The following is a 144,179-nucleotide window of genomic DNA, read 5'->3' on the forward strand; positions in this document are numbered from 1 at the left end:
TCTCTGAGCCATGTCTGGCATATTCTAAGTGTTCAATAGATGGTAGCTATTATAATTAACGATTAATGTCACAAGGACCTTTTTTCTTAATCCCCACAACAACTCTGTGAGGGAGGTGTTGGTATCACTCCCATTTTACATATTTGGAAGCAGAGGTCTAGTGAGGTTTCCTAACTCAGGCCACACAGCTAGTGAACATTTGAGTTATGACCTTAACTAAGCCTGACAGCCCAGTATTTTAGAAATTACCAAGTTGTATAACATCTCTCATTAGAGCCCCTGTAGTTTAGTGGGATGCTGTAAGGTTCAGAACGTCTGCATTCTCTTGCATAATGCTCTATTGGCAAGCTGAGATCATTGTATTTCAACTTTGCAGTGGCCCTCTGTTTACAGAGTATTATAAGAGACCTGTAAGGCTAGGAGAAGAGGTATAAGGTCAGCTCATTTTATGCCTATATTTTAGATCTACCCAGAGTGGATTGCTTTATCTCTTAAGTCCATCAAATGGTTCTTCCCTCACTTTATCTAGATTTTTGTTCAGATGTCTTCTTTGCAGAGAGGCCTTATTACCATCCAGCTGAAAATAGCTGCCCCCTTTCCTCTTTGTTCTCTAGCTCAGCTTTGTTTTCCTTATCACTTATCAACTATCTGGCATTATGACACATTTCTTCTTGGGGAAGAGGCTTTGTCCTGTTCCTTTTGTGTCCTTAATGCCTGATGCATACTAAGGGCTCAATTAAAGTTTAAATAAGCTAATGAGTGAGTGAATTAATGAGGGGATTGGGTAACATGGACTCCTCATCATCCTACTAAAGCCTTTCTCAAGTACTGAAACAAGACATCCGAAGTAAACCCAATCCAGATGGGAGTGCAGGCTGTGCCAGGCTCAGCTGAACTTCTCTTTCCTGGATTGGGGAGTAATTGCCTTTGAAAGGAACCCAAGGTATAATGAGGTCATTGAGAGCTGTGGTCAAGCATCAACTTCCACAGAACCTGCAGGTAGCAAAAACTCCCAGCTCTCTTTTACAAAAATTGTTATCGGAGGAAGAGCTAAAAGGGCAGGAAGATGGATCGTGTCCCATTCTGCCGTTCAGATATCCTGTGCAGAAAGACAATCTCAGGAGTATAATTGGCAGAATATGTAAATTGCGTCTATAATGCCTCCAACAAAAAATCTGCAAGACGAGAGGGCTCCCTGGGAGTGGAGTGGAACAGAGATGGAGTGTCCCCATCTCATTTCTCAGTGTCAATTCTCAGTGTCCCCCTCACATACCCGTTGCATACCTCTATGACAGAACTCCCCAGAGTGTGCTTAACAAACTGTTGACTTCCACATCGCCCAGTAAAAACATGCTTTTTATGTCAATATCCCCATAGCCCTGGCATAGCGTACACTCGCGATAACCGTTAGCTTATGTTGTAGTGAGTGCTTGTGAAATCTGCCTTGAATCAATATTATATGAATTTGCAAAACTCTGGATTCTCAAAGTTGAGGGCAATTGTCTGACAATGACGGGCCTTCTCTCTGATCTCCTGGGAACCTTGAAATGACATGGTTTTGACGCCCACAGTTATGGTCAGTCACTTCCTCACTTCCAACCAGTTCTTTTTTTTTGGGTGAGAACTAAGTCAGCCCAGAATAGAAGTTAATCTGTGGCTTCTGATATGTTCTGAATCTGGAGACATTATCAAGTGTTAAGACTTACCAAACATTCATCAGATTCTCTACTTGAATAGACTCATGTTTCTCCCAGCAAATAGTTAACGTTCCCATTCCTTCTAGATGTTGCCAGTTTTATAATCCTCATTAGGAAATCATGGAGAACAGAGGAATCCCCCATTTAACCGGTACTTGAACTCGGGCAGGTCTCCTTGATATACTTGAGCTTATTTTCTCCTATACTGACAATACCAATACCGTGAAAGTTTTAAAGAAGGCTAAAGAAGGCAATACATATGTATATAAATGTCTCTAGTACGTTGTCTGGCAAAGAGCAGACCTAGGAAATTACTAGCTATCATTTAAGGAGCGTCTGGTCCATGCCAGGTGTGGTATCATGTATACATGCTTGCTTTCCCCTTTCCCTCCACCCTGTCTGAGCTGCCGTGATCTCTCCCAGTCAAAGGTATGTTAGCTCTGTGATCATGCCTATGAGTAGACTTCCGGTTTTCCTGATCACAAAATAGGAAGAGTGAGCGGTTCTTGGTTCTTCTTATAGGGCTTTTTTTTTTTTTTTTAATTTTTAAAGTTAAAAATTTAATTAATTTTTAAATTTAAAAAATGCAAGGCATTTTTAAAAATTGAAGTGTAATTGACATATAACAGAATAGTTTCAGGTGTCCAACAGAATGATTCTCTATTGGTATGCATTGCAAAATGATCACCCCAATACTTTTAGTTAATGTCTGTCAGCAAACATAGCTAGAGAATTCTTTTCGTTGAGATGAGAACTTTTAAGGTCTACCTTTTTGTTGACTTTCAGATATGCAATACAGTATTATTATTGTCACTATGCTGTGTATTATATTCCTATGACTTACGCGTTTTGTATCTAGAAGTTTGTACTTTTTGACCCCCTTTACCCATTTTGCCTACTCCTCGTCCCCCGCCTCTGGGTGTATGAGCTTTTTTTAGATTCCAGCCATTAAGTGAGTTCATTCCGTGTTTGTCTTTTCTGTCTGACTTATTTCACTGAGCATAACGTCCTCAAGGGCCGTCCATGTTGTTCCAAGACATTGTTCTTGAATTCCCACAACTGTCCCACAAACTCTGATTACAGTGTGTTGCCATTAAGATCCAAGCCCCTTGAGATCTGTAGGCGAGAACTGGGTTTTCATTTTATTTTAAAGTAAAAAGGAAACAGGGAAGTTGATTAAAGTATTATGACCGAGACTGAAGTAGTCCGAAAGAGATCCTCCTATTTTTAAGAATGTGAAGGGTTTCATCACACACAGGGGCTGGTTTAAATAGGTCCACACCACGACTCAAATGCTTGTCCCTGTTAATTGAAAGGTTTGGAGGGTAACTGAGGTGACTCTGTACACAACTTGGAAGGCACTGACCTGAGAGCTGAAGGTCAGGGTTAATGTTCCTTTCCTGTGGGTCCTGATGCTTTGGAATTTGCTTCACTGCAGGGATAATCTCACTAGCTCTCTCTGTCTCTCTCTCTTTTTTTTAAGCAGCATTTTTTGAGATATAATTCATAAACCATCCAAACCAATCCTTTTGAACTGTACCTTTCAGTGGTTTTTATTACTTTCATGGAGATATGCAAACATCACCACTGTGTAATTTTAGAATATTTTCATCACCCCCAAACAAAACTTCATACCCAAAGCAGTCACTCCCACATCACCGGACAACCACTAATCTACTTTCTTTCTTTATGGGCTTGTCTATTCTAGATGTTTTATATAATTGAAACAATACAATATGTGGCCATTGTGTTTAGGTTTTTTTGCCTGATTTTTTTTCAAAGTTCATTCATATTATAATGTGTTTTGGGACTTCATTCCCTTCTATTGCTGAATAATATTTAATTGTATTGATATACTTAGTTTAGTTATCCATTCATGAGTTGATAATTCTGCTATGAACATTTGTCTACAAGGTTTTATATGAGCATATGTTTTCATTTCTCTAGGGTATACCTAGGAGTGGAATTGCTGGGACATATGGGCACTCCATGTTTAACATTTTGAGGACATACCAAATTGTTTTCCAAAGTGGCTGCACTATTTTATAATCTTATCAATAATATATGAGGGTTCCGATTATTATCACATCCTTTCCAACACTTGTTATTGTATGTTTTTAATTTTAGCCATCCTAGTGGGTGTGAAGTGGTATTTTATTGTTGTTTTAACTTGCATTTCCCTAATGACTAATGTTGTTGAGCATCTTTTCTTGTACTCATTGTCCATTTATATGTCTTCTTTCTAGAAATGTCTATTCCAGTCCATTAAAAAATGTGGGTTATGTGTTTTTTTTAACTGCTGAGTTACAAGAGTTCTTTGTGTATTCCGGGTATTAGCCCTTTAGTAGATGTATGATTTGCAAATATTTTCTCCCATGCTGTGGACCACCTTTTCCATGTTCTTGCTATCTTGACAATAATGTCATCCAATCTATGAACATGGATGTCTTCCCATTTATTTAGGTCTTCCACAATGTATTACAGTGACATTCTCTAGTTTTCAGTTTACAAATCTAATACTTCTTCTGTTAAATTGATTCATAGTAGTTTATACCTTCTGATACTGTTATGAGTGCAATTGTCTTAACTTTATTTTAGAGTGTCCATTGCTAGTGTACAGAAACACAAGTGATTTTTAAAAGTATTTAGTTCGTCTTGTGCAACTTTCCATAATTTAGCTATTTGAAGAGTTTTTAAAATAGATTCATTAAGATTTCTACATACAAGTTCATGTTGTCTTGTGGATAGAGATAGCTATATTTGTTCCTTTCCAAGTGGAATGCCTTTTGTTTGTTTTCTTGCCTAATTGCTCTGGCTAGAAGTGCAGTGTTGACTAGAAGTGGTGAGAAAAGACATCCTTGTCTTGTTCTGGGTCTTAGAGGGAAAGCATTGAGTCTTTCAGCTTTAAGTATGATGTTGGCTGTAAGTTTTCACAGAAATCTTTTCTCGGGTTGAGGAAATTCCCTTCTGTTCCAAGTTTGTTGGATGTTACCAGCTCTTGTTTGTTTGCAGGGGGAATCACAGAAAGAGCAGTTTTGCTTCCTCTCCAAGAGGGTACCATTGTGTTGCTAAGCGTGTGATGATACCATTCCAGTAGCAAGCATAAACTTCCTTTGAGGTTTGTGTTCAAACAAATTTCTTGAGTTGAAGCTCAAATTCTTGGGGCTTTCCAATCGGAGTGGAGGCTCTTTGTTATTGTAATTCAAACTCATGCCTTCAAGGCTGTCCCCAGGGTCACCCCACCCTCTGCCAAATAAAAGCCGCTCATTTTCTCTTGAAGTCAGAGAGAATGTGACAAGGCTGGTTTGTAACATTTCCAACTTTAAGCTACATATCATCTCTCGAAAGGTAAAGGAATTTTCCTAGAACCTGTGTCACAACTAAGCACCTATTATGTGCTCGGATCTTTGCTGAATGCTGAGAATATGATAACAGATGTACTCGTTAGCCTCCTGTATGTAATAATAGCTAACATTTGTACATTTTCTATGTTTCAAGCAATGTTTCAAACTTACTTGCTTAATATGCATTCTTATCAGTTCGTCTTCACATCAGCTCAGTGTTGTAAGAACTCACACTATTTTTGTTAATAACCCATAGCCTTGGGAAAGTCTACGAGTTGACTGAGATTTGGGTGAGCACCATGGAAAGAGGAGGACTTCAGAGCTGAAAAACAGCACGAGGAGTTGTGTGGAAATTAGCTTTAACTTGGAGAAGGGGAGGCGGCTGGTGGGACAGGATCCTGGCTCCCCCCACTTAAAGCGGAGCAGCTCCCAATTTAGATGTTACTATTCAATTTGAGATTTTATTTGAAAATAAGGTTTTAATGCTTAAAAATGTTACAAACCACTACATTCACCCAAGAGTTCTGCTTTATAGATGCAGAAACCTGGGCTTGAAGCAACCCAGGTAGTAGTTAGTAAGAGAGCAAGGGTTGAAGTTCAGTTGAAGTTCCAATTCAAAGTTCTTGACACCAAGTACTTCCTTCAACAAACGTTTATTGTCTGCCTGTTATATCCCAGGAAAGAGGCAAAGCTCTGTGGAGTGCAAGGATGACTGGTCCCTGAATTCAAAGAGATCCCAAGGGACAGAGAGGCCTCAAAAGGGATTTATCAGCAATAAGGGAGCAGAGCTGAAGAGTCCATTGGTCTGTATAGGAGAGGAAAAATCAGGGAGGGTTTTGCAGAGGAGTGACCCCTGACCTGAATTTTCATGAATATGTTGGAGTTTGCCAGGGAGATTTGGTGGAGAAGAGCACTCTAGGCCAAAGCAACAATCTATATTAAAGAATGGATGTGTGAGAGGGCATACCTTAATCGAGGAACAACAAATATTTCTCTAGTTAAAAAAACTTAACATTTACTAAACATTCTTCTGTGCCGGGCATTGAGCTAGGCAATTTACCCAGATTATTCCAGGTAATTCTCTTAGGAATCCTATGAGCTGGATACAGATGAGAAAACAGTCTTAGGGTGGAGAAGCAGTTCGCCAAAGGTAATGTAAGGTCTCACAGTTAAACAGGAGTAGAGCTGGGGTGTGAATCCGGGGAACTTAATTTTGGATTTAGAATCCTATTTGCCGTGCTCGCTTCGGCAGCACATATACTAGAAACCTATTTGCCTTGCCAAGGACTTTGGATTTTATGCTTTAGGTCAGTGGTTCTCAAATTTGCAGCAGAATCGCATGGTGGGGGGGGGGCTTTTAACACAGAGTGGTGGTTCTACCCACCGCAACCCCCTGAGTTTCTGATTAGGTAGACATGAGGTAGGACCTAAGGATTTGCATTTGTGACACATTTCCAGGTGACCCCGACTCTGCTGGCCCAGGGATTGCACTTGGAGAACTGATGCAGATTTTGAGACTGGGAGGAAAATCAGCAGATCTGCATTTTATGCCAGCCTCTCTGGGCACTTAATGGGAATGAATTACGAGAGGCTTAATTAATGACCAAGACTCGGGTCACCTGGGTGGGGCAGTGGGTTAAGCGGCAGACTCTAGGCTTCAGCTCACGTGGTGATCTCAGGGTCAAAACCTCCCTGCGGCTTTGCACTCAACAGGGAGTCCACTTGAGATTCTCTCCCTCTCCCTCGGCTCCTCCTGCTCATGCTCTCTTTTTCAAATAAATAAATAAATCTTATATATAAAAAAAGAGAGGTCTCAAAGAAAGGGTGTTTGGAGGGGACAGAAGATGCAAACAGGTAGAACCATTTGCATGAGACAAACTGCCCATGTGTGTCCCAAAGAATGAAGATGAGGGGAGCATCTAAAATATTCACATGGGAAGACCATTTAGATATTAGTAACGCTCAGCCAGCTCTGAGAAAGGATGGTAATAGCTGGAATCCATATCTAGAACCCATAGACTTGGTGTCTGATGATAAGGAACAAGGGACGGAGGGATTGCAGGAGGTTTTCATGAGAAGGAGTGAACTTGGGAGGTGAGCCCGTTGTCTGGGCGGCTGCATTCTGCATGTGTAGAGTCAAGGCCCTCGTGTGGTGTAACAGAGGGACGTCATGCTAGGGTGGGAGAGGGAATGAAGCTGGCTTAGGTGACCTGGGTTCTAGACCTGTCTTGGAGATGTCACTTAATTTTGGATCTTCCATTTCTTCATCTGCAAGTGGAACGGGCAGCAGCTTCGCAGCCTGCTGGGGTGGGACACGGGAAGGCAAAGGATGAGCCTTTAGCTCGGGGGTGGACGTCTTTTCTGCAGTCGCACACGCAGCCGTATGTGCAGTGCGTTCCACAGCGCTCCGTACAGAGCCGACACGCCCACAGAACCTCGCTCGAGCTCCTGCACGCGCAGGGGAGCCATCTCGCCCACCTGTTAAGTCCTTCCTCCACGCACCTGGAAATTGAGCATGCGGTTTTGAGAGTAGCTGAGAATTGAGCACGCGGTTTTGAGAGTAGACAAACTGACTTCTACGTTTTAAAATGTTCGTGGGACGCCTGGGTGGCTCAGTTGGTTAAGCAGCTGCCTTCGGCTCAGGTCATGATCCCAGTGTCCTGGGATCGAGTCCCACATCGGGCTCCTTGCTCGTCAGGGAGCCTGCTTCTCCCTCTGCCTCTGCCTGCCATTCTGTCTGCCTGTGCTCGCTCTCTCTCTGACAAATAAATAAATAAAATATTTAAAAAAAAAAATGTTCGTATTATGAGCTAGAGCTAGCAACGGAGTGGAGTTTTCCTGGCAACAGTTCCTTTTGAACCTCAACCATGAATGCGTGTGTCTTCAGTATTTAAAGTCCAAGGTAACTTTAATGCAACTGCCTTAGCTGATTTTTTACAATTACGGACAAATGTGTTAAAGCTATTAGCCATATCCCTTGCCCTTCATTTGAACTAATTCTGGAGTGTTAGCAAGCGGGTGCGTACCTCCACATCTGTTTTCTAATCCAGTTAGCACTGAAGGAGTGACTTTCCTGAGCGCTCTGTGTACTTGGTCATCATCACCCAATTTCAGCTTCATTCGCTCGGGAGTCACACTTCACACCTTCCTGCGCCTCGTTCCTTGTACCCAGTTCATTGACAGGTCTTTCCCCGACTCTCTCAGTGTTCTCCGTCCCCACTGCTACGGACTGGCTTGGTGCCAGTTGTCACTAGCTCCGTCACTCCCAGCTGATTGATGGGATCTGCCCTTGACTCCCTCCACTTCCTGTCTACACTGTACAGAGATTTGTCCTTCAAATCTGAGTAAATCCCCTGCATAAGCCCTTCTATGGTTTTCCATTGCTCGTAGGGCCAGGCAATAACACCCCACATGACAGATGAAGCCCCACCCGAGCTGGCCCCTGCTAACCCCTCGGCCCTTGCGCACCACGCTCACTTTTGCTTTGCTGCTCTAGTCGACCAGCTAGCTGTCTTTCCGTATCATGGGTGCGCTGGGCCTCCACCCTACACAGAAGCTTTGCCCGTACTGTATGCTCTGTCTAGTATCTTCTCCTCTCTTACCTCATTGGTCCCACTTACCCTGCACATCTCCACCCCACTGATACCCCACAAAGTCTTCCATGAGCCTCCTAACTAGATCAATGCAAAATTGTATGCTCTCATAGCCACATTTACCTCTGCATTTCTAAACGTAGCCAGGTGCAACTTTGCTTTTATTTCTGTGTCTGTTTGATTGATTTTAGGGGGCTCAGGGGGCTATGCTTGGTTCAGCTCCCCATATACTCCTAGTGCCCAGAACAGTGCTTGGCCTGCAGTGGAAGCTAATGAATATTTGTGCAATGAATGAAGATTCTTAGAGGAAAGAGATTGTTCTGGTGTGTGTGTGGTGGGGGGGGGGGCATATGCTTAGATTCCATTGGAAGTAAGTGTCATGCATAGAGATTTACTATATAAATTGTGGTCATTGAAAGATGTGCCAGTGTTGATTTCAGCTTTCAATGGTGTAATAACTAATGACATAAGTCCTGTTTGCATTTGAATAGATGTATGTTATTTCTCCACTGGAGAACCCCCTGGGGCCATAGATTACCCATAAAACCTTGCATCAGTGGTTTAGAATCTTAAGTGGTGTCTGCTTTGTACACATCTGCTGTCCCGACTTGTGGGAGCAATTGTGCCCGCTCACTCCTCCATTAGCCACCATAATTTTTTGCTCAATTTAGATTGGTAAACCCCTTTTGCAAAGACTGCTATCCTGTTTTTCTCCTGAATTTTCTAACAGCCGGCAACCGCAGCAGAATTTAAAAGCAAGACTCAGCTCAGAGAGTTTTAAATTAAAATAGGGAGAAGACATGTGGCTGCTCTTTTCGTACTTTCTGAGCCTATGCGCTGTATTTATGCCAAGAGATACCACTGAAAAATCAGGTGGTCAGTAACTGCCCAACACCGACCTCTAAGGGAATTCCAGGAATAGGGTCAAGTCGCGGTCAAGACGCCATGATGCAGTTAATTCTGCATCACAAGAAAGTGGATGTCGATAAAGGCTGAATCAGTTCATGAACATTCCGTAATTACCGCAGGAGGCAAGAATGACAACCTTCAATTATGTTTCTTTCGAATCTCACTACGAACCTCAAGCCCTCTTACCTTCATCAGGGCTCGGGAACAAGGATTCACAGAATCATTTCATGAAAGATAGACTGTGCGTTAGTTAGTATAAATGCAACTACTGTATCGCGATCAGGCAACACACACACTGCCGCTTTGTGCCACCAGCAAAGTAAATAAAATTCTGTTCTGCTGCTTACAGTTTGGAGATGATTCCCACGGAGGAACAGCCACGGTGTGTCATGACGAACTCTTGACTTTTATGTCCACTTAATAGGGAATAAATGCTCTTCATCATGTATGAAAATGACATTAGGAAGGAGACCAAGCAATTCAACACACAGGACATAAACCAATTAACTCAGAATAATTTATTCCAATGCTCTGTTCTCTCAATGTGTTTCTGACATTACTTGTGTCAGAAAAACCTACTGCAAAGTTCTTGTCTGACCTCTAGAATCCTCGTTTCTTCGCCTTGCTCCCTGCACCCATAGGGGTGAATCCAAATCTTGGGGAGCAGGCCACAAATCCTGGCCTGATTCTAATGCCCAATAAAGCTTGAGAACCACAGAGTGATTACTAAGGCCTGAGTCTGTCGCAAGATTTGTTATAGTTCTGGGTTTGTTTGTTTGTTTGTTTGTTTTCCTGCCAGGGGGCAGTGTTCTCTGACATATGGCTGGATTGATAAACCATTCTGGAAGTTAATTTGAATCTTTCTCCTACACTTTCTTGTTTACTGACCCAGCCACGGAGGGCGTTATTCCAGAATCTTAAACTACCAGATTAGGTAGACTTTCTTGATTGGGTTGCGTTAACAGAAGGTTTGGGACCACATTCCAGTCACTTGGTTGAGTTTCTAGACCTATGGTACGTGTTTCCAGATTTTTTTGGTTTTCTGTTTTTGATAATGAAAGGTAATTGTATTTTGTAGTCAATTTGATGCCCGAGGTGGGGACTTCGGTCATCCCCCGAGAGGTAATTCATCATGAAGTCTTGTAATAAAATTCTGTTTAACTCTGTATGGTTAGATGGTGTGTGTGTGTGCGCACGCGCGTGCACACGTACACATGGGAATATGTGTGTTTTAATGGGTTCCGTGTGCACAACGACCTGAAGACAAAACTCCTTGACAGAACGGTTGATGGAAATAATGCCTGAGCTCAGTCCTCTTGGATAATTGGTAACGAGTGCTGTACAGAAGCCAATTATGGATCGACTATTACACTTAAGGCTTTTTTCTCTGCACAGCTTCACTGTATGTCAAAAAAAATTAATGGATGATGCTCAGCTTCTGAGTCTTTTTTTCCCCCCCCAAGGGGAGGCTTCATTATCCTCAAGTTGGGTTTCTATAATCAAATGTCAGACAGAATCTGAAGTTGTTGGCAAGGGCCAGAGAGGTTAGAGAGAAGGGGAAGCAGGGTTTTGGGGGAACATTCAGAACACCGTTGGCATACAATGCGAGGCAATCCCAGGTTTGCCTTGAGCTTTTCCTTTTCGGTGTATCGTTTTCTGCTGTAAAAAGCAAGGCTGCACCTTGAACTTGAACCTGAGGAGTAGAGGACTCTTACACAGGGCGAACATCCTTCGTAAGACTTGCCAAATACCCGACTCCAAATCATTTCAGTATGGCACCGAAAATAAAGCTAGGGACTTCTGGAGAAACATCCACAAGCCTGCCCTCTCTGCGAGAGTACAAAGCTGAACGGATTCTAGAAAGGCAACTTGAAGTTTGGCCGTGCGTTTTCCTTTTCTCAATTAGCTGTTACTGAATTCTAGAATATATAATGAAACCCAGGCCTACTGTGCAACCCGTTGTAAACAAGGTCTTGCTTTTGTGCTCCGTGTTTGATTTGAGCAGAGCTACTGCCCGGTTCACAATCTGTTACACGCTAAGTGCTGTATTTGTTAAATTACACACATACCCTCAGCCGAGATTGATGGTCCCCCCCCTCCCCCGCCCCGCCCCCCGGGCACAAGGGAAACCGAAGGCAAGTCTTCTTCCCTCCTCTGAATCCTAAAAGCAGACAATATTTAAATAACTTTCAGATTTAGAGACCTTGATTTCTTTCAGAAGCCTCCTGGTTGCCAAATGCTTCCTAAGGAAAATTAACATTTTAACATTTACGACGGCCTTAGAGGACAGCATTCGGGGGTGGGGGGCGCCGCTAGAGGACAGCATAACTGGGGAATAATCAGGGAAACAATTTTTAAAGCTAACTTCTTGCTGCCATTGGGATTTCCTTCCTAAATTCAATCACTAATAAAGCTTCCCCATCCAGCCCCTTCCCCTTCATCCTCCCCTTCTCTCCCCTCCCCCTCCAAATATAAACCAAGCTGACAGTATTTTTTCAGGAAGAAGAGACAGGCTGAAGTTATTTTGTCCTTCCTCACAGGGCAGAAGGACTCTCTGCTGCTTAGCTGGCATTCCCAGCATTTTGATAAAAGTTACTTCTTTAAACGCTAACAATACCACGAGGAAAAATAATGCTATCTCTGGTGTTTAGTTACAATCTTGGGAGATTTTATCGTGAGAAATATTTGAGTAGTCGGGAGTAGCTGAGAATGTGGCAGTAGGGACAGGGTCATTTAAACTGCCAGAGAAAATAAATAAATGGGAAAGACAGGGAAAGTTGTTAGGTTCATAAATTATAAAACTTTCCTTGTGTGTGTGTGTGTGTATGTGTTTTAAATAAAGCCGTGAGGTTGACTACATTGAATAACGACATTGTAAACCTTAAAAGCTTAAAGCTGGTGGAAACCCTTTTGCAGCTCTGTTTCATTTTGATCGGATCAAATACATTTGGTTTCTTTTTTAAAAACAATGTTTTTGTGAGGGAAGGAAAATGAACATGCACTGTTATTAACCACAGCAACATAAGAAACCCTCATGTTACCAGAGGAAACCACATGAAAGTGTGTGTGTGTGTTAGGGGCGGGACCAATAAGGGGGTGGAGAGAAGGAGACGGATGTTTCAAGCCTCTCAGGCTCAGAGCTGCCATTTGTGAACCAATCGTGATGAAATCAAGCTCCGGACAAATCAGAGGAGGCTGTCAACCTCCCAGGTGGGATTACTTGTAGTTAATAGACTGGACTCGGAGCCCCAAAAAGCAGTGCATTCAGTGTAGGCAAAAGAGAACGCACTGCAGAAGGCTTTCCAAGAACCCTCGGCCATGGCCAGGAGAAGCCCGGGCCGGCCCTATCAGGTAGGAGAGATTACGGCATCGCTGGGGAAGGACTGGAGGGGAGAACTGGTCCCTGATTTGGGATTTTTTCTTTTTGTTTTTAAAACTGAAGACAGCGCTTTGTGGTGCATTTCGGAAGTCATAGGGTAGGGTGGTGATATTGAAGTCCTTTCAGTTGCCTTCGTGACATCCGACTCATTGGTTTGACACCTCAATCTCCTTATTCCTTTAGGTCATATCCCTGTTCACTTTTGCTGTCGGAGTCAATATCTGCTTAGGATTCACAGCAAATCGAATAAAGAGGGCAGAAGGTTGGGATGAAGGCCCTCCTACAGGTAAGTGTGACCACTGCTCATGCTGTCAGTCCTTTTAAAATACTAGGCACTGGATAGTCCATGTGAGCTGCTCACAAAATGCATCTTTAAGCTAACCTTGCAGTGTAACTAATTGAGTCCTAGATTTCTTTGGAGTAAAAAGAGCTCTGTGTTTAACTCAGGTGAGAGAATGTGGTTTCGATTACAAGAACATGTAGGCTCTCTCCGTGATAACAGGCTATTTCAATCTTTGTATTCTGAAACTCACACATCTTAAGATAAAATTAAAACTCTCGTTAGCAGACAAGGCTGAGAGAGAAGTGGTGGGAACAGGTGCTGGTTTAATATGGGAGAGACATGACTTTGATTTATTGTCACATGACATAGGATGTAGAATTTGTCTCCAGAAACTTCTGATCTACCAAAAAAAATTTATAAAGGGGGTGTCAGTGAGCAAAAAGCAGTGAACTGTCTTTCTGAGACTTCAGAATTTAGGACTATGAGATTATGATTTACCTAGAATAGGAAAAATATAAGAGAGAGGAGATGCTTTGAAGAGCTCCCAGGATTGACTTGCACCCAGTTTTCTCTTTTGGCATAAGGGCAGGTAAGTTTTAATAGTGTACCTTGACTTAACTAATAGAACCAAAGTGAAAGAGTTTCCTTTTACAATACACTGTGCCGTAAGCAGTGTGGGAATTCTTATAAAGGAGCTCCTTGTGCAGGCTGAGGGGGCTTAACTGACCAGGTCTTAAGTAATGAGTTGGTTAATTTCCTGGAAATTGGAGCTGCTGATGGTTTTATAAATAAAAATTACATATTAAGTAATGGGTACTCTAGGGGGCAATATTTTCTTGACTTTCTCTGACATCTCAGCACATTTGTCTGCCTTCCTGCGGATTTTGAATTTCTCTGTATGTTTTGACCTGACTGATCTCAAAGACAATCACCTGTCTCTACTGAGCCAGCATGAACTTTTATTAACCAAGTCATTATATATATATATATATATATATATATATATATATATATATCTATGAATACTAGGTCTTCCTTGCCTCAAGTAAGTTGCTTTTTGTGTCATACCAGAAGATTGAAAGAATAATATGAGAAGTAGTTTAGTGAGTCCAAGTGGGGTGTGGTTGGGGTGCAAAGTGAGAAAATAGATCATAAAAAATGCACCCCCGGGGAGCCAAATGGACAAAATGAGTTGTCTTCTGTTGGGGAGAAAGAGGAGAGGAGATCACTGGGCTGGAGAATCCCGTTTTTATTAGTAACAAATGCTGTCTTCAAAGACCTCTTTTTCTTGTTCTAGACAAGTATAATTCCCATTAGCACTAACTGTAACTGCACAGACTGACAGGGGGATTGGAGCCTTAGTGTTATCCTCTGGGCAAATGAGCAGCTTGAGAGCCCACTGCTGGTTCTTTCTAGTGCATCCTAGAAGGAACCTCTTTTCTGCCTCAGAGTCCTATATTACGCCAAAACCAAGAGGACAAGCTGTTTTCTTAATAAATGTGTAAAATGAAGTAATTCATTATTTTCATAGTTTTTTTTTTTTGGCAAACAGTCATGAGGCCCTGGACTGACCACTCGGATCCTTAGAATCTGCTGTGTGGCCTTGGGCAAGTCACTTGGGATGTCTGTGTCCTTAGCTGTATAACGAGAAGCAGGCCTAGATGATTTCTAATTTTCCTTCTGGATTAAAAAAAAAAAAAAAAGCTCATGATTCTATCCCTTCTGTTTCATTGATCCTTGAATTTGGATGCGCTCTACTGGAGAACTTGGAAAGTATAGAACAGATTTATTAATCCTGAAATATATTTTGTGCATAATTATTCCCATACATTCTAAGAAGCAGCTCTAAGAACTACTGAGTCTATGTTACATCTGTAAAAATAATGTAATCTATATTGTAATGTGTACATCTAAGTGTTCTTAAATGTAGTACAGAATATTTGCTTTTTGAATTATTTAATTGTGGATTATTTTATTTATGGTATCTTCTAAAATAATCTTAGTGGAAATCCTACCTCTTTGAATCTTAGTGGGGATATGATGACGTTTACGTCTGAGTTTTAGGATTTTGGTATGCCTGAACACTTCTTATTTTTAATTTATCTGTTTCCGTAGTTTACCAGGGTTTGGGACACTAATGGTTGATTTCTCCTGAATAAAGCCCCGAGATGTACTTTGGAAACCAGGATGAGTGCGTCATGCAGAGAGTTTAATCATGTTCATCTTTTTAAAATGTTCTATGTGCCCTGAAAGGGCCTCCCTCAGATAATGTATGAGGCCGGTTACTCTGTAAGCAAGGCCTTCACATCAGAAAACACTGGGAGAACTTTTATATATGTATTAGGACAAGATACTAAAAAGGAAAGGCAGCCATTCCAATTTTCAGCAATGCTTTCATGTTCCAGAGAAATCTGGAGAAGCTCAGTGCTCCAGACAAATGGAACTCAAAGGGTATTAATTTATGGCTAGCTTCAGACTGTCCAGAGTAAGAGCTCCCATTCAAAAGCATGCACCTTCTTGCTTCGTAAACGTAGTTTCTCAGAGTCCTCAGGAATAGGTGAGAAAGTTCTACGCATGGGGCAGACCCTCACTGCTGTACTCTGGACTGGGATGTTAGTTTCAAGGCTGTGGCTGTGCAAACAGACTGTTATAATTAACTAACTAGCACACTTGTTGGCTGGTTTATTGTTAGGGCCTAGTGACCCATCGGAAGTAATGGTAGAATGGGATTTCTTCTACCAGATGGTAAGAGATCCATGGATTTCTTAGGAGATATGAAACGAGCAGAGCTAAGTATAATTCTCTTGGATAAATATAATGGGCAATCAGGTGCACGGGATGGACGGAATATGTTTTCAAAGAAAACGTAAATAGGAAGTGCACATCCGTTTGACATCTTTGTTGCATATGTCTGGGGGTAGCCAGCTTGATTTACCTTTAAGGTTGTGAGGGAATTTGTATGCATACAGGTGTGTGTGTGTGTGTGCGCGCAGTCACAGACATATGTGTATGTGTATGTTTGTGGTGCGGAGTGGAGGCGATTTCATTGAAATCTGTGATGGATTCCCTTTTAGTCTCCAGATGGAAATGGGCTATCCTCTGAAACACAAGACACTTAATACTTGCAAGGCACAGGGAAGTTTGTGAGCTTGTGAGTAACTGGCAAAGAGATACTCGAAAGCCCACCCAAGTCGTCATCATTTTTAGTGACTCCAAAGCTTAAAAGTGTGTGAGTGTGAATGAAATTCGTGGGCAGATAGACAAGGAGGAGTGTCTCTCACAGCTTTATGAGGAAAGTGAGTCTTTGTGAATCGCAGAGAAGACAACCATGGTAAGAGGGATGAGAAGGTTTGTGTTCGTCCATTAAGTCTGAGAATCGCCTTCTACAATAAAAAAACTGTCTCGATGATGGCAGAGCAGCATGTAGGAAACTGCAAAGCAGATAGATACAACAGCCATGATTCTGGAAGGAAGACCATGTCATGACTAAGATCATGTTTTGGGACTTGATGTTAAATAAAATGTGGAGTCAGGGGTGTTTGTTTACTGAGAGAGAGACAGACAGAGAAAGACAAGGAGGGGAGGGACAGTGGAAGAGGGAGAGAGAGAATCTTAAGCAAACTCTGTACCCAGGATGGAGCCCCACACAGGGCTTGATCTCACAACAATGAGATCATGACCTAAGCCGAAATCAAGAGTTGGTCGCTTAACCGACTGAGCCACCCAGGCACCTCGAGTCATGGGGTGATTTAAGTAAATGGAATAAAACTTTGCAGAGTAGAGTCTAAGGAGAGCACAGGTCATTCAGGGCTTTGTTAAACGAAGCTCTGGAATAGGGTTTTTTCATTTATCTTAAAACTATACAGAATTCTCTATCTTGTTGGTATACCCAGAAATCTTAGTCCCCCATAGTTACCACACAGATTCTCAAACCAAAAACCTTTCCAAATCATGTCTTCATCAGAGTCATAGACTGTGTACAGAATTTGAAAAATCCTTTGTGAACAAAAACAGTGCTATAGTTGTATTCAGATGATCTAAAATTTTAACCAGGCCCTTTTTAGCTCAGATTAGCCTGAGGGTTCGGATTTTCCAATCAGGTAAACAGGGATAATGTTGCCTTTTTATCGGAAAAGGTTTTTGAAAACAAAATGCCATATTAGGGGTGATGAGAATATAAGGTGTTAAGTATGTGATGATACATTTAATTTATCTTCCCTTATGTTTGAAGGCCAGTGTCTAAACTTTTACCTTTTCAAGTCGCTAGTACTTGTGATTTCGACGACAATATTTCCTTGTTTGGGGGCAGATTTGCAAACCATTCAGACATACTCTACTGACTACCATCCTAAATGCTACCTGAGGGGTTCAAAAGTTGAGCTAAAATTTTTAATCTATTTTATTTATGTCTCATAAATCAGTTTTCTTCTAGCATATGAGAACTTTCTACATGAGAATGTTATGTTTATAAATTCTTTAAAAGTGCAGGTGTCTGAAAACTTCCCAGGTAGGCCCATTTACTGAAAAAGTTGGTCCAGAATCTGACAAGGAGGAGAGAATAGTGGTGCTGCCAGAGTGGGCATCTATAGGAACTGAGGTCTTTAGGAAGCAGAGATACTACATGGAGACTCGTCTGTAAGGGCTACTCCCTGTGGGATAAGGTCAGTCATATCAGGAACACATGGCCACGGCAGTATGAGAGAGTATGACCAGAAAGGATGAATCATATACTCCAGAAGAGGCGTAAGACAACATGAAATGCTGGAGTTGGTCAGCATCTTGAATGTCGTCCATGTTGACAGCCTCCTTTCCCTGCGGTTTCTACTTCAGACACGGCAGGCAGACAGAGGAGAACCAGTTCTGTGTCAGTGCCCTTAAACAGGAGGCCGCATAACCACAGCCCACAGCCCCTTGTAAGGCTTCCCTCTCACTTTCAGGAAGCACTCGGGCTGAGGACCTCAGAGAACGGGAGGAAGAGACAGGGCGCAATCTCTCAGACCCTGGACACAGGGCCACCGCACAAAGCTTGAAGAAAGAGTCTTCCAGCTTTAGGAAATGAAAGGTTTTCAAACTTCTGTACTGCTTCCCTCACTGATCAACATCCAAATCTGAAAATTTCTGTTTTGCAGAGGGATTTAGAGGATTGATGGGGATTAGAGGATGATAGGATTGGGCGTCTGGGATGAACTCGTGGGTAGGTCACCACTCTTGTCATGGATTACGTCCTTTCCCAATGGCCTATTAAATTATCGGTAGCTTTTCCCCATATAAATGGCACCAGAATTCTATGACACTGCCTCTGTGTGGTAAGATGCCTATGTATGGTAAGATGGAACATTGTATTTGTTTTTAAAAGATTTTATTTATTTATTTGACAGACAGAGATCAGAAGTAGGCAGAGAGGCAGGCAGAGAGAGAGGGAGGCAGTCTCCCCATGGAGCAGAGAGCCCGATGCAGGGCTCGATCCCAGGACCCTGGGATCATGATCCGAGTCAAAGGCAGAGACTTTAACCCACTGAGCCACCCAGGCGCCCCCATTGTATTTTTTATTTTTTATTTTTATTTTTTTTAAGATTTTATTTATTTATTTGACAGAGAGAGAGAGAGAGAGAGATCACAAGTAGGCAGAGAGAGGGGGAAGCAGGCTCACTGCTGAGCAGCGAGCCCGATGTGGGGCTTGATCCCAGGACCCTGAGATCATGACCTGAGCCGAAGGCAGAGGCTTAACCCACTGAGCCACCAGGCGCCCCTGTATATTTTATTTTACCCTTTTAGAAAGACTTCATTTATTTATTTATTTAGAGAGTGGGTGGAGGGGAGGGGTAGAGGGAAGAGGAAGACAGAGAATCTCAAACAGACTCTTGCTGACTGTGGAGCCCAGTGTGGAACCCAATGACCCCGAGGTCATGACCTGAGTTGAAAACAAGAGTCAGATGTTCAACTGACTGAGTCACCCAGGTGTCCCATTGGAATGTTTTAGAAATAAGATTTTACTTACCTAAATGAAAACAATTTCACTTGGGTCTATCAGAATTATGAATTTGAGTGTAATAAATCACATTTTTACGTTGGTATTTTTTAAATCACGAAAAGCTTCTGTGAAAAATAAGGAACGTGTAACACTTTTATGCCTCTCATATATGTACATATATACCTGACTTAAAATTTGAAGTCCCTATTTTAAGAAAAGGGTCTGTAGAGACTGTAAGAGTTATTTTTTAAGATTCTGGAACTGAGTTGCAACTTTAAGCAAAATAGCATTATTTAAATATGTAACGAGGAAGGCAGCGATAGAATTTAATCTCACAAAAGCACCGGCAGATGTCTCGTAGGAAATTCTAAACCTCTGTATTTCTCCCACATTTTCGACTTGATCCTTTCTAGGTGTTTGTTTTTGTCATTTGTCTTCCTTGTTGGTTCTGAACTTTTATGGGCGTCTTGGTAATTATGAGACACCACAAGTCCTCATCACACTGATCCTGCAGTTTTATCACCCCGTTCAATAAGGTATAGAACCTGAGCGCTCAGACTGATGTACTCCTGATTTAGGTCACGTAAAGGAAAGCCTTACAGGTTTTAGAATTTAGACATATAATAAGTCAGAGAATCTTTCTGTGTGGGACCGGGTTAACATTTTCCAATAAAAAGCCAAGATCTAAGATCTGTCCTTAGGCTGGTGTGGGGCGGAGGGAAAGACATGAGACATGGGTATGGAAGGAAAAAGCCAGAAAAAAGAGCATGGGGATCGGAGCTTGTTATGGAAGGGGAGGGGATGGGATGGGCCCTGGAAAGGCAAAGTGAATGTGGCTCTACTCTATCACCTGATTTGACTAACAGAGGTGCGGAAGTTCAAATTCTTCAGATTATTGGACTGGAAGGACTACATGGATCCGTTCATCTTCCCACTTCTCTTGCTGCCATTGTCAGCAGAGTCCGAGCCAGCCAAGAGTGAATTTGGCATGTGTGTCCCCAGTCCGTACTGGCCCCCAAACTTAGCCTTACTTGTAAGCTGTTGGTAAACCTTGAGTCCAACACTTTTTACCATTTGTATATTTGCATGATGAACACAAGAGCAACGCTTCCTTCACAAAGCTGTCTTCCATTTAAGGCTTGGCAAAGAAGATTATCATTGGGGGAAGTGACTGAGAGAGAATCAATTATTTTCAAAAACAAAGTGGGGGATACAGTCAGAGAGTAATCAATCCGGTAGGGATACAGTAAAAATCACGTGACTGACATGGATGGAGAAAGGCTTAAAATGGCTAAAATTCCACACAGATGTTTTAAAAGTAAAGAGAGAAACAGGGAAGAGATCGTGATGCAGGAAAAGCAAAGGGCATGCCCGGAGGAATATTTCAAATGCGGGCTGGACGCCATAAAGAAGAGAAGACAGGACGAGTCAGCAACTACGAACAATGTGCCTTTGGACCTTGTAGCATCATCTCAGCGATAAGCCTAGCTGAGCGTATTTGTGTATGTAGCTTGTGGGAGTGAATTCTGCTCAGAATTTATTAAATGGCCACAGAGTCTGTCTAAGCGGTACCCCTAAATAAAAGAATAATTCAATTATAAGTGTTTTTCTTATCTTTGTTTTTATTATAGGGCTTTCTCTATTTTTACTTTTTGCACATCTCAACCTCTCCTCCCCCTGCAGTTTCTTATGGCCCGGCATGCACTGTTGCTAGGTTGGCCAAAGTCAATAGAAAAGTGTGGTTTTTGAACCAGAGGTACGGCACTGCATTGGAAACCCGACATTATTTCCTAAACTGAGCTGGTGTGGTTTGTACGTGTTTCAACATCCCAGAATCAACCATGCACAAGCGTTTCACATCTCATGGTCTAGTGAATCTGTTTGCTTTACTTGAACTGATCTGATGCCATAAAGGCTAGGATTGGGTGACTCTGACTTTTAAAAGGACAAAGGACTGAGGGATGGGCGGGATGTTCAGATAAATGGCTTCAGTGAACCTGGAAATGTTATTTAACTTCTGTTCTCTGCCTGCTTCTTCTGTTTGCTTGTTTTCAAAAGTAATACATGCCAATTGTAAAAAAATGAAAAATTCAGACACAGAAATAAGGAAGTAAGAGTATACATAGCATGTCATCAATAACAATTGTTAAGCTATTTCTATATAATATATATTATATAATATATACTTTATAAATAAATATGTACACAGGGATATAAATATATATGTTATATGTATAAGAGGGATAGAAATAAGCAAACAAAAGACATTTATAAAATCCTAGAAGTTTCAAACTACAGAAAGGAAAAAAAAAAATCCCTCTGCTTTTCTCTTTCTCAGTCATTTTGCTCAAATATAATTCCTGTAAAGAGCTTCTTATGAGGAGAGTGGTGGGGGGAGGGAGGAAGGTTATTGACACCTGTACCTTTCCTCAGTACCTCCGCCCCCCCTTCTCTGGCTCTGTTTTTATTTTTATATTTATTTATATCCTTATTGCTCTCCTTACCTCTATTTATGACACAAAATATGATGTTTAATACTATCATACTGTTCTGTTGCTTTGCTCTTAAAAAAAAACACATTAATATAATTTTATAGATCTTTCCATAGTACCCTACACAGCTCTAACTCATACTTTTTAAGGGCTGGGCAATATTCCATTAATGGATATGGTGATTCTTTTACATATATCTTGGTAAACTTGTACAAATATACATGAGAGGTGAATTCCTAGTAATGGAATTTCTGGGTGAAAGATTCATATGCATTTCCAAAATGTGTTCTATTTTACAAAAAATTTCATTCCTAGCAACAGGTAGGACACTGCTTACGCTTTCCATTCATCAGAAATTAATTATTTTGTAAGCTATGATGACAACAGAGTTGAATTTTTTCCAGTCGGCCAGTTATTCCAGCACTACTTACTAATTAATCCTTCTTTTATCTCCTGATTAATGCCTCTTTCTTTCTCCAATTGCTTTCATCATAAATAAATTCTCATATATTTGACTCTATTTCCCATTCCCACCTTCAGCATTGATCTACTTATTTCCTGGTATAAACTGTTTTAATTATTTAACTCCAGAATATACTTTACTATCTAGTCTTCACCAAATTATTCTTACTTTCAAGTACTTTTCATTTCATTTATTCATTTTTTATAAATTTTTAATATCCTCTCCAGTTTAAAAAACTCCTCTTTATATTTTTATTGTGGTTGCATTGAACCTTTAGGTTCATTTAGGAAAAACTGATATTTTTATAATATTATTTTTATCTCCAAGATGTTATATCTTTCCATTTAATGAAATCTTTTGAAATACCTTTTTGTAGAGTTTTAATGTGTTCTTCAGGTACGTCCTACGTGTCTGATGAAATTTTATACCTAATATCATATCTTTTAAGAACTATGAGGAATGGAACTTCCATTGAATTTTTGAACTTAATTCCTTATATAGTACAAACATGTAGAATTTTTATCTCACCTACTTTTTCCCTAAAATTTTAGTTGATCCTGAGATTTCTAGATATATAGTCATATCATAGAGAATAAAAAGGATTTATTTTTGACAAGCTGAGATTATGGTGTTCATGTTTGCGTAACTCCAGTTATGAGTGTAGATTTAATGGCTGGAAGGGGTCTTACAAGTCTTCTATTTCACTTCTGTATGTTCAGACTGTTCTTCGATCATTTAGGCTCAAATCTCCTTACAAAAAGTTACAGCTTTTCAAAGAGGGACATGAACTCTTGTTTCTAAGTGTGTACATCAATGTTCTCTTCTCTGTTGGCATCGTTAACATCCGCAGAGACACTAACCCTCCCAGATTTGTAGTAATAATAATTATAAACAGTAAAACAAAACCATCAGCCAACATTCATTGCACTTACTGTGTTTGACAGACTGCTAAGTGTTCTGCATGGATTGTTTCCTTGAATTCTCATTATAATCTCCATTTACTTTCGTTTAATCCCCCCACTTTACAGATGAGGAAACTGGCAGGAGGTTTGGCGACCTGCCAGGGGTCCACAGTGACCTGCCCAGGGTTCACAGCTAGAAGGTGATGGTGCCAGGCTGCTCAGCTAGAGCCTGACTGTGTCACCATGCTGTGCTCCTTCCCACTGCCCCTTCTCCATGATGACAGGACCCATTTCCCAATCCCATTGCCGTTGCCTCTTGTATCTTGCAGTGTTATCGGACTCCCCCTGGACCAACACTTCTGGATCATGCAAGGGCAGATGCTTTGAACTTCAAGAGGTTGGGCCCCCTGACTGTCGTTGTGATAACCTATGTAAGAGCTACAGCAGTTGCTGCTATGACTTCGATGAGCTTTGTCTGAAGACAGGTGGGTAAATTTTGGGTCCTCTGGAGACTTGGTTGGAGAGCTTAAATGCCCTCACTGTTATTCTCCCTGACATTTGCACCTTGCTTTAGTCAAACCAAACTGTGTGTGTGTTAGTTTTGTTTCTTGGATGATTATTGATTGTGACTGTTGTTTGCGTACCAAGCCTACCCAAAGAACGTTCTTTGCAACTGCAGTCATTATTTACTGATTCTGGAAATATTTACGGCCAGGCTCCCCCCCACCCCCAATCTCCATCATCTGTCTCTTGCTATCAATTCCCACATTCACTGCTAGGGTACATGGACTGAAACTAACAGCATTCTTGTTTTTAATTTTCTGTTTTAATTTTAATTTTTAAAATTTTTGCTTCCCTGCTCAGTGTACAACATTTGCGTTATTTCATCTTATCACGTAGTAACTATTGGCCTGCTCTGATGTAATTCCCCATTCTCTGTGCAGGTGGAAAGTTGTTATGGAGTTCTACCTGGGGTCTCATGCTCAGGGTAGCTCCAAAATATTCCTCTCAGTCATCCTGACCTTTCTTGCCATGTCTGCTCTACTGGAACCATCAGTAGAATATACGGACTTCAGAATGAATACACTTGAGTTGAGAAGAAGCAGTTTGGAGACATTTGTCACCCTACCTGCTCTGTTTCCAAAGCCCAATGTTTTAAGTAGGACCCCAGAGAAACCTTGTAGGCTATCCAGCACGCCTCTGGGCAGCACTGTATGTAAACTCTGAGAAAGATGACCGTCAACAGTGCCAAGATCTCTAGACACAGCTTCCTTGACAAGTTATGACTTGTTTTTGGACTTTTATGGTTTAAATGATTCTTTCAAAAATCTGACTCATATTATCATTGATATTAGCCTTATATTTCTAATGATATCATTAGAAACAGAGATGTTATTCTTCTTTACTAAAGAAATAGCCCTTGATTTATATAAAAACCGATGCCAACTCCCTTACCAGTTCTGGTTTGTTTGCTTTTCCCCCACCAAACAAGAAGAGTTTTATTAGGCTGTTTTCTGTATAATACATTTTCCAAAAAATGTAGCCATTTTTTTTCTTGTTACTTTCCTTTGGAACTTCTCCCAGGTTCCTTAGCCGTGGGTCTGTAAACTTAAATGCTGAGAACCTTGTAAACTGAACATATGGATGGAACAGATGTTCTAGTAGAGCTCTTTGGCTCCAAAACATTATTTCAAACCAGCAGCCTATGATTGCTTGGCACCGGGGACCTAACCGATGCTCGTTTCCTTTGCACCACGAGCATCTGGCCTCTGACATGTCCTCTCAGAGGTCCAGATTCCTGATCTTAGAGCTCCTTGCAAAGTTTAGTGGATGTCCCCGCTCTACCTTAGCTCTTTCCGAATGTCGTTCATGCCTCTCTTTCCAGATGTAATAAATACAGATGATAACATTTTTGAAGTAGTTTATTTTCCTGTGTACCAAGATAACATATGCCAAATGTGGAAGAATCAAATATCAAATAATAACAAAAGGTTGAAGGAAAAAATAAAAGTCCCTGAGATCCTACAGGCCTCAGAGATGGCCTACAAGCCACTTTCCAGAGATAAGCACAATGTTTCAGTGTAGACCTTGACTACTATGTGTGTGTGTGTGTGTACATGTATTTATATGAGTGTATATATGTATATGTCTGGGAGGGGATGTGTCTATACTCATATATCTCTTTACACACCGCCCTTTTGAATGTCTAAATAGTATTCCATTGAACAGATGCAACCTGCTTCTTGAGTAACTGATCATTATTTAGATTTCCCCCAATTGTTGCTATTATGAAGAATGTATCAATGAATGTAGTTCATGATTATTCAAATTTTGTCTGTTTTCCATAAGACAAATTCCTAGGAGTGGGATTTTGAAGCAAAGTGTACATTTTAAAAATATAAATATATGATACAAAATTAATACTTCTCAAAGTTTATATTCCTCTCAAAAGGCACAAGAGCCTTTCAGCACTCCCTTTTCAACATATTCTCACTTTTAAAAATACATATTTTCACTAAAAAATTGCTTTTTCTGATCTAATAGGTAACTTTCTTATTATTCCATAAGGTTAATTTTTTTTTCTGTTTATTTCCATGTTTGTTTTCAAAATTATACAACTGACTGACTCCTACCTTGCTTGTGGTTCACTCTGAACCCTGGCTTTTAAAAATTCCATTTTTACACAAAGCCAGTAGTTCCTCAATAAATTCAGCTTGTTAGTAGTGATTTTTTTTGTAAACAAAGAGATTTTCTTATGAAACTAGAGCAGCAATAAAAGTATATGTGTTATATGAATTATCCTTGAATTGGGAAAAAAAATCAGTCCAAGTAACCTTGGAAAATTGCTAACCATTGGGAATAGCAGGTCCTGGATAAAGGAATTTTAAGCATTTCATCTGCTTGGAAAGCGAAGGCAGAGGAAGAGGGGATATCAAAAAAATCAGAGAAAATTTGGATATAAATGTAATTCTAAAAGAAGGGAAATTAAACAGTAGTTGTATGGTTTTCTAGCATGGCAAATAGTACTTCTTTATTCATTTATTCATTTAGCAAAGTGTCTGTTGGTAGAATAGTACTAAGTAGCAACATAGCTTCCTAAAACCATTGCCTTCCACTTACAATATATAATAAGGGATGAAGACCCCAAGTGTCCTTAGCTCAGAGAGGGTTTTCTTGACCATTCTATGTCAAGTAGCATCCCCTTTCCACCCTGTCACTCTCTATCAGTACCATCATATTATTTCCTTCATAGCACTTGACATGAGCTGAAATTATCTTGTTTCTCCTGGTCTGCTTGCTGATGGTCTGTCTTTCCCAATTGGAATAGAAGCTCCATGAAGATGTCCTGTCTTGTCTTTCTTGTTCTTCATGACCCACCCACCCCCCCCAGCACCTGGAACATGGAAAACGTAATAGAAATATGTATTGAATAAATGAATTCACTATGAAATTTCTTAGTACATCAACCCCGAATTTAAAGAGTTGTGTTTTATTTTCATGATAATTTGCAAGTAGATGGAATGCATGTTCATGGAACACCTAGCATGTGCCAGGCACACTCTCAGATACTGGAGACATAATGGTGAAGAGAGACGTGTTTTTCTTTTTCCCCCTGCTATGGAACTTCCAGTCTAGTAGATGAAAATGCAAGCAAAAAAATATAGCACTCTCTTTTTTTTTTTTTTTTAAAGATTTTATTTATTTATTTGACAGAGATCACAAGTAGGCAGAGAGGCAGGCAAAGAGAGAGGGGGAAACAGGCTCCCTGCTGAGCAGAGAGCCTGATGCAGGGCTCGATCTCAGGACCCTGGGATCATGACCTGAGCCAAAGGCAGAGGCCTTAACCCACTGAGCCACCCAGGTGCTCCTAGCACTCTCTTTTAAATGAAAATGTTAATTTTCTTAAATATTTACTGTTGATAGAATTAAACCATGAGCTCTGAATCAAGTATGTTCAGACAGAAATCTGTAACCCATCTATTGGCCTCCTGGAGAGGAGGGGCTATGACCCCTCATTGTAGATGGGGCCATATTTTGGTTGATGGTTGGCACTATGAGTGTTTTTTCATATCCCTTTAAACTCTACAGCTCTCTGTTTAGGACTGGACCCTCCAGCTGCAACTTAGAGCAGGAGAGGATTTGGTTGCACTATCGTTTGTAATTAAATCAAACTCATTAATGTCAAGTAAAGCTACTTTGGGAAATAAAAGAGCCCAGCTGTAGTTACTCTGCCTAAGATGGTGGAAACACCTATCACAGGCTTACACACCATACATTTTCCTGTTTTTTTTGTTTTTGTTTTTGTTTTTTAGTACAGTGTACAAATGGTAAGGGTTCTATTTTTCCAGAGGAGCCCAATTATGTTTGGCTTCGTACTCTGATTTGAAAAATTAGGAATTCAACCTATTTGTAAGTCCTCCAAATATCATCTAGGCCTCAGGCCAACTCTAATTTCACAAGCAGATTAAATGATGTGGGATTTTAGCTCTTTTTGTTGGCAACACTTGTGAGCAATTGTGGCCTCTTTCATTTGGTTTGTGAGAAGCAGTGACAGTGTTTTATTGTGCCGATTTCAGCGGGCGGCTGGGAGTGTACTAAGGACAGATGCGGAGAAGTAAGAAACGAAGACAATGCTTGTCACTGCTCAGAAGACTGCCTGGCCAGGGGAGACTGCTGTACTAATTACCAAGTGGTTTGCAAAGGTACATGTTTCCGTGGGTTGGCTAGAGATTTAAAAGAATAAAAACTGGAGATGCTCCAAGGAATCTTGGATGTTGGGGCTTTAACACCTTGGATATGGGTTTGGAAGGAGGGAAGGGGTTGTGTTTTTAAATTTCTCATGCTTTTTTCTTAATTTTGCTTCCCTGCATTTCACAGATCTGAAATAACAAGGAAATCGCCCCAAATTCCAGAATGTAGTAGAATCCTAATAATGAAGAGTTTACTAAAGTTCCTGTCTTGGTCTTAGATCAGGTTGTCTAAAAGCAGAGCCTGAGGTGGAATTCCATGCGTGGAATCTATTGAGGGAATGCTCTGTGGGAAAACCACATAAGGGAGCAAGAAGGAGGTCAGGGCAGGGGGGCAGCCAGCAAGAATGTGGTTTTAGAGGAAGTCTCACCTTGGTGTGATTTACTGCAAGGTCTGGAAGGTAAATGATAGCGTTATTACCCTTTGAGGCTGGGGGAACATGGCTTTTGTACCCATTGGATGTAAGCTATAAACTGAAGCACTAGCAGCAGCCTGAAGATGTGTGTACCAGCTGGTAAAGAGGGTCGGGGCACGCACAGTTCCTGTTGTACCCCAAAGCTCTGCATGCATATCTGTTCTCTTGGTATGGTCGATTGTGGAATATGATGGTTTTATTCTAATAGTAAATACCAGTCGGTGAACTAACAAAAATATAAAAGATGACGTTTCTGTCTCTAAGGATTTGAAGTTACCATAGCACCCAATTATAGAGGTTAATGGAAAGATCCAAGAATCTTTATGTAAACTTTGCAAGCCCCTTTATTGTCAAAATTAAGCCCTTCTTCCTAGCTGTGCCATGGAACATTTAAGAAGAGTTTCTGTGAAAAGATTTCAGGAAAAAAGCAAATCCGTTCTGAATGTGTTTCATGTTCAGTTTGTGGTGGGAAGGTATTCCATAAATCCTGAATTTGGAAACTTTCCCCTGCCCAAAGAGTTATTGTAACTTTTGATAAATCATACAATCAACTGAGACTCTTATTCCTTTTCCTTCCCCACCCCCCATGTAGTAAATGTAACAATAAACCACAGAGGCTATTAGAAGAGAAAAGACCAGAAAAAGTCCTAGGTGTGGCTGGTCATTGAACCATTCAACATTGGGTTTTGCTGGTTAAAACTTCTAGTTGTAGTACTTTTGTGAGAGCCCTGGGTGAGTAGACATGTGGTAAAACTCCCCCCAGTTTAAGGACCATGTTACTAACCTACCCAGCTGTCAGGAGTCAGATTCTTATTGACCAGGGCGATTTCCGATTTCCGATGGTCAAAATACGTGATGTTTATTTGCCTTAGGGCCATTTAAAGTAAATGCTTTTTGATAATTTTCATTTTCTCCTAAGGAAGCCTCGTTGTTAATGTTTCTTTGGTTTTAAACCTGAACTCTTTTCTGTTCTCCATTCTTGACGGGGTAACTCAGGAAAGCTCTTGGACCCTGGAGGAAGAGAAAAGTGAAAGAGCATTGATTTTTTTTCCTAAATTCACAGGCTGAACATCCACCCAGGGGCAAATCATCTTTCTCTTGCAATCTTCCAATCTATCATTCCTGAGCATTCTAAGCCTTTCCCCGCAACTGAAGGGAAGTTGTGCCATAGTTTCTATGGCTCTGAGATGTTCAGTGGTGGAGAAAAGAATGTTCTGTCTAATGACCAAACAGTTTATTTCTGGAGGGAAACAAACATGAAATTTTGTTCACTGACGCCACTGGTGTTTTTATCTACAAACCATTTAGACTTAGAAGGCTCGCATAAACACCACTTGGGGCTATTAAATATTAGCTTTTCCATTATGTATGGGTGTACTTTAGTAAGCCAAACCAACACTGGACTTTATTTCAGAGTTTCTGTTTAGATGGTGTTCCATAAGCAAGGAGTATCCAGCAAGACACGGACAGGGCCTGGGGTTGCGGTCTTTAGGGCTCTGGCTGGCATTGACCATGAGATTCACAAGTGAATTTACCCACTTTCCCTTATAGGAGAGACACACTGGGTAGATGACAACTGTGAGGAAATAAAGACCCCAGAATGCCCTGCAGGGTAAGTGCCTTTTATAAACATGATGAAGTTTTACATATTAGTTGATAAAACATCCCAGGATCCAGATAGGTAAATGGTGACAAACAATGTAAAAGCTGAGATCATCTTATACAGGTAAACTTATACTCAAGTACTTGTAAGTGATTAATTCATCGAAAGCTAGAATGCACATCTTGAAGTATTGAGTTTTTATTTTATTTTTTTAAAGATTTCATTTATTTATTTGAGAGAGGGGGAGGAGCAGAGGAAAAGGGAGAAGCAGTCTCCTTGCTGAGTAGAGAGCCTGACGCAGGGCTCGATCCCAGGATGCTGGGATCATGACCTGAGCCGAAGGCAGAGGCTTAACCACTGAGCCCCAAAGTAGGGAGTTTTTAAAACATTTTCTTCTATTGCCTCTGCACATATTAAAGACTGAATATCTTCTATACTTCACCGTAGCTGAAGATTTTACAAAGTGTATGTAAATACCACCAGAGAAGGAAAGATACATTTCTGGCATTGATTTGTTATTTGTTATTTATTTTTTGGTGCCTTTTTTTTTTTTTTTTTTTTTTGAGTTTTTTTCTGGGAAGGCTGCTTCTGCCTTTTTTGGCAGGGGGGTGGGGAGGACTACAGAACTTCTCAAAAATATCATCCAAGCTGGTAACTCCTACTGGACGCTGCAGGAACTTGACAACTACTGAACGCTGGGGTGCAGCCGGGCTTGAGTGACCCCACAGCTCAAGTGCGACTGGCGTGAGACACTATGCCTTCCAGGAAACTGCTGAAAATTCATGGACCCTTAAAATGCCTGGCAGAAAATAAATCATCAAGTGTGTTTTCATGAATGTATTTGTGCAAGTGGATTTTTGTTTCTCAGCAGCATAGCCTGCGACGCAAAATCCGAGTATTTCGATATTGTCTTGATTTTCATCTCCTCCTTTGGCTTTAATGAGCCACTCGTACCTCTTTGGACTTTCTGAATGGAATGGCCGTCGTTTCTGACTGTTTAACATGTGTTCAGTTATTTTTGGGGACAAAGCAGTCTAGCAGTAGAAGCCCGTTAATGGAGAATAGTCACAACTATAATGAACTCATCGATAGTTTCATGCTATATGCTTTATCTGTGACGCATCTGAAATACGCCTTATTTGTTATGTGGCTTCAATAAACTCAAGTCAAACTACCAGGAAAAAATGTTTTTCTGCAATTTAGTATTCTCAAGTCTGACCGGCCAATTCTGTCCTCAGACTATAACAGAGGACCTATTTTATTAGATCCTGCTCTTGTTAAATGAATCGTCTGGTCCTTTATTGATGAACTTTTTAAAGGTCTTCATTAGTTTTTATTATTTTTAAAGTTATTTTATGATTAAGCCTAAAAGAATTCTTCTGTAAGTTTTAGGGACAAGAGTGCCACTGCTATAAATTTCATGCTCATTTACCCATTCATTCATGTATTTGATAAGCATTTATTGAAGCCCTACTAAAGGTCTATGAAATAGAAAGATGGATAAGACATAAACTATGCATCAAAATAATGTAGTATGTATGTGAATGAGAAAAGAGGTATGAATTAATATCTTAAAGGAATTCAGAAGTGTGAGCAGCTAATGTTATAGAAAAGGAAACCTTGAGGTGGGTTTTAAGGAATGAATAGGAGTTTTATGGGTAGCAAATGGGAGAACACCTATTCCAGGCAAATAAAACAACTTTATACAGTGTGAAAAACCTTGATTGTAGTGTGAGAGATGGCAAGGGAAATCTGGAGTCCAGTTCCTTCCCTGGCCATTTTATGGCCTTGGTCACTTAACTCTGGACTTTGGTCATCACAAATGCCATGTGGCTGGCAGCCCAGGCCTTAACCAATAGCCTCACTTGAAGTTTCTTCTAGGAAACTCCTGGTCTCAGTTGTACATAATGAGAAGGTACAATGGAAACTTTGTAGCAGGACGTTTTCTAAAGCTTAATATGTTATTCTTGAAGGTTTGTTCGCCCTCCGTTAATCATCTTTTCGGTCGATGGTTTCCGTGCATCATATATGAAGAAAGGCAGCAAGGTCATGCCTAACATTGAAAAGCTAAGTAAGTCCTTTTCATACTGTATTCTCATCAGTATCCATGATCTGCCCAGTGCACGCTCAGCTATGAGCTTTGAGAGCTATGGACGAGTAGATGTAGTCTATTATTTGAAATACAGAAGTGATTGTAACTGAAGTCTTTGGTGGTTTCTGAAGTGGAGTCCCCTACGTGAAGTGACTCCTGTTGGGTCTCTTGTCCTAATGTCTGAAATTCTGTCCCTAGGGTCTTGCGGCACACACTCTCCCTACATGAGGCCCGTGTACCCAACAAAAACTTTCCCTAACTTATACACTTTGGCCACTGTAAGTATTTTTTCTCTCTTTTCTTTCTTTTTTTTTTAAATTTTAATTTTATGTATTTATTTATTTGAGAGAGAGAGAGAGAGCACACGAGCAGGGTGGGGAGGGGAAGAGGGAGAGAGAGAAACAGACTCCCTGCTGAGCAGGGAGGGAGGTCCCCATGTGGGGCTGCATCCCAAGACCCCGAGATCATCACCTGAGCCAAGGGCAGATGCTTAACTGCCTGAGCCACCAGGGTGTCTCCTAAGTATTTTTTCAAAGGATGTAGATTCAAAGGGTGTGGGTGTAGATTTCATCCTGAAATTAATTAATTAATCCTGAGATTAAAAAAAACATGTTTCTCAGTGGTCCAAGAAAATCTGTCTGTTTTCTATCTTGTCTGCCTGAGCTGTTCACGGTAAGTGTCTTTTACAACTTTGTCGGGGACCAAATCTCACGGTCGCTTCAAAACGGAAAACTTTTTTTCAGGTACTGTTCTGTTTGAACATATACATTAAGCTTCTGTCAGATACCACAGGATCTGTTGTTTATTTTCTGGGTTTTCAAATAAAAATATTGACTTCAGAACACTTTGTTTTCGTTTTCAGATACTCCCAGTCCTACCTTCTTTTCTTCTTTAAAAACACAATTTGTTTATTTATTTTGTTATTATGAATTCGAGGGGTTCTGAGGTAGAAGTAGAACTTAGGGAAAAGGAAAAGTGTATTTATAAATAGAAGCTTCTTCCGAGGCACATAAGTGAATTTCAATCTGCAGGTTAACTTATTGCAATAAAAGTTATTGTCATCTTACTGAATTGCCACAGTTAAAAAACCCCAAATATTAGCTTTCTTATCATCATGTTAAGTTTCTCAGATCGCTTATGATTAATAAGACAACATTCATGTTTGCTCAGACACACACAGAGTCTACATGTATCTTATATAAATTTGGAAATTAAATATTGCTATACAACTTCCTATGATAAGAAAATATATGATCGAACTCATTTGTACAGATTATCATATTGGTAGTTTAACAATAAATTTTCTTTTACACAAAGGGACTATATCCAGAATCACATGGAATTGTTGGCAATTCAATGTATGATCCTGTATTTGATGCCACTTTCCACCTTCGAGGACGAGAGAAGTTCAATCACAGATGGTGGGGAGGTCAACCGGTAAGTTCTGCGTTTTGTGTGTACGTGTGTCTGTGCACTGAACCATTTCATCCCCAAATTTTTACCTGCATAAAAGATGCATATAATTTCCTCAGACTTGGCAATGTTTCTGCCCTTTAGTGTTGTGTATATATATCTGTGCACATAATACCTATATATATGTGTAAATAATGTGTATATTTCTATGTCCATGTGTGTCTCTATATATGTGTGTGTATGTGTAGGTGAGGTTATGATTATAAATGTGCCAGAGGATAAATGTCTTCATTAGATGCTCGTGATGGAAATGGTGACAGAAAGGCAAATTTCAGAGACATTTTGAGGAAGGAATATATAGTCAGATCTTGCTGATTTACTAGATTTAAGGGTACGATGAAAAAGAGAAGTGGATGATTAGGTCTACCCCCAAATTTTGGCCCAGGTACCATATGAAGAGAGACAGAGAAACTTGCTGATAAGAAGGAGCTCAATGAACCCACCGGAAATTCGTGAATTCTTTTGTTTAATCCAATTTTTGAAATTCTTGGAAGTTACATGTAAGTGGAACCCTATCTTCATTTTGGACCAGCAAATTAATACTTTGAAAGAACTCATCCTGTTTTCTTCAGATCTAATGGATGGGCAGAAAGTAAAAAAAGGATGTAGGGGGCTTTCTACATTATATCTTTCCTATGACTGTATGCGAGGTTAGGCAACTTAATTTGGTCAGACATGAGCAAAAGGGCAACGTGAGACAAGGTTGTTGAATGTGCAGAATTGAACCAAGAGCACACGCCCCAGGGTAAAAGGGCCAAGATCCCCACAGGAACACAACCCAGTGTACACAGCCAATGAAAAACATGCAGAAGAAAGACAGCAAATGGTCCCACCTTATGTCAACTCTGACTGGAGGCCATTACCCCACCGGGGCTCTGGTTAGGACAGAGAGCTGAGACCCTCGTGTATTGGTCATGACATGGCCAGTGTCTGCACACATCCGTGAATCTACCATCCCTGAGCAGTTCCATACCCAGAAATCTTTGCTCCAATCTACGGGCAAGCTAGAGAACAAAAAGTCAGAAAAAAATGGTATTGCTTTGATTAAGGTCATTCATGATTACAAAAATAGATGCATGCCTAACAAAACCGTATGCAAAGCTAAACATGGTCTTCTCATTTAAAAAAAAAATAAATATTGGAAGACTCCTTGTATGTCTGTAGAAGTGTTTCTTTATAGTAGAGGTTCTGATTCTGCTGTCCTTGTTTAGGCTGGACTCCCAGAAGTCTGTGATGACCTGAGCTGTGAGCTTAGTGAAATTGGTTTACAGGGTGGATTTCACAAAGTTTATGATAGAGGAACATTTTATGTGTAAATAAAATTATTACCATTAGATTTCTGTCAAGTATTGCTCATCGGCTTTTTATATTCATTTTGTCATGGAAGCAAAGTTGCCTGAGGAACCACACAGGAGATAGAGAGAAATAGTAATTTTATCAAATTGGATCACCTTCCCCAAGCATTGACATTAATTTCCCTCTGGGTTGGCATAGCTCAGAAGATCCGTCCACATCTTCACTAACTTCTGCGGAAACAGAGCAGAGGGAATGCTGCTAAGTTGCCCAATGGAATGAAGTAGTTTCCAATTCTGTCTGCCTATTTCCTGATTCTCAATGTTGACAGATTTGACCAAGTTTAGTGTTTTCCTAGTGTTGACAACGATTTACAGTGAAATCTGTACTTCTGATTTAAGGGGACACCATAAAAATTTCAAGGAACATAGTAGCTATAATTTAAACACGTATTTATTATTGAAATTAAGCATATACAAAGAATATAATGGCAGAAACTGTAAGGAACTGCAGAATAAGAATATAAGAAACTAGAAATATTAGAAGAAGAGATGAGCCTTAACAAATATTTCTCAGGCATTTATCCCATCTTCTCAGAGGCTTATGCATTTCACAAAATCATCAGTGGAAAAAAATAACTGGAGTTGAGAAAATATTTATAAAAATCTTAGGTAATGAAATTAAACTCAGTTTATTTTTACTGAATGATGAAACCATGAAAGACATTTGGCTAAATAAGAAAGGAGTCAGAGTAAATGGTAAATAAGAACCACTAATCCTACTTTAAAATTTAATAGATGGATGAGGCATTTGTATATCATGCATCTGAAAATTTGAATCTTACATTAGGCTTCCAAAAATAATTAATTTAATTTAATTTCACCCCTCCCCCCCTTTTTTTTGTAGCACAGATACAGCCATTTTAGCCAACTCAGGTCTGCTTTTAATCTGTTAGTCCTCACAATGGGCTGTTAAAAGCTGTCATTCACTTTATGATGCTACAGTTCTCCTACATATTTTAATGGGATTCTTTTTGTTGTTGTCATTGCTTTAAAATTATACTTGGTTCTTATTATGACAGTACGCTCCATACTTTTATTGAAATTCCTTAAACGTGTTCATTTCTTTGAAAAATCTCTCCGCTCTAATCCTGCAATTTCTGAAGATATCTCAGTGGGAAATTCCCTGTTTGGTTTAAATCTGGACTCAGCAAAGGGCACAATGAATGAGACTCCCTACGAGACTCCAACTCCACAAAAGATGGGGATCTGAGAAGCCCCCCCCCCGCCCCCCCAACAATGCAAGTCCTCCGAAGCCACAGTTTCTAGAGCAAGGCGTTTCCGGGAAGAGCAGGTGCTTTCTTACCACTCCTCAAGAGGCTTGGTCTGCCGCTGCATCAGCCAGCAGGAGTCATGCAGTGAGCTGGTCCAGAGACCACCCTCGTGAATTACTGTAGTGGGAAAATGCAAGAACGACCGCAAAGAGAAGCAGGATGACATTAGAGCAGGCATGAAATTCCAGCCTTAAAGGGTTGGCTTGATGGAAAGTGCCAGTCATTGTTTACCTCTCTTTCTGCCTATTTTACTATCCTGCTATTGGGCAGTTTTGCTGTCTTTTCAGGAAAATTTTATTTTTTATTTATTCTGTTGTTTCTTCCCTATAGATTGCTATAAATCTGGGCTTCCCTCCCCTTCTTTTTACTGTATCCTAAGGTACTTAGGTTGGACTCTGCTCTGCTCTGAGGGGCCTCTAATGCTCACTTAGCTGCTTTGCTCCTAGACTCCTAGCTATCTTTCAAATTTCAATTGAAATATCTGTCCCCAGGTGGTCGCTAAGCTCGTCCAGCCCTGGCTAAGCTCAGGACCCTCCTTTGGGTTTCCACATTATTTCTGTCATAAATTTGACCATATATTTTTGAAATTATTCACATATCTGCTTTAGACTATGGACCCCATGGGGGTATAATCTCTTTATTCTCAGGCTGTAATCCACAGCCTGATGCATTCAGGGGCCCCACTACTGTGTCTTGGAATGAACTTGAACTGGACCATACCTGAGGCATGTTTGCCTGTACTTTTTCCTTGTAGTTTATCAGTCACTGTCTTCAGGCCCTAAGCACTTCCAAAGAGCCACACGGGCCCACAGTCTGCTCTGCTGCAACCCCAGTCCTCATATGGTAGCTTGTTCTGATCTGAATCTCAGTAAGTGATTTCCTACAGCAGAAGCTACAGCCCCAGCCATCCCTCTGGTCTCCGGGAATTCCATTCATCCTGGCTCTGTGCTTTTGAATGCAAAGGAATCATTTCCCTGCAAAGAACTGCTAGAAACACTACAATAGTAGCTCATGTCTTTGAAAAACTTCTTTGCTTATTTTCTTTTTCAAAACTTCTCCCCTTCTTCTATTCACATTTAATTTAATGTGATCATGTGTTGGATTTCACATTTAAATCCTCTGATTCCAGTGAGAAAGCATTTTTTAAAAAATTCCTAATAACCTATCAAGTAGGTGCAAAAATTTTCCCACTTGTTCCGTCTTCAGAATGTCGTAAGTAAGACATAAATGTTGAAAACTGTCTCTAGATAAAGCAGAGCAGTGGAGAATTGTTGGCATTAAAGGTGGGAAAACCAAACCAGTGTCCTGTCAGGTTATTTTTGTTGTGCTGTTTTTCCAGTCTTGGGGGAAATTTATATTCATTCAAATTCAGAGAAATACTGATTCCCTTTTCTCTGAATTAACAAGGAACTTGAAACTTCTCTCTCTCTCTCTCTTTCTCTAATGGCCCCAGAGGCTCAGTTTCAATATTTTTTTTTTTAACCAACATTTTAGTGACTTTTTTCCTCTGTAATTACTAGAATTAATTTCTGTGTTCAGAAATATGATGTATACATATGACCTACAAAGGAACTTTTAGAGCTACTTATGATCTGATTTAACTTAAGAATGTCATGCTTCAATCTCCTACCATTTGCTAAACCTTGACAGAATGACTGCATTACCACTAGGATCCCTTGGTTTGAGGTTTTTAAATGTTTTTAAATTTTAAATATTCTTCCATTTGTTCACTTTTTGCACTTTTCTGACCAAGCTCCCACTTTTCTTTTGGAAAATATGGCCAACGTGATTTGTACCGAAAAGCAGGAATAATATTTTTGCTTCCTTTTTTTTTTTTGAGAAGAAATAAATTTTTAAAAAATGTTTTATTTATTTATTTGAGAGCGACAGAGTGTTGGGGGGCTGGGGAGATGAGCAGAGGGAGAGGGAGAAAGAGTCCTCAAGCAGACTCCCCGCTGATCACAGAGCCTGCCATGGGTTCAGTCCCAGGACTCGGAGATCATGACCTGAACCAAAATCAAGAGTCAGATGCTCCACCAATTGAGCCATCCAGGTGCTCCAGGAAAAATAAATAAATAAATAAATAAATAAATAAATGAATAAACACACACACACACACAAAATTATATATATAAACAATTATATACAAATATATATAAATAAACAATTACCATTTAATTGTCTTCATGGTTTGTTTGCTTCTTACAGTTGGCCAATTTTTTTTTTCTAATAACAAAGATGTTAATTGTCACTGTAAAAATCTGGGGAAGTGCACAAAAGTATAAAGGGCATATGACCCTAACTTTGCCCTTGGGAACATTTTAGCACACTCCCTTCTGCCACTCTCTCTCCCCGTGCTCTTTCCTTATACCATTGCAAAGATCCCTTCTGGTGCTCTTTTCCCGCATTGCTGAGCTAAAGGTTACCCATAGGGCTTCCTGTTACCCAGATAATGCCAACATCAGCATAATTCTACAACATAACTTTTGAAAGTGCGAGCTCATCATTTGGCAAAATTGCATTAAAAATTTCCGTTAGAAAACCCCAGATTAATCTTATATTTCGCAACTGCAGGATAATGCCTAGTACAACTTATTCGTAAATATGAAGGCACTGGATTTTGTATGCAGTTGTTTGGATAGGAAAACACTAGCGTGAGTCTCTGAAATTAAAGTAAGTTTGGAAATAGATCATTTAATGTAAGAAACTGGTTGGGGCACCTGGGTGACTCAATTCATTAAGCATCTGACTTTTGATTTAGCTCAGGTCATGATCTCATGGTCGTGGGATCCAGAAGGCAGGTGATCCAGAAGGCAGGTGAGGGCTTCAAGCTGATACGGGAGTCTGCCTGAAATTCTCTCTGTCCTTCTGAACCCCTCCTTCTCTCTCTCTCTCTCTCTCTCTTTCTATGTGTTGTGTGTGTGTGTGTGTGTGTGTGTGTGAAATGGTCTCTCTGGGATCTGATGTGGTTTTGAGTCATTTGGTGGATGCCCCGCACAGAGTTTTGACTGAATCTTGACAGTAAGGGTGCTGCCAGTGAGAAAGAATGGACGTGCCCAGGCCTGGACATGACCTTTCCTTATGGGCCCAGTTTCAAATGACCAATGCAAACTCTATGAAGCAAAAGGGTGCATGGCAAATTTCTTTCTACTTCCCAGACATTGCATTTTCTCAGTTTCCAGAGGCAGTTGGTGTGGGTAGAGGGTGGGCTCATGTTCTCTTGCCAGAGGTGGGATAGAGCGCAGGGTTTGAAACTTGGCAGACCATGTGGACCAGCAGCAGACCACCTACACTCTAGAAGAGTCCCTGGGTGTCATCAGGCTTGGTCTGGATGAACGAATTTATACGGAAATGAGAAAGGACAGAGAGATTTGAGGCAGATTACATGCTTATGATCAACATTTAAATATGATACTGGGAACTGTGGAAGAAACTGTGACTACTATAGAAATTGATGAGAAAACACACACGGAGATATATAGATCAATAAACTGGAATATTCCCGATGCTCTTTGTCTGGGGAGATGGTGTTGTACTAGTTGCCCTCTGTGAAGAGTTAGCTGAAACAAAGAATTTACCGTGTATGGAAAATGGGAGATTTGCATGATCGCATCTTCAAGTGTAGAAGACATTCAAAAGAGAACCCTGCCCAGATTTTGAGATTAAGAAATAATGACCAAGGGTTGTTCCACTCCCAAAATGACTTGGCTTGCAGATAACTCAAAAATTCATAAACTAAAGGGCATCTTTTTTTTCCTAACCCTTTCAGAAACATGATCACCAAAAAAAAAAAAAAAAAAAGAATGAATTCTGGTTGAAACAAAATGAATTTTGAATCCTGGTTGGCCTGCGGACCCCCAGCATGCCAGAGTTTGTCTGTAAAGCAGAAGGATGCTCTGAACCAAAGTCTGGAAGGGCAGTCAGAGCCATCAGAGATCCTTATCTCTATGACCTATCCCTATGGGATGAGGGCACCACCTCCCCCATGCTGGCATTCCCAAGGCAGCTCACACCTCCTCCAGTCTGAGAGAGTTCTCCAAGCTCTCCTGCCCATCTCTTACTTGCCAACTGCAAGAGCTATGATTCTTCCAGGCTGGAGATCTTCAGTCCTTCCTCAGGGGTTTGGGAATCTGCAGAATTCCCCAAGGCTGGATGTCCCAGACCCTTCTGAAGACATAGCCAACCTCATGGAAACACCACACCTCCCAATTTCCCCCTTTTCTCAAGCCTCAGAGGTTTCTCCTGGAGTCTGTAAGACCCTCTGGAAGTCTGGATACAAGGAAACCAGAAAAGGGGCTTGCTGCAATTCCTAGACCATTTCTGCTTGGGTCTTATAACAAAGCAGCCACATTTCCTGCTTGCCTCTTGAGGAGTGGGGGGAAGGTTCTTTGTACACACTTATGTTCAGTGGGACACTGGCCATCCTAAGCTGTTTTTAATGTTCCTAGAATAACTGGATTATATTTCTTTCCATTGCATCATAATTAAGATTAAAATTGATCCAGCAGTCACCAAATGCTAAGACACTGCTTTAAGGACTTTAAAAGTATTAACTCATTAAAGCTTAGAATAATCCCATGCACTTGGTAATACTATCTACATTTTAAAGGAAACCAAAGCCCAGAGAGCTTAAGGAACTCACTGGAGGACTGCACCATTGGTGAGTGACGGAGGCAAGGCTTAAAACCCAGCGATCTGGTTGCAGAGCTCAGGTTCTTAACCACGGAATCTTCTGTCTCCTACAACATTTGCTGGAAAGAATATTTTAAAACCCTCAATGAAATGCTTGGTTCCCCTAACTTATCCCAGGAGCTTATTCCTTAAATTCTATTTATTGAAAGGCTAAATAAAAGATACATGAGAAAATCCAGGATAAAAAAATAGCTTTTTTTTTTTTTCTTTTCGCCCTTTTCATTCACCTTGTTTAAAACAAGATGAAACTAAGTTCCAAGATTCTGGCATCTGTGTACCATTGGGGTTCTCCTCTGTTGGCTTTCAATAGTACAGGAAACATATGGTCCACTCCTGGGTCCTTTGATGAGCAGAATTCCGTCATATAAGCGAAATGTTCAAAACAATGATCCGAAAAGACAGGTACAGAGAGACTTTTGAGATGAAATAAGAGTTAAAAATGCCACTAGGATCACAGAAGAGTTTTTGAAAGCTTTTGCAGAGAATGTATTAAATGACATTTATGGAAATAATGATTCTGACTTCCAGATGTGAAAAGTGAACGATTACAAGTAATGTGAAATTTATGGTGGGATGTGGGTAAAGTATAAGCTAGCTGACCTAATATATTTTAAAAACTTCTTCTTTGACCAAAACTCAGAACACTTTATGCGCCTCTTGTATTTTCCTCATTAGCTATGGATCACAGCCACCAAGCAAGGGGTGAAAGCTGGGACATTCTTCTGGTCGGTGTAAGTTATCTTTGTTTTGTCAATGTTTGTAAAATTGCCGTCATGATTTAGCTTATGAAACAGGAACTCAGTTTGGTTTTACTTCAGTTAAATATAAAAGAACTCGAGCTGTTAAATATTTTCTGATTAGAATGATCTTCCAAGTATTTTTTTAGAGGTCTTCTCTCTCTCCCCCCCCCACCATTGTTTCTTAACAGAATGTAAAGAATATTTTCTCTTCTTCTTGTCATCCTAAAGATTTTTCTGTCCCTGTTGTTGATTTTGGTAACTTACCACCTAGGGAATGTATGTTTCTCTTAGACGATTTATTGCTGGGGTTTGCATTATCATTTTCTTTAAATATATTATAACTTGCTATATTTATTTTGGCTCACAACATTAAAAGTCTAGTGTGGTCTCAGACAGCTGATGTAGAGGACTAGAGATTGGAAATTCCAGATAGGAGACAAGGGGAAGCCTCTGTTTCCATTCCATTTTCTACCGAACACTAGGATTTCCCTAATAAGAAAAATGGAACTACTTCTCTTCCCCACAGAGGCAATGGGGTATTAATATTTAATGTTCATAAAATAGTCTTATGATGAAACTTACCTAATAAAAGTGTCAACATGTGGATTATTTTTTTTAAAGATTTTATTTATTTTATTTGACAGATAGAGATCACAAGTAGGCAGAGAGAGGCAGGCAGAGACAGAGGAGGAAGCAGGCTCCCTGCTGAGCAGAGAGCCCGATGCGGGGCTCGATCTCAGGACCCTGGGATCATGACCTGAGCTGAAGGCAGAGGCTTTAACCCACTGAGCCACCCAGGCGCCCCATGTTGATTATTTTTAAGGCTCCTTAGTAAGAAAAGGAATCTGTTTCAACTTTCATGGGGATTTTGTTCCCACTGAGATGTTCTTTCCATTTTTTTTTTTTAACCACCTAAAGCTCTTTCCATATTTGCCTCTCATGCCTTAACAAAAATCTGACTATTCTATAATAGTAGTGTGCTGAAAGCAATCACAGGTTCACATTAATCCAGAATGGGACCGTCTATATTCTCCAAATTCGGGAATAAAAGTAGCTTTTTCAGATTTGAAGGACTAAATTGAAATTGGGTGTGGTGATTTGAAGGTAAGACAGTGACCCTGTAAAAGTCTCCTTTTCCTGCCTATTTTTTTTTTAAAGAGGTTTTTTGAGTTGAGAATTAAGTGTGGGTATGTTAGAAATGACACGTAAATGACATGTGGCTCTACCAATTTAACCCTGGACTGTCATAGATGCTTACAGAAATGATTTCTTCTGCCCCACAACATACTTGTTTGGCAGAATGGAGAGGGGCCAATAACATAATTAATACCTAGTCCCCACCCTGGCCCCCCGAAACTGTTGCAGAGCTTCATTGAAAAGGCCCAGTGTTCTGATTTTGAATGGTAATTTTCTCCACCCATTTCAAGCCACTTCTAAGAAGGTAGCTTTTGTGTGCTCTAAACATGTCTTTAGTTTTGCTTTGCTTTCCAGGCTATTGTTCTTTTGTCTCTGTATTCTGGGAGTGACTTGGAGTCAGTTTTTTCCTTTCTTTTTTTTTTTTTTTTAAATCTTTTTATAACTAAACAAAAAAAAAACAAAACAAACCAGGGTTTTACTTTCAGTTATTTAATGAAATATACATCCGGGGAATTGACACATGGTACATTCTGAAAATTCCTAAATTTAAAACCAGATTTAGACCGCAGACTTAAACTCTGAAGGCCATCTTTTTTAACGTGGCTCTGGACTGCAACCTAGAATTATTCTTGCTTTTTACATAATAATGTTTTATTTTTTAAATTTTTTTAAAGATTTTATTTCTTTATTCGACAGACAGAGATCACAAGTAGGCAGACAGCGGCGCGGGGGGTGGGGGGAAGCAGGCTCCTTGCTGAGCAGACAGCCCGATGTGGGGCTCCATCCCAGGACCTTGAGATCATGACCTGAGCTGAAGGCAGAGGCTTTAACCCACTGAGCCACCCAGGTGTCCCTACATGATAACATTTTATTCCAAAGTTATCCTCAGCTGATGCCCCATTACATTGCGCGCGCACGTGTGTGTGTGTGTGTGTGTGTGTGTGTGAATTCATGTTCAAAGGCAGTAATTCCCTGAATGTACATGTATTTACATTGGTTCTAATCCGCATCTTACCAGTTCATAGTCTGCTGACTGTGGACAAGTAGTTAAATCTCTCAATATATTAATGTCCTCATCTTTAAATGGCAATGAGAACATCTTCATCATAGGGTGTTGTGAAGATGGCATGGGCTAACTTATCGAAAGAGTGTAGGAGGGTACTTAGTACATAGAGAGTAACCGATAAATGGTATTTGTTTTCTAATTCACATCATCTCTTCCGACATTGACTGGGCAATGATGATAGGTGTCCTGAGGTAATTTGTTCCCCTTCAACACGAAATAGGTCATCTAGCCCTTCATTTTCCATTCATCCTTTTTTAATAAAACTTTTTTAAAAAAAGTTAATTTATTTATTTGAGAGTGAGAAAGAGCATGCACATGAGAGAGAGAGAGAACAGGCAGGGGAGCGGCAGGAAGAGGGAGAAGCAGGTTCTCTGCTGAGCAGGGAGACCCGTGCGCAACTCAATCCCAGGACCCCAGGATCATGACCTGAGCCGGAGGCAGATGCTTAACTGACTGAGCCACCCAGTCAGTTTTATCTTTTCCGACCATGTCTGACGTACTTGGTCTCATAACAACTTCTCTATCAAACATCGATGGTGAAGACAACAGCATGAGCTCCATTTTCCTGTCTGTTTGGGTTCACAGTCTTCCTTTGCCATGTCTGTTTGCACTGTCTCTGTGTTGTATTTTAAACACTAATGGCGGGCGCCTTGTTGGCTCAGTGGGTTAAGCCTCTGCCTTCAGCTCAGGTCATGATCTCAGGGTCTTGGGATTGGGCTCTCTGCTCTCTGCGGGGAGCCTGCTTCCCATCCCCCCTCTGCCTGCTGCTCTGCCTACTTGTGCTCTTTCTCTGTGTCAAAAAAATAAATAAAATCTTAAAAAAAAAAAAAAAACAAACACTAATGGCTAGGGCCCATGTCTTTTTGGTTCCTGGGATAATCTGATAGAGATAATCTAGAACTCCTAGGAAAGTTCAAGACCACTCTGTCCACCTCCTCATTGGAGAGATCACACTGTGGCTGAGAGAGGTAAAGTGTTGTGCCCAGGATCATACTTAGGAAGGATACTCAGTCCTCTACAGTGTCCCTCTCCGGGTCTTACCACGCACACACACTCAGCCCCTGCCCAGAAGTGACAATCCCGTCCTTGTCTTCCTTAAGCAGAGGACTGTGACTCCTCTGTAAGGGTCTTTTCGTAGGAGTATTTTGTATCTTTATTCACATTCACACAAAAACCTTGAACATCATATACGTTTAACAAGTATGTCGCAAATGAGTGTGTCGTCTCTGTGGACCGGTAAAGCCAGTACATGAAGACAAAAGCTAACGTTCTCTCAACTCAATGTCCTGGGCACTATCCGAAGTGATTTACATGTGTTCTCTCTGTGAATCCTTACAACAAACTTATGAGATAGGAATTATTTTTATCCTCATTTTATAGAGGCCCTGAAAGGTTAAGTAACTCGGCGAAGTCTCATCACCAACATACATTGGAGTCAGGATTCAACCCTACACCTTCTGGCCTTGGGGTGGACACTTTTATTCCTTGCTCACCACTGGACAAACCCCGTATCTAGCAGAGGTGTGAGCAGGTGTGTGTTGTGAGCACCACACAAGTTCCATTAGCTTGTGTTTTTCTACTGGCATCAAGCACGTCTGTCAGAGTCCACGTTTGTGACTTAACACCGATTACACAATATGAAGCAGCTTGTAGGTAGGTAGGGAAGCAAGGTAAAATGGAAGGGCAACAGCATTTGCTTTTTTCTAAGTTAGGAAAGAATTCCAAATATGTAATTATTTTGTCCAGATACAGGGGATTTCTGAGGCTGCTGAATTAAATACCTGAAGTGATTAACGCGGCTTTGCTGTGCCTAGTTCTAATTCAATTATAGGATATAATAAACAGGGGCCCATTTATTCAACGGCATTGGATTTTGTTTAAATTAGGACTCTTTTTCTGGGCTGGTGGGATAGTCCTAGTCTGAGAGGGGGCCAGAGGAATGACAAATCTCCTATCTAGGAGTTGGCGAGCGTGGCTGGCGGATGGTGGACATAGGGAAAGAGCTCCAGGATTAGAGCTCCTGCCAGCTGGAGGCTTCTGCCTTGGAGAAGGATGTGTCTTTCTCGTGGCCTGCCCTTGTTCACATCCACCAAGAGTAGAAGTGTAGATCGCTCACCAGCATCCCACAGTAAGTTTTCAGGAGAGTTAATTTTTTAGAGTAGTTTTGGGTTCGTAGCAAATTGAGCAGATGGTACGGAGAATCCTCATAGACCATCAGTCCCCACGACACATGCTCACCATTATAGTGTCCCCCACCAGAGTCGTGTGTGTGTTACAACCCATGAACCCACACTGACACATCATTACCCCCTGGGGAACGTAATTTATCCTAGGGCTCACTCTTGGCCGCAGCCATTTTTAGTAACCACGATTAAACTTGGGCTTTAGTTTGAGTTTGTCATAAACAAGTTCTAACTCCCGGTCTCAGATGGGGAAGCAGAAAAGCCCATGGTTCTCCTTGTTAGGAAATAGCAAGCCAATCTCCCCCATAAATAAAAACATTGCTCTGCTCATGAGCGTCTTAATGAAACTCAGCCCCGGCTACGGTGCTGTCATGTTAGTGGAGAGCTCTTAAAGCTGGTGCCAGATCTTGGGTAATTATATTTCAACAGAGGAATGAGACTTAAACACAAAAGTCATTGTGGATGAAGATTATACCCTTTTTGTCAGTCTTATAATTATATGGGCCTGTTCTTGATAGATTTTTATAGAGCTAGAAGAGAATTTTAAGACTACCTTTCCTAACCCCTTATTTTATAGAGGAAGAGTGGAGTTTCAGATTAACATTTCTAAAGTCATATAGGTCTTTAGAGATAGAATGATAACTCATGATCATTAATAAAAATTAAAGATTTTTTGGAACACACTATGTGCTAGGCACTGTACGTGCCCTTTTGCCTGGGTTGTCTCATTTTTTAAAAGAGTTTATTTACTTATTTGAGAGAGAGGGTGTGCGTTTGTGCATGAGGTGTGGAGGGGCAGAGGAAGAGGGAGAAGCAGACTCCCTGCTCAGCAGGGAACCCCTTGCGGGTTCCGTCCCAGGACCCTGAGATCATGACCTGAGCTGAAGGCGGGCACTTAACTGACTGAGCCACCCAGGTGCCTCTGTCTTGTCTTGTTTTATCTTCACAATCATCTTTCTTTTACCAATAAGTAAACTAAGGCCCGGAGAGGTCAAAGTAGTATAGAGATCAAGAGCGGTGACAGCCCCAGTAAGATGCTGATTGGGGATGAAGGTTCTGGTCCCTCTGTGGCCACAGCTAATGGCTTTACTCACTCAATGGTGATGTTTCTGAGCCTGGGGTCCTTTCCACCAGAGTCTCTGATCAACGGGGAAGGTTCCACATTTGACTGTGAACCAGAGTTTCTGGTCTCTCTAATGTGACAGAGGTTGAGCCATACAGTATGTTGCAGATGGATTGGAAGTTTAAACACGAATTCGAAAGAGGGCCTTTTGCAACAAGGAAGTGAAAACAGGTGGTGGTAAATAGAGAGCCCTTGGCCTGGGTACCAGAGCAAGGACTAAGCAGGCTGGAGGGTGTAGAACTGCGACCTCACATCATGTTTGCTTGTTATGATCCCCCCCACCCCCCACCAGGGTCATCCCTCATGAGCGGAGAATATTAACCATTCTGCAGTGGCTCACCCTGCCAGACGACGAAAGGTATTTATTGCTGCCCCCTGACTTGCCCTCTTTCTTCTTTCTAGCACATTTCCATCCTAGGTCAGAACAGGATGAGGACTAGATGGGCACTGTTGAGGTGTGGTATTCCTAAGTTTTGTGATTCTCAACCTTGAGCCTTAGTTCCCTAGGAAAGATATGGTGACATAGACCATAGGGGACCCCTTAATTATAGGGGTTAGTACAACTGTTCGTCCTGGCCACTAGAGCAGAGCTCCGGGGTGGTTCCTGACTTTGATAAATGAGTCAGCAGCAGCCTTCCGAGGACTAGGGAAGCAGTAAGACTGAGTTCTCCCTCTAATGGAGATGTTCGTTCAGGCCACTGGCCCTGTGGTCCATGTGACTTTCCACTGGGCTCTATTATCTTGAGGATCAAAGACCTGAGTATGCGTTCACATAATCCTTTGTGACATTTGCTCCCTGAAGGTGGTACCAGGCAGTTAGCACAGTGGGGGTACTGTAGGGGGTGGTAGATGTGGAAAGAATAGAATCCCCTCCCCCGCCCTGCAAGAAACAAAAGAGATCTTTTCCGTGTTAAGATTAACAGTGGTTGGGGGATTACTTAACTAGATTTGAGAGGAGTTTTTCTCAGTGTGGAGGGATACTTGATATTCTTTGTTATCTGTGGTTTGGGGGAGATTCTGAACCTTCCAATTTCCCCGCAGGCCTTCCGTCTATGCCTTCTATTCTGAACAACCTGATTTCTCCGGACACAAATATGGCCCTTTTGGCCCTGAGGTTAGTAGCTTATCATCTTCCTGAGGAGAACCTGGGCCCCCGGGCTACTGACTGGATTTCTGGATTTGTATAAAGTCTCTTGGGTATTTGCATCTGCAGGTTTATATATAGTCAAAGAACTACAAGATTAAAAACATTTAAAAAATATCTTAAACACACCTACTTCTTAAGCAGGAATTTCAGTTCCGATTGATTTGCTATTCAAACCTCGCCTAAAATTGGTGTTCATACGAGGGGTATGTGCCATCCCTGAAGGCATCGGAAGGCAGGGGATCAGGAAAGGTTGGCATTTGCCATCCCTGGGTTAGGAATGGAAAGGCATCAGAGGTTGAAACCTGCAGTACAAAACACTCAAGCTGAATTTCGGTTCTCTTAAAAGGACTATGCATTTCAGAGAAGGTGGGTGAGCTAAGTAGCTCTAATAGCCTTAGCAGGTACAATCAACCTGGCATCTGTTCTAGCATTGGACAGTTTTTTGTTTGATAAATTTTGCCACAGGGATATATACACCTGTGAAGCCATCACCACAATCAAAACTGTGAACATATCCATCACTCCCCCAAATGAAATTGATTCTTAATTAAGGGAAATGCACTACTGAACGAATCTATTTAGCAGAGCAATGTAATGCCCTTTTCTCAAACAGTCAGGAATCTCAGTTGAAAACCATCTGTTTGTTAGATGCTAACCAGTCAAATTTCAAATTCAGAGATGGGAAAAAGAGGAGGGCTGTAATTTATGATGTCCCTCAGTCATCTGGAGATGGAAATCTTCCTGGTGTTGCAGTATGGATCATTTTAAGACAGGATGGGATTTGCAAATCTAAAATGGTTTCTATCTCTCATTCTAACTAGAGTGGTGAGGTCTACATCAATGCTTGAACTTGATTGGGGAGGAGAAATCATTTAAAAAACTCTGCTGATGGAAACTGCCTCCCATTCTCTAATAGCCTATGATAGCACCATTGATGATAATTAAGTTCACTGTGTTCTGCGTAAGATTGAGTAAGAAAATAGAGAAGTGTGTCTTGGTTTAAATATTTTTGAGCAAAATGCAGCATATCTAGCTAAAGGCAGTAAATACTGCATATACCAGAAATACCTAAGTATTTTTGAATGTTTGAACATCAATTCTGTGGTGATTTTTTTCAAACACTGCAAAGTAATGGCTATGTGAAAGCATTCTTGGTTTGCCTTAAATCATTGCAGCTCTGTAAGTCTGATGCTCTTTTTCCTCTCCCTTTGATGTTTAACGAGTGTCACATGATTATGAAACAAATGATAAAATGAGATAAACATCTGTATGAAACGCAAATCTTACTCTTGCCAGTGCAAGCATGGCTGTTTTATCTTTAGGATAACTTTCTTTGAGATTAATCTAAAGTGAACCAAAGGAACCACATTTTATTAAAATGTGAAAAAAAAATCCTAAGCAGTTCCATGTGCCTTATTTAAAAGTTGAACTTTGCTTGGATAATAATGTCCCCTAGAAGATGCTATGGCTTAGTTAAGCCAGAGGTTGGTATAACCACTCTCTTAAAAGCTGGAGGTTGGTACCTAAAGAGATATGGGGTGGCTCGGGTCACCTGGCCTTTAAGTGGACTTAGAGGCAGAATCTCAGAGCTCCTGGGTTCTTCCCATGGAACCCTTTAAACCTCCAAGAGATAAGCAGAGCAATCAGGTAAACAGCCATGTTCGAGTCAGACGGAAGATATTCTTTATGTCAAAAGTTGGCTTTTTACATTATGAACAGGTGGAACTCTCACAGTCCTCAGTTCTTTGAAAGTTATACAGCTCAGCAATAAGCATTCTTGACCCACAAACATCCCTGGATTTCTCATACATGTAGTTCAGTTGTATATAACATACTTGAAAGTGTATGTGTGTGTGTGTTTTAATCAAGAAATAAAGCGAAAAGCTTATTTTTTTAAAGTGCTGAGCAGTAATAATAGAACACAGTATAGAATGCTTGAATTTGTTGTAATGATGGCACTGTGCTCAGGGTTGCTCAGAAATATACAGAGATTTTTTTTTCCCCCTCTAGAAGTTTCAAATTAAGACTTGGAAATAGTCATGCTATGTTCTTTCTAATATTAATACTTCTTGTAAGCTGGAATATTCTCATATATCCACTGGGTAAAACACTCTTAATTAGATATTTTGGAATATATCTTCAGTTCTGGTTAACCTGGAAACCTGGCCACTTTCTTCTGGTAAGGCAAGGAATATTTTCAGATTTCAACTCTTTTTCGTTTGGTTCTAGGAATCTTATTTTTACTGAATGAAAAGCAAAACTGTTTACACTTTAAAAACATGAAACCAAAACAAGCCAGCAAAACCTCTCTTCTGTAGTCGACTAATTGGTTTCTGTCAATTATATACATATGGTATGTGAATAAAGACTTTACGAGCCAAAATATTATTTATAAAATCAGTGACATGTCATCATTTACACCTAAGGAGAAAATACCTTGTATTTGAAGTTGAACTGAAGAAATTTAGTCTGGCAGAATGTTACGTGCTATGATGCAGTTAAAAATCTGTGCTTTATTTGCTTACTATCTGAGTATACTTTTTTCAGGACGATTCTCAAAGGCTATTAAATGAGATGACCAAACAGTGAGCTAATAGCCGCAAGAAATGGTGTATTGCTCCTGGTTTCATAGTGTAATGGTGAATGTTCAGAAACATGCTTGCTTTTGATCATTGGCGCAATCTTTTTCTCCTTGACCTTCTATGCTTTCTCTATGACTCCTTGTTCGGCTGCTGTTCCAAGCCTAGAGGCAGAGCTTTGGCTGGCTAGTTTCTACCTTCAGATGGCAAAGTATCCTTCTGAAAAGCAGGGAAATTTGCCCCTCTACCTTCCATCCTCCTAATAACCTCAGGCTAAATCTTCTAAGTCAGACTAAAGTACGGCTGGTCAGTGAAGACTTAGCTTTCGTCTACCTCTAACATTCGAAGAAGAAACTACCTGAGATGTAATCCTTGGATGAAAACTCATTTTGACTAAATTCTGTTTCTCCCACTGCTCCTCTAACCCGCTGCAACCACACGGGCCCGCTTGCGGAGTCTTTGGAATGTTGAGGTCTCTTGTCTTGCGAATGGCCGAGTGTCTGATGGGCGGACGAGTGCTAGCTGAAATGGGTTCGGTGACCATGAACTGGGAAACCCTCTTTTTCTTTTGCTTCTCTTCTCATGGAGAACTGCCTGAATACTAGATGCATTTAAAAAAAACCAAACCAAACCGGTGTCTGTGGGGCTGGGTCTTTCCATCCCTCTGCGGGAGAGAGAGGATGAGGTAGAAAAGCCTTTGCAGTCGCTTGCTCTAGAATCAGTGACCTGGCATGGCGGATGGCCTCCTCCTTGGATTCACTAACATTGTTCCTCCTCCTGCCCCTTCCTGCATCTGAATGGTTCTTGGAGCAGTCCCAGCGAGAGAGAGGCTCAATTAGGGAGACCCTAGGGCTTGCTGCTTTAATTCACCTTTGCACCATCAACAAATCAGGGGCCTGTTTTTCTCCAGCGTTTGGAAATCCCAAAAAGTTATCTTCCTTATTCAGCTTCTGTGTCATCTTCACTGCTCTCTACATTTTCAAAATAGGATGCCAAGTACTGTCCTCACTCCCCACAAGAAGGGGATTTCTGATAGGAAGAGTATCAGCCCGTTGATTCTTTCTTCATATGTAAGACCAAGATGAAGAGATCTTGATGACTTTTTATATTTTACCTAGTTTTACAAGATAATTTTTTAAAAGACAGTCTTATTTATGGTTATCTTGGGGTTAAAGTTCCCCTGTGCTGAAAACCCAAATTATCAGTGAGAAGTTCTCTCTCCTGCTGAAAGTCTCAATTTGTGTAAGTCCACAGCCATGACCAAGGAGGATTGCTTATTATTTATGTGTCACTCCACCCTTGGTTTAAAAAATATTTTTTCCTAATCCTCACCAATGAAGGTGACCCTTGTTTTGATATATATCGGTGGTGTGAACAGATGTCCATCGGATTCTGAACTGGAGTCACCTATCTGTATCCCGCTGTCACCTTGAGATGACCAAATGGCTAGTGTTCTATTTGGTTTTCTTCTAGTACTTTAAAAATGGAGAGTTTGGATAATGAAGGACCAGTATCTCCCCAAGGCAGGAGTTATGGAATGCTGAACAGTATGTCACCCACATAACTAGATTCTCTTAGACTGTCTTGCTCTCGGGAAGAGACTGACGGCTGGGTCAAGGTGGATTGAGGAGGTTTCTCTCTATAGAGTTCCCAGAATCACTCCTCATACCCACTTTTTCTCACTTAAGAAGCCTTAGTTTTTCTAACTAAGGCTCTGCTGACCCCAGATGGCAAAGTGTGAGCTTTATTATCTGACCCAGAAGGACAGACGACTTCTGAGTCCAGACATCTCTATCCGCCAGTACAGGAGAGTAGTTATGGCTCACCTCTTACTCCGGCTAAGAGACCTAAGAGGAAGGTTATCCCTAAGAGGAGACAGGAAAGACCAGTTGCTCCTCCAAAGAAAAGAAGAAGAAAATTACATAGGATGGATCATTATGCTGCGGAAACTCGTCAGGACAAAGTAAGTTTATCTATTGTTCCAAAGCTTTGTGGCGGGCAGGTCTGAGTCAAAGGTTTCCTTCAGCGCCTTGGTTTGAAAATCAGCTGAATAAGTTTCAGAAAAACTCAGGTTGCATCATCCTTGGCTTGGAGTCCAGAAGAATCTGATACTTCAGAGGTTAACATTAAGGTGAAAACCTCCTGAGCTTTCAGCAAGATAGGAAAAAAGAACCTTCTAGAATTAGTTGCCCTAAAACTGGTATTAACATTTAGGCTTGAATGAATGTTAAGAAGGCTATTGGATTTGCTTGCACTTATTCATGGACTCTGTTACGATGCTTTGTAGCCTTGGTTCTTGAGAACAATCCAGAAAAGCAGTGAGGGGAGTCTTCAAAGACAATGTAAATTAGAACTCAACAGAAAATTGGCTTAGATTAATGGCCTGTACCTTTCAGAAAAGGTCCTAGTTTATAGATAAGAGAATGGCTGAGACAGAAGGAAAGAGAAAACAATGGAAAGTTGGCATTGTGTGTATTTTCTCATAGAGACATGAGTGATGTTTGCTCTCTTCAGTACATTCAGAATAGGCTGTAGGTTGTCACTTCTCTTGAAACCTTCAGATATCTCCAAGGCACTGTCTTGCTTATGACTATCTGAGCTAATCACTGGAAGGAGGTCCTGGATTTCAGCTGGTTGTCTGGTGAGAACAAGTCATTGCCAAGGACTGATATATATGGCACATTTTTTTGTCGAGGTGAAGGTCTTAGAGGAGAGCTTGCTTTTCTCAGAAGCAAATACCAGTTAGTCCCACACGTATCAATGCTTCAGATGCTCCTTGCACGTATCATCCTGAGACTTGCACTTGTGGCTTACTCTTTGGGACAGAGTTTGAAACACTGACCCCTGTCATGAAGAAAAACAAGTTTACACCTAATTTTTACTGAGGACATGATCTGAGGAAAGGTCTTGGGTCATCTGAGAAGATGCTAATGGAAGATAATATTGTATGTCTGAAATTTTGAGAAAATGATACGCAGACCCCGCTGTTCTGACCAGTCTTCCTGTGTGTATATGTGTGGCTGCAGCTAAGTTGTAACATTCATCCAAAGTACTGTCAAGTGTTTGTCTGATGAGGTGTTTCCTGGAAACCTTTCCATTGCACAGAGATGCCATGAGAGGGGAAGCCTTTATTGTACAGGAGCATTCATACTCTTAGATGCTTCCACTGGAAGCAAGAATATGAGAGATGGATTATGTTTCTTCAGCTTTGGAAATGTTCCTCAGGGAACTGAGTTCTTGTGTTTCCTTAGGTTGAATAAGAAATCTAGAACAAGCTAAGTGGTTCCCTTCTTGTGAAGTTAGGACTCTTATAGAATCTTTTTTTTTTTTTTAACTCAAAATCAGCTTGAAAGGGACTAAATTGAGAAATAGCAGCTTGTTTCTTGGAAGAGGTTCTTCTATCAAGAATCAATTGTTCTCAGACATTGACAGTTCAATTCTTTAAAACATTAGATGGATTCCGTTGTAGTAATAAGGTTCTGTTTTAGCATCCAGTGGAAGGGTACCATTTTACCTCAGAACCGCTTTTGATTCACTTAGCCTCCATCTTCTCGCCATGGTTCAAAACCTGATGTGATTTCACCTAATGAACAAGAGGCTTTAACTATCCATCTGACTTTCTTCTCACTCTCAAAATTCTTGGATTTAAATAACATTGTTACATTTTAGAAAGGTCATTTTATCTCTACAAAAGAAAAGAATTACCCTTCATATTTCTGATATTTTTGTATCACAGAATTTTGAAAGGGATTGGATGAGGAGAGGTTTTATGTTCCTGAAATAATACAAATAAAAGTGCTCAGAACAGGTTTCCATTAAGAGTGGCAGGCAAATCTCCCTAGACAAAGCTCTGCCTCTGGGCCTGAAGTTTTCTTTCCAGAATGTTCTAGGGATAGAAGAACTATGAGAAACTGGAAGGATAAAAAAATACCTGCAGGGACTAATTTGCTCCTTTTTCCAGATGACAAATCCTCTGAGGGAAATTGACAAAACAGTGGGGCAATTAATGGATGGACTGAAACAGCTGAAGCTGCATCGCTGTGTCAATGTCATCTTTGTTGGAGACCATGGTAAAGCTTTGTTTTCTCTTTGCTAATAGGGCAGCCACATAGATCATGTTTCTCATGGTGTTTGGGGGAGGAACTCGTGTCCTCAGAATCCCAGATTGCATTCTTCACCACCTTCCCCCTTTCTTCAGGGTAGGGAAAGAAATCAGGCCATGACTCAAGGTATGAGATGATCCAACCATTTTGATCAAAATCAAGGACTTCCTGTGTCTTTCTTTCCTTTGCAGGAAAGGAAGTCTTTCTACAAAATTCTGTCTCTTACTAAAGTGTGTGTCTTACTAAAGATTTGCTTGTGGTTTTAATCACTTCCTCCATGAATGTGACATATCGAGTCCTACTACCTCATCTCTGTTAGTCACCTCTCCCCAAAGGATCCTATGAGTTTATGTGGCTAAAAAAATGATAAATATGATAAGGAAGAACAGACATAGGGTTCTTAGCAAAGAAGAGGTGTATAAGTCAAATGATAGCCCTGTATTCACTGAGGGAATTTGAGACTTAAACCAGAGGGCCCTACTTCAGTGACAGAAACTGTTAAGGAGAGGAAGAAGCAGAGTTTTTCTAAAGCATTATATAAAGGAGAAAAATTCATGACCACTTTTTTGAACATCCTAAACATTAGATATTAGAGAGCTGGAAGGGGGTCCTCAGAGAGCATTCGTATCTCCTAGCTGTGCATCTTGAGTTCTAGAGAGTACCTCCTGCATTCTAGAATTCTCAGTTTGAAAGAGTAACCCTGGAATGTGGTCTCACGTTCCCTTCTAGGAGAGCGTTTGGGGGGAAAAATTGGCAGACTCTTTGATATTAAGAAAGGCAGACAAGTCTCCCTAGTCAAAGGTCTGCTTTGGGCATGTAATTTTCTTCCCAGAATGTTCTAGAACATTTAGGAGAAATTTTTTAAAAAGTTGTGGGACTAACTTGCTCTTTGGCAGGGGCTAAATGCAACCATCTGTGAAATCATGCTCTGTGAATTTGACTTGGTGGAGAGCTACAGATAAGACAGAGAATCTGGAGCATGGGACATGGCTGATTCAATTTAAGTTGCCCAGACGTGTCAAGAGCATTTGCTCACAGGCTGAAGCTTGATGTCTAAGACGTGGATGGGTCCCAGTCATATACTAGAGCATTTAAAGGTCTTAGATCAAAACCTTGTCTTACCAGGAGCAGGCTTCTGAGCTGAGTAGATCGCGTTGGCTTTGGGAACCATAAGGAAGCCATAGCATCCCTTTCTTGAAAGGTAGTGTGGTTTAGTGTTTCAGAGCCTGGGATTTGGAGTAAGAGTGGATTTCAATGGAGTTCAAATTGCACTGTGCCACTCAAGAGCCGTGAGATGTGGCCTCTTCCTATGCAGAATGAGAACACTTAACATTATCTACACAGAGTTAGTCAGGAGGATGAGAGGGGATGATGCTTGAGAAGCCCTTTGCATATGGTCTTTGAGAGCAAGAGGGATGGTTTCCCCCCGGGGCAGCAGAAGTGACTTCCTAGACATATAACCAATGGAAGATCTTTCCAGTCTTCCACTAATATGGATTTGGAGACATCCTTTTCCTGAGTTAACAGTGTACTAAAACAGTAGCTATTCATTGTTTTACTTTTTCTTTCTGGGAGTTTAAATGTTAAAAGACAAATTCCATACCCTTTATGCTATGTTGGAATAAGGTTTTGTCTTTTTTCATTCCAATTTGTATTGAAGAAAGAGGTAAGGGTGTCTTGATCTGGGACTCTCAAGAGGGAATAATTTGGATTTATCAGGTCTGTGCCACTCTGGGCTATATTTCTTTATTTCAAAACCTTAGGTTGTCCTTTACAGAATCCCTTATTTCCCTGCTCTTAGAGAATATCTATCTATTGGATTGTGCCAAGCAGGATATTACATCTTCACAGTTCCATGTCACCTCAGAAATTTCAAAATGACCAGCCTCCCTAGTCTGTTATTCTGAGATTTGAGTTTGTGTTTTATTTATTGATTTATTTTTAACATTGATAAAGACATTTTTTTGTAAGGGGGCAGGAAACAAATCTTGTATGAGGGAGGAATACTTTTTGGTTAAAAAAATTCCCTACCTAGACCCTTTTGTGTTCTACTCGCTAGCCTTTAGTTTTGACTGATTACATTGTTTACAACTTGTTTTCAGCAATATTTTGTTTTTCAGTTTGGGTGGTCATTGGGGCTGACATTTTTTTTTCTCATCTCTTGTTGCCAGTATTGTTTTGTCAGTAACATCCAAGGTCACCAGTGGAGACAGAGTGAGGACTGGTGATTATGTACTCAAGTCAGGAGATATATTGGAGAGAAAGAAAATTGAAAAATTACATTTTATAAAAGAGACACAGGACTATATATTCCGGTCACTTACACCACCCCCAGTGGGAAGAGTTTGAAGAAATCTAGGATTCTTTGTGTTTTGTTTTGTTTTGTTTTGTTTTTTAGAGTAGATCTTTTTCATAATGGCTATGTGAGTAGCTTAAAAGAAAGATCATTGTTACTTCCTTTGTCTTGCTGTTTTCGCTGAATGACTTAAGATGATCATTGAGATGATGCATTTTCAGTCTTCGAGCACTGCGAAATGATGTGACTAAATCAAAACCTGGTGAAAAGTGATATAAAGAAGCATTAAAAAATTTAAAGTCAAGAGGGGTCCTCACATTAAGTTGTGACAAACGAACTAAGGAGATGCCTGGATGATATTTTTAGTGTCTGTGTTAGGATTTTAAGTTTATAATGGCCTGAAAACACTTCTTTTTCTCCCTTAGGAATGGAAGATGTCACATGCGACAGAACGGAGTTCTTGAGCAATTATCTGACTAATGTAGATGACATTACGTTAGTGCCCGGAACTCTAGGAAGAATTCGGCCTAAATTTAACAATAATGCAAAATGTAAGTTGAGTCTTAAAATACTAAGTTGTGAGAATGGTAATATAGTAGAGTATGTAAGGGCTTTTTCTCTGAAGCTGGACTACTTGGGTAAAAATCCTAATTTTGCTACTTCTTAGCTAGGTGGCCTTGAATAAGTCATATAAAGTCTAAGCCTCATTTTTTTCATCTGAAAAATGGGAAGCTTTGAGTTATTGTGAAAATGAGTCTGTGCACATCCCTTAGAGTGCGTCCTGGCACATGGTAGCATTATGTAAATATTTGCTCTTGTTTTCTTTATGTGGAAAATACACTTAATTTGAGACATGCATACAACCATAAGCTTTTACAGGAGAGGACTGTTTCAACAAGAGGCACAGGCTTGCTCTCTCGCTGAAGCTGGGGAGTCTAGGACAGGGTTGGCAGAACCACACTCAGACCCTGGATGCCCCTAGGAGCCCAGCTGAAGGGGACTCTTCACCTTTATGAAAGTGATTGACAGAACGCAGGAGAATGATGACGCCCTCGGGAAATCATGGCCGTTCTACAAGATATGAACAGGAACAATCTGGTCCCTTATGTTGTACACGTTCAGGTTACATATGCTACTGATGAGAACTTTTATTTATAGACTAAGGTGTTTTAGGTGGTGCCCATCTAGCTTCTGAAAAGTCCACAGTTTTGTTGGAGACATGCTGCATTTTGGGGGGAAGAAAATCTTTTAGAGGTTTTAGCCTTGGGAATAAGAAACCATTGGCACAAGTGCAAAGCTTTGGAAAATTAAGTTTTTCCCGAACTGCGTTCCTGAGTCAACACGAAAGGGAACTATTCCAAGGTCAGCTCCAGGCAACGTTGTAAAATAAACAAATGGTCAGTGTTTCTGCAGCTTCTCTCCATGCCCTTTCTGTCCTCTGTGTCCTCCCCAGTTCTCTGCTTACTTGAGACAGGCTGGCCCTGGCCAGAGACAGGACACAAGTCACTAGGGTACCTCTTGATTTAGTACTTCTATATTAGGGCTTAGGCAAGAAAGGCTTTGTCTATTTTGAAAGGTCCTTCACACATCAGTAAATGTAATGGGAAAGCCATTTTAGGGGAAAAGGAAAACTTTCTTGGGGCCAATGAAATAATAAGCACCAATAATTAAATATTTCATACCGTACAAACACTTGCAGGTATGTGATTTCTTTTGGTAAGGATCAGTAGAGGGGGTGGTGAACAGTATAGACATTGGTGGCAGGATGTCTGGGTTCAAATCCCAACTCTGCCAGGTGGTCCCTCTATGACCTTGGATGAGCTACTTATACGCTTCATGCCTTGGTTTCCTCATCTACAAAGTAAGGATTGTTGGAAAGATTAATGAGGGATTATCTGCATGTCACATGAATTAGTGTTTAGCACATAGAGTTGTATAAATGTTAGCTACAGTGATGACGTCTTGGTCATATCACTATTTCAGCTAAACATGCACAGTCTTCTTTAATCCTTCTAATAACCTTGTGGGCCAAGTGTTACTGTCCCATTTTGCAGAGTAGAAATCAAGGCCCAGAGAGAGGTGGCGTCACCGACTAGGAGGATGAGAGCTAGGAAGTGGCAGAGCTGGGATGTGAAACCAGACTCCAGGTCTTCAAGCACCAGCCTGTGCTGGGGGACCTCTTCCCCGCAGGCAAAGTGGGAGCTGTCAGCAAGAGAGGCCTGAGAACTTCAGGACTGAAGGGTTGGTGTCCTAAACACGGGCTTGGGCATTTGTTATTTTCCAGTCATTCTCTGGGATTTATCTGAGCACAAGATTGCCCCATGCTATTTATTTTTCTTCATTATCAAAGAACGTGAACTTTCCCACTGTGGTCCCTTTGAGGACTGTGGTTTATGAGCTCACAGAGTGCAGAGTTTTGAAGCATGGTATTCTGTTTGCTAGAGTCCCTGTGGGCAAGCCCCTCTCTTCTAAATGCCCATTGGCTTTGTGAAGATTCTAATAGCACCTGCCTCCCAGAGTAGCTGGGAGACCAGAGAAAAAGTATCTGTAAAGCTTGCACATGATTGGGACACAATTTGGGCAAATCATTTTGCTACCATGATTCTTTACTTGCTTTCCATTAAAAGATGCAGCTAAGAGATGCCTGGGTGGCTCAGTCGGTTAAACGTCTGCCTTCAGCTCAGGTCCTGATCCTGGGGTCCTGGGAGGGAGCCCATCTCACATCAGGGTACCTGCTCAGTGAGGAGTCTGCTTCTTCCCTTCCCTCTGCCCACCCAGCACCCGCTTGGGTTCTCTCTCTCTCTCGAATAAATAAATAAAATCTTTTTTAAAAAAGATGCACCTAAAATTGAACCCCAATTTAAGTAGAAATTTAAGTAGAATGGGATACACATTTTCGCTTCAGATTTCATAGCTTTAGAACCAAGATTCTGAAAATTGTTGTTGACAAGTGTGTACTTACACTGCAAGGCAAGCTTAGTCATGCATTTTCAACAAAATACAAATATTTACTTGTATTTATTCACATGTTTATTGAGCGCCTAGTATGAATGAGGCCCTGGGGTATAGACATGACCTACTCTACTGACATGTAAATTTCAGGGAGGACTGCTTCTTGAGAGTTGCTATCTCTTCTGTATGCTGCTTTCCTTTTCTGCTGATTCTATAATGACACACTAAAGCAAACTTTTTGGAAACAAAACGAAATCCAACCAACCTACAATCTGCTGTTTCTCTCCACACCCACCCCCGCAAAAGGGGCCTCCAGATAATATAATCCTGTCCACAGTTTATACATAGCCATCATTTACATAGTTTTGCTTTTAGCTCTTCCAGGGTACTGACTAAAATATCTTTTGTCCACTGGTAGTGAAAATAAAGGAGGTTCGTGTGTGTGTGTGTGTGTGTGTGTGTGTGTGTGTGTGTGTGTGTGTCTGGAGAGGGACAACTACCTGTGGAATTAGACCCATGGTGTTACTGAGGAAACCAAACTCTCTGTAGAGAAAAATAACTCAATGGATTAAAGTTTCATCTTAAAGTTGATAACTTGTTTCCTAGATCTGCAGATAAATAGGAAGTTATGCTAAAAGCCTCAAATGCCCAGTTGGGTTCCTGATGTCAAATTGCAAATAAACTAAAGCCAAGATCTGGAGCAACCATTTGAGGGTAACTTAATGATGTTTATCTTCCATTATCCTTGTGCTCTGGGAGGAGGAATTCCCTTCCAGAAGAGGAGAACCAGATCTAGCAGGGAAATTTACCACTGGAGTATTTCTGCTCCAGTTCACTGGCCAAAATTTTAAAATACCAACACACAATTTTGTGTGTGTGTGTGTGTGTGTGTGTGTGTGTGTATGTGTGTTTGTTTTAGAGATTCATTTATTTATTTAAGAGAGAGAGAGCAGGGGGAGGGAGAGGGAGACAGATTCCCTGCTGAGTGGGGAGCCTGACGCAGGGCTGGGTCCCAGGACCCTGAGATCATGACCTGAACTGAAACCAAGAGTTGGATTCTTAACTGACTCAGCCACCCAGGTGCCCCAATTTTATATATATTTTAAATAAATCTTAAAGTGATAACTCTTCGGGGAGGGGGGAGAAAGAGAAAGAATTTAGTCTTGCTGTAAAAATTATTTCTCTTAGTGATTATTGTCATCTCTTTTGAAATTGTTCTCCTTCTCTCTTTGAACAGATGACCCCAAAACCATTATTGCTAATCTCACGGTAAGTATTGAAGGTCACCCGGCCTCTGCCCTCAGAGTAGCTTCCACACGCTCCCTTCCTAGGATCCCTTACCCTGTGGGGCAGGAGGAACATTTTCCTTACTGCCCAGCGATCCCATATATTTGTTTCTCTAAGAGTTTTCAAAACTTCAAAACTGTGGACAGCTGCAGGCTCCCTAATAGTTTTGGCAGTGATACAAACAGAATATTTGATCTTTCCATTAGAACTGAAAAATACTCATTCATGAGTAAACAAATCCTTGCTCTCTCTGAACCAGATCTGCCCATCACCCTATTCCATTGTCCTCCCCCAATGCCCCATACAGGATGTAATCACACAGGCCCAGGTCAGCGTCCTCCTCCCTCCACCCAACCTCCCATTCCTTGACTTAAAGTAGTTGGAAAAAGCTTTAGAGTTTGAGTTGCTCTTAGTGACAGTCTCACAAGTCAAGAATGTATCTTAAAAAATTCCTAACTCCCTCTGATAACCTTCCATGTCATCTACCAAGCTGTCAAATCCCCTTTAAACCTAATTGTTTCCAGCTTGTGTTATTTGATGGGGGGTAACAAATTCCATTTATTCACTAACAGACCTTTTGTTTGACTTAAAAAACCTCCTTTGACTTTCTAGAGAGAGACAGACTATCTAGGACTTTTCCTAGAAAATAAAAGTCCAATATAAAGTCCATTTCCATATAAAGTCCAATTTGCATTTCTGTTTCAGTGTAAGAAACCAGATCAGCACTTTAAGCCTTACATGAAACAGCACCTTCCCAAACGCTTGCACTATGCCAACAACAGAAGAATTGAGGACATCCATTTATTGGTTGACCGCAGATGGCACGTCGCAAGGTAACTTGGGGATTGGTAGGGACTGTTTTTGATCTTCGTAACCACCTCTTTGCTAACTGGAGTGCTATAAGGTCCTTAGCCATTCAGAAGAAAAAATAAAAGAAAAAGAAAAAAAAATCTCTGTTGGAAATCCCACCATTTGCAAAGACTTTTTATGCTAGATAAACACTTAGTGCTGAGCCAACACATCTCTGTTTTCTGGATCCCAGCCTCTTGGTGTCTCTTTGAAGTCTCTCAGTGCATCTCTGTGTGGTCTCTCTCTCTCTTTCTCTTTCCTTTTATTTTTTAAATTTACAACCTAGTCTCTATTCTTATTACCTATCAGGTCAAAAGTGTGCCTGGGACATTGACTTACCACAACTGGACTGATTTGGTCTGGGTTGACAAGACTTACCCTGTAGCAGCATTTGTAGAAGAGTTTAGAAAATGTTGTTCATCTTAAAACTTCTGTTACTGTGGGCATGTTTTATATTGCCTTAAATATTTCAGATGTTTGCCTTCTTTTGAACTATAAAAGACTTTCCAATATTTAAGAGACTATTTCTTGCCCTTGAATCTGGTATAGGATGTGTCTGGAAATTCTAAGCACTTCCGCAGAATTAATCATTAAAAGTTTATCCATTCTCAAACAGACCTGGCAGAAGCCCTTTTCCGCTCAGTCCTGCTCTGACTTTCTCCTTAAGAAAAGCTTTGTGAGCTGGTCTGTGGTAATAATTGAAGTACTATGTACACTCTCGTTAGGAACTTCAATGAGTTTATAAGGGAGCAAAGATGACGAGAAGATGGTGGTCCTCTAGAAACTGACATTAGTATGAAACACCTGGTGGGACACATGTGACAAATACATAAATATCCTACGGCAATTGTCAGGGGGCTACACAGAATTAAATAGGAGGGTTATGAGGAGAGACATCTGAAGACCAGAAATTATTGAAATCATTTATAATGGATATAGAGCATCTTCATGGAATAGTTAGGAAGATGTGGAAGACATGGGCTTGGCTGAGTGTGTCCTCTGCAGAGCCTTTTACACATGGGGTGGCTTGGAAAAGAGAGCAACTTTGGTGCAATTGGTAGGCTGATAATGATGGAAAACTGGGAGTTGAGCAGAAGTAAGAGATGATAGCAGTTGACCAAATTAGAGGAGACCAAAGTCAGGTATTTTAATCATCAGTAAATCTTTTTAATTCTTGCATTGCAAACTCTTGCATTGTTGTGTTATCATATGCACATATCTCATTATACCAAGTGGAAAGTTCTTTTTCTAAGAGTGGGGTCCCAAATGTTCAATTTGTTTCCCACCAAGCACTTTAGCTCCATGCAATAGACCCAGTAAATGCTTACAAGGATCCATAGATATGGGACCCATGAGAAAATTGGTATCAATAAACATTAAAGTGTTTTTGGAAAAGTGCTTTGTGACACAAAGCAAAAGGCATCTTCCTGTCAGGGAGGAAGGTCAGGTAGTTTTGATGCCTAGAGAACAATGTTTTCACTTGCTCTTTCTAAATAGAGATGTTTTCTAGGTGAGTCTGGGCTTTGGTGAAATATGTCACTATCATATGTTAGGTTTACCACTCAGTTATACTCAGGTATACTCTGTAGTTGTAGTCTACTGATAGGTAAATTTGTGTGAAATATTTTTATAAAATACGGACCTCCATTCATTGATGAAGCATCCCATGTTGTAATAGCAAGCCTATTATGGCCTTGGCATTGTTCACTCCTATATCTCTATCACGAGGGACAAACGTGGCTCCAGAGTGGAGAATCTTACAGTTTTGGAGCTAGAGAAGCACATAGGCAGACAGAACATGACCTTTGACAAACACTTTGCTCGGTGCAAGCATGAGGTAAGAGGAGGGTACCTGATTTCTGTTCAGGGTTCCCATTTGTTGGGGGCCAATTGTCAAAATAAAACCACTTAGGGAAAATAAATAGCATCATCTTTTCAACACTACAAGAATGATACAATTAAAATAGAGACAAATATGCCTGTAAAATCTGCTTCTGAGGGATATTTTGTGTGCCTAAATGGGCTTTTTATGAGGGCTTTCATGAGAAATCCTGGCTAATCCTACAATTATTTCACTGTAGGAAACCTTTGGATGTATATAAGAAACCATCGGGAAAATGCTTTTTCCAGGGAGACCATGGATTTGATAACAAGGTCAACAGCATGCAGGTATGACCACAGACCTATGCATTGAAAATGTATTTTGGTGATTCTCAGGAGGGCTGGAGAGGAGGGGCATGAATGAAGTTATACAGTATTCATGAACAGGAGAGGGGTGGCTACTAGACAGTAGCAATGTCTAATTGTTTTTGTTTGTTTTCTTTTCTTTTGGAAGACTGTTTTTGTAGGCTATGGCCCAACGTTTAAGTACAAGACTAAAGTGCCTCCATTTGAAAACATTGAACTTTACAATGTTATGTGTGGTAAGTCACTTATTTAATCAAGGCCAATGAAGCAATCTGAGTTATCGTATGAACTTCCTCAAGGTCAGAGAAAGAACTGAGGTGTCTGTTTTCTAGGACCACTTCACCTCCCTACCAAAAAAATAAATAAATAAAGAAAAAAAAGTGGTGGTAACATGCCCATTGGTTCAAAGGACAGAATCTCATCCCCTTCTAAGGCTCCTTTGTCTTCCTTTAACAGTTGACTAATGGGGAGTTTTCATAGTGTTGCTGTTGGCAGCCTCTGGTTGATCTCACATCACATTACAATTTGACACCACTGGTCAGAGACCCGGTGAAGCAAGAAGAGTTCCTCACAGAGCTTTCCCGCCTCCATCTCTCGTGCTGTAGCCCAGTTAAACTGTTGCCAGCTCGCATCCTGGCCAGCTATTTATGTGATGCTAATTATTTTTCTTCCTTGAGCTTCTAGTCGCTGAGTGAGGACAACTTTTCCTATTTAGTAAGGGAGTGCCAGTCTGGTGGTTAGAGGGGGAGTCTGAAAGTCGGGTCTCCTGGGTTCTTTTCCCATCTTGGCTGCTAGCTCTCCCCTGTCCTGCCTCTTAGCTTAGGCAAGTCACTGTATGCCCGCTTGGCAACTGTTGACTTGCTATGAAATCAGCCTGTTCATTTCACAGCAGCCTTTCAAGGCACCGGGCCAAAGCCTCCTCTTCTTCCCTTACTTCTGAGGAGTGCATTAGAGGGCAGGCTCCAGATTACTTATTGATTATAAGTCTCATTTCAAAAGCTGGGATAAAAAGTCTCAGTGCCGTAGAAAGGCATTGACCCTGACACTGGTAGTCCCTGTAGAGGTCACAGACATAGCCATAACTAGGCAGGGCCCCGTTCCTTCCTTTTTTCTTTTTGGGGATGTCTCTCTCTATGGTCAGGCAATGACCGTGGCTATTTCAGAAAGCTGTGGCAAGACATGGTCAGGCTAGCGTGGTTCGGGAGCTAAGAAGAGAGTGCCTACAACTAATTTTGGCTTTATCCAATTGGGATTTGTGTTCAGAGTTTTCAGACCCTTGGAATATAAGTGTTTTCTACGCTTACTGAATCTAATCAAAAAATGTTTGTAAAGCACCTGGCTTTATTTCTTTCTTCTCACCAGATCTCCTGGGCTTGAAGCCAGCTCCTAATAATGGGACCCATGGAAGTTTGAATCATCTCCTGCGCACTAACACCTTCAGGCCAACCATGCCAGAGGAAGTTACCAGGCCTAACTACCCAGGGATTATGTACCTTCAATCTGATTTTGACCTGGGCTGTAACTGTGACGATAAGGTAGAGCCAAAGGTAGAAGTCATCTTTATGTTTATCATGGAAGAACTTATTGGGTGTAGAGCAGTGTTGTCCACTAGAACTTTCTGTAATGATGTACATGGTCTGTATCTGTGCTGGCCACTGGGCAGATATGGTTTTTAAGCTCTTGGAACAAAAATTTACATTTTGTTTAATTACTTTAAATTGAAAGAGCCGTATATGGCCTGTGGCCACCATTTTGGGCTCATAGGTATAGAGAACAAAGGCAAAAAAGTAGAATTCATGATGCTGTTCTGTAGAGTCACAATTCCTAACCAAAGATGCTTTCTTTTTTTCAAGCTGGATCGTGTGTCTATCTGTCATGGTCCCAATAGGAAACAGATGGCCTATTCACAAAGGTTTTTAAAGAGCATTTAAAGGGATTATGTGAATTATGTTTACTGAAGGGGTTATTTACACAGGCTGGGCCGGGTAGAGGCAAGGTAGTGAGGGATGGTATAGCACCTGGGAGGCTAGTGGGGTGTCAATCCTGACCTTGAACAATAAAGGGACTAGAACATGGAGAGAGAACTATATAGGGAGGAGTTACGGGATAGATGGGTGCTTCTAGTACACCGCAAACTGGTGGGAGGGACCTGGCATTATTCACTCCTATATCCCTATCATGAGGGACAAATATGGCTCCAGAGTGGAGAATCTTACAGTTTTGGAGCTAGCGAAGCACAGAGGAAGACAGAACATGACCTGTGACAAATGCTTTGCTCGGTGCAAGCATGAGATAAGAGGAGGGTACCTGATTTCCTTTTAGGTAGGAAATTGTTTCTCTGTAGTTCCTCCTCTAATGCCCCACTGGTGCCTTGTGTGGGTGGAGGCTGACAGGGAGCTGGAGAGCAAGCTGGCTTTTTGGTGCAAGGTCAGTCTCCCGGGGTGCAGAGCAGGGTAGAGGTGGGTGTAGCATAGATGGGAAGGAGGATGGTGCAAATAGAAAACCACCCAGCACATTGTGTTTGGATAGTTTTTGAATACTAAACTGCAAGTGTTAAGCAACAATTTGCTTATTGAATTTTATATTGATCAAAGACCTTTATAGTTACCAATCCGTGCTTTGACAGCAAGAAATAATCAGCGTTACCACACTGAGTTGATGTGATTCCAACGCAAAGCAAAAAAAAAAAAAAAATCTGTTATTTTTGCATGTGTAGTTTTATTATGGATAAATGTGTGAACCTTCTATTAGACCTTGGAAAAATGGAACATAGTTCTCCTGCCTGCCCTATCCCCTCCTACTATTTCCTACCTTCCAGGATTCCTAGGGACCTGGGAGCCAGAGGATGGGAAAAGCTCACCACTGGAGGAATTCAGTTTGCTCTTCTTCCCCCATCCCCTTTTATCTCTCCTTCCTACTTTTGCTCCTGACAAGAACCAACAAAGCTAATTACTGTAAGGCAGGTAATTTCTTAGACCTGAGCTGCAGGTGTTGCATTGCCAAAGGCAATAGGAAGTGGCCTTTGAGTTGGATTCCAAATATAACTTTAGAGGAATCTTGTAGTTGTATCTTGCTTTCTGAATTACCTTTCTTCTGGAAAACAAGAAATATTTTGCATTTGTTATCTGAAACCATTTTAGACAAATTCTGGATTGTCTTTATGTTGTCTCTGGGTTTTTCCAAGAGACTTCATTCTTTTTCTTTAAAAAAAAAAAAATCCAGACATCCTGAGAAGGTATACAGATTAATAAAATAAATACCACAATACACAATTCATGAGAAAGAAAATGTCACAGATTCTGGGGAAGCTCTATGTGTATACCCTTCCTGCCAATCCCACTTTGTTCCTGCCCCAAAGGTAATTAGCATCTTGAATATAGTGTATATAACTGCCAGGCAGGTCTCTATACTTCTACTCCATACATATATATCTCTTAAATAATATATTAATTAATCTTTAACATAGTTCCCTAAAATAATTTATAGTGTAGTTTTGTATGTTATACATTTGTATATAAACACTATTATATGTGTCCTGCAATTATTTTGTTCATGTTTTGAGATTTATGCACATTAATACATAATTTTAGCTCATTCATTTTTACTTCTAATAGTTAACATTTAATTGTGTAAATATACCATAATGATTTTATTCATTTTCCTATTTGAGAACATTTGGTAATTTCCAGTTGTTAGATCCTCCAAACAAGGCCGTGGTCGACATTATGGCCCATGTTCTCATACACGTATGCTAGAGTGTCTCTAGGACATATAACGAAGGATAAAGTTGTTGAGCCATTACTTTCCAATCTTAGAAAAAGTGATTTTGTTCATTAGTTTGGGAATCACCTTAGTGTACCTAGGATTAATCTGAAATGTTGAGGTAATATTCTAATTAGTTTACATATTTATGTGCCCAGATAACCATTCTTACCAGGTAGTTTGGAACTTGCTTCCATGATTATCCACAGCTTTAGGGAAAGGAAACAAAGTCATGGAGAGATTAAAGAAGGTGCTCGTGATCATAGATCTCCTAGGAGGTGGAACCTGGAATGTCAGCTTGAGATGCCCATAGTAATTCCTCCACAGAATTTACGGAATTTAGGGTCTTCTTTTGAATTTAGCAAGATGCGAAGTAGAAAGAAGCCTGCAGGAAAGACAGGACATTTCTGATTTGCTTTTTTTTTTTTTTTTTTTCTCCTTTCCTTTTCTGGTTTTCACACATGAAGAACAAATTGGATGAACTCAGCAGACGCCTTCATATAAAAGGGTCTACAGAAGGTGAGGAGTGGATGGGGGAAAAACAATCAGATAAGTTTTCGTTTAGTTTTCAGAGATTGAAGAGACTTCTTATTTATTTCATAGTGTAAGCATCACATTTTTGAAAAGTAAAGTTTGGTTTGTGACGTGATTTTCATATCCATCTGGCAAAGGGTATTGGTTTATTCTGCGTATGCGAGATGCCGGTTTTTAATAGCCAGAAAAATGCCGTTAGCTTTTTTGTTTCTCAGTCGCTTCTAGGCTCTCTGAACAAACAGGCATAGCACTGTGATCTGGTGGGCCGTAAGTGAAGGTGCTGTTGGGGATGTCTAGGTAGGGACTGGAAGTCACAGTAATACGTAATTGCAGCTGGTACCTATGAGGGAGCTGAGGTACCAGAGAGGCAATGATATGTCATGGGGAGAGACATGCAGAACGAATCAAATCAGAACTCCCCCTTTCCAGAAGGATCCTCTTGAGCCCTCTAACTCATTCTCCTCTTATTTTATGTACAAAAATACAATATACAATGATAACATGTGGGTAGTAGTCAACTTTTGCAAGCTTATGACTAAAGAAGAGAGTCTCAGTGGTTTGTACCAAGAAAGCTGTATTTCTTGCCTGCATTTCGGGAGGCCAACCCTAGGCCCCGTATGGCTGTGGGTACACTTTATTCTGGAATCCAGGCTGAGGGAACAGCCCCCCCGCTGGGGCACGCCCTTCTTCCAGAAGAGGGAAGAGAGGAAGAGCAGGCCCGTGAAGTGATCCTCAGCGCTTCTGCTTTTATGAGGCGTTTGTCATGACGGTTCCTCGTGGACTGGTAAAACCAGAGCACTTGAGACCAAGGGAGCAGGGAAGTCTTCTTTCCACACGGATGCTGTCCTATAAGACACATGCCAATGGGTGGTCGTACGTAGTCCTTTCCAGAAGGGCAGTCAATAAGAAGGAACAATAATGCAGGCTACCTTGCAGGCTCTTCCTTCTGGTTTTGAAATTCCAAAAAATGAGAAGAACATAAAAAGGGAGGGAAAGGCTTCAGTGTAGGTTACTACAGGAGGTGGCGTAGCTTCTTGCAACAGCAAAGGAATGACAAGAAGTATATTACAAAGCAGACAGAACTCACACACAGTGGCTCCAAGTCAGGCAGTGAAGAGAGACACATTGTCGAATTCTCCTGAGAGCATTATTTGGGTTATTAGCTTAGGTGGGCCTTGTTTATCATATGTGTTGTTTTCAGTCTGATTAAGTGAAGGACAAGGAAACCAGTAGATTTTATTTACTTGACTCACTTTCCATTTTTTTTTTTTTTTTTAAAGAGAGTGTGAGAGAGCTTGGGGGTGGGGCAGAGGGAGAGAGAGAATCTTATGCAGACTCCACGCCCAACACAGAGCCTCACTCTGGGCTTTGACCTCAGAACCCTGAGATCATGATCTGAGAGGAAATGAAGAGTCGGGCGCTAAACCGACTGAGCCACCCAGGTGCCTCTTACTTTCCCTTTTTTTAAAAAAAAAAGATTTTATTTATTTATTTGAGAGAAAGACAGAGGCACAGAGAAAACACAAACAAGGAGGGGGCAGAGGGAGAGAGATGGGCAAACTCTCTGGCAAGGCGGAGAGCCCAAGATGGGGCTCACCTCAGGTTCCATCCCAGGACCCTGAGATTATGACCTGAGCTGAAGTCAGACACTTAGCAGACTGGGCCCCCAGGAACCACCCCCCCCACCGCTTTATTTGCCCTTTTGATGAAGATTTTCATCTTCTTCCTCCTTCCCTTTCTGCCTCACAGAGCCCACAGACTCTTGGGTATGTAATTGAATAAACAGCTTTGAAAATAGGATTCAGTTGGTAGAAGGTACGCACATCCTTCACAAACTCTAAAAGTGATTTGAAATGTTTGACACCTAGCTGCTAGTGAACTACACTGTCATTATACTTGGAAACATGGAAACGTTGCCAGGGTCAAAGGGTACAGAGTCTTATGGTCAGAGTTTTTCAAATATTCAGTCACCAAGGCAGAGCAATAATACTAGATGTTTCTCCTCTAGAAGGCACTCATAAAATAGTTAAATATGATAACTTAATGGACTCTTATGTTTTTGCTGGTTCAGGCTCTGGCTATTCATGATACTAAGTCATTTCCATTTTGGGGGGAAAAAAAAATCCTGCATTTAACTTGGTGGCAGTGTGCTCATGTGACAAAACCAGTCTCATGACTCAGCATAAACAGTAGTCTCAAATTTCTGAGCATGAAAATAAGTACCTTCTAGGTGAAGCTCAGATTTTCAGGGCTGAAAGGAGCTATAGTTAGTGACTTTTCCTCCTCATTGCTCCACTCAGAAGTCAATGTAAGTGTCTTATTTCAAGATGATTTCACATCCCTGAAGCTTAAAGCTGATATGCTTTCATGGAACTAGACCTTCCCAGGTGTGAGTTGAGTGCCAGCCTGGGACTGGAAACTGATTTCTTTGAGAAAATTTGGTTCTGTCAGCTGTGACACTGATAGTTTCGTGCATGTGGACATCACACTGGTGACAGAAAATTTTAAGGGAGAATCATGGTAGCCTATCTCTTTGGTCTGCTCCTGACCTAGCTGGATAGTCTTTAATGGTACAAGAGAGATTTTAGCACTAGTACATGGAATAAAAATAATTATATACCATTATCTTATTATGTGCAAAGCATTTCCTTGTTTAGACTCTGGATAATGTGTAAGTCTCTGTAGTCTCTCCCTTGTCTTCCTGTATCTCTGCCTCTTGGTCATTGGCTCTCTCCTCATGCGGGTCCTATCTCAGTCATTTATGAAGCTACAACGTGACATTTTCTTTGTCAGAATTCTCTCCAGTCTTTATGGTGTTTCTTGGGTCATAATTCTAGTCTCCCACTTGAAATCTTGGATGTGTCCTCTGCTAGAGGAGATCTTCACGAGGTTGAGTCCTTGTGTGTGTGAGCACATGCCGATGTCATGTTCAGAATATCACCTCTCCCTTCTGGATATCTTTGAATATATGTTGAGACTTTTAAAGGATTTGGTAGACCTAAAGTCCCATACAAATATAAAGTTGTATTATTTTTATTCCTAGTTTTTTTCCTTAATACACCTATAGGTAGCTAATTTTTTTTTCATAAGAAATCATGTACTTTGCACATTCTGTTTGTAACCTTCATATGTGGCTATTTTAATGTCATATGCTACAGACTTCCTCACACATAATACATGTGTACAAGCTGTACATCACAGTAGTGAAACAACCCAGGGGATACTTGAGGTCTATTAAATTAATCTCAGGCAGTATTTTGCTGTAAATATTTAAACTGTTACAGGATCTAGTCTTTCACTAAAATGTAGAGGAAAAACATAGATAACCTTCAAAGGCAGTGATATAAACTGCTTGCTAAAGCCTTAATATTTTTAGATTTGTGGAGATTTCTGGATTTTAATTGCATGACTACTGTTGTTTCCAAATCACATGTATGTCATGTCTTAACAAATTTGCTGTGCAATGAAAACTTATTTGTTTGAGCCATTGAGTCAATAGATGAATGAATGAATAAAATGGAAAATTTTAAATTTCTTATAGCAAGCAATTTGGGCACCATAGCCAGGTATAATTTTCACTTTCAGAATAATTATACTATTTTTCATTACCTTAGTCTTTCCTCTATTTACATTGGTATAAAAATGTTTTATAATTTGTTAGATTAACATCCACTATCATCTTCATGAAGAAAGGAATTAAAAATCATTTTAACACCAAATATATTGGACCCTTTATCACATACAATAAGAAGGTAGTTTAGATACAAAATGACTGAAACACTAATAACTCTTGTGAATTTTAAAGCAGAAAGGGACTAGACTAGCAGGGAATCTTCTGTGTAGCTCTTTTTGATGCTGAGATCTTTTAATTTTTGTTATTTCTGGAGATGTTATCTATGCTAGAGAAAGGAGATATATTTGTGTTCTCTGTGTGTTTATCCTTCTGTGTGGGTTGTGGAAGATTTGGGAGAAATCAATAAATAGTATAATTCTTTATGATTTATAGTAAGATTCAAGATGAATTAGATGGAACATACACTGAATTTTAATAGCCTCTGCCTACCAGTATTCCTGGTGCTGTTGAAGTTAAGCATATGCCTTTTACAAAATCACTGCAGTTACAACTACAATCATCTTTTGGGTCAAGAGTGAGCTAGGTGCTTTACCTCCTTCATCTCTAAATAGTGCAATGTCTCAGGGAGATATGAAGCTTTGGGAGGTTAAGTTAACGGAATCGCAGAGCTTTCAAGAGGTGAGATGAGATTTGACTTCAGTTCTATGTGGCACTAAAGCCCTTGTGCTTTTCTCTGTAAATGCTTCCCATTCTAAGGGCTGATATGAAGAGAAAACATCAAGAGAATCTCAGTGCTTCTCAGGGTCTGGAAGTGGTTTCTGAAGTACTAGATGCTTTGATACAAATTGCTCTTCTTTCTTTAAAAATTAATAGATTTACTTAAATTCCAGTTAATTAACAGATAGTGTGATATTAGTTTCAGGTGTAAAATTTAGTGATTCAATACTTCCATACAACACCCGGTGCTCATCACAAATTCTCTCCTCAATTCCCATCACCTACTCAGCCCATCTCCCACCCACCTCCCCTCTGGTAACCATCAATCTGTTCTCTATACTTAAGAGTCTGTTTCTTGGTTTGCCTCTCTCTTTTTTTGCCCTATGATCCTTTGTTTTGTTCCTCAAATCCCACATATGAATGAAATCATATGGCATTCATCTTTCTCTGGTGACTTATTTTGTTTAACATAATACTCTCTAGCTCTATCCATGTGGCTGCAAATGGCAAGATTTCATTATTTTTCATGGCTGAGTGATGTTTCATTTTATATATATTATTATATATATATATTTCATTATATATATATATCTTTATATATATATATATCATTATATATATATATATATATATATATCTTTTTCTTTATCTATTCATCAGTCAATGGACATTTGGGCTCTTCCCATAATTTAGCTATTATAGATATGCTGCTATAAACATTGGGTGCATGTATCCCTTTGAATCGGTATTTTTCTATTCTTTGGGTAAATACCTAGTAGTGCAATTTTTGGGTCTTAGGGTAGTTCTATTTTTAACTTGTTGAGGAAACTCAGTAATGTTTTCCAGAGTTGCTGTGCCAGTTTGCATTCCTACCAAAAATGCATGAGGGTTTCTTTTTCTATACCTCCTCACCAACACCTGTTTCTTGTGTTGTTGATTTTAGCCACTTTGATAGGTATGAGGTGATATATTGTTGTAGTTTTGATTTGCATTTCCCTGATGATCAGCAACGTTGAATATCTTTTCATGTGTCTCTTGTCTGTATGTATTCTTTGGAAAAATGTCTCTTCATGTCTTGTTCCCATTTTTAAATGGAATTATTTATTTTTGGGGTATGGAGTTGTTTAAGTTCTTTATATATTTTGGATACTAGCCCTTTATCAGATATATCATTTGCAGTTATCTTTTCCCATTCCTTTGAGTTTTGTTGATTATTTCCTTTGTTGTGCAGAAGCTTTTTATTTTGATGAAGTCCCAATAATTTATTTTTGCTTTTGTTTCCCTTGCCTCAGGAGACATATCTAGAAAAATGTTGCAATAGCAGATGTCAAAGAGGTTACTGCCTGTGTTCTCTTCTAGGATTTTAATGGTTTCTTGTCTCATATTTAGGTCTTTAATCCATTTCAAATTTATTTTTGTGTATGGTGACAGAACGTGGTCACTTTCATTCTTTTGTGAGTTGCTGTCCAGTTTTCCCAACACCATTTGTTAAAGGGACTGTCTTTTTCCATTGGATGTTCTTCCCAGCTTTGTTGAAGATTAATTGACCATATAGTTGTGGGTTCATTTCTGGGTTTTCTATTCTGGTCCATTGTTCTGTGTGTCTATTTTTGTGGCAGTACCATACTGTTTTAATTACTACAGCTTTGTAGTATAACTTGAAGTCCAGTATTGTGATGCCTCCATGTTTGTTTTTCTTTCTCAAGGCACATAGCTGTTCTTATTAGCTTCTCGCCAAGCATGACTCAGGCAGAACTCATGCCTGGGAGTAGCCAGATCTTCATTCCAGTATGCCTATGCCCTCCTTAGATAACCCAGGAGTTAGCATCGATTTGGAGGCTGCCCAAAAAGCTAAAGAGGAATAATAGACCAGGAGGATAGAGGCCTACATTCTGGGTACTGCTTTGTAGCTGAATTATCTTGTACAAATCATGAACCTCCAGTTCCTTCATTAGTAAAATGAAGATGATATTGATCTGGCTAGTGTATCTTTCAGGGTTTTATTAGGCAGGTCATATATAAAAAGTTAGTTCTTAAGAGTCATAAAGAACAGTGTTTTAAAAAAAATAATACAATCATGCATGTATTCAACAAGTATTTACCAGGTAGATATTATGCATTTGGTATTGTTAGAGGTAGAGATACAATGATGAACAAAACAGAGAAAATCTTTATTCCATTAAATTATTATTTTATCATGAGATTTAGCTGGTTGATGAATTACAGCATAGTATATTAAGGGTTAAGATAAGAAAGAACAGGACATTAACAGGCATTGAATCAAATCTCAGAGGAGGTTGACATGGCGATAAATGATAGCAGGCCCTTCAAGGGAAAGGAGGAGAAAGGATGAAGGAAAAGGAAAAACTTTGGATAGAGATTATGTGGTAAAATCCAACAGCATATTACGTGGGAGTGAATGTTTTTTTGTTTTTTTGTTTTTTTTTTTTAAAAAAAGACTAAAAAAGAGAGATTTTCATGTGGCTCTCAAGTCAGCCTCCTAATCTGTGGGAATATGAATCAGGAAGCTGAGGAGGGAAAAGAAATACAAACTCAACGTCTGGATGACCAAAATTTGGAAGACAAAAGAATGAGCCCTGAGGAAGTCCACACCACTTAAAAAGATTTGCCTCACAATATTTTGCCAAATGTGGTATCTGGAGGAGAACCTTAGCAAGTACCCAAAATGCCAGAGACTACTGTAAACAGGGAACTGGGGTATAGAATGAAGACTCTGTCTGGAATCTCATGGAACAGGAACCCAGCCTGAGAAGACATGGAGTCTAGACCCATATCAAGAAATGACGAGGAACGTATTTCACAAGTGGAGACTTGCAGTCTCCTCTCTGGGATGACTGGTCTCAAGATGAAGTGCTTATGTGTCCAGAGACTGAGACTCAAGTACAGTTTTATGGCTCAAGCAGGAACTCTTTGCTAAACAGAAATGCAATGGATGGTTTGTCCAAGATGTCACAAAGAGTAGCAGAGTCAGGCTGAGACCAAGAATCAGTGGTTCTTTTCTACTCTGACAAACTGAAAAAGGAAAATCTAAATTTTGACTCTGGACCATAAAACTTGTGTTTCTTTCTGCAAAGATTATTTCACCTCTTTCTTAGATGAAACAATTATGCTTTAGGAAGACAATTAATGCTTTGGGTTAATCAGGGAAATTGGTTAGATTTTAGGAAACTGTCAAAACCACTGTATTGTTTTTCCTTCATGCTGTATATACCAGTTAATAGTTAAGAAATAGTCACATAAAGATATGTTTGTGCTCAGCTATGTGCCCAAAACAGCAGTTGTGCTTAGCTTGGGAGCTATGATGAAGTGCACATTTCTTTTTTTAATTTTTTTTTCAAGATTTTATTTAATTATCTGAGAGAGAGAGAGAGAGTGCACACAAGTTGGGGGAGGGGCAGTGGCAGAGGGAGAGGCACACTCAGCAGTGAGCTGACATAGGGCTGGATCCCAGGACCCTGAGATCATGACCTGAGCCAAAGGCAGACCGTTAACCAACTGAGCCACCCAAGCAGAACTGAAGTGCACATTTCTCTAAATTCAGAGTAGAAGAGTGAATAGAGATGGAGAAGCTCAACTGGGGAAATCTTTCAGAAGAAAGTGAATCTTAACGTATCACTTTTCCTTTTGTCCCTCTCTTCCTCGCTCCTTCATTTCTCTTCCATGGGGCTCTGGACTATGTGAGTGTATTATTTGTCATCCACATTTGAGTATGGAAAGGGGCACTGCTAACAATTATGCTAGGGAAGCAGGCTTAGCTTTCTACCTTCTGTAAGGACTGTACTGATGCCACGTCTCCTGCATCCATGGCAGTCATGATGCTCTGGGTTCTGATCACACTTTGTAAATATCTCTGATGAAGTTCATACATTATTGCACTTGAGTTATTTATGCTATGTTGGTCTCTCCCATTGAACTGTGAGATTTTCAAAGGTAATGTTGTAAGAAACAGAGGCAAAAGAAAAATTAAATTTCCTGACCACTTATAGCCCATTGACAAGTCCTTGAAACAGGCAGAGTGACATTCCTCTAGGAACACAGCTGCTTCGAAGTTGATACTTTGCTAAAGGCAAAAGGCAATCTTAGCCTGATACCCCAGGATCCTGCAAGTCTACTTTAACATGCAAAAATTCCTTTGGAAATTTCCTTTATCTCTACCCCCCAAGATACATGTTGGCAATCATCCCCCAAGCATATGACCCACTGATACACATCTAAAGGGTCTCATGACTAAGGTTTTATTAGATAAATGACCTTTTCCTAACAACAGCTAGCCCCCTCAAGGTCCTGGAAACCTTGCTTTCAAATTCCTTAGAGACTTACGCTATCCCTAACAGCTCTCCCAACTTGAAAGTAGATAATTGGGGCTACTCTTCACAACCCCAGGGCAGCTCTTTCTGCCTATGGGTCCTGCCCCTGTGCTTTAATAAAACCACCTTTTTTGCACCAAAGATGTTTCAAGAATCTTTTCTTGGCCTTCAGCTCTGAACCCTAACATCTTTCCTACATCAGTAAGAACTCTCTCATCATTATCTTGGCCCAGTATCTCTCTACTATAGCCCAAGGCCTGGCACAAAAAAAGGTGCTCAGTAAATGTTTGATGAGAGAGAATACATTAATGAAAAATTTGAAGGGAGATCGGTGATAGGACTGCTGGAGAAGCCATTCCTGGTAGAAAGAAAAGGAATCAGCATAGAATTGCTAAGGATGATAATGACCAGATTATTATAAATAAACCAGGCTTCGCAGAAGTAAATGAGGACTGGAGAGGAAGCCAGATTTGGTGGAACCTAGATTGCCCAAGACTATTGTTGGTGGCTGTTCTTAGGAGGGGTGTTGCAAGGAAAAACATGGCTGCTGTTTTGTTGTCTCTTAATGGGATAGATTGGATGCTAGCCCTGCATTTGAATTTGGAGGAATGTGTTTGGTAAGCATTAAAACTTGAATGATAAAAAGAGAATAGCTTCTCAAAGAATTTTGATACTTCTGCTTCCAGCTGAAACCAGGAAGTTCAGAGGCAGCAAAAATGAAAACAAGGAAAACGTTAATGGAAATTTTGAACCTAGAAAAGGTTTGGTTTGAGTTTTGAAGGAAAGTCTGACTTAGTTAACTGTCCCCAAGTACTACTGTTATGATTTGCTGGCTTCTTATTTCTTCATTATATTTCATTTATATAAGGTTATCCTATTATGTCCTAATTCTTAGGGTGGGTCCCCAAATTTGGCAGCTTGAACAAGGCTTCTCCATTTAGTGCAATGCTGAAGAAGCCAGGCTTTTGTGATAGCAGTGTGGGTCACTTTGCCTCAAATCAGCAGTTCTACTTGGGAAAGTCTTGCAAAACATTCTACAAAGAGTTTTCTCTGTTACTTGCATAGAATGGTAATACTTTAATTAAAGCAACATGTATACATAATTTAATAAGTGATTGCCGGAACTGATTTCCTATAATAAAAATAATCATAAAAATTTTTTTGATGATCACTTAGGGAATTGTGAATTGCCTAAGCCTCAATCTCTAAACATTTTGGTCCGTTCAATTTCCAAGAATCTATGGAAGTTCTGACTTTAGCCTATCCAAAATGGGCAGCTCACACTCCAGGCATTTATTGTGGGTGTGGAATAAAGGTTTGCACACTAAAGTCCCTTCTCTTCTTCTTAAAAGAGTAAGGTTTTAGACCCCCCACCCCCAAGAGGAGAGCTTTCTCTTGGAGGTCCCCATTCTTGGGTCTTAACTGAATTCTTTGGTCCGTGATGATGTTCCCTCTTCTGTATTTAAAGGACCCTCCTGAATGCCCACTTAATTTATCTATACATGTTCCTTTAAGTTCTTACCTAAAGAGTTCTCCTCCATATGACAAAGCTGCTTACTTTAAATGCTCATTACTACTCACCGTTTATGCTGAAATAATGCATCATTTGAGTTGTAGTTTGCAAATAATGATCAAAGAGTGCCTTCCTCTTAATTAAATCATTGGTTAATTTGATGAGCCTTTTCAGGGATCAAATGAATGAATTCTATAAAAATCAATCCTATCGACTTTGCATTCAGCTGAATCATTTCAATATTTACTATCATGTTTCCTTCCTCTACAGATTAAAATTCTTTATAACTAAAAAAAAATTCAAAACAAATATGGCATTTACATAATACTTTTGGTAACAGTGAGCTTTGACCCATGCTTAGGTGGTCAGATAAACCACAAAGTGTTAGGAAAACTAACTTGATTAAATTAAGAAGAAGGAACCACACTATTAATAAGTATGCAAGCAAATTTTGGACAACTTGACTCTTCCAATATTTCTTTCACATTTGTTGTAAAGTTTAATGTGTGTTTAACACAGTCTACTTTCTTTTTCCTAGAGAGACACCTCCTCTACGGTCGGCCTGCAGTGCTTTATCGGACGAGATATGATATCTTATATCACACTGACTTTGAAAGTGGTTATAGTGAAATATTCCTAATGCCACTCTGGACATCATACACTATTTCCAAACAGGTCATTGAAAAAGTTGGGTTTTATATTCGTCTTGCGATTACGTGCCTTGCACTCACATAATGATTGCTTGCTTAACAGAAATTTGTCTTTGAAAAGATTTTAATTTTTCTTGATGAAAGAAATCTGGCATCGAATCTATTGCAGAATATTTTGAATTAAGCTCTATTCAATGTTCTAATAACTTCACGGGAATATGTTCAATTATCGACACATCGAAGGGAGGATACTAATGCTTGTCATCGCTTTAACTCTGCTTGCTGTTGCCCAGTAGTTACGAAGATACCCAGATTTGGCTGTTTGTTTTAATAGCCTTTATTTATGTATTTATTTTTTATAGCAGTTTTAGGCTCACAGCAAAATTGCATCGGGACACAGAGTTCCCATATACCCCTGGCCTCCCCCTGCACGGCCTCCTTGACTGCCAACATCTTCTTTTTTAATAAAGATTTAATTTAATTAAAGATTAATAAGATTAATTAATAAAGATTAAAATATTTAATAAAGATTTAATTTAATAAAGATGTTGGGAGTCTCAGTTTTGGTGAGGATGAGATAGGTAAATTTATATCTGGAATAAAAAAATGTATTTGGCAGTTGAGGCATGTTTTTGATTTTTGATTAGAAAGTGAATACTCCAGTGCTGCAAGCCCAACTTCCTGTTCATTTGTGCCCCTGGTACAGCTGTATGTGCAGTATCTCTTTGTATAGATGATTTGTCTATATTATTTCTTAGAATCTTATTTTTTAAGCTATCTTCAGTGGAATCCTACCCATTTTTTTCAACAGTGCAATTTCTGCTTTTTTTTTTCCCCCAATTTCTGCTTTTTTATATTGTTGTTTTACTTAGGATTTTGATAAAAGAGTTCTGTCACTAAATAATCCAGGAGTTTGAAAATTCCTGGCTTACTCTATTTGAAACTGAGGCTTTGGTTTTGGAGTCAGGATATCAGAGTCTGAGCTCTAGGGAAAGCTAGAGGGGTTTTGGTTCTGGCTGGTCATGACAAGGCAGCCTGGCTTCCATAGTTCCCCACTGCTTTAGCAAAGTCTTTGTGATGGCATTCCTAACTACCTCTGACTCACCATGCAGGCAGAGGTCTCAGGCGTCCCTGAGTACCTGACCAGCTGTGTTCGGCCTGATGTCCGTGTGTCTCCGAGTTTCAGTCAAAGCTGTTTGGCCTACAAAAATGATAAACAGATGTCCTATGGATTCCTCTTCCCTCCTTGTAAGTTATAGAACATCAGGATCTGACCATTCTAGAGGGATGTTATTTTCTGGAATTTGGACTGTTAAGATTTCAGTGGTCTTCAGGTTTTCTTCTGGAGAGGCACTGAAGAGATTGAAGAGGTGAACTTCTGTGGGAACCTTCCAAAAATCAGTCAGAAGAGAGACCACCTTTCACAAATCCTGTTCTCTAGAAGCATTTTGAAGTACGAGGGAATATACATTGTACCCCCTCGCATCATTAAGTGGGAACCTGAAAGTGAAATAGTATATCATTAAGACTTTAAAGTTTTAAATTCTATACAGGTGATCGCTTAAGAATATGGAAAGTGTTTTTATTATTTCTCAATAGCTTGATGACATTTTTAAGTGCAAATTAGACTAGTGAAATCAAGGAATTCTTTTACATAATACTTAGTTGACCCAAAACTCGGTAGGAAGAAGAAACATTGTAAAAATTTTGAGGAGAGAGCTCTTGGTGAAGAAAAGAGATTGGGTGGGAGGGGAAGCAGGGAATGCTATATCAAGTAGGGAATGAGTAGAAATAAAGGAGTGGATCCATTCACCATTCACTTCATGCTGTTTGGACCATTTTAGAAAATTGATTTTTTATTGATGTAGATTTTGGTAAATAATGGACACTGTTTGTTTGCCTAATGTTTAGATCTGAGCTCTTCACCGGAAGCTAAGTATGATGCATTCCTTGTAACCAATATGGTTCCAATGTACCCTGCTTTCAAACGTAAGTCTGATATTTATCTAGTAAACTACTACTTATGAAAAGAAATATTTCTAAATTTACTGCTTGCATTTTCTACCTCTATATTAATTTTGATAATAGTATCTTTCATGTGTTTATATTTTCTATTTTTTAAAAAAATTTCCTTTTTTTTTTTAAGATTTTGGTTATTTATTTGAGAGTGAGAGAGGGAGAGCAGGAGTCGGGGGGAGGGGCAGAGGGAGAGGAAGAAGCAGACTCCCCACTGAGCAGGGGCCAGATGCGGGGCTCAATCCCAGGACCCTGAGATCATAACCTGAGCTAAAGACAGATATTTAACTAACTGTTTTGGAGGTCACTTTACATTTAACAACACCTACATTTATTTACTGACTGTTAGAAGCTACTAGCACTTCTCTCCTTTAGGGTTGCTGGTGATAATGTATTCAGTCAGAATACATTTGACTGTGAAATTCAGAAAGAGCTTTGCAAATTATTCTAGTTTCATTGAACACTCATAATTTCTTTATATATGACATGATGGTAGATGATAGTGATGCTATGAATGGCATAGCGAGCCCTGCCCCCAAAACCAAGTTCTAGTCCCCCGAGTATGACCACTTAGCTATGTAATCATAAAAATGTCATTTAACCTCTCATTTATAAAATTATGAGATTTGATTCCATGATCTCTATGGCTTATATGGATTTATGACTTAATTGTCCAATGGCCAGAATAATCCATTTCCTATTTCTGATTACAAAGAATTTACTCATTTGCCCATCCATGCATCCATCCATCCATCCATCCATGTATCCAAAGATAGAAAAAACATTCTGGAATAACCTTTACCTCCCTTTCCAGTGAAGAGACTTATATGCTTATAGAAAAGATAGGAAAGGGAAGCACCTCTATCAGCTTCCACTTGGCAAAGGAGCACTGACTGTGTTACAGGACTCTTGGGGCTAAAACAAAGTCTCAGAATCCAAACATGTGATTGTGGAGTGCCATCAAGTGACAAGCTCCACCAACTTGACATCGGTGAAATGGCCAATGTCATTTAGAGAAAAAAAAAATGTTTATTTGATGTCCTAGCTAGTAAGTGAAGGTTTATTCAAGGGTGTAGAATCCATGGCTTATGAGTGAAAATTAAAGTAAGCTTTTAAAAGGAGATTTCCTGGGTTTTTTTTTTAGCCCCCCCGAGAAATGTTTTAGAAACCCACATAGATACATTTGTTATCATATTACATGAAATGCATCTTCATTTAATTTCCACAAATCAGGGTTTCCTGGATTTCATTATTCTTTGCTGATGCTTTTTTGACCAAGTGTAATAAAGGAAACACACAGTACCACCCCGAGGCTGGCATGGCAAGAGGCCTTTCACAGAGGGCTCCCTGTTCTTCCCTAGGGGAATGGTTTTTTCACATGCCACATGTCTGTGGGTTTGGTTTTTTGACTGTTCTCATTGTTATTTCTTTCCCTCTCTGCCTTTCCAGTTTTTCTGCTTAACATTCGAACTGCTCTCCCACTGGTCTCCTTTCTCTCTTACAAACATCTAGGGCATCTGGGCTCTAGTGGGCTGCTCTGTCTTTCTCATTCAGAGTAGCGTATCAGGAGGTATAAAGAACAGTAGAAGCATCTTGAGAAAAATAGCCAAGTGCTTTTTAATAAGGGGAGATAAGAAGTGATAACGGCCAGAACCTCACCATCCCCATCCCCATGGAGAGCAGAGTGTAGTTAAGTTATACCTAACATCGCAGAACCAACTCACTATGTGCCTTTCCTGTTCTCTTGCCATTCCCTTCTTTCACTTTTCCTTTTCCCCCACTCTGCTCCTTTCCATCCTTCCGACTGACCATACTATCAACTGGAGCTAAGGTGGGCAGGGAAGTCCTCTCCAGGGGTGACCTTGAAAATGAGAAATGATGAAGGAGGACAAAGCAGACATGCACAGATCAGGGAGGTTTCCCAGCAAAAGGAAGAGCAAACGCAAAAGCTTAGTCTGAAACAAGTTCGGCAAATAGGAAGGCAAGAAGAAAGCCATGTACCTGAGGGGGAAAGAAGTAGGAAGTAAAGTTATGCAGGTAGGCAGGGGCCACAGTGGAAAGTTGGGACTTTATTCTAATTGCAGTGATACCTCATCTGGAATGTTAGGAACAGGAAGTTGGGAAGAACATGAAACAATCTGATTATGGTGCAAAATGATCCCAATGGCTATTACGAAATGGGCTGTGGAGAAGTAAGGGTTTCTAACTGGGAAGTAGTTGTCTTCTGCGGTAGTTCTTTGCTGAGAAGGGAGTAACTGAGACGGATGGATGCCGTGAAGATGGTGAGAGGTCATCAGGTTTGGATGATGGGAGAGTATTACAGAGGTAAACCTGGAGGGCTTGTTCGCGTGTATGTGAAAGGAGCCACTTGACAATGACTCCTAGGATTTGGACCTGATCACGTGAGTGAGTGAGGGAAATTAACTGATGGAGAAGCCAGAAGTTCAAGCAGGATTGGGAATGAAGACCAAGAATTCTGTTCTGATAAATTTTTGCTAGCCATGATTATTAGGTATTCAAGAGGACCATGGAACGCGTGCTTGAGTAACGCATCTGGAGCTCCTTCGAAGGGTCAGGGCTAGAGACACAAACTTGGAAATAAGCTTGTGGAAGGAAGGAAGGAAGAAAAGGTAGATGAAGGCCTTTTTTTTTTCAGTTTCTCACAAACACTGTACTTCCTCTTTTGTACACACGGTTCCCCTTGCCTGGTGTGTTTCCACCCCTTTGCCTAGAAAACACCCACTTATCCTTCAGAACTCAGGAGCAATTTCAGTGAGGAACCCTTCCCTGACTTACTGGGCTAGGTGAGCTAAACTCCCCTACCAGTGTCTCCATACCTTTCCCTTTGCTGGCTCATAAATGAAACACACACAGCTGGTACTTCAGGGCGAATTCTTTTCAAGAATCGCAACAGCTCTACTGTCTCTTGGCTTGTGACCTTTGGCTTGTAGAATGCATCCTAAAGAGAATTCAACCACAGCAAGGAGTTTTTGTTCATGAATTACAGATTTTTTCCTTCCACAGGAATCTGGAATTATTTCCAAAGGGTATTGGTGAAGAAATATGCTTCAGAAAGAAATGGAGTTAATGTGATAAGTGGACCAATTTTTGACTATGACTATGATGGCTTACATGACACACAGGATAAAATCAAACAGTAAGTTTGTCATTTCTGCTCAGGGTGTGGTTTTAAATTCTTAAGAGCTCACTTAAGGCTTTTTTTTCAAATATTCACACATTCAAGAAGAGCTGATACCCCTGAAATCCTTTGCTCTTTGAATCTCCTTATGATTTCTTTGGTGCTTTTGGACCTTTGATGAAACATGGTAATGGTGGTTGGAATGGAATGGAGTTTTGTGGGGAAAACATAGACTTTTCCATTCCATGAGAGAAATGTACCAAAAGATTCTTTTAAAATTTGTCATTTATTCTTTAACAACTCTTCAGTGGAAAGATGATAATTTTCCCTTATCTCTATTTTTTGGGGGGGGGGGAGACTTTTGGAATCCTTTAGATTTTCTGGTTCAGTATGTCTTTTTTTTTTTTTTTTAAGATTTTATTTATTTATTTGAGAGAGAGAAAGCAAGAGACGGAGAATGAGTGGAGGGGGAGAGGCAGAAGGCGGGGGAGTTGTAGACTCTCCACTGAGCAGGGAGTCCGCCATGGGGCCCAGTTCCAGGATCCTCAGATATGACCTGAGTGGAAATCAAGAGTCCGCTGTTTAACCAACTGAGCCACCCAGCCTCCCCTCTTTAGAAGTCATTTAATTTTATATGTGCATGAAACAGAGAGTGGCACAAAATATGGGAGGGTTTAATTGTGCTTTACAGATAATTAGGAATAAAAAGCTATTTTTTCATATATATAATTAATAAAACAGGAGTTATCCTACTCCCTTTCTCATCATCCATAAGAGAAATTTCATCTTACTTGTACATTTATTTTATTGCTAATCATTGTAACAGTTTTTAGCCAAAATTAAGTTATCATATTTCAATCATATATTTTGAAAATGATTGAAATTAAGGTAATAAAATCCAGGTAAGGAATTGTGAGTTTCTGTACTTCAGTTTACTGGAAAAGATTTTTTTTTTTAAATTTCTTGGTTTGTCACTAGCTCATCGGTCCTTAGTGTTTCCTTGAGTAAATGAGGTCTCTGTACCAAGTTCAGCATCTCATTGTGGTTTGAAAGGGCTTGTTATTCCCCTTTCTCCAGTATCTCCTCCCTCAGGTCCACTTTACACAATTTTGTGCAAGCTATCTTCCTGAAACATGGGATCTCGTGATGACTCTTCCTGGCACAGAAACCTTTGATGAGGTCTTACTCCTTAAACCATAATGCCCAAATCCCACAACTTAGCCCTCAGAAGTCACCAAATTATGACTCTTTTTTTTAAAGATTTTATTTATTTATTTGAGAGAGAGAGAGGTAGTGAGAGAACGCACAAGTTGGGAGGAGAGGCAGAGCGTGGAGCCCAATGTGGGGCTCGATCCCAGGACCCTCGGATCATGCCCTGAACTAAAGGCAGATGTTTAACAGATTGAGCCCCCCAGGCACCCCAAATTATGGCTTTTTATTGACTCTTCCAGCCTCATATTTCTACTCTCTTGATATGTTCATCCTGTCCAGCTTCTAAGTCTTGGCTCGTGTTCTTCTCTTTGCCTGGACCATCACTTACTCTCTGCCAAGTCTACAGAAAGAGGGGATTCAGGCAGCAAAAGCATTAGGTTCAAAACACAGAAGAAGGCTAGTTCTTAGAAGTGAAAAATGATTCTGTTGAATGGGAGTTAATTTTAATGACTTAGGCAATATTCATTGGTCACCATTTGAAAAAGAAAGCTACTATGTCAAACTACATCAGTGGTCATTTTATTTTTTCTTCTCCCTCCAGGTACGTGGAGGGCAGTTCTATTCCTGTACCCACTCACTACTACAGCATCATCACCAGCTGCCTGGATTTCACTCAGCCGGCTGACAAGTGTGACGGCCCCCTCTCTGTCTCCTCCTTCATCCTCCCTCACCGACCTGACAATGACGAGAGCTGCAATGTGAGTTCAAAAGACCAAGTCCTTTAAAAGGAGTCACCTTTGTTTCTTTCTTTCTTTTTTTTTTTTTAAAGATTTTATTTATTTATTTGACAGAGAGATCACAAGCAGGCAGAGAGAGAGGAGGAAGCAGGCTCCCCTAGAGAGCAGAGAGCCCGATGCGGGGCTCGATCCCAGGACTCTGAGATCATGACCTGAGCCGAAGGCAGCGGCTTAACCCACTGAGCCACCCAGGCGCCCCAAGGAGTCACCTTTGTTTCTTAATGTAGATTCCCACCAGGGAAACTTACACACTTACTATGAGGCTTTTGGACTATACAGTGTAACCAAGTAGAACAAAGAAAGGATCCAAACAAAACCTGACTTGTCACCTGGGAACTTGGTGTTTGTGACTTTGTCACCTTCAGTGTAAGGGTGTGGGGAGGAGGAGTGTGAGGGTGTGCATTTCCTGTGGTTCTAATTATGTGTTCGATTTTGTCCACTGATCAAATTACCCAAATGTCTTCGCTTTTGCAAGAGACATACTTTGTAAAGGTAGGATGACAGGAACAACATTGTGATACTTGTGGAAACTAGGTAAGAATTCACAGGGGTTCTTTATATTAGTCTCTACTTTTGTGGATGTTTGAAAGTGTCTCTAATAAGAACTTTTTTAAAAGACACATACACACAGGCATAAATACATTATAAATCAGATTTTTCATCTACTGCTAGTTATGAGAACAGTTGTAACAGGTGACCCCATTCTCAAATAGCACAGATGACTTGTCCACAGAGGCAGGAAGGCATCTTGAGGAACACCCTGGCAGGGGATGGAGCCATGGATGCTTCTGGCTCTGGGCTCATTCTGCCTACACTTGGGGACCTATCACATCACTTCCCCAGATCTCTTTAATGTGACAGAATGGCTGCAGTCCACGATTGATTTTAGAATAGTCCCTATGATTTTGCGTTATAGACTAGAAGGAGCAGGAATGTAATCTAGGGAAGAGGGTTTTAGTCACAAATCCTACTCAGTTCCTAAATTGTGTAAGTTGTGGTGGGAAAAGCAGCAGTCTGCTAAACATACTTATACTCTAGGGGTCTGTTGTGGGCCAGAGCAAATAAAACAGGGGCAGAAATGGCTACAAAAGGCAAAGAGCTGTAAGAATGAGCACTGGGTGTTATACACAACTAATGAATCACTGAAAACCACATCAAAAATTAATGAGGTACTATATGTTGGCTAATTGAATTTAAAAAATAGCTTCACCACAGATTATCAGCTTCATGGGCAAGGTAGCTATTGGACTATGGCTTCAGCTGTGGGTAAAGATGGCAGCTGTGGATATATCCAAAGCCAAGTAAGCAATACGGGAAAAAATGGAAGTTTGAAATATGGCCAAGAAAGCTAATGAAGCTTGACCCGAATATTGAAAATGAGGGTAATGGTGGGACATGAGGTTTGAAAAGTTGTTTGGAATCAAACTTAAAATAAAAATAGTAGCAATAGTAGCCATAGTGGCAGAGGTAATCATTGCCGCCATTTTCTGAGTCTGTGTTGCCAGCCAAGAATTGTGCAGGTCCTCGTCATAAATTATTTCTAATCATCTTTTTACTCTACCAGGCAGGCGTATATGGTCTTCCCCCCACTCCCATTTTATTCACTGTTTTGAAAGCTCTAGGTAATAAAGGAAAAGTATGATCCAATTTTACCTGGCCAGTCAGTAGGAGAGCAGAACTTCAGATTCAAGTCTTCTGACTTCAGAAGCCCATCCTCTTTCAAGTTTATCAGATTTCTGTAGCAGAACCTTGGGACGTTAGAAACTTCTAGTCGCACAGGCATTAGGTAGCCATGGAAAATGCTGACACGTAACAGCAACATTTTAGGCTTTAGGGAGATAAATTGAAGTTGGAATGGGTCAAGCATGGTGCTCAATGTGCTTTGGCAAGATTCACGGGAATGAGGTCATAGAACAGGAAGTGAGGTTATGGTCTTGGGAATTTCAAAAAGAGGGTGGAAGGCAGCAGTATAATACTGAAGGATCGGTAAGATCTTATTGGTAATTTGATGGGAGGTGGAGAAGTGGGGGAACTGAAAGTGAAAGGCGACCATCAACTTATTAGCTCAATGTCCTCCATTTTGATTACTCATAACCACAAGAGTAGCCAGCAGTGTACCAGTATGATGTAATGCCTCGGCAAAACGTGATATACTTTCTTTGGACTTGAGTTTTACTACAAACTTATGGGGAGGTGAAAATTTCTGCAAAAAAACTAAACCCATATATTATGGGGTGAAATTCTAAATTGCCATGAATTTTTAAGACAGAAGACTACAAAGACATTCCAGAGTGATAGTGGGCCACTTAAGGTACACCCAGATTCCTGGGGAGTATATATTCCGGTCTCTCTGTTATTAGGAGAATTTGGTGATGGGACGCTCAGTTCAATGGCATTCTTCAGTCACCCCAAATTGCACAACTACCAAATGAAATCCACAGACATCCTCCCAGGTATTCCGACCCTTTCTGGCTCTGGACTCTGCTTAGAACTTAGAGATACTTCTTGTAGAGTTCGTGGCAAGCCTGTGTCTTATTCTTATTCTGCCTGCACAGATGCCTGTCCTTGCTTTGAAGATCACCTTACAACTGCTGGGGGTTGAATTCACAAACTTACTTAGGAGAAAGTCGGGGAGAAAAGGCAGGTGAAGAGTAAATGTCTGTAGCAAGAAAGACAATAAGCAAGTTGATGGGTGGGCTTTTTGTTTGCATTTATCTTCTTAATTATTTATTTTTAAAGCATTTCCTTCCTTTCCCTTGGTGCACATGAACTTTGATTTGAATGTTCCTAGTTTTGCATTTCACACCAGAGTCTCCCCTAGCAAATATTTCTGTGGATTGCCAGCTCGCATCAGGCAGAAGATATTTTCTTCCTGTGTTGTATGGCCAGTATTTCCTAACCACTAGTGGTAGGCGAGATTTCTGCATGTGAGAACCAAAAGAAAATGCCCTTCAAGTGAAATTGGCGAATTACTTCCCAAGGAAAGAAATAGCAAAAGACAGTTTTTTTTCTTCTTTGAATTCTTATAATCCCAGCTGGCCACTATTTAAATTAGGAAAAACCTTTCCACCCCTTTGTACATTTGAGTGACTGCATTTACAAAAGAGAAATTAGACCACTGAAAAATCAAATAGAGTTGAATATGAAAATTCTCCCAAAATATAGCTTCATGCTTACTCTGCTTACTCTGAGGGGGTCCTGATCCATTTGGAGACCTCCTACTTCGTTAATTATATGGTCACAGTGAGGATTGGTCAGTACCGTTGTGGGCAGAGTTATATTTAGGCCTGTCTCTTCCTGTGAATTGTAGAGAACTTGGTTAGCTTGGGTTAGGAGGGTGGGGCACGGAGGGTTAAAATCCTTACTTCCCCAGCCTGCAAAGCAATTTCTTCCTATTTCTTCATTTTGCCCGGGATGGCCAGGCATCAGCTTCCTGAACCAACACCCTCGTGGTACATTTTTAGCACTGGCAAAAGCTGCTGGAGCTCTGTGTCCAGGTCTGTGTGGGTTGGAACTTTCCGAGAAAACCCATTGCAGGTTCTCGGGCTTTGGTGGAGAATTCATTGAGAACACGTGCGGTGAAGGAGTTGGGCGAGGGCATTTTTGAACATGCTCAGCCTTGGGACACACAGCCACCCTTCAAGTTGTAGAATGGCTCTTGGGAGCTATTGCATTTCTGGGCAGCATTTGGGAATGAAATTATTTGCTCAGGTCTACTGATGAAGGTAGGCTTATCCCCCAGAATTCTCAGGGCTCTCAGATCTCATTCTTTCTCTCGACTTCTCACAAAAGTGAAAGAAGATATTTATAAAGTGCAAAGTACTACTCCTCCTGAATTACTTTTTAGTTTCATCATAGATATGAATGAATTATTTGGTGTGGGACATCTGAACATCCATCATTGGAATTTGTGCCAAGGAGGCCATATTGGCAAATTGCTAAGACAGAAAGAGATTCCCTTCCTTTTTTCTATGACGTTGTTTCCTTACTTTATCTTTGCCCCCCACCTTCCTTTTTCTTCTTCTTCCCACTATCCAAAAAAGCTGATGAAGTAAGCATTATTTTCCATGGGAACCAATGAAGAAAGCCTAGAGAGGTTAAGTAGTTTGGTCAAGGTCTCCTCTTTAGGGAGTCATAAAGCCACAATTCCAACCTTGGTTTCTTGGGCTTTAATGCACCAGATGTAGCTACTGAGCTGCTTTAAGTTGAACTCATTATTTCAATATCAATTCCTTGCCATTTGATAGACCATGTATGTACTCGGTATCACGGGCTCTTCCCAAAGACCAGGAACACACGTATGAGATTTTGTGCATGGGGCATCAGCTCTTTGCTTTCCTCAGGAGCCAGAAGAGCATTCCAGATTACCCTTGCTCTGTGTTCCCCTGTGTGGTTTGATAATAGTGGGGAAAGAAACACATCGCTGAATCCTCCAGAGCCTTTGGTTTTTGTAATTTTATGTTCTGAAAACCTATTGAGTCAAATGCCCTTTCACACCACATGTCTCATTTATCTGGTACAGCTAATTGCTGTTGAAAATGTTCACAGCCAAGGGCACGTATTTGTGGCACGTTCCCAGCAGGAATGTGGTAGAGCGGCTGCGGAGGCCAGGAAGGAACAAGACACACCAGTTCTGGGTTCAGGAGGATGGAGGGCTCATTTGTGGACTCGCAGCAAACTGACTGTTTGGAGAACCTGCTCTGGAAAAGTCTGGCTCTGATTGTCCTCTGTTTCCACTGCAGAGCTCAGAGGATGAGTCACAATGGGTAGAAGAACTCATGAAGATGCACACCTCTCGGGTGCGGGACATCGAACAGCTCACCAGTCTGGATTTCTTCCGAAAGACAAGCCGCAGCTATCCAGAAATTCTGACGCTAAAGACATACCTGCATACGTACGAGAGTGAGATCTAACTATCTGATCACCTGCAGTGCAGTCTTATCAACTGGTGTATATTTTTATATTGTTTTTGTATTTATTAATTTGAAACCAGGACATTAAAAAAAATGTTAGTATTTTAATCCTGTACCAAATCTGACATGTTACGCCTGAATGACTCCACTGTTTTTCTCTAACGCTTGATTTAGGTAGTCTTGTGTTCTGAGTAGAGCTTGTAATAAATACTGCAGCTTGCATTTTTAGTGGAAGCTTCTAAATGGTGCTGCAAATTTGATATCTGCATTGAGGAAATATTAATTTTCCAATGCACAATTGCCACATGTAGTCCTGTACTGTATCAAAATACTGATTTTGTAAAGTTGCATTCATTTACTGTTAATTATGACAGACATATTTAAACCTTATAGACCAATCTTAAATATAATAAATCACACATTCAGTTTTTTTTCTGGTTTATTTGGCCTTTGTTTCACTTATAAATTAGAGGGTTTGCTTCGGGTATATTCATTCATGAAAAGCATCCTTTTTTTTTTTTTTTTTTTTTTGTATTGAGCCCTCTACCTCACTAATAGAATGCAAATAGTCAAAGGGACATCCATGATATTCAGTCACAGTAGCCTGGATGAAATAATTTAGGTACGCATCTCTGAGAAATCAGGAGGGCAGAAGGGGAGGGGAACCAGAAGACTTTCTGAATACCCTCTCTCACCAATCTCTTTCAAAAATATTTTGACTTTTGGAGGAGTAGGTTCTTTTGATAAGTTGGTTCAAAGCTCTAAGTATTAAACTCAACTGAGGCTCTCTTAAGGATATATTTCACTTAAGGTCAACCTATGAGCTATGGAGGATATAAAGAGAAATAAGATAGTGGGATGGAGGATAGTTATAAAAGTGTAACTAACCCATTTAGGTCGAAAATAATAAATGCCAAGTGAAAAGTGTTAGTAACAATAGAATAGGACAAGGGTCATAATGATAGGTGGGATGATTGTAGATGGACACAGCTTTAAGTAATGAAACACAGAGTGAGGAAGTCATTGAGAGATTTTCAGTCCTTCTGATTGTGTCTTGGAGAAAGGATCACATTAGTGTCCTCATATCTCTAATAGTTGCTAATCCCCCTTTAAAAAAGAGAAGAGGAAAACATATGGCTTTGTTTTCATTATGTGAATTTTATAGTTGCCCCTTTTATGGTCAGTGAAATGGGGTTTTAATTTTTATAAAGTTTCCTTTAAAAATTAAGAAGGAGAACATTGTGTCAAATAAAAAACACATTACAGCAGAAGTAGGAGAGATTTGACTGGGATATGGGAACCGCGACGACAGTAGTAAGGGAAAAAAGCCATAATTGGAAACCAGCTGTTGGAATCCCTGGGAAGAAGTGAACACAAAGATACTAAAGACTGTTGTAATTACTGAGCGCCCACTATGTTCCATGCATATCTCTAGCCCTTCATATGCCTTGTCTCTAAACACTGAAAAATGAGGAGTTCAGGGGAGATTTTACAAAAAGGAGAAAAATGAGGACGGCAATGGGAAAGAATGTTTGCTTTGGGCTTTTTAGTTTGCGTGAGGGTGAAAGTATGAAAGAAATGAATTGGAATATGACTCATTCTTCATCTGATAGGCAATAACGATGTATTGATCACTTGATACATGCCGGTACTGATACTTTCTGTTGGGGACAACACTATAAAATATAGATGTGGTTCCTGATATCGTGCTTGTGATACATGCTGTGAAGAAATTAGACAGGTGCAGGGGGACAAGGGGTAGGAAGAGAAGAGCCTTGTAGATGACATGACAGCCAAGACTTGGAGGGTGAGAGGGGCAGGGACCGGAGAGCAGAGTGTGGCCAAGGACGGGGGGTGGGAAAGATCTTGGAATGTGTTAGGACCCAAAAGGAAACAGGTGTACCTGAGCACAGCGGCAAGGTGGATAGGGACCAGGCAACTAGATCCTTAGAGGCCCACTGAAGCATTTGGATGGAAAATGAAGAAATGTCAAGCAAAGGTGAGACAGAATCTGATTTAGCGTTTCATATTATTGACATACATCTGCTACAATGACATGGTATGTTCTAACTGTAATTCCACGTAAAATACCCCTGATATCTATTAAGGGCTATGATGCTGTTTCCCAACAGTAACATTACAAGAGAGGGGTCAATTCTGCTTTTTTGTAAATAGCAGCAACCATTGCAACCTCCTTGCTTAGCTGGCTTTCTGTATCACCTCAAGTTGAACTCTTCTCAAAATAGGTTGTATGCGAGGCTTCGGGGGTGAGTGGTGGCAAATTTAGTTGAGTACTGCTGCCTATTTTTATCCGGAGGTCAAATCTTTCTTTCTCATAAATAAACTTCATCCCCAGAGAGAACATCAACCACTCTGTATTTCAGGTGAGTGGCTTTGCCGATAAACACATGTCATTAATTGTGGGGCTATTTACAAAAGTCCCTGAATGGACAGGGCCTCTATTAAAATGAGTCCTGAAAGACTATTTTAAGTTGGGGTATTTGTTATTTTTTTATATTGAGACCTTAGTCCATTCATGCTTTCATTGAGCAAGTTGCCAGCAACTCGCTAGCATGGTGGTCCTGTGCGAGGGGATGGATTCAGAAACTGCCTCTAAAATGAGCTCATTGTAAATAGTGTAAACCAGGAAAGCAGCCACATAGTTTCCCAAGAGGAAAAACATTCGGAATTGTTTTTAGGAGAGTTGACTTTAAAAAAAAAAAAAGCTCTGAACAAAAGTAAGGTTTGGGGCCAGTTGGGTTTGTAGAACTGCCCAAGAGCCACAGCCCCCAAATCCAGTGCCCATGATTCCTCGTGGTGGTTGGGAAGAGGTTGGGTGCGGTAGGTCCCGATGACTCCTCCTGTTTGGATTTCTCTCACTTCAGCTGTCTCTCACTGTGTCTTTGCTGAGTCAGGACCAGGCTGCCTTGTGGGTGGGAAGTGGTAAAGGCAATGGGAATTCTCCCATGACTTTGAGCAGAGGGACAGTATGGGACAGTGAGGAACCAGTGTTAGATGTTTGAGTTTGTAGGTTGGGGGTAAATAGAACATTGCCAGAGGTCCCACCAAGAGTGGCGGGAGTTCCTGTCTGGGCTGCATTTCTAGGAAGCACATGTCCTTGACCCCTCTTGGCAGGGATGTTCCATTTTGGCTGGAATATAAAAATGGAAACGATGCCCCTGCCCTTTGAAATTTTGCACTCTGGCTATTGGGAGCAGGCAAAACTCCAGTTCTTGTGTGACACTGGGCCCTGTTCCCTTTAATTCCTTCCCTGCCTTTAGGTAGTTCCTCCCAGAAAACCTCAAGTGGTGATCAGTGTGCCATTGAGCTATTGAATGTTAAAGACCTTCTGCAGCATTCTGGAAAAGGAAGAGCACCAGCATTTCAGGCTAGAGGCAAGGGGACAGGCCATATTCGGCCACGGTTAAAAGCTGAAGATTTGCCAGGGCCCCTGGGTGGCGTAGTCAGTTAAGAGTCTGACTCTTGATTTTGGTTTAGGTCATGATCTGAGGGTCGAGAGGTTGAGCCCCGAATGGGCTCTCAGCTCTGATTGAGGAATCTGCTTGAGATTTTTCTCCTTCTCTCTCTGTCCTTTCACCCACTTGCACTCTTTCTCTCAAATAAATTTGCGATTACATGATATTGGACAACATAAATTCCAATTCAAATTTTTTCATCTGTAAAACACTGATAATAATACCTATATCTCAGAGTTGGTGTAAGAATTATGGTAGGATATCTCATTGAAACCTAATTTGTGAATTTTCTCCTTCACTTTTATCTCTATTTCCCGCCAAGGAAGACATACCCTCTTGAAGTATTTTTTTTGGCTTTGGGTCTTTTTGCAGAGTAGGGGCGGGAAGCCGAAGTAGTCTGAAATGAATGGATTTCTTGTCTTTTGTGAAACAGAAATCCACTGAATAGGTGAAAATAAATAGCTTTTAGGAGGGTCCTTTCCTTGGATTCAGAACTGGAGAGCAGTCTGTGGATCTGAGTTTATGGTTACACTCCAGGATGTGCTGTGTGATCCTTTTGGGGAGCTGGAACCTTAGGCCCTGGGGGTCCTGGCCAGAGCTTGAAAACAGGAAATTAACAAACCTCAAGGGACCTAGACACATGCACAGTGAAGATATGCACATCAACTGAACTTCTCATATCATTTTTCCTTTATTAGATTCTGGCATCACGCTGGGGGGGATGAAGGGAACCTGAAGAAAGACTAAACGAAAACATGATGTAAGCCATGTAAGCTGGACACATAGGTTAGAAATGAAATTTATTTAAGGGAAATAAAGTTTTACTTCCTGTGGAGTGAGATATCTACCAGCTACATTTGGAAAATGCTTAGCGCCATGCTTGCTACATGCCAGGTGTTCAATAAATATTACTGGGACAAAATCAAGCTCAGAAAAAAAAGAAAAAGGCATGGAAAGAGCAGTCTGAGAGGTAGGAAACAGTGGATATTATGAAACTCAAGGATAAAGACACTTTCAACATGGAGGTGGTGGTCAGTGACATCAAATGCCAGAGAGAAGTTAGATGGGAATTTGAAAGCATCTGTTGAATTTTGCAATAAGGTGGTCATCTTTGACCATCCTGAAAGGACATTCAGTGAAGTGGCCCGAAGAATGGTCAAATTGCACTGGGTTGAGGAGAAAATGGGAGAGTACACTGGAGGCAGTAAATAGACACAACTCTTTGAAGAAATAAGACATAAGAAATAGGATAGATAGACAAAAATGCAGGCTGAGGGTAGAGTTGAGGGAGGATTTGATTCTATCTAGGATGGGAAAAAGCTTGTACAGGCTGTTGAGATTTGACAACCCTGCAAAGGCACTACTGGGTAAAGCAGTTGCATGGCAAACACATTTGGAATTGAAAGCAATTGATGAAGTCAGTGGTAATAGATCTGCCTTCAAATTAAGGAACTCATAGAATTACCTCTATGGGGGTAAGTGTTAGCATAGCACACATTGTGTACATCACACTTTGCAAAATAGTAGCCTGAAGTCTGGATACAAAGCACAGATTGCTTTGTTGTGCCCATGGGATATTTTTAAAAAAGGAATTAGATGCCAAATTTGAAAATCAACAGATTTCACATAAAAATCCAGCTTTTTGACTTCTCTTAAAACATTAAGAGTTTTTTGGTTAGTCCCTGAAAGCTATTGTTTCTGTCAACAATCAGTGGAAGCCCATTTGACTGCTCTTAAGGCCATCATTCTCTAGAACAGCGGTTGGCCATAAATATTTTCCATAAAAGGTTTTGCCATCCAGTTTCTAATTACTCATTTCTGCCATTGTAGGTGCAAAAGGAGCCATGGGCACCACGTCAATGAAGGATCTTTGCTTTGTCCCACTAAACTTTATTGTGAACACTGAAATTTCAATTTCATTTCATTTTCATGCATCAAGAAATATTGCTCTTTGGCTTTTTTCCCAACCATGACAAATTTTCACTGTTCTAAGTGTTGTGGCCAGATAGAAACAGGTGGTTGACTGGATAGTTCCTAACTGCTGCTTTGGATCACCACCTGTCCCATTGTTCTTTCCACTCTAGATAGTGTACAATTCCATTTTTAATTGTGTTTTGCATTTTAATTTTCTTTCAATTTGTTTTTCTCCAACTTGCCCTACTACATCAATTTACTTTGCTTGTCTTTAGGCATTTGACTTTGATCGCCATGTAGGGTTACCAGATGCCTTGGATTGAAGGACTGTCAGTACTAAAACGAGGAAAGTTTTGGGCAAACCATGAGGAGCTGGTTTACATTATTTTACATTTCTGTTAGTACTTTGCCTTTGGAAAGGCATTGCATCTTAAATAGCTCATTTTTTAAAAGATTTTATTTATTTATTTCACAGACAGAGATTACAAGTAGGCAGAGAGGCAGGCGGAGAGAGAGAGGAGAAAGCAGGCTCCCTGCCGAGCAGAGAGCCGGATGCAGGGCTCCATCCCAGCACCCTGGGATCATGACCTGAGCAGAAGGCAGAGGCTTTAACCCACTGAGCCACCCAGGAGTCCCCTAAATAGCTCATTTAATAATCTTCCATCATCTTTCATCTCTTTCCTTCCATAGAGCTTTGTTTGCCATCTCTTAGTAACTTTAGCCAGTGTTGTACTTTAATCTCTTTGTCTCCCTCATCTCCAAAGTGGCAGATCTTGTCTCATTCATTATCTGTTCAGAGCCCTTTGCATAGTGCCTCCCATGGGTCTCTTATTATCAAGTGATAGATGGTGACTGATGAACCTCATTCTCTCTTCACCTTCTGAGACAGTTAATGTCATTATGGGTGAAAAACTGGGATGAGATGAAGATCTAATGGTAATCTAGAGGCCCCCATCTTACTTACAACTTCTGTCTTACTGAAATGAGAACTCTGTTTCTTCTTTGTGTTGGTGACATCCTCTCTGGGCCTTGAAAATCACCAGCCAGAAACCTGAAGTTTCTTTGTCCTGTTCCCCTCCTTTGCTGAAACCCAGTTTCAGACTTGGTCAAATGAGTCCAGCCTCTCCACAGTCCCCTTTCACGTAAACAGCCTGAATCAGGGACATGAGGAAAGACCCTATTGCTTTGAAATCAGATGTGGGTTCCAGTCTGGACTCCACCATGTGCTGGTTCTCAGACATGTTTCTTACATTGTGACCAACTCATCCTGTAACATAGGGATGGTCATAGGTACGTCTTCGGATATTGTGAAAAGTAGAGATAATGAATATTCAGCATCTAGTATTATGTCTGATTCAATGACTCATCAGCTATTCAATGAATCAGCAGTAAGATAAACCCCAGGTTAAATCATGAATTTAAAAACCAGCGTTCTCATCTTAAGTTGCCACTAATTTTTGAAATTATGTGTCTTGTCTCAAACATAAAAGGAGAGCAAGTTGGAGAATCTCTCTAGCTGAAGTCAATGATTAGAAATTTGTAATTTTGAATTTCTGGACTTTACATCCCACTCCACCCCTAAACTCTGGATCTTTGTCTACTCAATTTATTTTTTTTTAACTTTTTTGTCTACTCAATTTAAATGTAGAATTCTTTATATAACTTTCACCAATAGTTTGTTCCAAAGTCAAGATTATTTACTCCCATCTTTGTGTTTCCATCACAATCTATCAAAGAGATGATATTTATCTTGACACTTTTTGGTGAGTTGTTTGCCACTGCTTCCTCCCTGGCTGGGGCTATTTGGATCATAATCTCCATTACTAGTGATGTACTATCGGTTGGCTAATTGAATTTAAATTTAAAAAAAGTCTCCAGTATGCATCAGTGTATTCTTGCTATCCACTAAGAACTTGATAAATGTCCCAGGAATGGATGAATGCCTAAGAACAAGGAGTTTTAAGTGATTTTCATAGGGAGAAAAGAACATCAAATTACCTTACTTAACCAAATATGTATAACATAAATTGCTTTTAGATTTTTGCTGCCCAGGGACATTGCCAATGGCTGGGCATTTCAATACCCATCTCTTCTCACACTTCCCTCTTGATCTTTACTCTTTTTGTATTTCTTCTTCCCTAGTCAGCTGCTTAGAGAAACTTGACTCACCCAGCAAGATGGACTGAATTCTAGAACCCAGTGACATTTTGTCTTTGTAGTCAAGTTTTTGCCTTCCTTTAACTTTGAGACAAAATAAATTCAAGGGATTCTTAGCAGTGATCTGGGCACTCTAGCTCTTTTATGTGATTTTAAATTATATAGGTTTTTTTACACATATTCCCTACCTGACTATTGGCAAGACATCTTGTCCCCCAGGGATTATGAAGAGAAAATCCCTGTGAAAACTCTGGACAAGATTTTATGATTCTTAATTTTCAAACACGATCTCTAGCTTAGGTTGGGCTGGTTGAGAATATTGACTCATTCACTTATTAGCAATGAAAAGTTGCAACAGTCGCTTAACTTCACCAAAGCTCACTTTCCTATCTGTAAAATGGGGTTAATAAAGCACCTACCTCAAGGGAGCATTATGAAAATTCTATTAGATAATTGCGATAAAGCTGGCATGAAGATTGGCCAACACACACACACACACACACACACAATTAAACTGTCACATAAGTCAGACTATTTAGTTGACTCTTGTTTATCTTCATTGAAGCTATCAGAATATATAGATTATAAAAAAGACTCAGTAGACTGTGAGGGGAATTTACAGTGTCTTTGGCTGCTGGGATCCACCCCTACGCTTTTGGGTAGAAGAACTCCAATCTCCTCCTAAGATACCACCTTCCCTTATCACTCTGAATTCACACAATTTGAGTGATAAGGATCCACTCCAGTTTTATGGGCATGTTACTCAGATCTGACCAATTTTGATTTGTTTCTCCCTGGGCACAGTGAGTGGTTCTGAATGGCATGGGACCTAATCAGGACCAGAGACACAGTGGGACTTTGGCTCGAACATCCAGAGAAATTCTCTTTCCCACTAGACTTGAACCCAGGAGGATGTAAAGCTGGAACGAGATATTCTTCTTCCTGGAGAAAAGACCACTCCAGGTATGGTGTATTATAGTGGGCACAGAACAAGGTAAAGAGAAACAACCTGGTTCCCTGCCTAAGCCAAGCATTACCACTAACCCTTTCATGGGCCAACAAATGTCTTTTTTACTTCAGCTAGTTTGGGCTTGAATTTGACACATAATTGAAAGAGTTCAGACTCACACAGGAGCTGGTCATTTTGTCCATTTGTCCTTCTCCAGATTAAGGTATAAGAATCAATCCCAGACTGAGAAAGCAGTTGTAGTGACACAGCCCCCTTTCACCTCTACCATCATTAACTGCTTCATCTTAAATCTCTTGCTTCAACTTCTTTTTGCCATACTCCCACCTCCATTAATTCAACTTGTCTATGACCTTCCTGGGCACAGTCATATTCTCTTATGAGCTCCCTCCCAATGCCATCAGTAGCTACTGGTCTTTGACTGACTCTAACCTGGCCTCCCACACCCTTCAAGGGCAGCAGTGAACAAACACATAACAAATACTAATCTAGCAACTGGTCCCATCACATTCCTCCTGAGATTTATCAGTTATAAGGATAAACCTGAGCGTCCAGATTTTGCATGAGGCTGGTGAGAGCCTTAGTTCCTTTCTTTCTTGCAAACCCACAGACCAGCTCAGCTTATTCAGTTGAATTAGATCAGAGGAGCTCCAGAGGCTTCCACTGTGAAGCTCGCAGATTCCTCGCTTGTAGAGGCTGGAGAAGAAGGGGAGGCAAATGAGAGCCAGAGTGTGGTGTGATCACAGTATAATTTTCCTCCCTCTGGGAGCAGTTCAAGTGTATTCTACAAATGTCAGGGAACCGATGACTCATCAAATAGTCGAGTGTTGGTTTTGGAAAAGGCAGAGGAAGTCACTGCTTTGGAGCTCAGTGATGGATTTGCACTAAGGTGAGATCTCATCACACCAGTGGAACTGAAATATTGGCAGTAATCCCTTGCTCTTTTCTGAGCCCAGGAGAGGTGCCATGTCCCCCAGATCCAGGAGTGGGGTGACATACTGGCCGTCAGAAAATATTGAGCGTAAGCCTTCCAAAGGTAACACCTCCTGTGCCCCCAAGGACCAAGCTGCTGTCTGCAAAGTGAAGCTTCAGTTCCCTTAAGACAGAAAGGGGACCAGCCTCACCTTCTGTCCCACCGCACTTGCCAAGAGGAAGATGGGGAGGGCATCTCTCACTTGGTTCATCTAGGCAAATGTGAGCTGCAGATGAAATGCAGCTGTAAGAGAGAATCTTGCTAGACATTTCCACCCTTGGCCCATATGTCTGCTCCACTTGCTGAGTTTGGTAAGTGAGAAAGCACAACTATTGACTCAGAAGCATGAGAGAGGGACACAAGCCCAAGAAAGGGAAAAACAACAATGGACGGGACTATTCAGCAAAGCCCCCAGTTCCTTACGTAACCCTTGCTTCATGTGAACTCAAGCTACCCGCATGTTACAGGTCATATGTAGTGCTGATGTGACTGATGTGTTGAAGTGGAGATAACTCATGGGGGGGGCAGTGAAGTCATGTTCTATGACACTCCTTCTTCTTCTTTTTTTTTAATGGCCTTGAGCAAAGACTGTAACTTCCTGACCATTTCTACATGCTCCAGAAAGTGTACACCTCTCCTGTTCAGTCTTTTCTTTTTTAAAATGATGAGGTGTGTGTAGATCCTTGTGTACGTTTGGTGGTAGTGATGAGAGTTAGGAAGGAAGTCCCATGGTCATTGGTCCTGTTCCATCTCCTCTTAATAAGTCCTGGTGGTAGAAGTATGGAAAGGGAGGGAGACAAGAACCTGGCCCCAGTTGCTGGCAGCCTATGGTGGACACTCCCTTTTGAATGTGGCTTACACATGGTAATTATGTCCATAGCTTTTGGCCTTCATTGCAACTCTGGGATGCTGGGAAAAGGGCTACTCAGCAGCCTGTAACACCTACATGTAAAAAGAGAGCTTCAGTGACAGTCCTCATACTTGTTCTTCTCCCTTTCCTACTTTCTTGATCACCGCCATTGTCTCACATTGCTATGGCAAAATCCTAACTTACATCTGCTTTTCCAGGTCTGTATCTGAGCAGTGTGGTGATCCTGGAGAAAGCCACATGGGAGGGACATAGTGGAGTCACAGCATTCATGATCATCCCTCAGATGGGCTCTCCATCTGGCCCATCAGCTCTCTTAATGACTTTCTAGAATGCCCACCATCACTCTGCCCCAACAGTTGACCATGTTTCAAGGCTCTTTGCTCTGAGCTTTTGATTTCTTCTCTTACTTTCAATGGCTGTTGGAACCATCAGATTAGAAATTTCTTTAAACTCTGTACCTGTCTGTACCTGCCCAATAGCAGAACCCATCTTTACTTCCAGTTATATTATTGAGGTATCTCTCCTCCTAAGGTGAATCCCTCCCCTTGTGCTTAAGTTCTGCATTATTCCATCTTCCCAGAGACCTTACAGTATCAATGAGTCCCAGCAATGAAATCTTTTCATAAATAGTTAAACATGCTTAACTCTCTCCAACCTGCCAAAAAAATAAAATTAAATTAAAATTCCTTTTATATTATACATATCTTCTCTTACAGCTTCTTCTTACTATTTTTCTTCCAATAGTCTAATCCTTTCCAATTTTCAGAGCCAAACTTCTCAAAAAAAAAAAAAAATCTGTCTACACTTGGGGCCTCCATTTCCTCTGTACTCTGCACCTGGCTTCTGTCCTCTCACTGCTCCGACAGAGCTCGCTAAGTCCGCTAATGGTCTTCATGCTATTTACTCCAATGGCAGCTTGTTAGTTCACATTTTCTTGACCTCTCAGCAGTATTTGATACCACGGCCTCTCTCACCACCATTCTGAAATGCCACACCTTTTTGAACTGCCTCCTTCATCTTTGGCTGAGTCTTCTTTCTCTTTGTAGCATGTTGATTTTTTTTTTTTTTTAAGATTTTACTTATTTATTTGAGAGAGAGAGAGAGAGCATGAGTGGGATGGGCAGAGCAGCAGGCAGACGGAAAAGGAGAAGCAGAGTCCCTGCTGAGCAGGGAGTCCAATGTGGGGCTCAATCCCAAGGCCCTAGGATCATGACCTGAGCCAAAGGCAGACACTTAACCAACTGAGCCACCCAGGTGCCCTGCATGTTGCTTTTCTAACCTGCCATTAAGTATTAAAATTTCTCAAGGCTTGATCTGAAGTACCCTTCTCTTCCTTTTTTTTTTTTTTTTCTGTGTATCTTTTCTCTCTGAAATCTCTCTGATTATGTGACTGCCTTTAGCATTTAATTAGGGACAACCTCTCACTTAGTCTCTAGTCCAGATCTTACTTCAGATCCTTATGCTTGTGTATAAAAACTTCTTTTTTTAAAATAGCCTTTATTTATTTGAGAGAGAGTGAGAGTGCACGGAAGCTGGGGTGGGGCCGGCGGAGGAAGAGGGAGAAGGAGAAGCAGAATCTCCACTGAGCACAAAGTCCGATGTAGGGCTCGATCCCACGATCCTGGAATCATGACCCGAGGTGAAAGCAGACACTTAAACAACTGAGCCAGCCAGGTGTCCCCATGTCCAAATTTCTATTGCATATCACCCCCACATGTTTCAAGGCCACCTTAGACTCACGATATCCAAGACAATGTATAAACTTTCCCTAAACCCACTTTTTTGGTATTATTTGCTATTTCAAAGAATGGCAGAAAGTTGAGTCAATTTTGCCGTTATCTTTGATCTATTCCACCATCACTAAACTTGCCATTTTACCCCCTTTTCTTTTTCCTTCTGGCACTTTGTCTGCTTCATCCTTTGCTTGTTTAACCCTTACTGCTTCCCAGAGTTACGGTAAATGCTTTCTATTTGGTCTTCCTGCATACGCTGTGGTCGTTTTCCAACCCACAATTCATGCAACAGAATGATCTTTCCACATGCAAACCTAATTATCGGTATCAGTCTTCTCCTTCCTCTTCCCCATGTCAACTATCTACTAAAAGTCCTTAATATTCCATTGCTCTTTGCCAAAAAACAGAGAACTTTACTATGACCAACAGAATCATTCATTTGTACTGGTCCCTGATACCCTCTCCAGCTCCATCAGCCATCACTTCCTTCCTCACTTTGTGCGCTTCTGTCACATGGGCCCTTCTTTTGTTTCTTGATTAGGTTGGGTTCTACATGGACATAAGACTTTTACACATGCTGTTCCCTGGAATAAACTTCCTTTCTTCTTCTGTCTAGTCCAGTAACATTTACTCTTTAGCTTGCCAGATAAACATCATGTCCTCAAGCATTTCATGACCTCACAATATCGATCAGAGTCTTTTCTTATGTGGTAGAATAGTATCACAGCATTCATCTTTACATGGGATAGCACATTCATCTGGGCTTCATATCTGTCTGTCTGACTAGACCATAATGGAGAGCAGTGATTTGCTCAGCATTGTTGTCCCAGTATTCAGAACACTATCTCAAACTTGTTAAGCACACAACAAATATTTGTAGAATGAGTGAAACAAAAGTCCTGTTAGGCTCCATTGTCTTCATTGTGTGACTTACAGAATAAGTGATAGCGTTGTGTACACTAACATGGGTATCTCTGACTCTAGAACCCAAGAAATACCTGATGTACAATGGCTTGTGCAGTGACCAGTGAAGCAGCTTATTCACAGTACCCTGTGTGTGTGTGTGTGTATGTGTGTGTGTGTTTATTGTTAAACAGAGACCATGAAATTTTGCCATAGCTTAAGGAGGCTTAGATGTAAGTTGACCATAGGTCCTGATTTACACTTGTTGTCTGAGTGTAATTATTAACAGTGTGATTGTTCATCATGCCCTCTTTAACTCTCTTTGACATTGAACCACACATGATTTGGACATCCTGTTTATAGGCAAGGCAACAGGGCGAGTGTAAAGAGGTTTAGAGTTAGGAGCCTTCAGTAGTAGTTCCAGCTCTGTTTTTAGATTTGATGGTGGTGAGTTACTTTAGTAAGTTTGAAAGATGAGGTTCTTACTAGCCTGAACTTGGTGATTTTTGTGGGATCTTCTGGCTAAATTATTAAAGGTAGGTTGGGTTTTCAACATGGGTAGGAGGGCCCACTAAGCTTTAGGGACATGAGCAAGGCCAGAGAGATATCAAACATGCATAAATTGTTTAGATCACAAGGAACTTGGTAGGAGAGGGCAGAAATAGGTTGGAGATTGTAAATTAAACCATTTTTTAAATTATCTAATTAGAAGAGACTATTAATTGAATGAAGTAAGATGAAACACAACTTTCAATAATTCTGTAGGACAGACATGGATCTGAGGTATGTAAGAAGAGTATATGAGAAACGTTCTTGAAACAGATACAGTAAGAGGTGATAGAGGGCCAAAGCTGGGCACTAACAGCAGTAAAGAAAAAGGACTTGGAAATCAGAACCACCTTGAGGTAGAAATAAATGTTTGGTGACTTGGGAGTAATTGGATTGGGGAATGATTTATTCAACAAATATTTTTAATACCTGTTTTGTGCCAGATATTACATGGTGTCTTGTAGTACAAAGATGAAAAGACTTGATTATTGATTTCAAGGAACTATATAAGTTAACAATCGTAATGAATACAACATAAATATTGAAATGGGCTTATGTTCAAAGAGCAGTTAAATCATAAAGAAGGAACTTTCAAGTCCTCCTGGGTGAATAAGGATAAGCATCATAGAAGAGGTATTTGCCTTGAGACTGAAAGAATGAGCATGGGAGGTGGTTGGATGAAAGCAGATCAATGCCAAGACTTATGTCTTAATCATCTTTCTTTTCCTAGAACCCTTATGGTGTCTACAAAATGCTGGGCTCTAGAAAGAGGTGGCTACAAAGGGAAGTAGAGGAGGATGAAGCAATGAAGGAGAGGAAGGAAATGATGATCATTCAGAGGTTGAACTTAAAGACTGCTTTGGTATCTTCCACATCCTGAATGGCACTGTGCTAGCTTGAAAGGGCTGGATCTGCCTTTGAAGTTAGCTAGCCTGCAATTAGGAGAGCTTAGCCATCAGGAGACTCTGACTCAATAAGCAGAATTATAAATTTCTATTCTAATTACGTTCAGAAACCTTAAAAGATTTGATTATATTTTGGTCTAAGGGATAGGCCACAAATTTAAAGGAGTCAGAAGTCCTGATATTTTCTGGAATCTTTCTGCTCATCTTTAATTGAAAGGATATTTACTTTTAAACTCAATTTTCAGGTCAATCCAATTATGCTTCTCCGTAACACATGCTCTCATTTCACCTTGGCAGATTGGTTTCATTAGAAATAATCCATGGTGGGGGTAATGTTAACATAATATTGCTTCTAAACTAAGCACAGTTTGATGAAAGATTTGGATGTACTTGGTGGGTTGCCGTTCCAATTTCAGACGTTTTGCTGGCATTCCCTGAAAGTCTGCCAAGAGCAGGGGATGACAGCTAAATGGGCTTTTCATATTCTGAGTGTGGCGGTGAAGGTTTAGCCTTGTGACTCTTTCTAAAAGCCTTGGGGAATTGATGATCAAGAGGCCCCAAACTCCTCTGAGAAATGTTATTTCAAACGAGTACTTGCCAATTCCAAATTCGCCAGTTAAAATTTGAAGATGAATTAGGTCACCTCTCACATTTATACAGTGTTTAATCCAATTTGCAATGTAATGTCACATGCATTATCCCATTTGATCCTCATAGTAACTCTGGGTTGTAGTCAAGAATGGCCTTGCTTTTTCCATTTTATGGGTTTTACAGATGAGAACTAGGTTTAAAGAGAGTAATTTGTATGTCCATATTTGCACAGATAATTAAATGTTCATGAGGTCTGGGAATCAACTTGGTCTACTCATTCCCAGTCTAGTGCTTATTATACTTAACCATGAGGACTTACATGGTGAAGCTTTAAAATATACTCATTGAATAAATGACAATTCAGTCTTTGCAGCAGATAATGTCCATATGACAGATTTAGGCAGGCAGGCCTAATGAGGATAGAAAAAGCACAAAAGACAATGACTTTGCTCTTTAAGGTTTGAGCTTTGGTGTATCTTCTTGTCAGCTCAATGGTGGCCTTACAGATCCACTAGTCCAAATGCATATCAGCTTATCATACATATACCAGGCATCTCCTTCCAAGACAGGAAGGGCTCCATAAAGAATAAGAAGTGACTGTGATGGTAATCTTTTATGGGTAGAAATTTCATTTAACAAAGATGATCTGCCTTACCAGCTTAATGGTATAAATGAAGCTCCTTCTTTGATTTTTTTGATATTCAAATTAATTGCCTCTCAAGTTGCTTTAGCAGAATGGTATTTCTGGTCTAGATTATTGTACCTGCTGCAGTGATTTTTCAAGAGAGAACAGTCTGAACCCTCATTGTTATCTGCTGCTAAAGAATTTACAATTGTTATAGCTCTTTGGTTTATTCTCGTGGGAAGATGTTATTTTCACAGTTGCTCATAATGACTCTCGGATCGGGAAGAATTCAACATCAGCAAAAATCAGTGCTCTTCCTATGAGCAGTAGACCCTGGCTTTGAACCTAAATTTTAAGTCCAGGCTCCACCTTTCTTCATTGTGAACTCCATCTTGAAGGCTTTGGTGGACTTAGATTGACATAATTGTAATCTATCAAAGAGGGTTTAATGTTGAACATTGGAATAGAAGTTGAAGCCTCTACCACCTATGTATCTAAAAGTTCCTTAACCTCTGTGCTAAGTTTCTCATCTAATCACAGCAATGTCTTTGACACAACAGAATATCAGGAGGGGAAGTGTTTTGGTAAATACCCCCAAATGATTCCATTTAAAAATGTCCACTCACCGTATCTTTACCTATCTTAGGCATTTTAAGTGATTCTTCCTGAAATCAAGAAGTCAGGAAGGTACTTCCTCAAATTTTTTACACAGCAAAAACTAAGAATGAATTTATGTTTGTCTGCCAAGGCAACTTGATATAACAGTATTGTAGACTACTGAAAAAGTTGAAAGCCTTAGTGTGACACAAATATTTGAATAAGCCTTCTGTATGGGAACAGACATTTGTTCTGACATTTGAATACTGAATAGATATAAAAAAGAAATCTAAACAATTAGATAAGAATAATGAATTAATGAACATCTGATTTACAGATACCCAGGAAGGCTATATTTTACTCTATTGTCAGAGAAAAGGAATAGAAAGAATTGTCTTCTGTTAGAATGCCTTAAAAGGAAAGAAATGGACAAAAGTGAGGTGACAGGAAAGGCAACAGAGCTCTGAGTCCAAGAAGGGGACCAGGGTTGATCTGTAGCTGATGTGAAAATGTTGGGGCCAATGGACTAGTGAAAGAACTGCCATTAAGTTACAGGTGCAGGGGAGTTGAGTAGCCAATGGCAGAACTGCCATGAAGGACAGCAAATGGCAGAAGGGTTCAAGTCCAGGGGCACTGGTGCCATCTCTGATGACAGTGAGAATTCTATGGCAGTGACATCATTGGTAGTGGTGATGGTGTTCTGATTGTTTTGTCTCATTTTATTTTCTTTGGAACATCATTTTCTAGATTTCCTGTGCATTCAGACAGCTACCAATTTTATTCCACTAAATTACTATTTTTGCTTAAGTTATTCAGGGTTATGTTCTGTCATTTATAAACAAGAAACCTGACCATTGCAGATACTGGTCTGAGTACATGCAGGTATATCTCAGGAAATTGTGAAAAATATGGGGCAATTTGAATCAATTAGAATTAAAAGCAATCGAAGTTCAGTTCAAATTCAGGGATGATAATCTGGAAGTTCATGGCATGCAGTTGGGAATCTGCCAATCAAGGCAAGAATTCAGTACAGTGAGTAGTTTAATGTCCTAAAATGCAATAAGAACCCATAGGAATTTGAGAACTATGGGTTGAGGTGTGTGTTATTTGGGATCTCAGCAGGAAAGAGATGGTACACTCTAGTGGGAGTTTTGAAGAGAATTTAACAGAGGGCTTATTTACAATATTGTGGGCAGGGCTCAGAAAAATCAACAAGTGGTTTAGGGATTTGAGCTACAAGATCCCTTACTGCCCCCTATGCCTGAAAGAGCAAGGTCCAATTACTAGAACTTAGAGAGAACCAGAGCTGCAGCTGTAGCTGTAAGGTTTTCTGATAGGAACTGTGGACTTTGGTCGAAGAATCCAGTCACTGCTAACTCATGCTCTGGCAGGTGGTGGGGCGGGGTGGGGGGGGGGCGGTCAGGGAAAAAAGTGTACCCTATCTTCATCTAATTTTCCTCACATGCATTTCATTGTCCAGAACCTGAAGTGGTAAAGTTAAGGTCACCTGGTTGATACAGTACATGGCACTTTTTTGGGGCAAAGAACAAGGAGGGGAAAACGAAGTGTAGATCAGGATGGGCAAATGGAAATTAACATCACAGGACAGCTAATTCTAATGACACTAGATAGCTTTGAAGAGATTGACCAATTCAAATTCTTACATTCTTGGCTCAAGGAAAAACCTGAAAGAGAGGAATTTTCTATGAATAAAGAATGTCTTATGTCTTAGAGGCTTAGGACTGGGATAGGTCAAAAACCAATTTCATTCTATGGTTTGACAAATTCTAATCAATTCAGTTCAAAATTTTATTAGACTTCTCCTAAAACTGGCACAACGAAATAGGAAGAGACTCCTAGATTAGATTGGAAATACGTGGGAGAATTTGGTGTAGTTGAAGTGAGCCTTCATGTGTACTTGAAACAGCACCTCCCTTTCCAAGCTTGCAGGAAGACTTTGTGACTAACTCCCTAACTCTTGCAAGGGAAAGCCAATTCTTCCTTTGTCCTCTCTCCACCAACCTCATTGACTTTCTGTCTGTAAAGTTTGCCCCTAAAATACATGGGATAGAAAAACAGATTTAAAAAATTAAATCTGAGAGGAGACATCTTTTACTCCAAAAGTATTACAAGAATTTACTAATTTATGTGGACAAAAAAAAATCTAAGATGTATATGCAGGAATGTATTCTGAGGGTGTCATATTAAGGAGAGAAGAAGATAATTTTATTTCAGGCTGAATTCATTGTTATTGGTCTCTTTCCTGATTACTGTGGGCTCATTGGACAAGACTGAACATCTAGGAGTGGTTCTAATTGTTCACTTTGTTGACTGAAATCTGGGTCTACATGAGAAAGATACCAATACTGGGTCTACATGAGAAAGATACCAATACAATATTCAAAGACTTTCAGAGATAGGAAGGTTGAAACAGATTGATTATATACGACTCATCCACTCATTGCCTAGTCATGGTCTTAAAAAGGGCCCACATTGCAGCTTGACTCTTTCATTTGTTTATGAAGATTCCTTCCTCAATTTTCCATAGGTGTTGATCACAAGGGCTCTCCTAAATAAAATATCTTGGAAACTAAATGCCATCTCAGAATCTACTTCCTAAAGAACCAACAGGTAGCACCAGTTATAGCCTCATCTGAGGTACAAAAATGAGAGATGTAACCTGAAACCAAATCACTTTCCTTAGTGTGCATGTGTGTGTGTGTGTGTGTGTGTGTGTGTGCATGTGTGTGTGTGTACTTGTTTTCCCTTTTCTTCTCTCTCACTCTAGCCCATCTTTATATGTATGAATATTTTGTGTGTGTCGGGGGCTGGGTTTTAGTTTAGTCAAAGTGGCAGGATATCAGGAAGAAAAATAGACATCATCCTAAGATTCTGGACCTGGAGCTAATGACAGTACTAGACGAGGCCATGTTCTGCCTCCCATCGGAGGTGGTGAGAGTTTGGTTGTCATTTGGTTGCCATTGTGTTAGGAGCAATATTTTTGGAAATGTTGAGAAGGGAAGAAGGATCTGGGAAGATGTTAGGCAAAGTGGAGAACTGTGATGAACATTAGTCATTTTGGCTGCCTGGAATCGAAGAATGTCCTTTGTATTTTGAGGGAAAGTCCTGAGAGAGGTGGGAGGTGATTGAGTTCCACAGAACTCAAAGGGGTGGACCATCCTCTCCTTATCTTGGCCATCTAGTTCCTGGGGCAGTGACTTGGGACCCATGTGTAACCAATGAGATTCTCTAACATCAAACTTTAAATGTTGATACAATGACGCAAATTGCAAGGTCAGTTCATAGTAGTTCCTGCAGACTACAGCAAACTCACAAGTCCAGGGTCATTATCACAAGAATTTGGTGGCTAAGGAGCATTCCACATACAAGGGTGGCATTCTAGGCAGACTATCTCTAGGCAAGACCTTGGCTAGGTTTCCTTTGGTTCCCAGTTGTCTCAACTTCTTGCCAATTCTGTAAAGTTTCTAATGCCTGTGCAGTCAATTCCCTTTCTTGAGTTAGGCAGAATCTGTCTCTGTAATTTGCATTCCAAGCTCTAGCTAGGCGTACAAATATCCCAGGACACTCATAAGTTCTAGGAGTATCGATACCTAATGGGGTTGAGTAGTTCAGGCACTTGAGCTTTAAGGCAGATCAGTGCAAGTTACCTGGAGATAGAAGGGAATGAGCACTTCCACAGTACTGAGATCCTCTTGTGAAAATACTTCCTTGTTCTTTGACCTAAGAAGCCTGGGACTTTGCAGTGAAGAAAATGACTCAGTGATAGGCCAATGAATATAAGTGATAGGGACTTACTGTTCTGTGGCCTTGACTCTGTTCCTTGTAGTCTTAATTCTCTGTTTTCCCTGATTATAAGTGACACTGGGATATTTTGTGTTGGCAGGAATATACCTTAGATACCCCACTCCCTAAAAATGAAACAAAACAAAACAAAACAAAACTGATTTTATTTACAAGTGATTGCGGTGAACTGAGGAGCAGTTGGATCATAGACTAGGACTGGTCACTAAGTGAGGGACCCAGGGCCATCTTTCCATCTCTGCCATAGCTATAAAACTGGCAGACACAAAGAAATGTGTTGGATCCTCCAGTCAGGAACTTGAGAGCTGTTGACTTTCTCCTCCTCAAAGCAAAACCCCAATTCACTCACTTAGATGCATTCTCAAATTTATAGATCAGATTTATGAAAACCGTAGCAATGGCAAGAAAAGAGGTTACTTGGCAGACCTCAAACAGGCTGCCAAGACCACAAAGTTTTACATGTATATTTCTTCTTAACTCTTATGACATTCTCATTGGAACAGGTGAGTAACACATCTCCTCTTACATAAATGGCAGAGCATGCTACAGAGTGTTATGTTTGTTTCAGTTAATCCATAAAAGGGGCAAGTTAACTCATAGCACCTGAAAGGTAGGGAATAGTTAATCCCTTAGGATCCAGGACGGGGTTGAGACAGGAAGTCTGAGCTGTAAAGACCATCCTAGGGACCAAGAATGAACAGAGCAGACATTTCTTTGTGGTCTAAAGTTGGGGCACTGCTAGCAAAACACTAATACTCCCTTCCACTATAGTCTGAATGTTTGTGTCCCCCTGTCCCCATATTCCTATAGTCAAATCTTCAAGTCCTAATTCCTGGTGGCATTTAGAGCAGGGACCTTCGGGAGGTAACTTGGGTGAAGCCCTCATGAATGAAATTAGTGCCCTTTTAAGAAGAGACATGCGAGAGCTCTCTCTCTTCACCATGTGGGACATAGCCAGAGGACGGCCATCTGCATACTGGGGAAGGGCCCTCAATGGGAATCAAACTAGCCAGCCAGCTAGAAAGATCTTGGACTGTCTAGCCTCTAGAACTATGAGAAATAAATAATTGTTGATTAAGCTACAGTCCACCATATTCTGCCATAGCAGCCTGAGCAGACTAAGACCAAGACAACTTTGGACTAAGAAGGCAGCAGGTTTTTCTTGGGAAGGTGGGAAACCATTCACTAAGGGAATATGATTATAGTAATGGCTTGGATCTCATAACCAACTCAACTACCACAAACTGAGAAACCTACAGTCTTAGAGAATGATAGACAGAACATCCATCTTTTTACTTGTCAAAATTCATTGAGTCCCGGCTATATGCCAGCGACTATGCTCAAGCGTATACATACATTTTCTCATTTCATTCTCTCAGCCGTGCTCTGGAGGAGGTTCAACGGTGTTTATTTTGCAGATGAGGCTCAGAGAAGATAAAGTCACTTGTCAAAGTCTCTTTTTCTGTGTGACAGGGTACGTCTGACACGTACCCTGACAGAACCCATTTCTGTCTGATTCTGCAGCCCAGGCTGTTTTTAATAGAGATGGAGCAAAACATCCATGAAATGTCTGCCCGCAAGATAGGCGTGTTTGCTCAGAGCTCATCCCTGCCCTTTTGAGGTTAACAACAACTAGTGTTTTGTTTTTTTTTTTTTTTTTTTAACCACTTGTCCCTGGGTACCACTGTCAGATTCAGAACCCCAGGCTGCCCTGAAATTTGATCCTACCCAGTGTGGGATCTTTCATATTCTTCTGTTCTTTGGCCTCACGGTTTACATAAAGCACAACATCAATCCGGTTTACCCTGGACCAAGTTCTAAAAGAAAGCACATTACTTTACATGCATGGGGAAGAGAAGTTCAGGGAGTTAGGTTTGAAACAAACTTTGTTTGTGAGAGTGTTTTGTTTTGTCACAAGGTCCTTTGTCACGTGTACTTTAAAAGAACCCAAACAACCAAACCACTGAGATGAAGAGTGGTTTTAAAGACATACGGTTTGAATCACCCCTGTTCCATAGAATCACAGAAACAAGAGCTGAAAATGACCTGCTTGGCCATCTTGCCCTTCCGGAGCCAGTCCAGATGGCTCCCCGGGGATGAGGCTGCCTTAGCTCCATGGGGTTCCATGAGCCAAGCGTTGGGGGACTCCTTGCTTCCCTCCTCTGTGAGTCGGACACTGAAGAGTTCTTAGTTCTTGGAGATTTTCCCAACCCCAAGCCAAAGTTTTCCTTTGTTGCGTTTCATTTAATTATTCCTCCTTTATGCTGCTGGGCCTCTGACTCATTCTTTTGTCTCTAGCAGTTTCCACTCTTTCCAAAGTCTCTCAGTCTTGGGGAGTTTCCCCAGGGCCCTTGGCTGTTTGTTTATTTATTTATTTGCGAGAAAGAGAACATGCGGGGGCGGTCAGAGAGAGTAGCAGACTCCCCGCTGAGCAGGGAGCCTAGTGTAGGACTGGATCTGGGACTCCATCATCACAGGACTCCAGGATCATGACCTGAGCCCAAGGCCCTTGCTTAACCAACTGAGCCACCCAGGCGCCCCCTGGCTGTTTTGAATGTTCACCAGCACTTCACCTTCTCCAAGCTAGGGAACCTCCAGCATGAAGCCCCGAGACTGACACAAACGAGGGCTTGGGTCGTGGTAGCGAGCCTAGCTGGGTTTTCCCCAGGTGTTCTCTTCATAGTAGTATTTCTTAAAAGTTGCTGTTAATGTGTCCTAAATGACATAGAGGAGCGAACGGTGTTCAAAGAACACCACTGAACCTCCCCCAGAGCACAACTGAGAGAATGAAATGAGAAAATGTATGTATAGGCTCGAGCACAGTTGCTGGTGTATAGCAGGGCTCAGTGAATTTTGACGAGTAGAATGATGGATGTTCTGTCTATCACTCTCCTAAGACCTGTATCTCAGAGACATCTTTTTTTTTTTTTTAATTTATTTTGACAGAGAGAGATCACAAGCAGGCAGAGAGGCAGGCCGAGAGTGAGGGGGAAGAATGCTCCCTGCTGAGCAGGGAGCCCGATGTGGGGCCTGATCCCAGGACCCTGAGACCATGACTTGAGCTGAAGACAGAGGCTTTAAGCCACTGATCCACCCAGGCACTCCTGTCAGAGAGATCTTCAGGTAGTGCAAGGTACCTTGAGATTTCTTTGACATCATCTATTTTGTCTTAAATGTTTATATAATTTAAAAAAGATTTTATTTATTATTTGAGAGAGAGAGAGAGAGAGAGAGAGAGAGGAGCACAGATGGGGGGAGGGGCAGAGGGAGAGGGAGAAGCAGACTCCCCATTGAGCAGGGAGCCCAATGTGGACCTTGATCCTGGGACTCAGGGATCATGACATAAGCCAAAGGCAGACCCTGAGCCAGCTGAGCCACGCAGGCACCCCTTAAATATTTATATCTTAAATGCTTCCAGGTTTATTTTAAGGAGAAAATATTTTAAATGCTAACCAATTAAATTACTCAGTCTTCTACTGTCCCCCCAACGTGCAGCCCCAGCCCTGCAAAATCCTCAAATAAAATTGCCATTATAGAATGTGCTTTATGCTAAGTCCACGACCTCAAAAAAACCTTAAACATTGTAAGAATATAAATTCCAGGTTGAGAAGCATGACTCTGAGAAGCACAAAGTGCTATCAAATTCAAATGCGGAATGAAGGATCTGGAATAAAGGAAGAGATGAGAGAGAGTTCAACTGATAGAAAACAAACATGACCTGTCTTCAGGCAGACCAGGTTTGCTTCCTGAATCTGTGAGCGTCGGGACGATTATTTAACACTTCTGTTATTCAGCCTCTGCATGGGGGGGTGGGAAATGAGGATCACTGACTTCACTGTGAGATTTTAAAGACAGCATATTTGCAAAAACACTTAGCCCAGGTTTAGCATCGTTGGCAGTAAAGAAATGTTACTTGCTTTTCATTTGAAGGAGGGCTCTGGAGGAGACGGCCATAAAGAGAAGAAAGCTATTCAAGGCTCTTTCTGGGTCATTTACCTTCCTAGGGTCGCCATCTACAGCCCCACTCATTGGCTGGAAGAGAACAGTTTCAACTCAAAGACTCAGCCCCTTCTTGGTGTTGGCCAAATGTGGCCGTGTTTTAAGGGTCCTCCCCTTACCATTGAGAAGAACTTGGAATTAGGGCCGTTGCCAGTGTTGTGCTGGGGGCGGGGGTGGACCATGGGGGTCTGCCCACCCTCTGAGCTTCAGTTCTCCTCTCCACTCTCCCCCTTCTGCCAAGACCAAGGCCTCCCTTCCTGAGTGCATTTCCATTACTTGGTCGAGAGTGAAGTTTGCTGTCAACACCGCATCTATGCAACTGGGCCTGGCATCTGCATAAACCTGGTTAACTCCTCATCAAGACATGGCCTGGAGTCTAGGGTTTCTGACTCTTTGTTGTTTGGTTTTATCAGCCCGTTACCTGTCTCTCTTTCCTCTGTAGTAGGCCTTGACATCTGCATGACTCATTTACCACTTCTCACATGTGCGGAGCCAAGGTGATTGTCAGGTCTTTGTTCTTTGTGTATTTTTTTTCACATCAGTTCAGTATCTGATCCCCTTCTGATTTGGATGATACTTCCCATAAGTTGAGGTGGGAGGCAGGACCTCACCTCCTGATAAGGAAGCTGACAGGTTGGATGTTTCCCTATCCTCAGCCCTCACAGCTAGAAGATGGGCGCTTGAGTACACTTGCTCAAACAGAAGCTTCTGCCCGGGTCTCTGAATTTGGAGGCAGTGATTCCAAGTAGCAGGGAGAGGTCAGAATTGACTGCAGGGGTGGAAATGGTGGCCTTCATTGTGTCCTGGCATCAGAAGTGGCCCCTGAGTCAAGGCTGTTTCCTGGCAGAAATGCGGTTGAGATTTTAGACACTTGCCCACTCTTTGCTATTTCTGCCCATTTTCTTTTAAAGATTTTAACTTATTTATTTATTTGACAGAGAAAGAGAGAGAGAGAGAGAGAGCTAGTGCACAAGCAAGGTGAGCGGCAGGCAGAGGGACAAACAGGCTCCCTACTGAGCAAGGAGCCTGATGTGGGGCTCGATCCCAGGACCCTGGGCTCATGACCTGAGCTACCCAGGTGTCCCAATATTCCTGCCCATTTTTGAGCTTGTTTGTTGGGGTGACCCATCAATTTCCTGAAGGAATTCATGCCCTTCCATAAATGCTCTTACGCTTTGGGTAATGACCCAGAGTCTTTTTGGGTCATTTGCATCCAAGAACACTGACACAAAATCTTTTAATCCAGGCTAGCCAACCACAATCATAATGCTGCCATCTGCTGGACCAGTTGTTTCCCTTTTGTACCTCTGGGGAGATCAGGACCTCTAGGAAGCAGAAACTGTACTAGGGTGAGCACTGTGGGGTGTCTCCTCCAATTCTCCATCAATGAAGGATTTGTTCCCTGAGATGCTAGGAGTGCTGTTGGTAGATCACCTTTGGCTGTCAGCCCCTTCAGTGACAGTCTCATCCATAGAGAGCCACCTTGCCAAGTTCACACCCCAGGATGGCTCCCATCAAAGGACTGGTGGATGTGGCCCTGTCAGCCCCACCGGGGACAAGTCTGAAGGGCCATTCTAACTCGAGGACTCCCTGTGAGGTTTGCTGAGGCTGTCACTGGCCATGCATTACAGCCTGACCCCCTCTCTGCCCAACCTTGCTTCTCCCAACCCTCTCCCTTTATCAGGTGTTGATTAATAAACTCCTTAAGAAGCCTCCTACATGCAGATCTCCTTCTCAGGGTCTGCTTCCTGGGAAACACTATATTCTGATAACTAAATTGAAGAACTGGGTTAGGTTAGAGTAAGTGCAAAAATACACTTGCTGAAAAATGGAGTGATTCCTTTTATAAACAAAGATGTTACCCATTTCCCTAAGAGGGATCACCACTCCTGTTCTGGATCCCATCTATTCTCATCTACTCTTGCTTCTCTGCATACCTGTCTTCACCCTCTTCCTCAAGTTTCTTACATATCCCAATCCTTAAATACAGGAGTACCTCAGGGCTTTGTCCCAGGCTATCTTTTCTAGATGGTGTCAACCACCAACTTGAGTTGTCAGCTTCAAGGTCAGTTGACAAGTATGTTTGTTATATCCCCAAATCTATGGCAGTGCTCAGCACTTAGTAGCCACTCAACAAATATTCATTTTATTGACTGCAAGTTCATACCCTTTATATTTATTTCCCTGTTGGGGAAAAGAAAGCTAACCTAGTAGCTGCATGGAAAAATTTTGAAGAGAAGAAGATTTATGTTAAGTTTCTGAAGTGACCTGGTTTTTTTCTCCCCCTTTAAAAGATTTATTTATTTATTTATTTATTTGAGAGAGAGAGAGAGAGAGAGAGCATGTGTGCATGTGCACAAGCAGCAGGAGATGCAGAAGGGAAGGAAGAGGGAGGGGAGAAAGAATCTCAGGCAGACTCTGTGCTGAGCGCAGAGCCTGATGCAGGGATCTATCTCGAGACCCTGAGATCATGACCTGACTGAAACCAAAAGTCTGTCGCTCAACCAACTGAGCTACCCAGGAATCTCTTTTTTTTTGCTTTTTTGGTGTAGTCTCATGTTTTTGTTTCTTAGAGCCCTTCTTCGGTCATCTCTTCACCCCTTACTTTTATTCTTCATTCACATTACAGTGCACAAAGACAGTGTGGCTAAAGCGCTGCTCTCAAAGGGAAAATATTGTTTTAGCTGATAATGGTAATAAAAATGGGAAGTGTACTGCATAATAATCATAACCATCTCAGTGTTAGCTGTGCTTATTTTGTTTGGTTCTGTGAAGGAGAATGACTTCCACTCTCTCATTTGATGTCTACAATGCTATGAGGCCATTCTTCTGATTTCCATTTCATAGCTGATGAAACTGACAGAACATAACCTTTTCCAACCCAAATTACACAGCCAGCAAACAGAGGCTCAGGAGTCAAATTCTTGTGTTTCATTCTAAATTGCATGCTCTTTTTTTTTTTTTAAATATTATATTGATGAAGCAAAAACCTAGAACTGCTGGCACATTTGGGTTGCCCGGTAGGGGAGGACTGGTCAGTTTCTAGCATAAACCACTGTGCAGTGAGATCCGTCTTCTTTACCAAATCTGAAACCAAGTTTCTTTCTGTGATGCCCTTGGAAGACTAAGGCTTCTCAGTCCTATTGTCTGGCTGTCTAGCTTTTTCTGGAAAAACTCCTGTTTGAAATAGAAGCCTATCTTCACGTGGACAGTACCTCCAATTCATAGAATTTATGGATATTTGTCACGGGAATAAAATTGTTAACTGAAGTAGGAAAAGCAAAACTAAGTAACAGGGCATAGATGGGCCATCTGCACTGATTCAAATTTGACAATTTTACCCAACTACCATGGGAGCAAAAGCACAATAATGAAGCTATTTCTTCAAAATTGAGGAAGGAGAGAAGAAAGAGTCCTTCTTGAAAAAAGAACCAAATAGTATCCTGATAGTGATCTGGCTAGCCCCAAGCTCAAAACTGATTAATGTCTCCCCAGAGCATGGTCTTACCCACAGAACTCTTCATGCCAGAACACCAGCTGTGACTCCGCTATACTTTTCATTTGGAAACAAATCTTCCTTTCCAGTTTTCCAAGTTTTTCTGTCTAACCATGTTCTTGGCACTCTATCTGATCACAGCTCAGAGATTTTTAACCTGCCTGAAAAATACCGTGGATGGATTTTCCAGGAATGCTAACCTAGACTGGAAAACAATGTTTGATCTTAAGTAATAGTTTCTTTTTTCTCTTCACCCACTGTCATGCACAAAATATACCTCAGTAAGTGGCTGATTCTGTGTGCGTGTGTGTGCGCACGCGCACACTGGAAAAACAATTTCAACTTATTGATGGAGGAGGGAAGTGCCTGAAAGGCAAATTCATTATTAATAATGTGGGAGAACTGGCAAAGGATAAGGCAAGATAATGTCAGTATAGTCTCCTTATGAAGTCTGGGTAATACTTCTTAAACATCTGTATTCCCTGCTCCCTATTACTCGTCTGAAAGTCTTACCCCGATTTTTAACCATTTCAGTGGAGCTGGAGATTTCTATTATTATTTCTACTTCCCTACCTTTTTGAAAAGATTTTATTTATTTACTCATGAGAGACAAAGAGAGAGAGAGGGAGAGGGAGAAGCAGAGGCAGAGAGAGAAGCAGGCTGCTGAAGGAGCAGGGAGCCAGATGCAGGACTCGATCCCAGGACCCTAGGATCATGACCTGAGCCGAAGGCAGATGCTTAACTATCTGAACCATCCAGGCACCCCCTACTTTTTTTTTTTTTTTAAGATTTATTTATTTATTTGAGAGAGAGAGACAGAGAGAACAGGTGCATGTGTGCATGCATGCAAGTCACGGTGGGAGGGAGATTAAGGCAGAGAGAGAGAGGGTTCTAAGCAGACTCTTTGCTGAGCACGGAGCCTACTGGGGCTCTGTCTTACCACCCTGAGATCATGACTGGAGCTAAAACCAAGAGGTCGTTTGCTTAACTGACTGCACCACCCATGCACACCTCCCTGACTTTCTCATAGCCAATATTTCTTGGGTAATCACCACCTGCTAGACGTGGTGTTAACTGATTTGGGAACGTTGCTTTGCCAAAGCCCTCCAAGCCCAGGAAGTGGGTATTAATTATTATCTCCACATACATGTGAGCATGTGAAGTAGGCACGGGTTAAGAAACGTGTCCAGGGTCCTAGAACTAGGAAGACCAAAGGCTGTGTTCCAACCCGGGAGTGTCTGACTCCAGAAACCCCACTCATCGCATTAAACCAAACTGTCTCCACCTAGAAGCTACTGAAGGAGCTTGCTTGCCAAGAAGTTGCTAAACCATCTCCAGGTTCCAGCCTTCTAGCCGTGGCCTCCAAACCTTCTGGGAGAGCTTGGTAGATGTCTGTGTGCTTTTCAGATCAAACGTGGGGTGAGACTTAGTAACCTGGGAAGCCAAAGAGAAGATGAATTTAACAAACACAGACTTTCCCTCGCACAGAACAGCATTGCTGGCCGAGGGCTGTGATGTTTATTAGCTGTGGAGACAAGGACCTGCCTGCCGAGCAGTTTTATGGCACACCAAGAACTCTGTCTGTGGCCTTTCCTGCTTCTGAGAAAACCAGACACCAGGAAACAGGATTGCAGTGAGTGAAATATAAAACTGGTGTAGAGTACATCCTAGCTATTGTAATGCCTGCTGAGGGTGTCAGCCCTAAACAAACGAACAAACAAAAACCATCATGGTCTTTATGGTCCAGGTTTTGGTTCTTTTTCACTTCCTTCTTCAGTCCAGGTTTTGTTTCTTCATTGCTTCTTCTGAGTGGGACACATTCTTTAAGGTGCTTTAGAAAATGCCAGACTTCCTCAACATTATGGAAAGAAATACAACTTTGATGTTTTTAAAAGATCGGGCGCATATAGATGGTATGTGTGTATACGGGGGTGGGTAATTTTTAGGATGTTTTTGCTTGCACATAGCAGAAACATAAACTCAAGTTGTAATCATGAAGAAAATATATTAATTTAAATAATGGTGAAGTCCAGCGATCGTGTGTTCTTTAGGCTGGATTTGATCCAGGGGCTCAATGATGGAACCAAGGCATCAGTTTTTTCCCATTCTGCTTTGCCTTCCAAGGGTTTAACCTCATTATAAAGTCCTCTCATGGTTTAAACTGGGTGCTGGCAGCAACTCAAGCCAAAAGATTTCTTGTTTACATCTGGGAAAGGAAAAGGGAGTCTTCTCTCCACCATCTAACCGAAGTCCTTTACTTGACTATGATCAATTTGGACATGACTACGTCTATGAATCAACCATGGTTGCCATGTGAACTGGAAGAGCTTGACTCCACCAGCTCCAGGAATGGGTCCAGACTGGCTTAAGTCAGTGAGTATAATCCCCACTCTGTTCCTGTAGTAATTGGTTCAGGATTGGATGCATAGCTGGTGCCTAAGCCATGCTGAAAATGGGATTCTTTGGCTATAGTGCTTGTTTTGTAGTAAATGGGGGCCGGTCCAATGGAGGCTAAATCTGGAGCTGCATCATCTACTTCAGAGGTAGGAGCAAAATAGAATCAACCAGTCAGAACTATCTAATTTTTGGTCGTGGGGAGAAATACGTATAAAAAAATTAGTTACATTATTTTAAACAACTTTAATCTTATTTGCATGCTGATTCTGCCTCTACTTAACTGAACAGTTTACAAATTCCTAGTTCACCTTCCACACAATGTTGAGGCAGATAATGTACGTCACTAGAGTCACTATTTCTGGTCAAAAAAGGGTTCAGGAGCAGCTCTAGCTTTGGGGTTCTCTCTTGTTTTTCCTTAAAAAATTTCTTATTATATTTCCCTATAAAAATACACATATACAGAAAATGACAAGAAAATATTCATACTGCATTCACTGCATAAGTACAAAGTTATGTAAAGCAAATGTCAAATTTTTTCTCCATCTTAATTATCCCAGAGAGAATTAATATTAACACCTTACTATGTACTTTCCATGTTTTTTACCCACAAAGAGCATAACTGCATGTATAGAGTTGTTTTGGCTCAGTTTTTTAAATAAAAAAAATGAAATATACACATTATAAATATCTATTCTCACTTAAAAATACATCATTGCTATATTTCCATATCAATAGCTGTAGATTAAATTGTTTTTTTTTTTTTTAGTAGATCCCAATTTGGAATATGTACTACAAAATTTATCCAACTATTGTGTTATTCTATTCTATTATTCATGGGCATTCAAGTTATTTGCATTTATTTGCTACAGAAAACAATGCGATTTCACTTTATTTAATTCAGAATGGGATATAAATTATATTTCAATAAAGCTGTTATAAAGTATGTGAGTGTGTGTGTGTGTGTGTGTGTGTGTGTATCTTATCAATCAATCTTTTCTCAGAGCTTGATCCTGTGTGTGGTCCATGGTATCAACTAAGTAAATGTTTGTTCACTTAATTTCCCATGGATTTAGAACATTAACCAAAGTAGTAAACAACTCATCAGAAGTACATTCCAAGGCATTTACAAACCTTCAAATTCTTAATACCACTTTTATCAGTCAAGGTTAGACAGGAAACAGATTGATATAAGGTGATTGAGGTGAGTTAAATGAAGGGACTAATGATGAGGGTGAGGGTCCATTTAAGGGAAACCAACTCAGAAGAGTAAAGTAGCCCGGAGCTAGCAGGAACCCTAACCTGGCCCCTACCTTGAAGACTGAGGAGTGGGAGCCAACACTGGAATCTGGAAAATGGGCTACACCTGGAGGAGAAGGCTGACTGTCTGGAACAGTGGGGTGGCTTCAACAGAGGAACCTGGTCCCTGCCTAACCATGGCCTGCCAGGAAAGAGTTCTAGGGGGCTAACTGTCCCAACATTCTCCTCCTGTCCTTTCCTCTCTGATTGCTGCTTCCCATTGGCCAGTACTAACTGGACAGAAAGAAAACTCAAAGATGCTGTTGACAAAGGTCAGCCTTTTTGGCCCGAGCAAGATTGAACAGTATAGAGCATATAGGTTATGGTAGCATATAGTATACCACTTAGAATTCAGGAATTGAGTGAAAAATGTAAATGTTACTGTTGGGTATAATTTTAGACACATGGGACTAGAGTAATTTTACAAAGCTGGTTTTTTGTTTTTGTTTTGTTTTGTTTTTTTTCTGAGCAATGGCACCACTTTTTTTTTTTTTAGCTCTTTATTTTTACTGTCAACATTTGCAATAAGAACAAATAAACATATTACAAGCTCTTCAGTATGGGGTCATATCTGTGCTCCACAGTGATTTGCAAAGGGATGAATGGTTGGTTGCTTCTAGAATTCCTTTCTCATTAGCATCATTATACCCAGATGGGCTAGAAAACAAGTCATCTCAGGAAAGAACTCCATCCTAGCTTGGTGAAACTGAGATTGAGTGATATTGTATGATTCAGTTATTACCTCACCAACCCACTCTGTGACAGGATTTGTACCAGACACTGGGAAGAATGTAAAGAGGTATTAGACACAACCCGCAAGGAGCTCATCATCTCCTGGAAGAGAGAGGCAAGTAAACAGATGTTTGCAGTGTACTGTGTAAATTTAGTGCCAGAGCCATGCATGGTCAATAGAGTGTAGGGATTATGTGCTTGTGTTCAAAATATGGTTCCATCACCTACAACATCTCTGGCCTTTAGCAAGTCACTTAACTTCTTAAGTATAATAATAACTGTGGCAGATTATAGTTTCTCAAAATGGCAAAACAACAACTCCCTTCCCACATGTAACATGACCTTGCCATCTAAGCCCCCCAACAAAGGGTGGAATTAAGTTTTCTGACCCCTTGAATCTGAGAGTGTCCTGGGACTGCTTTGACCAACAGAATATGGTAGGAGTAACACTGCCAGTTCTAGATATAACCCACGTTCATCTGGTCTGGCAAATTTCATTTCTAGCCTTTTGGAACACTGTATGATTGCAGTCAGTGATGGAACATGGAGTTCGTGTTAACCATCTGGCTGACCTCAGTAGAGTCTAGATCTATAAAAAAACCTAAGTTGGGGGGCACCTGGGTGGCTCAGTGGATTAGGCCGCTGCCTTCGGCTCAGGTCATGATCTCAGGGTCCTGGGATCGAGTCCCACGTTGGGCTCTCTGCTCAGCAGGGTGCCTGCTTCCCTCTCTCTCTCTCTCTGCCTGTCTCTCCGTCTACTTGTGATCTCTCTCTGTCAAATAAATAAATAAAATCTTTAAAAAAAAAAAAACCTAAGTTGGACAAGGCTGATGATAGAATGCAAAAATATAGGAGTGTAAGAACAGAAGGATTTAGGGGTTCTGCCATAATACCTTCCAGAGCAGCAATCAAATGTGCTGCCTTCCAAATACTTAGTGGAAAATGCAAAGAAAGTCTGCATTTCTGCTCAGACTCTGACATAGATAGGCAGTCAAGGTGGTTGCTATTTATAATGGATTTGTTGCTCCTATTGCTAATTGACATTCCCACTATTTGTTACTTTAGAAAAGTCAGTCTCTCTGGGCTTTAGTTTATTCATTGATAAAACTGGGATAATGTTAGAACCTATCTCGTAGGATGACTGTGAAAATTAATGAAACTTTGTGTGTGGTGGCTTAGCATAATGCTTGGTTGATAGAAATCAGTTAACAAAGCTTTGCCTAATTGCTATAGACTGAACATTATGTCTCCTCAATATTCAGATGTTGAAACCTCATCCCCAGTGTATTTGGAGTAGAGCCTTTAGGAGGTGATTAAGTTATGAGAGTGGAGCTTTTTTTTTTTTTTAAAGATTTTATTTATTCATTTGACAGACAGAGATCACAAGTAGGCAGAGAAGCAGGCAGAGAAAGAGAGAGAGAGAGGAGGAAGCAGGCTCCCTGCTGAGCAGAGAGCGGGATGCAGGCCTCGATCCCAGGACCCTGGGAACATGACCTGAGCCGAAAGCAGAGGCTTTAACCCACTGAGCCACCCAGGCGCCCCGAGAGTGGAGCTTTTATGAATGGGATTAGTATCCTTAAAAAAGAGGCCACAGAAAGCTTCCTGGGTCCTTCAGCATGTGAGGACATAGCAAAAAGGATGTCTGTGAACCAGGAAGCAGGTTCCCAAGAGATATAGAATCTCCCTCTGCCTCAATCTTGGACTTCCCAGCTTCCAGAATCGTGAGAAATAAATTTGTGTTGTTTATGTTACCCAGTCTATGGTATTTTGTTATGATAGCCTGAATGGACTCAGAAACCATTTGAGGGTTTAATATAATTGTTATATTAATAATTAACAATTGACAATTAACAATTAACAACAATTAACATAATTGCTGATAGGCATTAAATCAGTTCTTAACTCCCAGGGAAGTCCGCTAATTTTGTAAACTTTGAATTTAAAGGATATTAGCATAAAAATATTCATTCAGGAGAGTTCTCACCTATTTTTTGGGACTGTGGCACTCCCATCTCTTTAATGCAGGAAATTTCAGTTACCTCTGAGATGTGAGTTAGGAAAAAAATTGGCTGCTTAAGGATATTTTCATCTTTGCCTACTCAGAGGTCAGCCAATGACTGGGTTGGGTCCTAAAATCTAGAGAAGAGATGCTTCAGGGACTCTCTAGAATGTCGGTTCAGTTACCCCAACCACTGAAGTAATCTTAGACTATTTATCTAACTCTTCTGAACTTCGGTTTACTCATTTGTGGAACAAGGGTATAGTAGGTTTGGGAAGATTACACAAGACCACATATGGCAGAAGATAATACATACACTTTAATTTTGTTCTCCTCGTTCTCATTCCCAACTACTGTGAGTATGCACTATAAACATCTCACGACTCCCTGCCCTCTTCCCAGGCAAGGAAAAGCCACCTAGACCAGAAGGGTACACACCACTGGACTCAATGACTGATGGATATGGGAGTACAAAAGATTGACCTTGGCTTTAATGAGAGATAACTCTGAGATGCAATTTATGCTTCAGGGGGCCACCGCGGGTAAGGCTAAGTCTAGACTTTATCTCAACATTCTTTCTTCTTGCCTTGCTTTCTTAGAGGTTCTTCCCAAAGAGTGTTCTTTCTATAAATCACATTTATTGGCCACACCAATTCCTGCTTTGAGAGATCCAGACCTTACATACTTAGCGAAGAGCCCAAGATAAAATAATTATCCTTAAAATCTTTTGACATTTCCTACAGAAACTGCCTAAATGTCTTTTTCTATCCTGAGTCAACTCAAAAATTCCTCCATTCTGCCATGGCCCCAGGGAACTTGCTTGATTACCAGGGAACTTTGACCCAAAGGAAATCAGTCTTTTATTTGTTTAAAGGAATAACTCTGCAGCGTTGATACCTTTGTGCCTCTCTGTGAATGCCATTTTACTTCTACCCTTCTATAGTTTGTTAGGGAAGTAGAGGCTATCTAAAAACCCAGAAAGAACATGTGAGGTTTCTTGCTGTGGATGAGCCTGTTTTTGAAATTGGTAGGCTTCTAGAAGCAAATACTTTCAGACTAAACTGGTTGATATATTTGCATAGATTTTTCTTTCCTTTTTCTTTGGTTTCTCATAAGGCAAGTTCTGGAGGCAGGTAACTTGAAGATGAATGAAGACTTTTGTGAGAAAATATTGAGTTTAAAAACTGTTCCATGTGGTTCAAAATATGTTTTAGATATTCAGTAGGAAAAAGTGTGAACTTAATCACAATAGTTTGATTTGGAAGAATTTTCTATCAGCAGAAAACCCAGTGGATAGCTGGGGATTCAGCAGCATAACTTAAATGTTGATGTGCAAAGATTGTTCTCACCAGGGAACTTCAGAGGAGGGAAGAGGTTCGCTAAAAGAGGGTTGATGGTGGTGGGGAAATGGCATAGGATGGAGGGGTACATAAAAGGGTTGAAACAGCCCCATAGACATTTAATAAGAAATTGGTTTTTGATGAGTACATATATTTTATTTTATTTTATTTATTTTATTTTATTTGACAGAGAGAAACACAGCCAGAGAGGGAACATAAACAGAGGGAATGCAAGAACGAGAAGCAAACTTCCCAACGAGCAGGGAGCCCAATGCGGGGCTCGAACCCAGGACCCTGAGATCATGACTTGAGCTGAAGGCAGATGCTTAATGTCTGAGCCACCCAGGCATCCCGATGAGTACAAATATTATCATCAATCAGGCAATATCTAGCACAGGTCTGGTGGTAGGAATTTTAGTAGAATCAAATTCATTCATCCTGTCGTGTATGTGTTTAACACTATTAAGTACCTTCTATGTATGGTTGTGCAAAGACAAATAAGACTTCTCCATGAAATTTCTGCACTCAAACGCCAGCTATAAGAACAAAAATAACCTAGCTTATTCCGCTTACCATAATGTCCTCAATATTCACTCATGTTATTGCATGTGGCAGGACTTCCTTCTTTTTTACAGTTGAATAATCCCCCCACCACACACACACACATACACACACCACAGTTTCTTTATCCATTCATCCATCAATGGAGTTAGGTTGTTTCAAATTATGTGAGGTATCTAAAAATAGTCAAACTCAGAATCAGAAAGGAGAATGGTGGTCACCAGGGGCTGAAGGCAGGGAGAAATGGAGAATTTTTGTTCAATGAATAAAAATTTCAGTCATGCAAGATGAATAAGTTGTAGAGCTCTGCTGTACATCATTGTGCTTATGGATAACAATATTGTGCTCTACACTTAAACATTTAAGAGGATAGATCTCATATTATGTGTTCTTGCCACAATTTTCTAAAAAAAAAAAAGAATGGAGCCTAAGACCATCTCGATCTTGGATAAAATAAGAAAGAGAAATGAAAATTTGAAGAAATAAGGATTCTAAGGTTCTAAGGAGAGGCCAGTTTGGGAGACCAGTGCAGCCAGGAGAAGGTTAAAATATGAGAAAATAGGAAGAAATGAGTGCCTGTGGTCACACTGAACACAGATCAGGAAGAGAAGTCAAGATGGGACATTAGGGACAGAGAGGGCAATTTCACAGTTTGCTATCCTTAAAATGGATAATTAAAGTTTAGGAAGCCCCTCCCTTTGGGCATATAAGTTTTCTCCAACTGTTTCTTTCTCCACCCTTTACATTTTGTATGAACTCCTCAATACTATGCCCTCACCTGCCCAGCAAAGATTGTTTTATCCTGGTCAATCTGGTGTTTTTTTTGTTTTTTTTTTTTTTTAAAGTATTCTTATGAAAATAAGAAGAGACAAAAAGAAGACTGGAGGAGTAGAAGGAAATGGAAAAGAATAATTCCTCAGACTCTCCTTTGTTATGGAGAATCTGAAGGATAGATCATGCAGAGAGTTAAACTTGAAAGAAGTTATCAGTGAAGCTAGGCCAACATACATATCAAAGAGCTAAGAGCAACACAAGAAGTAGAAAAAAATCTGACAAAATGGCAGAAGGGACAGAGAAAAAGGGAGAGACCCCTTTTTGGAACAGTTATAGGTTAGGAGGATAAAAAAAGAGGGAAGGGGACTTAAAATTTTTGCCTTGCATTGTTGACTAAATTTTCTCTAAGAGACGAATGTAATTCACTGAATTATATTAGTAATGGTTTTTATAACTGACCTGTGGCTTTGATTACCACATTTAGTTGAAACTGGACCGTATTGAGACTCATTCAAAATACAGAAATTCTATCATTGAATATAACTTCAAGTTGATCTATTAAGGATCAAATATTACCTATAATCATCTCCCAATTTGCATGTGCAAACTGGGGATAGCTACTATTAACTGATTTGCCCATGTCACAATATTAATAAGTGGTAGACTCAAGGGTTAAACTCAGATGTGTTGGACTTCTTAGGCTCTAAGTTTTCTGCCATTTAAAAATGGAATGACTACAGAAGAGAATTTATTTTAAGAAATAATAGTCTTGAACGTGTGTGTGACTACAATGGAGTAACATGCAGTTACCAAATTAGAAGAAATGGACAAATGTCAGGCCTGCAGATGTGTAGATGATGATATCTTGGCAGATGATGGAGTAACAAAGAAATCACAAGCCAGATTCACAGAACATTTGTCCAACCTTCATCACACTATCATCACATACTCAATAAATATTTAGTTCTTAATGAAAATAACTCAAAATTCTGAGGTTGATAGATGCCCTTAGGGAGAAGAGAATGGTATGAAGATGGCATGAATTTACCAATGCGGGGTTTGCTAGATAGTGGTGGAAGAGTAGTGGAACGATCTTCCATTCTATGAAATAAATGTGGTGGATGAGAGGTCAGTGGGAGAAATCATTTATTTATTTTTTTTAACAGTACACGACTTGAGACAATTTCTCTCAAACTTCCAAAATATCTGTAACAATGTCAGATTCTTTTTTGACTTTTATTTTTTTAATCTTTATTTCTTTTTAAAGCGAGAGAATCTTAAGTAGGCTCCACGCCCAGTGCTGGAGACTGGTGCTGGATTCAAGCTCACAACCCTGAGATCATGACCAGAGCAGAAATCAAGAGTCAGAGGCTTAATGGACTAAGCCACCCAGGTTCCCTTATTGTTTGACTTTTAAAACTATCTTTAAGATGAAAGCTATTACATGGGTTCCAGAAATCAAGTCTTAATTCTGTTACTTCATTAGTGTATGACTCTTAACAAGTTACCTAACTATTGGCAATTTGGGTTTCTTGATCTGTAAAATAAAATTTATGATGGTATCACCTTATTAAGATCAGTGTGTGGTATTATTTATTATCTCATTTAGATCAGCTGTGTGTAAAGGACTTTGTAAGCTAAAAAACATATTATAAATGCTAGTTTTACTAATAATGAGAGAACTTTTGTGGTCATATAGTATTGTAAATATTTTTTCTATTTCATAATTCTCATACTTATTCTGTCTAATGCATAATATTCTACAAATTTGATGCATCCTAAATAATTAGGGATGTGAACTTCAGTGATGTGAATCAGCTCACCCAGGAAATGTTGGCACCAGGGTATGAACGTGGCTCTCCCTGACCTCAAAACTTATGCCATTAATACAATATTGCCTAAAAGAGGAAATACCTGTGTTGTAGTTATCCAAAATCTCTATCTCTGAACACATAAGGAAAACAAAGAAGGAACGGTTACTCTGCAAGGATAGGGCATAAATCTAAAATTTATTATAAATCTAAAATTGCCAATATTCTCAGCTAGGGTAAGAAAGAAAATGGTTGTGTGTGTTGGGTGTGAGAAAGAATAAAAAGTGTAAAAATAAGTTTTGCTTGGCCCAGCTGACCGAGGGACAAGGGACAAAGAGCAGTCTTCATTTTGGAATCAAGGCTTCAGTGCATTTGCAGCTCAAGGTTGAATGAGCCGCCCCTTAGACAAATAAAGGGATGCTGCTGGCTTGTTCACTCCAGGGCTGGAGTAGAGAGCCATGCGCTCACCTGGGCTGTACAGTTGGTCATGTGGAAACCCTTTGAAATAACATTTGTTCCCCTTCAACTGTTACTCTGTTATTCTTAGGAATTGGGTTTTTTTTCCCCTCCCAGAAAGCCAAAGCCTTGAGTATTACTCTTCAGTAATATGGACTAACTTGGCAATGAAATAAGAAGGATTGCTGTTATAGATTCAATATGAAACAGTTATATATAAAGAAAAAAAGAAAGAAAACAAACCAAAACTTCAGCTCTTTGAGGAACTGATCTTTGAACTTGGTCTGTTCTCCAAAGAGAAAGAAAAATGTCATCTCCTCAGAAAGTTAGATTTATTTTCCTTCTCCAGATTGTGTTTAGAACTTGTGGGCCAACCTTTCATTCACCAAACACCCAATGTTACCTGGGTAGGATGCCCAAAAAAACAGTAGCAGGAATGTCTTAGCTTGCCACCTTTCTTTCTTACGGTCCTCCAACATGCCCCCTGCCCCACTCCACCCTTTTGCCCATTTGGCCAGTCTGTATGGTGGCCCAGAGCCAGACATCCCGGTCACTTCCATGGTGTGGTGGTTCAAACAATCAGAAGCATTTAGTCAGTGTCCATTGGATGCCGAGTGCTCCGTTGGGCTCACCGTAGCAAGTGGGGGCAAACCAAGGAAGATTATGATGGTACACTAAGGACAGAAAAAGACATAAAATGCCATCCCTGTTCCTAGGGAGCACACAGTCTCTTGGGAAGATTACACAGTCAAATGCCTACGTGGAGCCCAGGCAGGTAAGGTTAGTGAGGGAAGAAAGTCATGTGGGGATTGCGGAGTTTTGGAGAGCAATTCCTCAATAGAAAGGGGCATCCACAACTCAACTCCAGAAAAATTGTTGCTGTTCAGAAGTTCGGAACAGTGTGGCCTGATGTTTAAAGAAATACTAAAAATCCAATTTAAAAAATTGTGGAAAATCTCCAGATTTATAATGTTGTCAGCTAAAGTGTTATTTTAGAGCATTGTTTGGCTAAAAATAAAATACATATATAGGTTGGATACAGTGTGAGAGAAATCATTTTGTGATTTCTCCAAAGGGAGAAAGATAAGAAGGATGGTGATCTTTTGTTGTCCAGCCTGCTGCTCCCTTGCAGTGTCTTCAATAAACTTTTATATCTTTAAAAAGAAGAAGAAGATGGGGCACCTGGGTGGCTCAGTGGGTTAAAACCTCTGCCTTCAGCTCAGGTCATGATCCCAGGGTCCTGGGATCGAGCCCCACGTCAGGCTCTCTGCTCAGAGGGGAGCCTGCTCCCTCCTTTCTCTCTGCCTGCTTCTCTGCTTACTTGTGATCTCTGTCTGTCAAATGAATAAATAAAAAAATATTTTAAAAAAAGAAGAAGAAGAAAAATCCTATACCATTTTGATGTACGTTATGATAGGAAAGGTCTAGATGCTGTGTGAGCAGAGGCAGGCACTCATCCTGGCACAGGAAGTCAAGACAGGGTTTCCAGAGGAGGTGGCATGGGTGTGAACCATGTCTTCACCATCCTGGATGGTTAGAAGGAGGGAGAGTGGATCACGTGTTCTTGACTAAGAAGCCTGCATGTCCAAAGTCAGGGATGTGCCTGAGGCAGGGTTTGCTGGGGGATCTGGATATAATTTAGAAGAAACGAAGGCTGCCTACAAGTTACGGAGTATTGAGGAATGAAGCTGGAGAACTAAGTTGGTGCCAGATCACAAAGGGCCTTGAACATCGTGCTAAGGATTTTGCACTTGATTCTGCAGTGTTAGGATTTTTTGAGCAAATTTAAGTGGAGGATTAGCATAATCCGATTGTGGTTTAGAAAGACTATGCTGATGGAAAAAAGGCAAAAGTGGATAAGTTCATGTTTCTTGAGAGGTTCTTTTAGGGATTTGAGAGAGACATGATTTATATCAGTGACAACAGAAATACAGAAGAGGGATTCAAATGATATTTACCAGGTAACCTCAGGGGGCTTGGTGAGAACAGGGAGGGAGAGGGATGAGTTTGGAAAGAATCCAGGTTCCTGGCTTGGGCGATGGAGTTGATGGTGACCTGAAAGAAGGGAAGAGGTACAAGAGGGGTAGTTTTGTGTTTGAAGCTCAGGGGTTCAGTTTCAAATAGGCTGAGAACAGGCAGAGATCTGCCCTGGCAGTGTTTTCTAGAAGACGGGGAAGGAGGAATGAGCCTCAAGTGGGAGGGGTAGATTTGCGTTCACCCAGGCAGCGGAGGGAAGACACAGGATAACACAGAGGATAGAGGATGGAACTTGATGAACACAGAGCTGGGGATGGTGGGTCAAAGCAGAGGCATCTAAAGGAAGTAGCCATAGAGGTAGTAAGATGACCAGGGTTAGGGACACTCGGCTAACCCACTGCAGAGAGACTTAAGGAGGAAGTGCTACACAGAGCCAAATGCTGCTGAAAGACTAACACGTGGAGAAGGATAAATATTTGTCTATCGGATTTAGCCTCAGGATGGTCATAGTTGATCTTGGCAATGGCAACTTTGGGGATGGCGGGGGAAGAAGCTGGCTGAGCATTGAGGAAAGTAAATGGAGGTGAGGAAGTGGCACAGGGAATCCCAAATACCCTTTTAAAGGTAGTTTGGATGTAAAGCGGATGAGAAAAGGTGCTAAAGGAAGGACTATACGGGGTGAAGGGACCTATACTTGGAAGAGGTTTAGAAATGCTGGTGTGTTGACAAAATGCTCATAGGGATGAGCGGCTCAGCTACTGAGGAAAGGAGGAAGACTGACCCAATGAGTGGCCCAAGATGGATGACCAGATGGTCCTGGAACATGTGTCATCTACTGTCTGTTGTCCATCCCCCCCATTCCCACCCACCCCTGCCCCATGCCTTGGTCATATTGCTTGATGCTTTTCTCTCAGCTCTTGCTTCTTGCCCGCTTTGTTCTTGTGACATATTTGCTGGCATCTTTAGACAATTTCTCTGGCTGTGGGGTGTCTAGGAGAGGCTTGCCAATGACCCAGGGTTCTTACATTTCCATACACAGGACTCTACTTAGGAAATACAAACAAACAGGATCCATACAAAGTTGACTTTGGAGGTGCCCAGGGGGTTCAGTTGATTAAGCGTCCAACTCTTGATTTTGGCTCGGGTCATGATCTCAGGCTGGTGGTATCGAGCCCCATGTCGGGCTCTGTGTTGAGGATGGAACCTGTGTAAGATTCTCTCTCTCCCTCTCCTTCTGCCCCATCCCACTTGCACTCTCTCTAAATAAAACAAAACAAATCAAAGTTGACTTTGTATACCTTTTAATAAAAGAATACTAATAAATGAGTCTTAAGGATGAAAAGTACAGCTTAGGGAACACAGTCAATAATATTGGAATAATGTTGTTCAGAAAACCAGTAGCTACTACACTTAGCATGCTGAGTACCGTGTAATGTAGGGAATTGTTGAATCACTATATTGGACAACAGGAACTAATATAACATTCTATGTCAACTCTATTTCAGTAATAATAATAAAAGAATACTAAGAATTTTCTGTTTTTCCCGGAAGCAAAAGGCCAATACATGCAGTGGGTGGTCTGCTCTTAGACCCCTGACAAAGCCTGGCAAAGGGTAACAGTAAATGTGTCCCTGGGTAGCTATTTTTATTTTAACTGAATTGCAAATTGAAATGTAAATTTTGTGTCCCATTTTGCCAAGTGACCAGTGTTCCCTAAAGGAAGAAGAAAGCAGAGAAGCTCATGATTTGGTCCGGGATTGAGAGTTGAATCAGCAATATCCACCATGATTTTTTTTTTATAGCTGGCATTCACATAACTTTGTTTGGGTTGATTTCATGCTAAAAATGTCCACTGCTACAAATGCCAAAACCCCTCTCATCCCTCGCTCCCAACTCCCACCTCCAACCTAACTCAGGCTGGATGCTGAAATCTGAATGAACTTTAGCAAAGGCTGGCCCAGGAAGCTACCATGCAGACAGATAGTGCTGTAGTATGATTGGGTGGAGGCGTCAATCCATGCATGGGGCAGAGTAAGAAGGACATTCCAAGGTGGAGTGAACTATGGGGACTCCGGGTGAGAGGGGCACCCACTTGGATGAGAGAAGCCTAGTGTGGGAAGTCAGAATCCAAATGCATTGAGGAGGGCTTCTGCATGGAAGTATAGCCCGGTGGGGAATGTTAATGCTTGAATGGATGGAAGGACATCTATCTGAGGGAAGTGTTGCTGAGAAGATGGAAGATTTTTTACCTAAGTGGGATTAATCATGTCAAAAGGAGTTACAAATATGGAAAGAGAGAATATCCAAATTAACTTGATGGTGTTGAACTCGACTTGAAGTGTAATTGTGAACTTATGGCATTCAATATATAAGTATATAGAAATACAGTGTGTGTGTGTGTGCGTGTGTGTGTGTGTGTGTATGTGGTGTGTATGTGTGTATCTGTTCTCCATTTCTGTTCATTGAGAGAGCCTGAGAATAGAGACATCCTTGTAGTAAGAAGCATACCTAGCACCAAGATCTTGGCTTCTAAAATTTGTTCTCTACTAGAAAGAACCTGGAATCCTCAGAGAAATGGCTGATTCCAAGTCTGGGGCAGGGAAAATGCAACATGAGCCTAGAGCTAGAACTTCTTTTGTAAGCAAGCAAGGGGATGCTGAAGCAGTCTGAAGTGCTTCCTGGTGGGAACACAGGGAGGATGATATTAACAGGTGGTAATGTATACATTTGCATAAATAGGTAGTAATAGATAAACCCAAGTAAAATAAGAAACCAGATTCCATATGTGTGTGTGTGTGTGTGTGTGTGTGTGTATGAATAAATGAGAGTTTGCTGAGGAATGGGACATTTACACAATTTTAAAACCACTTTCCCCCATAACATTTATTAATTTCAAGGGAAGAGAATTACTTAACAACAGAGAAGCCTGGAAGACCCCATTCCAAATAAGAGATAAAGGAAACACCATCACTAGGAGGACAAACGGAAATCATGTGCTACTTGATTAGATGCAATGAAAAAATCTCAACATCACATTTGTGATATCCCTGCCTAAGGTGGGTAACTTGAATCTAATCATGAGGATCCATTATTAGACAGACTCAAATTGAGGACCATTATACGAAGTAACTTGCCTGTAATCTTCAAAAGAAACAAGATCATGAAAGCCAAGAAAAAAAGCAGAGAAATTGAGGTCAAGAAAAAAGCAGAGAACTTAAAACTGAAGAGGTCTCAAAGAGCCTTGATGACTATTGCAATAAGTAATTTTTTCAGTAGTGATGATCTCACTGGGACAAATGGTAAAGGTTAAGTGAGGCCAGAAGTGTGAAGGTAGGAGGGTGTCAGTCACTCCTGATTTTGATGGTTGCACTATGGTCAGATAGATGTCCCTGTTTCTAGGATGTGCACCCTTGGGAGGCTGGAACATGCTTGCAATTGAATCTTAAATGGTTCCTTAAAAATGTTCATTGTACTGTATTTGCCATTTTTCTGTAAGTTTGTGATTATTTCAAAAATTTTTAAAAAACTATATATAAATATATATGGCATTATTTTTTTAGAGTAGTTTTAAGTTCACAGTAAAATTGAGGAGAAGGTACAGAGATTTCCCATATACCCTCTGCCCTACATACACACAATTTTGCCCACTATACTCCCCACCAGGGCACTACATTTGTTACAATTGATGAACTTGGTGCTGTACATTCCCTGAGTTTGGACAAATGTATAATGGTGTGTAGCCATCATTCTGGTTTCATGCAGAGCACTTTCACTGCCCTAAAAATCCTCTATGTCCTGGGCATTCATCTCTCGGAAGAGATTCCAACCTCTGTCAACACTAATAGTTTTACTATCTCTATAGTTTTGTCTTTTCCAGGATGTTGTGTAGTTGGAATCATACAGAATTTAGCCTTTTGGATTGGTTTCCCTCACTTAGTATTATATATTTACATTTCCACCATGTCTTTTCATGGCTTGATAGCCCATTTCTTTTCCTTTCTTTCTTTCTTTCTTTTTAAAATTCTAGTTATTTATTTTAGAGAGAGAGAGAGAGAGAGAGAGAGAGAGCGCGCGAGCATAAGCAGGGGGAGGGGCAGAGGTAGAGTGAGAATCTCAAGCAGACTCCCCGCTGAGCTGACACAAGGCTCCATCTCAGGACCCTGAGATCATGACCTGAGCCAAAATCACAAGTCTGAAGCTTAACCGACCCAGCCGCCCAGGTGCCCTAGCCAAGTAATAGCCCTGAATAAGATCCCTTGTCTGGATGTATCACATCCATTCACTTCATCCATTCACAAACTGAAGAACGTCCTGGTTGCTTCTGAGTTTTGGTGATTATGAATAAGAGTGTCCTAAACATTTATGTGCAGGTTTTTGTGTGTATCAATTAGAGATAGATGTATAGATCGAAATCATTTCAATCCAATCACTGGATTAGGAGGCATGAAAACCCTCGCCTAGATTCACTGTACTCATTAGACTTCCAGGGAGGGTTACTAAAATAATGTGGGTTCACCTTCTGCATAAATATGCTTATTTTTTTCAGATGAGGAAACTAAATCCCGGATAGTTTAAATAATGCATTTTCCAGGGGTGCCTGGGTAGCTCAGTCGGTTGAGTGTGTGTCTACAGCTCAGGTCATGATCTCAGGATCTTGGGATCACCCTGTGTGGTCGGGCTCCCTGCTGAGCAGGAAGTCTGCTTCTCCTTCTCTCTCTCAGCCCTTCCCCCTCCCCCACTGTCTCTCTCTCTCTCTCTCAAACAAATAAAATCTTAAAAAAAAAAAAAAAGAATGTGCTTTGTAGGTTTCTGGCCCCTCTGACACTTAAACCTGGGATCTTTTCTCCATGTCAGATTCATCTCTTCCCCTTTCTACTCCTATGATGCTAATGGCCCAAGCCAAAGCTCTCAAAGCCAACTTTTTCCAGGTCTTCTCTTCATATTTTCTTTTCTCAGCTAGATTTTTTCCTTGACAGTGGCTTCCTGGACTTGGCAACTCCCCTGGGGGTACTTGTTTGGTGTTGGAGGCATGGATGATGGCAACACCAGGGTGTGCTTGGATTAACTCTTTGTACCGCCCAGTCTCATTTCAGGTCAGTTTCACAGACTCTTTGGATAAGGCAGCATTATTTGGCCTCCAGTGCTTCCAAACAAAGACAGGAAATGGCACAAACTTCAAAGTAAGCCCCGCATGGTGTCAGGGCCATGAGCACTGACCATTTATTTGAGCTTCAATAGTTGTAAATTAATGTCAAATATACATGGAGGCCAGAACTAGCTGGAGGGGTGGGAACAGACTACTTTTACCCTTGCTTCCTGAAAATTTAGAGCATTTTCCATTCTCAGTGTTTGGAAGTTTAGGGTCAATTTGAAGGTTATAGTTATTTTCAAACCTTTAAACAAGCTTAAGCTTATTCTTGGATCTTTTTCTTGATCAAGTTAATGTTATTTTATTTATGCCCCATATATTCTTTTTTTTTTTAAATTTTATTTATTTATTTGACAGAGAGAGAGATCACAAGTAGGCAGACAGGCAGAGACAGGGTTGGGGGTTGAAGCAGACTCCCGTTGAGGAGAGAGCCCGATATGGCGCTTGATCCCAGGACCCTGAGATCATGACCTGAGCCGAAGGCAGAGGCTTAACCCACTGAGCCACCCAGGCGCCCCTGCCCCATATATTCTATCAATATTTCTTTTTTATTCATTTTTCATTCTACAATCTTTTTTCAGAAGCAACTTTATTGAGGCATAACTTACATACAATAATTCACCTTTGAAAATATAGTTTGATGAGATTTTCCAAATGTAAACACCCATACAAACATCACTCCAGTTAAGACAGGATATTTTGAGTATCCTAGGAAGTTCCCTCTTATCCTTTTGCAGTCATTTTCTCTCAGTCTAGGGGCACTTGCTGGTAAGGCTTCTATCACCAATACTTTTGTCCATTCTTGAAGCTCATATAACTGGAGTCATACAGTGTGTCCTCTTAGGTCTAGCTTCTTTTGCTTAGCATAATTTCTTGGAGATTCACTGATATTCTTGCCTCTATCAGTAGTTTATTATTATTTTCCATTGCTAATATAACACTTAATTATAAGTCTTTTTAAAGATTTATTTATTTATTTAGAGAGAGAGAAAGAGGGAGAACATGGGGGAGAGGCAGAAGGCAAGGGAGAGAATCTCACATAGACTCCCGGCTGAACATGGAGCTCCACAGGGGCTCAACCTCATGGCTCTGAGATCATGACCTGAGCCGAAATCAAGGGTCGATGCCCAACTGACTGAGCCACCTAGGCAGCCCACATTTAATTGTAAGTTCATGTAATTTATTCTTTAAATTTTTTATTTTGAAATAATCTAGGCTTACAGAAAAGTGGCAATAAGATTATAAAGAGTTCCTATAAACCCTATTAACGTCAGGGAAATACATGTGCTTCTACTAACCCATGTATACACTACATCTATATTTATTTTTGTATCTATCTATTTGTATGTACCTGATACAGGTAATATACGGATCCTAATATAAGCACACACATCAGAACAAACATGAGGTCACACTGTATCTCTGACCCCAATCCAGTGGCATTCCAACAGTGAGAAACCTGACTTTCATTACCTACACCTTATTTATGAAATTGTTCATACCTATCATACACATAAAGTACTTTTGGAATGGTTATCCATATTTCCAAGAAAAAAAATTTTCCAACTAGAATAAAATGTTTGCATACAGTTTTTGTCTTTAACCTTATAGCATATAGTCAGAACACTTTTTTTTTCTTAATAGCTGTGTCCTCTCAGCCCAAAACGTTTTTTTACAAAGTTATTAAGGCCAGCTCATTTCTTCCCCATCTGCTCCAGTTGGGTAATGTCCTTCATCTATAATAGAGTTAGATTTACTTGTTAAACTCTGCATTTCGTCTTGGTTTCTCTTCACTATCTTGGTTGAGTCTTTAAATTTTGCATATGCTAAAATTCACTTCTTGTGAGGTATAGTTTTATGAGTTTTTAAAATCACATAAAATCATGTATCTACTACCAATAACATGCAGAACAGTTCCATTATTTATTAGTATTATCCCACTGAATTAATAGTTCATCATTTTTAGTACTATATATAAAGCTTCTATGAACATGTACGTGAAAGTTTTCATGTGAACATATTTTCACATGTCTAGGATAACTGAGAAGGAGTGCAGTTACTAGGTTGCATGATTGTTACTGTGTTTAATATTTTAGACAAATTTCCACAAGATTTTCCAGATTGACTGTACCATTTTACACTTCCACAGAGCAATGTCTGAGTGATCCATTTTCTCCACGTCTCCAGCATTTGGTGTTGTTGCTACTTTTTATGAGTCATTCTTAAAGGAGTGTAGCAATATCCCTCTGTGGTTTTAATTTACATTTCCCTTATGGCTAATGTTGAACATCTGCTTCTTTTCCAACTGTACGCTCTCTTTGATGAAATGTCTTTTCATGTCTTTTGCCTGATTTCTAATTTAATTGCTCGCTTTTTAATGTTGAGTTTTTCCATGTGTCCTTATATATTCTAAATAATACTTCTTGGTCAGATTTGTGGTTTGCTAATATTTTATCCCACACAATAGCTTGTCTTTTCAGCCTCTTGACAGGATCTTTTGCAAAGCAAATGTTTTTAATTAGGAAAGAATCCAGTTTATCAGTTTTTCCTTTTATGGGTCATGCTTTTAGTGTCAAGACTAGCTTTTGATCCTGAAGATTTTCTTGTACAGTTTTCTAAAAGTTTCAGCATTTCACATTTACATCTTAGTTTGTGATCCATTTTGTGGTAGTTGTTTTTTTTTTTTTTTTTTAAGGTGTGAGGTTTAGACCAAGGTTTATCTTTTTTGTCTGTGAATGTCCACTTGGCCCAGTGCCATTGTTAAAAAGGCTATTTTTCCTCCCTTTAATTGCTTTTGCAGTTTTGTAAAAAAATTAGTTCTATAGACCTACTCCTCTGCCAGTACCACCTAGTCTTGATTCCTGGAGCTATAAGTAAATAATATTCTTGTTTTTCAAAATTGTTTAGCATTTTATTTCCTTTGCTTTCCTATATAACTTTTTGAGTAATCCTGTTTATAGCTACAAAAAAATCTTGCACAGATTTTGATAGCAATTACATTAAAACTTTATATCAATTTGGCGATAATTGACATCTGTACTATGTTGAGTCTTTCAATTTTTTGTATGGTTTTCAGCATACAGATCCAGACATATTTTATTGGAGTCACACCAAATTTTAATTTATTTCAACAATTTATATCTAAGCTATTTTATATTCTGGACCTGATAGTTCTGTGCTCCAAAGTCTTAGGAGATCTAAATTGTTGGTTGCTGCTGGTAGCCTTCATTCATGGTGGCTTATCTTCTGTACTTGGTGACCTTTGAGTATCATCTCATTTAGGGCTGCTTTGAATTTGTGGAAATGAAGGGTGCTACCCTCCAGAGATGATTTATATTTGCTTCTGCTGGACTGCAAAAGTTGATTCCCACTTGGGATCTTCTATGATCATTGGTAAGTGTAGTTTATTGGCAATTTTATCTCTATCCCTGGAACCCTCCTTCTGTTCCAAAGCTAGTTTCTGATTTGCATTGGAAATATATCCTTAAGGCAACCTTAGCTTTTGTCTCTACTTTATTTGTCCCTCAATTAGTTTGAGCCTATTCTGCTATTCTTCTTTTTTTTTTTTTTTAAGATTTTATTTCTTTATTTGACAGACAGAGATCACAAGTAGGCAGAGAGGCAGGCAGAGAGGAGGAAGCAGACTCCCTGCAGAGTAGAGAGCCCAATGCAGGCCTCAATCCAAGGACCCTGGGATCATGACCTGAGCCGAAGGCAGAGGCTTTACCCCACTGAGCCATCCAGGCGCCCTGTTATTCTTTAAAGACAATCTTGGAAATTTCCTTTTCTTCACTCATTTTGAAAGCACATTTTTGTGCAGGATTGATTTTTTTTTCCAAAAAAAAAATAGGCCTTAAATAGTAGAAATTCATGCCTATCCATTTAAATTTCTAAATTGGTTTTCCCCTCACCTCAGCTTGTCCAACTCTAATGGACTCAACACAGTTCTTTGCTGCCTTCTTTGCACATATATTCTTCTAATATATTACTGATCTCTTTAAAATATTCCTTTTTTACTAAAGGTAACTTTGTACCACCTCACGGGGCGCCTGGGTGGCTCAGTGGGTTAAGCCTCTGCCTTCAGCTCCTGTCACGATCTCAGGGTCCTGGGATTGAGCCCCACGTCAGGCTCTCTGCTCAGCGGGGAGCCTGCTTCCCCCTCCCTCTCTGCCTCTCTCTCTGCCTACTTGTCATCTCTCTCTCTCTCTGTCAAATAAACAAATAAAATCTTAAAAAAAAATATGTACCAATTCTTACTTTTTTTGTGTCTTTACACTTCAGCACAGTGTCTTGTCCTTGATAAATGTTGGTTGAAATTTTTCTACCTTCCATATTTTCTGTTTAGGTAGACTGCACATAGTTGGAGATTTGGAGATGTTTATTTAATGAAGAGTTTGCTAGAGTTAGAGAAAATTGGAGCTGAATTTTCTTCTTTAGAAATATTCCAAATATGTTTGTGGAGAGATTTCTGAATGGCATGAAGAATGGAGGGAAGGGTCAGGAAGTTCACATGCTGATTTTCTTTGAAAAATCACAAACAGCTAAACAAATTGGGACCTAAAAGAACTTTTCATTATCAAAACTGATTTTGCCCTAAAGAAAATCACCTGAAATTGTACAAAGTATATGTAACTATGATGCTCCCTGGTGGCCATTTTCTGCCAGAGCAAAGAAAAGAATTTCAGAGTTCAGCAAACAGAAGTGTTGGGTATTCTGACATGCAAAGACTATAATATTTTCTTTAATGTTTCAAGTATTTAGTTAACTTCTAGTTAGTTAGCAAATAGTTATAATATTTTTAAATCAAAACTGCCTATACAGAAATCTAAAAAAATTTCCTCTCTCTATAAAACATTCTATTGTTGCAGCAATAAAATTCCTTAAAAAAGCAATTTTACATAATAAAATCTTCTTTCCCCACCCACATATGGACTTCTGCTCTTTGACAGTCAAGAAGTTGAATAACTGATGACCCCCTGCTTCCAAAAAGATCAGAATATGGTGAGAATATATACATATGAATAAAAACCCCTGTTCACTGAGACAAATTCAATAATAATTTGTACAAAATCCAAAGAGCAGAAATACAGTAGGTTAAGGATGCTATTGAGATTTAAAGATGAATTGATCTTTGACTTATACTTTGAAGTGTAGGTATGCTTCTATTAAATACAGCAGTAGAAGAAGGGGCTTCCAGACAGATGAAGGGCATGGTACAAAATCTTGAAGAGGCAAAACAAAACAAAACAAAACACCTTCTCAGGCACTTTCTGGTAGAGGCTTTCACGTGGGCTACATGTGGAACTCTTGCAGAAAATATCGGAAGGAGGTGAGCACAGGAGTCAAATAATGCAAAAACATGCTTATCGCATGAAGGAATTTGAGTTTGTGTGTTAGCAATGGAAGATCACGGATAGATTTTAATCTGGACAACGATTAGATTTTGTTTTTTATGAAAGATCTCTGGTATTGGTGTGGAGGAGGGGTTGGAGGGGCATTAGTAGTACAAATCTGTTGTAACATTCCAGTAAAGAAATTATAAGGTGCCTATCTAGAATGTTGCAGTAGTGAAGGAGAGCAGGAGAATAATTCTAGAGAGACTTTGGGATATCCTTGGACGGACTTGGCGACCAACTGAATGTAGGATGTGGGAAGATGGTGAAAGTGGTTAACTGCATGGATAAAATACTGCTAACCTAGATTAAAAATATAAAGACAGCAGCAGACATGAGCAAAGGTCAATGATAATAAGGACAGTAAATTTATCTGGAAGTAGGTTCAGTATGAGACATCTACAATATGTTGAGAGAGCTCTTACTAGGCATTTGGAAATATGAGTCTGGAGCTCAAGAAAGAGAGGTCTAGAGTGGTGTTATATCTGTGGGGGAATTCCCCACCCTTTGAGTGTGGTTGATTTAGGGATCACATCCAATGAATGGGAAAGAATGGAATTGATCAATTGTGTCTTCAGAGACTAGGTTATAAAAGGCACTGTGGATTCCTGCTTGCTGTCTTCCTTGGATCATTTGTTCTGGGGGAAGCTGCTGTGTTATGAAGACATTCACTTATGAAGAAATCCACATGACAAAGAAGTAAATTCTCTGGCCATCAGATAGCAGGGGCTGAGCCTTTCTGCCAACACCACATTAGTGAGACTGGAATAGGGTCTTTCAGTCCCAATCAAACCTTCAGATGGCTGCAGCCCTGTCCAAAATTTGGACTGCAGCTGAGTTATTCCTGAATTCCTGATTCACAGAAACTCTACAATAATAAAAAAATGGGCATGATTTGAAGCCACTAAGTTTGGGGATAAATTGTAATGCCCCATTAGATGACTAACACATAAGACCATGTGCTGGTTGGGTAGCTGCATCTCTGCCACACATCTATTACTCTAAAAGAGGAGAATAGATTTCAGTAGATAGCAAGTTGAATTGTCTTCTCTATCTTATGGTAATTAATTTGGATTGTAGTTAAAATATAATGGGAAGCTGCTAAATGGACAGAGAGGTGGACTATTCACATGCTTTGTTATGAAAACAACAGAGCAGGGTTAGAGAAGAAATGGGAAGATGAGTCAGAAACTGTTCTAAGTAATTCAGGCAAGAGTTGCTTCTGCTATAAACCAGCAAGGAGGCAATGGGGAGACAGGTGACAACTCATACTGTGTTTAGAAAGTAAT

The 144,179-nt window shown here is 40.5% G+C and overlaps 1 protein-coding gene and 1 pseudogene across 4 annotated transcripts; both read left to right on the forward strand.

Moving 5' to 3' along the window:
• Positions 1-12,641: 12,641 nt before the first annotated feature.
• Positions 12,642-91,858, forward strand: LOC111146476 (ectonucleotide pyrophosphatase/phosphodiesterase 2). 4 transcript variants are annotated; one of them, XM_022502033.1, is made up of 26 exons: positions 12,642-12,894; positions 13,106-13,208; positions 23,363-23,518; positions 27,611-27,736; positions 29,749-29,809; positions 31,774-31,871; positions 32,091-32,170; positions 33,210-33,329; positions 41,359-41,414; positions 47,225-47,290; positions 47,974-48,046; positions 54,620-54,728; positions 57,483-57,608; positions 61,247-61,278; positions 62,002-62,129; positions 64,227-64,314; positions 64,481-64,568; positions 65,695-65,879; positions 68,562-68,613; positions 77,934-78,008; positions 79,299-79,435; positions 80,523-80,658; positions 81,322-81,399; positions 84,451-84,583; positions 86,319-86,475; positions 91,257-91,858. In XM_022502033.1, the coding sequence occupies exons 1-26, from the start codon at positions 12,862-12,864 to the stop codon at positions 91,425-91,427; spliced, it is 2,667 nt and encodes an 888-aa protein (XP_022357741.1). In that variant the 5' UTR covers positions 12,642-12,861; the 3' UTR covers positions 91,428-91,858. The 4 variants fall into 4 exon arrangements, with proteins under 4 accessions (XP_022357741.1, XP_022357742.1, XP_022357743.1 ...); XM_022502034.1 differs by having other exon boundaries at positions 65,695-65,867; XM_022502032.1 differs by lacking the exon at positions 77,934-78,008 and adding an exon at positions 52,466-52,621 and having other exon boundaries at positions 12,713-12,894; positions 65,695-65,867.
• Positions 39,244-39,598, forward strand: LOC111146732 (annotated as a pseudogene).
• Positions 91,859-144,179: the final 52,321 nt, after the last annotated feature.

This window comes from Enhydra lutris, unplaced genomic scaffold, assembly GCF_002288905.1.
Source record: "Enhydra lutris kenyoni isolate GAN:26980312 unplaced genomic scaffold, ASM228890v2 scaffoldscaffold14, whole genome shotgun sequence".
In the NCBI taxonomy this organism is placed as follows: Eukaryota; Metazoa; Chordata; class Mammalia; order Carnivora; family Mustelidae; genus Enhydra; species Enhydra lutris.

Bases quoted from the DNA above. Each gene is read 5' to 3' on its own strand.
- LOC111146476 (XM_022502032.1), top strand. From the start codon at position 12,862: ATGGCCAGGAGAAGCCCGGGCCGGCCCTATCAG. The intron at 23,519-27,610 runs GTGGGTAAATTT...TGCCGATTTCAG, and splicing joins TGAGCTTTGTCTGAAGACAG to CGGGCGGCTGGGAGTGTACT. The intron at 64,315-64,480 runs GTATGACCACAG...TTCTTTTGGAAG, and splicing joins ACAAGGTCAACAGCATGCAG to ACTGTTTTTGTAGGCTATGG.